Here is a 139,228-nt window from a genome sequence, read left to right as displayed (position 1 = left end):
ATGTAATTATAGGGAAGCTATAAAAAAAAAAAAAAAAAAAAAATGGGATGGAATTGGGGGGAAAAAATGCAATTCCAACCATAGGTTTATGAGTTTCATTTTTATGGTGTTTCCGATGTGGTAAAAACAACATGTTAGCTTCATTCTGCGGGTCCTTACAAATCCAGACATGTTTTTTTTGGTGGTATTTTTAAATAGTTTTCCAAGTAATATATACAGTCAGGTCCATAAATATTGGGACATGGACACAATTCTAACATTTTTGGCTCTATACACCACCACAATGGATTTGAAATGAAACGAACAAGATGTGCTTTGACTGCAGACTGTCAGCTTTAGGCCTCTTTCACACGACCGTATAGCTTTTTTCAGTGTTTTTGCGGTCCGTTTTTCATGGACCTGTTGTTCTGTTATTCCGTATGGTGTATACAGTAATTACATATAAAAAAATTGGGCTGGGCATAACATTTTCAATAGATGGTTCCGCAAAAACGGAACGGATACAGAAGACATACAGACGCATGTCCGTATGTGTTCCATTTTTTGTGTGCAGAACCATTGAAATGAATGGTTCCGTATACGGAACGCAAAAAACAGCCCGTAAACAGAAAAACAAAACGGTCGTGTGAAGGAGGCCTTAGGCCTCATGCACACGACCGTTGTGTGCATCCGTGGCCGTTGTGCCGTTTTCCGTTTTTTTTCGCGGACCCATTGACTTTCAATGGGTCCGTGGAAAAATCGGAAAATGCACCGTTTTGCAGCCGAGGCCGTGATCCGTGTATCCTGTCCGTCAAAAAAATATGACCTGTCCTATTTTTTTGACGGACAACGGTTCACGGACCCATTCAAGTCAATGGGTCCGTGAAAGAACACGGATGCACACAAGATTGGCATCCGTGTCCGTGATCCGTGGCCGTAGGTTGCTTTCATACAGACGGATCCGAAGATCCGTCTGCATAAAAGCTTTTTCTGATCTAAGTTTTCACTTCGTGAAAACTCATTTCCGACAGTATATTCTAACACAGAAGCGTTCCCATGGTGATGGGGACGCTTCTAGTTAGAATACACTGCAAACTTTGTACAAGACTGCCCCCTGCTGCCTGGCAGCACCCGATCTCTTACAGGGGGATATGATAGCACAATTAACCCCTTCAGGTGTGACATCAGGGCTGCCAGGCAGCAGGGGGCAGACCCCCCCCCTCCCCAGTTTGAATATCGTTGGTGGCACAGTGTGCCAACCACCATCGGCCCCCCTCCCTCCCTCTATTGTATTAAATCGTTGGTGGCACAGTGTGCCAACCACCATCGGCCCCCCTCCCTCCCTCTATTGTATTAAATCGTTGGTGGCACAGTGTGCCAACCACCATCGGCCCCCCTCCCTCCCTCTATTGTATTAAATCGTTGGTGGCACAGTGTGCCAACCACCATCGGCCCCCCTCCCTCCCTCTATTGTATTAAATCGTTGGTGTGTTGTGCCAACCACCATCGCCCCCCCCCCCCTCCCTCTATAGCAGTAACATTGGTGGCAGTGTGCGGTCTCAACAGTAGAAGATTCATACTTACCTGCTTGCTGCTGCGATGTCTGTGAACGGCCGGGAGCTCCTCCTACTGGTAAGTGACAGTTCTTTAGCAATGCGCCGCACAGACCTTTCACTTACCAGTAGGAGGAGCTCCCGGCCGGACACAGACATCGCAGCAGCAAGCCGGTAAGTATGAATCTTCTACTGTTGAGACCGCACACTGCCACCAATGTTACTGCTATAGAGGGAGGGGGGGGGGGCAATGGTGGTTGGCACAACACACCAACGATTTAATACAATAGAGGGAGGGAGGGGGGCCGATGGTGGTTGGCACACTGTGCCACCAACGATTTAATACAATAGAGGGAGGGAGGGGGGCCGATGGTGGTTGGCACACTGTGCCACCAACGATATTCAAACTGGGGAGGGGGGGGGCTGCCCCCTGCTGCCTGGCAGCCCTGATCTCCTACAGGGGAATATGATAGTACAATTAACCCCTTTAGGTGCCGCACCTAAAGGGGTTAATTGTGCTATCATATCCCCCAGTAAGAGATCGGGTGCTGCCAGGCAGCAGGGGGCAGTCTTGTACAAAGTTTGTAGTGTATTCTAACCTGAAGCGTCCCCATCACCATGGGAACGCCTCTGTGTTAGAATATACTGTCGGATCTGAGGTTCACGAAGTAGCTCATATCCGACAGTATATTCTAACATAGAGGCGTTCCCATGGTGATGGGGACGCTTCAAGTTAAAATATACCATCGGATTGGAGAAAACTCCAATCCGATGGTATAAAAGAACTCTAGACTTTACATTGAAAGTCAATGGGGACGGATCCGTTTGAAATGGCACCATATTGTGTCAACATCAAACGGATCCGTCCCCATTGACTTGCATTGTAATTCAGGACTGATCCGTTTGGCTCCGCACGGCCAGGCGGACACCAAAACGACTTTTTTTTCATGTCCGTGGATCCTCCAAAAATCAAGGAAGACCCACGGACGAAAAAACGGTCACGGATCACGGACCCCGTTTTTGCGGACCGTGAAAAAAAACTGTCGTGTGCATGAGGCCTAAATTTGAGGGTATTTACATCCAAATCAGGTGAACGGTGTAGGAATTACAACAGTTTGGATATGTGCCTCCCACTTGTGAAGGAACCAAAAGTAATGGGACAGAATAATAACTCAAACTTTCACTTTTTAAAGGGCTTCTGTCACCCCACTAAAGTCTTTTTTTTTTTTTTTTTTTTTTTTTTTGGCTAGTTACATTCGTTATAGTGCGATATATGAGAATATAATGTTGTTACTTACTTTCATGCGGCCGTTTCTTGAGAAAACGAAGTTTTATTATATGCAAATCAGGTCTCTACCAGCAAGTAGGGCGTCTACTTGCTGGTAGCCGCCGCAAAAAAACGCCCCCTCGTCGTGTTGATTGACAGGGCCAGCCGTGATCTCCTCCTCCGGCCTGCCCTGTAAGCATTTTAAAAATCGCGCGCCTCTGTTCATTCAGCGCAGGCGCTCTGAGATGAGGAGGCTCGTCTCCTCAGAACTCCCTCAGTGCGCCTGCGCCAATGACGTCTTCTCTTTCGGTGATGTCATCGAGACGAGCCTGCGCCGAATGAACAGAGGCGCACGATTTTTAAAATGCTGACAGGGCCGGCCGGAGGAGGAGATCACGGCTGGCCCTGTCAATCAACACGACGAGGGGGCGGTTTTTTGCGGCGGCTACCAGCAAGTAGACACCCTACTTGCTGGTAGAGACCTGATTTGCATATAATAAAACTTCGTTTTCTTAAGAAACGGCCGCACGAAAGTAAGTAACAACATTATATTCTCATATATCGCACTATAACGAATGTAACTAGCCCAAAAAAAAAAAAAATGACTTTAGTGGGGTGACAGAAGCCCTTTAACCTGCTCACGACCGCCGTACGCAGGATTGCGTCTTCGCGGCGGTCGTGCTGCTCTGGGTGGACACGCCGGTGCGTCCTCTCGCGAGATGCGAGATTTCGGGGAAAGCCGGCCCACGCATGCGCATCGCGGGCCGGCAAAATTCAAAGGACAAGTTCGTCATCAACCTGCCAGCCACGATCATTGGCTGGCAGGTTGATGATTTTCAAAAAAAACGAATCAGCAGCCAGATAACCCATCATATTAGTAAATATGATGTGGTTATATGGCTGCTGTGCTCCTCTGCTCCTTCTTTTGGTCGGTTGGACCACACTTAGCCCCCAGATCACCTCCCAGCACCCCAATTAACCCTTTGATCACACCTTCTTGCCCCTGTCAATCACTAGTAAAAAGGAAAAAAGTGATCAGTGCAAACTGTCACTTTTTTTTTTTCACTGGTATTGACTGTTAGGTAGTTTAGCGATCAGTTAGCGCCCAGCCCACCGCACCGCAGTCCCTTATTCGCTGATTAGCGTATCGCTAATCAGCATTTGTACTTTTATAGTATCTGGAAGTGATCAAAACTGATCACGGTCAGATCTATAATAGTATTAGTGTCACTTTAGTTCGCCCTCCACCCAAAACACAGTGTTTGCCCGATCAGGCCTGATCGGTCGCCCACACGTGCGTTCAACCACGCCCGCCCCACCGCAGTGACAAAAATTTTATTTTCTTTTTTATCACTGCACATTCAATTTACACGCACTGCGGCGATAAAAAAATCAGTTTTGATATTTTTTATCAACCGCAGCGGCCTCCGGTACTTTGCTAGCCCCCCCTTTGTAAGACAGGCTTGCTTTTTTTTTTTCTTGGGTAGTCTCAGGGAATACCCCTAAATTTAGTTGCCCAAATGTCAAACAGGGGGTATTCTTCTGAAGAGGCCTACAGGCTTCTGACCCAGTCGGATGAGGAATGGGAACCCTCATCTGACGAATCTAGCGGGTCAGAATACGAACCTGTAGAAAGCAGTGGCTCTCTGAAAGTTCGGACAAGGAGGCTGAGGTCCCTGATAGCACCAGGCGTACCCGACCCCGTGTCGCTAGACCGCATGTTGCGCAGGATCCGCTTCAAGAGCAGCAGAGTGGGGCTGGTGCTGTCGGATTACGTGGTGAGGCATACACCAGCAGCCCAGCCCTTCCTGGACCTAGTACCAGCACTGCCGTACAACCTGGTGAAGTGGCGAGCACCAGAAGGGCAGTTGAAGCTGGTACAGTGGCACGAGCAGTAGTGACCCCGTCGCAGCCACCGCAAAGACGTGGCCGTAGAGCCCCTAGAATCCCTGAGGTGCTGGCAAACCCCGATTGGCAGTCCCCAACTTCAGCCGCACCTGTAGTTCCCCCTTTCACCGCCCAGTCTGGAGTTTGGGTTGAGACAGCTCAGATCGGTTCGGCCCTGGGATTTTTTGAGCTGTTCTTGACTGCGGAGCTCTTGGACTTAGTCGTGGCCGAAACAAATCGGTATGCCACACAATTTATATCCGCCAACCCGGGAAGCTCTTATGCCCAGTCTTTCCGGTGGAAACCAGTCCAAGTTTCCGAAATTAAAACTTTTCTGGGCCTCCTCCTCAACATGGGTCTAACTAAAAAGCATGAATTGCGGTCATATTGGTCCACGAACCCAATTCATCACATGCCCATGTTCTCTGCTGCTATGTCCAGGACACGATTTGAGACCATCCTGCGTTTCCTGCACTTTAGTGATAACAGCACCTCCTGTCCCAGAGGCCACCCTGCTTTTGACCGGCTCGACAAAATTCGGCCCCTCATAGACCATTTCAACCTGAAATTTGCATTTCACCATGCCCCTCACGGAATACCTTGGGGTGTCTTCTTTCCAAAATGGGGTCACTTGTGGGGTAGTTATACTGCCCTGGCAATTTAGGGGCCCAAATGTGTGAGAAGTACTTTGCAATCAAAATGTGTAAAAAATGGCCTGCAAAATCCGAAAGGTGCTCTTTGGAATATGTGCCCCTTTGCCCACCTTGGCTGCAAAAAAGTGTCACACATCTGGTATCGCGGTACTCAGGAGAAGTTGGGGAATGTGTTTTGGGGTGTCATTTTACATATACCCATGCTGGGTGACAAAAATATCTTGGTCAAATGCCAACTTTGTATAAAAAAAATGGGAAAAGTTGTCTTTTGCCAAGATATTTCTCTCACCCAGCATGGTTATATGTAAAATGACACCCCAAAACACATTCCCCAACTTCTCCTGAGTACGGCGATACAGATGTGTGACACTTTTTTGCAGCCTAGGTGGGCAAAGGGACCCACATTCCAAAGTGCACCTTTCGGATTTCACCCGTCATTTTTTACAGATTTTGATTGCAAACTACTTCTCACACATATGGGCCCCTAAATTGCCAGGGCAGTATAACTACGCCACAAGTGACCCCATTTTGGAAAGAAGACACCCCAAGGTATTCCGTGAGGGGCATGGCGAGTTCCTAGAATTTTTAATTTTTTGTCGCAAGTTAGTGGAATATGAGACTTTGTAAGGGAAAAAAAAAAAAAATCATTTTCCGCTAACTTGTGACAAAAAATAAAAAGTTCTATGAACTCACTATGCCCATCAGCGAATACCTTAGGGTGTCTACTTTCCGAAATGGGGTCATTTGTGGGGGTTTTCTACTGTTTGGGCATTGTAGAACCTCAGGAATCATGACAGGTGCTCAGAAAGTCAGAGCTGTTTCAAAAAGCGGAAATTCACATTTTTGTACCATAGTGTGTAAACGCTATAACTTTTACCCAAACCATTTTTTTTTTTTTATCAAAGACATGTAGAACAATAAATTTGGCGAACAATTTATATATGGATGTCGTTTTTTTGCAAAATTTTACAGCTGAAAGTGAAAAATGTCATTTTTTTGCAAAAAAATCGTTACATTTTGATTAATAACAAAAAAAAGTAAAAATGTCAGCAGCAATAAAATACCACCAAATGAAAGCTCTATTAGTGAGAAGAAAAGGAGGTAAAATTCATTTGGGTGGTAAGTTGCATGACCGAGCGATAAACGGTGAAAGTAGTGTAGTGCAGAAGTGTAAAAAGTGGCCTGGTCATGAAGGGGGTTTTAGCTAGCGGGGTTGAAGTGGTTAATACTTGGTTGCAAATCCTTTGCAGTCAATTACAGCATTAAGTCTGGAATGCACAGACATCACCAGACTCTGGGTTTCATCACTGATTATGCTCTGCCAGACCTCTACTGCAACTGTCTTCAGTTCCTGCTTGTTCTTGGGGCATTTTCCCTTCAGTTTTGTCTTCAGCAAGTGAAATGCATGCTCAATCTGATTCAGGTCAGGTAATTGACTCGGCCATTGCATAACATTCCACTTCTTTCCCTTAAAAAACTCTTTGGTTGCTTTTGCAGTATGCTTTGGGTCATTGTCCATCTGCACTGTGAAGCGCCGTCCAATGAGTTCTGAAGCATTTGGCTGAATATGAGCAGATAATATTGCCCGAAACACTTCAGAATTCATCCTGCTGCTTTTGTCAGCAGTCACATCATCAATAAATACAAGAGAACCAGTTCCATTGGCAGCCATACAGGTCCATGCCATGACAGTACCACCACCACCATGCTTCACTGATGAGGTGGCATGCTTAGGATCATAAGCAGATCCTTTCCATCTCCATACTCTTCTCTTCCCATCACTCTGGTACAGGTTGATCATGGTCTCATCTGTCGATAGGATGTTGTTCCAGAACTGTGAAGGCTTTTTTAGATATTTGGCAAACTCTTATCTGGCCTTCCTGTTTTTGAGGCTCACCAATGGTTTCCATCTTGTAGTGAACCCTCTGTATTCACTCTGGTGAAGTCTTCTCTTGATTGTTGACTTTGACACACATACACCTACCTCCTGGAGAGTGTTCTTGATCCGGCCAACTATTGTGAAGGGTGTTTTCTTCACCAGGGAAAGAATTCTTCGGTTATCCACCACAGTTGTTTTCCGTGGTCTTCGGGTGTTGCTGAGCTCACTAGTACGTTCCTTCTTTTTAAGAATGTTCCAAACAGTTGTTTTGGCCACGCCTAATGTTTTTGCTATCTCTCTGATGGGTTTGTTTTTTCAGCCTAATGATGGCTTGCTTCACTGATAGTGGTATTATTATACCAACACACTGTGAAGATGCGTTTGCGGTATATGTTCACACCCAAATATAACTGAATTGTATTGTGAATAGGAATTTTTAAAACATAACATTTACTAGATCATTTAAAATAAATGCCACTTAGTGAGAAACATTAAGGACAAACACCTCCGCTGTAGTATAGACAAATAAAGGGTGGATCTTACCCCGTTTGATGAATTCCACAGCCTGTGGAGGACGGTTCAGGTAGTGGGTGGACCACCGAAACCTGTGTGATCAAGGTGCTGATGTCTGTAGGCGATATGGCACTCCTATATAGCCCTGGTATGTCTTTCCTACCTACATATAGGTGGGGGGCTACTTGAGCAGCTGCCTAACACACATGGAGCACCCGCCCCGACAGGGGCGACCCCATACCGATCCTGTCCCTCAGTATGGGCCTTGTGCTATTTTTCCCTAATACAAAACCCTACATGCCATGTTTCGGTCCTAGACTCCAGACCTCCTCAGGGGTTTCATAGATGTATTCAGGGGTAATGAAAGAAGATCGTTTGTAGCCTCCTACTTTCAATCCGGATCTATGGTGTATAGTATCCGAGCCTTGACATGAGAGGTGTCCCAAGCAAGTGCTGTGTCTCACCTCAAATAGTGGCGATCGCCACTATTTGAGGTGAGACACAGCACTTGCTTGGGACACCTCTCATGTCAAGGCTCGGATACTATACACCATAGATCCGGATTGAAAGTAGGAGGCTACAAACGATCTTCTTTCATTACCCCTGAATACATCTATGAAACCCCTGAGGAGGTCTGGAGTCTAGGACCGAAACATGGCATGTAGGGTTTTGTATTAGGGAAAAATAGCACAAGGCCCATACCGAGGGACAGGATCGGTATGGGGTCGCCCCTGTCGGGGCGGGTGCTCCATGTGTGTTAGGCAGCTGCTCAAGTAGCCCCCCACCTATATGTAGGTAGGAAAGACATACCAGGGCTATATAGGAGTGCCATATCGCCTACAGACATCAGCACCTTGATCACACAGGTTTCGGTGGTCCACCCACTACCTGAACCGTCCTCCACAGGCTGTGGAATTCATCAAACGGGGTAAGATCCACCCTTTATTTGTCTATACTACAGCGGAGGTGTTTGTCCTTAATGTTTCTCACTAAGTGGCATTTATTTTAAATGATCTAGTAAATGTTATGTTTTTAAAATTCCTATTCACAATACAATTCAGTCACTTCACTGATAGTGACAGCTCTTTGGATCTCATCTTGAGAGTTAACAGCGACAGATTCCAAATGCAACTAGCACACTTGAAATGAACTCTGGACCTTTTATCTGCTCATTGTAATTGGGATAATGAGGGAATAACCCACACCTGGCCATGGAACAGCTGAAAAGCCAATTGTCCCATTACTTTTGGTCCCTTAACAAGTGGGAGGCACATATGCAAACTGTTGTAATTCCTACACCGTTCACCTGATTTGGATGTAAATACCCTCAAATTAAAGCTGACAGTCTGCAGGTAAAGCACATCTTGTGCTTTTTCATTTTAAATCCATTGTGGTGGTGTATAGAGCCAAAAATGTTACAATTGTGTTAACATCCCAATATTTATGGACCAGACTGTATATGGGACAGCTTGGGTGTAATTGCACCTGCTCATCGCTGCAGATACAATGAGAGCAGGTAAATAATGAAGAGGAGGCAGCGCTGGCACGACACAAGCCTTCTCTTCAAACAGCTAATGCCCCGCCGATCTTATACTGGTGACTTATCCTAATGCCTCATTCATACAGTGTTCAGTCAGTGTTTTCCATCAGTGATTTTGAGCCAAAACTAGGTGTGGCTCTAAACACAGAACAGGTGCAGATTTTTCCCTTAGGTCTGTGGAGGCTCCAATCCTGGTTTTGGCTCACAATCACTGATGGAAATCACTGGCCAAAAACACTGACGTGTGAATGAGGCCTAAGGATAGGTCATCAATAAATATAACTTGGACAGCCCCTTTAAAGGATAACTGTCACATTTAGACCCTAATTTCAATTTTCATATATGTAGTTACTAATAACATGATATTCCAGAATCAGTTACTATTAGACTGACTTACCCCATATTTAATAAGATTCAGCCCTTAGCAACCAGTCTGCATAAAACTGCAATTTCACTATTCAGTTAAGATGGCCACCACTGCCCTCACCCTGAGGCTAATCCTGCCTGCCCTCACTAGCGAGTAACAATAGGCCCCCAAAAGTGTCAGTAACCAGAGCCCTCCCCCTAAAGGGTTAATCTCCTGCAGCACAAAGGGGTCCTCTTACCACATGTTGCTTTCATTTATAAGAAAAAATATGGATGGGCACTCATATACAGAAATATAGGACAAATTTATTGAGACATATAATAAAAAATTATAAAATTACAACATAATATAATAAAATAGTGAGATATATGGAAAAAAATTAATACCGTTTGGGCAGAGGTCGACGATCCCAAAAAATCCTCACTGTGGTATTCCCCAATACAAACTGAAATTTGAGAGGGGGGAGGATAGATTGTATGGACAGCCTTCGCCAAAATAGGTAATGTATCTCCTACATATGTAAATTCTATAAAAATGGCATATGTAGCAAATTCTTTAAAACACATTAAATAATACAGATCAGTCCTATATCCAGATAAAAAATGCACGTGTGTGCTGAAATGCCGCTGAATATCCTTGGTTAGTATGATGCGTGTCCAGATTTGAGTGCACAAATAGCGCTCCACATAAATGACTTCTCCTATCCACTTCGTAGGCTTTGCAGACTGTATCCAGTCTCTATTGTATCAGCGAGATATTGTTGCGATTCATACAATTCTATTTACTGGCAGGAAAAAGTCCTTGATATATGGCTAAGTGCAATTCATTCATTTCTCCGTCTATTAACTTAGTGTATTGCCTCATAAGTTTTTACCCGCATTGTGGGCTTACCTTTGCCTGGTTCTTAATTCGCTGGGACTCTTAAGTAGATTTTTACTCCGTGCTGAATGCCAGCGTCGCGTCCCACGTGTGTTTCACAGCTGCTTCCGAGAGCTGACTCTGTATGAGAATCACATACTTGCAGCTTCAGGCACAGGTTGATGACGTATTGAGGTCTTTCTGAGATAGAAAAATCCTTAATCTTCTTCTTTATAGTGCACTTTTGTCCATGGAGAACGGGGTATTTATCCAAGATTCACCAGACGCGTTTCGGGGAGACGCTTTTCCCTTCCTCAGTGGTATACCCCGATTCTGTAGATCAGTATAATTTATACTAATTGTTGGTCTTACTCAAGATCTGGTCCAGACCTAGAGTTCAACCAAAAAGCCGATCTGGCTCAGATTTCTAGGTATCATTATAGGACATTGCGACTTACTTGCGGTTTCAATGTGGTATTTTCCATAAAGGTGTGTTTTCTCTGTTGTGCTTGCAATTTTATATTTCTGGTTTAATCCATTTACAATTATTCAGATAGAACATTTCATTCTCATGTTATAATCCTTAATATAGGACATCCTTTATATCTATTTTCCAATCTATATCCTTATCACGATTTGTTCATTAAAAACAATACATATTACTAAGTCAAGTTGATGATATGTGTATATAATAAATAAATAGTAAAAAATGCATATAAAAAAAATATATAAAAAAAGATATGTATAAAAAGTATATATGTATATACGGGCTTGTTGCAGATTCCCACAGTTTCTATGTATGGGGGATATTTTCCCTCTAGATGGATTTGTTCAAAATCTGTTCTATCAAAAAACGCATCTATAGTTTAACTGTGTTTTCTTTGCGTAGATTGCTTTTTATCTCCCATCCACATTTTTCTATTCTTCATATGAGTCTTACGTATTCTACATGTGGAAAAGAGTTTTTATCGTGGGAGATATTTGCATTAATTCTAAAAGTGGTGTAGAAAGCGGGGGCCCATGTGGGGTAGAGGGAGAGTTGCAGCGCTGGAACAAACAGCCTGGCATGCAACTCTGCGTTGACACCCACATGGACCACCCTATCTTCATATGAACCCAAATATTTCTAATTCTGCGTTTAAACCTCTCGGCAACAAACTGCCAGACTCATACATTTTCCTGGATTCTGCCCTTGATAATCTCTCAATCCGATTTCCTCCTCGCCAATGCTTGTCCACCTTCTCCAGCGCCATGAAACCCCTGGGGTCTTGGTTGTGTGCAACCTTGAAATGTCTGGACAGCGAGTGTTTGTCATAACCCTTAATAATATTGTTCAGGTGCTCTGCTATCCTGACCTTCAAGGTGCGTTTAGTCCTACCTATATATTGTCTCCGACATGGACACTGGATCAGGTACACAACATTGGCGGAATTGCAGGTAAGGAAATGTTTGATAGTCATAGAGAGAGAGTTTTGTGTGGAGGTAATTGATGTTGTTTTTCTTGGAAATTTTGTTTTCTTACAACCCAAGCATCTCCCACATCTAAAAAAACCTTTTGGTTGAAGCCAATTTGTTGTTGGGCCTTTTTGAATTTTTCTTTTACTGATAGTGCCATTTGTATTCCCAAATGTGGGGCCTTTGAGTATATTATTTTAGGTATTGGGGGCAGAAGCATCCCTGTAGTTTTGTCATTATGTAAATGATGCCAAAGGGATTTTAGAATATATTCAATCTTCCTTGCTTGAATATTATATGGCAAAATAATTCGAAAGCCCAAATTTTTTTCCTGTTTTAATTTTTGTGATGGTTCAAAAAAGGTCTTCCTATCTAGGGCTTTTACCTTCACCAGGGCTTCGTTTATGATAGATTCTGGGTAATCTTTTTCTTTGAATTGATTTCTCATGATATTGGCCTCCTCCTCAAATTTTTCATCTTCCGTGCAGTTCCGCTTTAAATGGCGGAACTGTCCGAAGGGAACATTCGTTAGCCACCTTGGCAAGTGGCAGCTTGAGAAAGGGATGTATCCATTTTTAGCCGTAGGTTTTTGAAAGGTATTGCACACATATCTATTATCTCTTCGTGTGATTTCAATATCCAAGAATTCTACCCTTTAATTTCCAATATTGGAAGTGAATTTCAAATTATTTGTATTGTCATTAATTTTGTTGATGAATCTATCCAAGTTCTCTTTTGTTCCGCCCCAAATAAATATGATGTCATCTATGTATCTCCGCCATATCATATTTATTTGGGGCGGAACAAAAGAGAACTTGGATAGATTCATCAACAAAATTAATGACAACACAAGGCATGGTCAATCTATTTTAAGAAGAGGTAAAAGTAGGCAGTACAGGGAACAAAAATGTGGAATTAAGGGGTAATTGAATACACAGTGAAAAGTTGAAATAGGGCCACCAAGGTGATATTAATAACCACAAGCCACTACTCCAAAAAAATATACGACAGTTATCCTTTAATACTTTGGAAAAAATAAACAGCATATTCTGACAGCCATAAATTTTTTATATTTACAGACCTGTATGAAGACTTATTTTTGTAAAGAGATCTGTAGTTTTTATTGATCCCATTATGGAGTGTTTGACCTTTAAAAAAAATATTGAATTTTTTTTTTTTTAGGAGCGCTGAAGAGAACAACAACAAAAAAAAAACGGATGCATACATTGTTAATCCATTATGCAATTTACCATTTGGATGCAACAATACCAATGATTATTTTTAAAATGTTTATATTTTTTATATATGACATTTTTTATTTTAATTTTTTTATACACTTTTAGTAACTATGACTTTAAAGGAAATGTGTCATCAGAAAATGTTTTAATCACATTTTTATGTTAAACGTATTTTAAAGAATTTTTGTGGCTACTTTTAATTTTCCATGTCAAGATCTAGATTAAAAAGTAAATTAAAATCCTGCAGGTTTTTGCACTGACCACTAAGCCGAAGACACAGCTTCTTGGTCTATACAGATGACTTTACTGCAGTTATCTACTTATCATAACAGGCAGAATTACAATGACATATCACCTATATATAGATAACACAGGATCCACCATTCACAATAGAGGATATCAGAGCTTATCTGCTCCCTCGTGGCCTCTCCCCAGATCATTGAGCATGCCTAGAAAACTCCCATAGTAGTCAAGGAAGTCCTGCCTACCGTGTCTACGACCCACGGTGACTGCTGTAAAGTTGTATCTCTGAATTCTCAGGGAAGATGGCCACCCCCACAATAATGGTTAGGAAATAGATATTTAAAAAAACAAAAACAAAAAAAACAACAGGAAATAACATTAGAAAAAAAGACGCGATGCTATAATGTTTTAACTGTCAGGAAAACTATTTCTGGTGGCACATTTCCTTTAACAGATGATCGTCTGATCACTTCTCCCATAGACTGCAATGATTTACCTTTGGCACAGGCAGGGCTCTATAGGAACTTGAACTTAGCTGTGACAGCCTCAGATGATGTGAGCTTCCACGGTCCCGGCCACCAGAGAGCAGGGATCAGCAACCTTTGGCACTCCAGCTGTTGTGAAACTACAATTCCCAGCATGCTCCATTCATTTTTTTCTGAGTTCTTAGAAGAGCAGACCAAGTATGCATGCTGGAAGTTGTAGTTTCACAACAGCTGGAGTGCCAGAGGCTGCCTACCCCTGTCCTATAGTGTGCGAGCACAGCCACGGCTGCTGGTGGTTGTAACCAGTGTATAATGCAATAGAAAATTTAAGATTACACTTACCGGTAATCACTTTTCCATAAGCCCATGACAGCACCCTTGAGAGACCGCCTCCATCCAGGACAGGAACTTTCGTGGAGAGCTCATAAGGAGGAGCATGGCCCCAAGACCACCAGTTAACCGCAAGAACTTGTCCTAGAACACACTCTTTACATATATATATATATATATATATATATTATATTATATATGACCATATAACCACATGTGTACAAATATACACTTTTTTTATTTTTATATATATATATATTTTTTGGGGGGGAAATTAATATCTCCATATAGGGCGGGTATCCCGGGTGCTGTCATGGGCTTATGGAAAAGTGATTACCGGTAAGTGTAATCTTGAATTTCCCTTGCGCCCATGACAGCACCCTTGAATAGAAATCCCTTTTCTTAGGGGGAAGGGGGGGGGGGGGACACTACTGCCTGGAGGACTTTCCTACCGAAAGCTAGCTGTTCTCTGGCGCCTAGGTCTAATCTGTAGTGACGAAAGAAGGTGCAGGGTGACTGCCATGTGGCTGCTCTACAAATCTGTTCTAAGGTAGCGTCAGCCCTTTCTGCCCAAGTGGTGGAAACTGATCTTGTGGAATGAGCACCAAAACCCTTTGGGGGAGTCTTTCCAGCTGAAGAATAGGCCAAAGTAATGGCGCTCACAATCCATCTGGAAAGGGTTTTAGTAGAGGCTGGGAGACCCTTATTTTTCCCACTAAATTGAATGAACAGCTTTGAGGTTTTCCTCCACTGACTAGTAACCTCCAGGTAATAAGATAGGCATCGCTTTACATCCAAGCAATGGAGCTTTTCCTCCTTTTCATTCCTCGGACTTTGACACAGGGAAGGAAGGATAATGTCCTGAGTTCTATGGAACATAGAAACCACTTTAGGTAAGAATGAAGGGCCTGGCTTAACCCCTTAGGGACACAGCCTTTTTACACCTTAGGACCAGGCCATTTTTTGCAAATCTGACCAGTGTCACTTTAAGTGCTCATAACTTTAAAACGCTTTGACTTATCCAGGCCGTTCTGAGATTGTTTTTTCGTCACATATTGTACTTCATGACACTGGTGAAATGAAGTCAAAAAAATATTTTTTTTTGCACCAAAAAATACCTAATTTAACAAATTTTTGGAAAAATTAGCAAATTTCAAAGTTTCAGTTTCTCTACTTCTGTAATACATAGTAATACCCCCAAAAATTGTGATGACTTTACATTCCCCATATGTCTACTTTATGTTTGAATTGTTTTGGGAATGATATTTTATTTTTTGGGGATGTTATAAGGCTTAGAAGTTTAGAAGCAAATCTTGAAATTTTTCAGCAATTTACAAAAACGACATTTTTAGGGACCAGTTCAGGTCTGAAGTCACTTTGCGAGGCTTACATAATAGAAACCACCCAAAAATGACCCCATATAAGAAACTACACCCCTCAAGGTATTCAAAACTGATTTTACATACGTTGTTAACCCTTTAGGTGTTGCACAAGAGTTATTGGCAAATGGGGATGAAATTTGAGAATTTCTTTTTTTGTCAAATTTTTTATTTTAACCCATTTTTTCCACTAACAAAGCAAGGGTTAACAGCCAAACAAGACTGTATCTTTATTACCCTGACTCTGCCGTTTACAGAAACACCCAATATGTGGCCGTAAACTACTGTACGGCCACACAGCGGGGCATAGAGTGAAAGGTGCGCCGTTTGGTTTTTGGAGGGCTGATTTTTATGGACTGGTTTATTTACACCATGTCCCATTTGAAGACCCCTGATGCACCCCTAGAGTAGAAACTCCCTAAAAGTGACCCCATCTAAGAAACTGCACCCCTCAAGGTATTCAAAACTGATTTTACATACGTCGTTAACCCTTTAGGTGTTGCACAAGAGTTATTGGCAAATGGGGATGAAATTAGCAAATTTCATTTTTTTGTCTAATTTTCCATTTTAACACATTTTTTCCACTAACAAATCAAGGGTTAACAGCCAAACAAGACTGTATCTTTATTGCCCTGACTCTGCCATTTACAGAAACACCCAATATGTGGCCGTAAACTACTGTACGGCCACACAGCGGGGCATAGAGTGAAAGGTGCGCCGTTTGGTTTTTGGAGGGCTGATTTTTATGGACTGGTTTATTTACACCATGTCCCATTTGAAGCCCCCTGATGCACCCCTAGAGTAGAAACTCCCTAAAAGTGACCCCATCTAAGAAACTACACCCCTCAAGGTATTCAAAACTGATTTTACATACGTCGTTAACCCTTTAGGTGTTGCACAAGAGTTATTGGCAAATGGGGATGAAATTAGCAAATTTCATTTTTTTGTCTAATTTTCCATTTTAACACATTTTTTCCACTAACAAATCAAGGGTTAACAGCCAAACAAGACTGTATCTTTATTGCCCTGACTCTGCCGTTTACAGAAACACCCAATATGTGGCCGTAAACTACTGTACGGCCACACAGCGAGGCGTAGAGGGAAAGGTGCGCCGTTTGGTTTTTGGAGGGCTGATTTTTATGGACTGGTTTATTTACACCATGTCCCATTTGAAGCCCCCTGATGCACCCCTGGAGTAGAAACTCCCTAAAAGTGACCCCATCTAAGAAACTACACCCCTCAAGGTATTCAAAACTGGTTTTACATACGTCGTTAACCCTTTAGGTGTTGCACAAGAGTTATTGGCAAATGGGGATGAAATTGGAAAATTTCATTTTTTTGCCTTATTTTCCATTTTAACCCATGTTTTCTACTAACAAAGCAAGGGTTAACAGCCAAACAAGACTGTATCTTTATTACCCTGACTCTGCCGTTTACAGAAACACCCAATATGTGGCCGTACACTACTGTACGGCCACACAGCGGGGCGTAGAGTGAAAGGTGCGCCGTTTGGTTTTTGGAGGGCTGATTTTTATGGACCGGTTTATTTACACCGTGTCCTGTTTCAACCCCCCTGATGCACCCCTGGAGTCGAAACTCCCTAAAAGTGACCCCATCTAAGAAACTACACCCCTCAAGGTATTCAAAACTGGTTTTACATACGTCGTTAACCCTTTAGGTGTTGCACAAGAGTTATTGGCAAATGGGGATGAAATTTGAAAATTTCATTTTTTTGCCTTATTTTCCATTTTAACCCATGTTTTCCACTAACAAAGCAAGGGTTAACAGCCAAACAAGACTGTATCTTTATTACCCTGACTCTGCCGTTTACAGAAACACCCAATATGTGGCCGTACACTACTGTACGGCCACACAGCGGGGCGTAGATTGAAAGGTGCGCCGTTTGGTTTTTGGAGGGCTGATTTTTATGGACCGGTTTATTTACACCGTGTCCTGTTTCAACCCCCCTGATGCACCCCTGGAGTCGAAACTCCCTAAAAGTGACCCCATTTTGGAAACTACGGGATAAGGTGGCATTTTTTGGGGGAGTATTTTTAGGGTAAATATAATTTTTGGTTGCTCTATATTACATTTTTGTGAGGTAAGGTTACCAAAAATTGAAATTCTGATATTTCATCTCCATTTGCCATTAACTGTTGAGCAACACCTAAAGGGTTAATAAAGTTTGTATAATCATTTTTGAATACCTTGAGGGGTGTAGTTTCTTAGATGGGGTCAATTTTAGGGAGTTTTTACTCTAGGGGGGCATCAGGGGGGCTTCAAAAGGGATATGGTGTCAATAAAAAAGGCCATCAAAATCGGCCTTCCAGAAACCATGTCGGTCCTTTCCTTTTGCAGCCTCCCTTTTACGGATACAGCAGTTTACGACCACAAATGTGGCGTTTCTGTAAACTGCAGTATCAGGGTAATAAATTTTAACTTTTGTTTGGTTGTTAACCCTTGTTTTGTTACCGGAAAAAACGGACTGAAATGGAAAAGTGCCAAAAATAGCGGTTTTGGCACCGTTTTTTTTTTAACCGTGTTAATCTGGGTAGTTAGGTCATGCGATATTGTTATAGAGGAGATTCTTACGGACGCGGCAATATCTAATAAGTAGATATTTGGGTATCTCTAAAGTCTAAGTGTCATTTTTTTTATTTTCTTTTAGCCAATTATCTTATGTGGGGGCTCATTTTTTGCGGGATGAGCGGACGGTTTTATTGGCACTATTTTGGGGGCTATATGACTTTTTGATCGCTTGCTATTAAACTTTTTGTTATGTAATGTGACAAAACAAAAAAATTTTTGCACCTATTTTTTTTTTTTTTTTGTTTTTTTACTGTGTTAATCTGGGGGGTTGGGTCATGGGGTATTTTTATAGAGGAGATTCTTACGGACGTGGCGATACCTAATAAGTCAACTTTTTTTTTACAATTATTTAGGTTTTAGACTATATTATCCTTTTTGATACCCTAAAAAAAATTTTGTATCTCTAAAGTCTAAGAGTCATTTTCTATTTTTTTTTTTATCTGATTATCTTATGTGGGGGCTCATTTTTTGCGGGATGAGATGACGGTTTTATTGGCACTAATTTGGGGGCTATATGACTTTTTGATCGCTTGCTATTAAACTTTTTATTATGTAAGGTGACAAAAAAAACCTTTTTTTGCACCTTTTTTTTTTTTCTGGACCGTGTTAATCTGGGGGGTTAGGTCATGGGGCATTTTTATAGAGGAGATTATTACCGACGCGGCAATACCTATGTCTACTTTTAATAAATTATTTTAGTTTTTTTGGGTGTCTCAAGTCTGAGAACCATTTTTTTTTATCCGATGTCAGTGCTAAATTGGGATATAAATTTAGTACTCCATGGAAGTGTGATACTCCCTGAAGCAACCGTCAATGCAGAGGCCCGGATGATCGGGGCATGTGTCGCACTGAGTAGTCGTGTCCTTCCGTATCCCCCTCCTGCGACACACTCTGCACTTTTTTTGGGTTCGTCCCTTCTTTCCAGTATGGGGGACCACACCTGGAAAGTGTTGGCCAGGGACGATCCGGGCGCCTACAGTTCCCGAGGTACTCCGGCCTGCTCTTTCCCGGTCCGAAAAGATCAGGGCCTTGAGGACTGCCTCATAGAACTGGAGGAATGTCCCTGTGCTGCCAGCGCTTCGGGATAGTACAAAAGAGTTGTACATGGCAACCTGTACCAAGTAGACCGCAACTTTTTTGTACCATGCCCGGGTTTTGCGCATGGCGTTATATGGCTTGAGGACTTGATCCGAGAGATCAACTCCTCCCATATACCGATTGTAGGCGACGATACAATCGGGCTTGAGGACCGTTGCCGCGGTACCTCGCACAGGGACAGGGGTGATGCCGTTACCATGAATTGTGGACAGCATAAGGACATCCCTCTTGTCCTTATACCTGACCAGCAACAGGTTTCCAGTGGTAAGGGCACGGGTCTCACCCCTGGGGATAGGTACCTGGAGGGGGTGGGCAGGGAGGCCGCGTTGATTTTTCCGCACGGTCCCACAAGCGGACGTGGATCTGGCGGCAAGGGACTGGAACAAGGGGATACTGGTATAAAAGTTATCCACGTACAAGTGGTAACCCTTATCCAGCAGTGGGTGCATAAGGTCCCACACAAGTTTCCCGGTAACACCCAGAGTGGGGGGACATTCTGGGGGTTGAATCCGGGAATCTCGCCCCTCGTATACACGAAATTTGTAAGTGTACCCTGAGGTACTCTCACAAATTTTGTATAGCTTCACGCCATACCTCGCCCGCTTGGAAGGCACATACTGGCGGAAAATGAGTCTCCCCTTGAACGCAATGAGAGACTCATCAACCACGACCTCCCTTCCAGGTACATAGGCCTCCATGAATTTGGCCCCAAAGTGATCGATGACCGGCCGTATCTTGTACAGACGGTCATGGGCAGGATCACCTCGGGGTGGACATGCTGCATTATCGGAATAATGCAGACATTTCCTGATGGCCTCAAACCGGGAGCGTGTCATAACCGTACTGTAAAGTGGGGTCTGATATAGGACGTCCCCACTCCAGTACAGCCTGGCACTGGGTTTCTTGACCAGGCCCATATGCAGCACGAGGCCCCAAAATGTCCTCATTTCGGCTGCACTGACCGGCGTCCAGCCACCGGGCCTGGCCAAAAAGGAGCCCGGGTGTTGAGCGACGAACTGTTGGGCGTACAGATTCGTCTGCTCCACCATCAGATTTACCAGTGGGTCACTGAAAAAATGACAAAAAAAGTCATATTCAGTGTAGCCCACTGTGGAAATCTGGATTCCTGATTGGCCTACGAAATCAGGAATCACGGGCACGGGCTCGTATCGCTCTGGGCTACACCAGACAAGTTCACCGGCAGGGTGCTCCGGTGGATTTAACTGGTGGGCCGGGAAACCAGTACGAGCCCCAGAGCTGCTCGTACTAGTGTGGGCCACAGGGTCCCTAACATGGCGGTCCCCTTGCTCCGCCTGGCGGCGTCTCCGCCGCCTTGGGGGCTCATCATCATCGCTAGATGATGAGGAGGATGCGGATGACAACAGGAATGTGGGGTCATCCTCATCCTCACTGGGACTCTCGGACTCGGAGGCAAGCTGGGCGTATGCCTCCTCGGCCGAGAACGTCCGGCGGGCCATAGGGGAGTGTGTGTCTGCGTGTATATGTGCGTGTGTGTAACTCTTTATTTGGTGTGCGTGTGTGAGGGGGCACCCTAAAACTAACAGAAAAAAATAAATAAAACTAACTAAAAAAAGGGCAAAAAAGTGAGGAAAAAAAATTCAAAACTGCTGATCAACCGTCCGAAGTTGATCAGCGGTGGGGTGTGCGATGCGCTAACAGTGGCCGGACGCGAAGTGCCGGTCACAGTCAGCGAACTCAAAAAAAAAAAAAAAAAAAAGCACCCCAAAAAAGGTGGGGGGGGGCAAGTGGCAGGGGGAGGGGGGCAAGTGGCAGCACCCCTGGGGGGTCTAGGGTCACACAGCTGTGCTGTGGACCCCAGACACCCTAACTGGGGTGATGCAATAAAAAGTCAAAAAAACTACCTTTCCCTTTTTTTTCCCTGCCTATCCCAAACTTTCCCTAGCTGTCCCTATGTACCTGATGGGGTGCTGGGGGCAGAGATCGGGTCCTGGGGGGCACAGATCGGGGTGCAGGCAGCGGTGGCAGACACGTGCAGGCAGCTCCTCTCTCCTCCGGCGCCGGAACACAAAAGGAGGAGGAGAGGGGCGCCTGCCTCTTTTGAATCTGCCGCCGGACCGCCCACAGACCAATCAGAAAGCGATCCTGAGTGGTGATGTCACCATCACCACTCAGGATCGCTGGATGGTGATTGGTGGAGTGAAATCACACCACCATCACCATCCTGTTCCGGGTTATCGGGTCTTCAGAGACCCGAATAACCCGGAAACGCAGAAAACCGCAGGTCTGAATTGACCTGCGGTTTTCTGCGATCGCATACATGGGGGGGTCACCGGACCCCCCGACGCATTTGCCCCAAGTGCCTGCTCAATGATTTGAGCAGGCACGGGGTTCCGATCGCCGCCGGCCGCGCGGCGGTGATTGAAAATGCACAGGGCGTACATGTACGCCCTGTGTCCTTAAGTACCAGGGCACAAGGGCGTACCTGTACGCCCTGTGTCCTTAAGGGGTTAATGAGCACCCTGTCATCTAGGATGTTAGTGTAAGGTGGCGAAGTAGAGAAAGCCGAGATTTCGCCGACCCTCCTGGCTGAGGCGATTGCCACAAGGAAAGCGGTTTTGAAGGACAAGACTTTTATGGGTAATTCTTGAAGTGGCTCAAAAGGAGGCTCCATCAGACTAGTGAGAACCAAGTTGAGGTCCCACCGGGGGACTGAAAGGACCAGATATAGGTCTAAGTCTGCTGATGGCTTTAAAAAATCTTCGGACCCAGGGGTGGTTAGCGATGGGGGAATCAAAGAAGGCACTTAGAGCAGATACCTGTACCTGAAGAGTACTCGGCCTCAGATTCTTTTCATGACCGGCTTGCAGAAAATCTAAGATCTTACACATAGGTGGGGGATTTAAAGGATTCACCGGATCCTTGGCAAACTTCTGGAAGGGGTTCCAAATTCTGAGATAAATGGAAGAGGTGATCTCCTTTCTGCAGGATAGCAAAGTAGAAACTTTCTTGGAGAGTCCTCTACTTTCTAGGATTTCCCCCTCAAGAGCCATGCTGTTAAGTGTAACTGCCTCACGCTCGGATGGTTGACAGGTCCTTGAGACAGAAGGTCTTGTCTCTCCGGGAGAATCCAAGGGTCTGTCAGGGATAGCTTCCTCAACCAGGTTCTTCTGGGCCAGAATGGAGCAATTAGGATCACCGTCGTTTGCTCTTGTCTCAACTTTTGGGGGAATCTTGGAAGAAGTCTCAACGGAGGAAAGGCGTAGAGGAGCTGGTTCGGCCAATGGAGGGAGAAGTCTTGCGCTGAGGGAAAAGAAAAGACAACATTTTCTGTTTTCTATGGTAGCAAATAAGTCCAGATGTGGGCGACCCCAAAGTTGAATTATTTGATCGAAGACAATTTGATTCGGACACCATTCCCCCTGGTCTAGTGTGTTTCTGCTTAAGAAATCTGCCACCTTGTTTTCCGTACCCCTTAGATATACTGCCGTAAGGGACGGAACACAAGGAATTATAAGGGAAAAAATGTCTGCTGCCAACTGCATAAGATTTTATGATTTGGTTCCTCCTTGTCTGTTCAAATAGGAGACGACTGTGGTGTTGTCTGAAAAAACTTTTATAGCATTTCCCTGAAGTAGTGGAAGAAATGTTTTCTCATGTTTTGAGAGTCTAGACTCTGCTCTCTTTTCCAAACGCCTTGCCTTAAGTACCCTTGGCAACAGGCCCCCCAGCCGAAAGGACTTACGTCGGTGGTAAGGGTAACAAAATTCTGTTGGTTCCAAGGGAGCCCCCGGGACAGGTTTACAGGATTCAGCCACCAGCGAAGAGACTGAATCACCTGGGGGGTGAGTGTGAGGGGTGTATCTAATGGGCGGAGGGTACCCTGCCATTCCTTCAGGATTTGCCACTGCAGGGGTCTGGAGTGAAGTTGGCTCCAGCTGACCGCTGGTATAGTGGAAGTCATTCTGCCCAAGACCGCCATTGCTTGTCTGATAGTAGGGTTTTTTGTAGACATTAGAAACTGAACCCCCTGTAGTAATCTCTGAATCTTGTCTTGGGGGAGAATACAGAGTAGATTTTTCGAGTCCAGAATCATTCCAAGAAAGACATGAACTTGGGAAGGTATTAGATGTGATTTATCCCAATTTGCCAGCCGAGATCCTCTAGGATCTGCACTACTTCTTTGAGGTGTGACTCGAGAAGGAATTCTGACTCCGCTACCACCAAAAGATCGTCTAGGTAAGGAATTACTAGAATGTCTCTCTCTCTTATATGAGCCATGACTTTCGTGAATAGTCTGGGAGCCTGAGAAATCCCAAAGAGAAGGGCTGTATATTGTAGGTGATGGATGTGACCTCCTATTCATGCATCTCTTATGTCTATTGTAGCCATGAAACAGCCCCCCAAAAAGAGGTTTTAAAACTAACTGGATCGACTCCATTCAGAATTTTTTGTAAGAAAGGGACTGATTTAGATCTTTTAAATTTATGATGGTTCTGAATGTTCCATCTGGTTTGGGAACCAGAAAAAGGGAAGAGTAGAAGCCCCTGCCTTTCTCCCCCTCTGGCACTGGGATTAGAACATTTTTTCAAAGTAAGGATGCAATCTCCTGTTGTAAAGCTAGATTCTTTTCCGGATTTCCTAGGAAATTTGTCATTTTGAATCTGTCCGGTGGGTGAGAGACAAACTGTAGGCGAAACCCTTCCCTTATGACGCTTAAAATCCAAGGGCTTGAGGAGATTTTTTCCCAAGCGTAAAGGAAGTCCGCCACCCACGGGAGAGAAACCGTCATTGCTCAGAGGGTTTAGAGGTTGAGGAAGATTGAGAACTGAACAGGAAGCCCTTGCCTTTCCTATTCTATTTCCCTTTGAGCCAAATAGCTCGCCTGGCTGAATTAGAAAGTGCAGCTGACCTAGCGCTTAATTTCAATGCATCTGCTGAGGCGTCAGAAATAAAGTCTACCGCTTTAAGTAAAGTGGGAAAAACGGCTAATAATTGATCTCGGAGTTTTATTCTGAATGTGAGACTCGAATTCTTCTAGCCATAACTTTAGCGACCTAGCAGTGGATGTGGCTGCAATATTCGGTTTAAAAGCTTGAGCTGAGGTCTGCCAAACCTTTTTTAGGTAAACTTCTGCTCGCTTATCCATAGGGTCTTTAAGAGTCCCCAAGTCCTCAAACGGTAGAGCTGATTTTTTTTTAGATCTTTTCAACAGGTGCATCCAACTTAGGAGGCCTGTCCCAATTAACTGAGTCCACCTCATCAAAAGGATACTTCCTTTTCACGTTTTTAGGGCCAAAAATTTTTTTATCAGTTTTTTTCCATTCCTTCTGTATCAAAAAATTTATATTCTCATTTACGGGAAAAACTCTGGATTTTTTCTGTCCGAGGTCGCCAAACATGATATCCTGAACGGATTTCGGGTCTCTGGATTCGTCTACCTTCATGGTAGCACGGACTGCTTTTAGTAAAGCTTCCGTATCCTCCGGGGAAAAAAGTGGTCTGCCAGTGGATTCCTCATCCTGGGACGAGTCTGGGCTATCTAGTATTTCCCCCGTTTCACTTTCTTCTAAAGGATCCGAGTCAGATTTATTACGCTGCAGAAGGGATGGGGACTCTTCCGCCACTAGTTTCTCAATGCAATGTTGACATAGCATTTTTGACCAAGAGGGTGCAAGTTTTTTTTTTGCAGACGGCACATTCTTTCCCTCTGGTTTTTGAGACCGCTTTTCTAGGCCCCTCTTTTATAGTCTAAAAGGCAAGACAAAGGGAAAGGAAATTTAGCATGACTAAAGGAAAAAAAGTGATGGGGAATGATCCCCTTTACCCCACCAGGAGTACCGGTCTGCTCTCATGACCCTCCTGCTGATCGGTGCGTTGGGCACTCTCCTCCTCCATGATGCAGTGGGATAGTGATTCCACAGGATTCAAAATCCGGCTTCCTATAAGGCTGGCTGGGCTGCTGCTGACCTTGCGCCTCCTGTGGGTCAAAATTCCCTTCGGTCGGGTCCTGGTGGAGCTATCTGCGGCCATAAGTAGGGAATCTACTTCCTACTTCCGGAACGCACGCTGCGTGCGCTCCAAATACCGGAAGTCTCGCAGCAGAGATCCGGATCTCGCTCGGCTCGCGAGATTTTGTCCCTCTGCGAAGCGTGGTGAGGAGGGAGGCCCCGGCCCGCCTGAACACCGTCAGGAAGGACCGGCGTGCCAGACGCACCTCCCAGTGGATGCAGAGTTGATGCTGCTTGGGGAACACATCACCGCTGCAGCAGCAAATCTGCACTGTAAAGTGACCTGCGGTGCAGGATTTTTAAATCTGCAGCATGTCACTTTATGATATGGTTCAGCACTGCAAAATTTATTAGGTGATCTCCACAGCCATTTCCACACCAAAAACCACAGTATGCTATTTTTTTTTTTTTTTGGGCACTGCAGATTAAGTCCAGTTGGCGGTCCTATCAGTGACTGACAGCCTTCCCTCTATGACTGTGTATACACAGGTAGCTGTCAATCACTGATAGGACCGCCTCCTGGACTTCATAGCCCAGAATGAGCAGGAATATAAATATATAAAATACAAGTTTTACTGAACATTTTCCCATAAAACTATACATCTGCTCAGCTCCTCCTGCTCTATAACATGCTGCCTGCAGATTACACTGCATTTTCATGACAGGTTCCATTTAAACTGAACAGAGCCATGCTTCAGTTCCCGCACAGTAGTTGTACAAAACACTGTATAGTTGTAGGTACCTTTTTTCAGGATCATTGGGGGCCCAGAGGTCAGACACCAAATGATATAATGTTATGGAATATATTAGTAATATATAATATAAAACATGTGAGTAACCCTTTATTTCACGGCTAGCCATTTTACCTTGCAATTATGCTCCATCATTGTCCGCGGTCCTTTTTCAATATATGGTTCCGTATAGTGTTCCAGATATTTTTTTGTTTCAGAACCAGTCATTATTTAATAGAAAATGAAAATTACTGACGCGTAATTGGATTTTCCTGAACCCACGACAGCACCACGAGCGGATGGATCCGCCCCCAAAGACAGGAAACCTGCGGCACAAAAAGGCGGAGACTCCTCTCTGCCCTCAGTATGACATTTCCACGGATTTGAGGAACTCCGCCGTATACATTAATTTACTTTTCTATTTTCTCTTTTTTTTTATTTTTTTTTTTTTGCGACACTCCACCAGCCAAAAAGGGAGGGAAAATATAAGGGTGCTGTTGTGGGTTCAGGAAAATCCAATTACCCGTAAATAATTTTACCCCTCACCCACGACAGCACCACGAGAGAGAGAAAGAGCCAAGGCAAACTAGGGTGGGATGACAGCAGAAAGCACCGAAGCTCCAAAGAATAAATCAGGAGAGTTCAATTGTAACCGGTAGTGGTTAAAGCAGGTAGAAGGAGAAGACCAAACTGCCGCTTTACAGATGTCCCCCGATAGAGACCGCAGCTTTTTCAGCCCATGACGTAGATATAGCCCTTGTGGAGTGTGCCTGCAGACCCTCAAGAGGTTCCTTCCCCAAGGAAGAGTATGCGAGAGTAATCGCTGACTTGATCCATCTTGCCAGAGTCTTATTTGATGCTTGATGTCCTTTGTTTTTTTTCCCTGAAAAAGAACAAAAAGCGAGGAAGATCTCCACTCCCTAGTCTCATTTCAGCCCCCTTCTTCCTCCTTCACTTCACAGCACGATCCAGAGAATGAGGACTGAAGAACGTTTCAGTCCGCTTTCTGGAACCGTTCAAGTCCCACAAAGCGGACTGAAACATTGCATGGGTGAATAAAGGACCTCACTTTTTTTTCACCGATTGAAAGTGCTGCAGTCTTTTCTTCTTCATATTTCAAGACAGTGGGTTGCGTCTTATTGCGGGCAATCCATACTTTGGTTACAATTTTGTGCTGCCTTGAATTTTCCTTTTGAGATTTATATATATATATATATATATATATATATATATATATATATATATATATATATATATATATATATATATATATATTAAAAAAAAGCAGTGTCACATCTAGGTAAATTGAAAAAAGTGGCATCCTTTAGTGATGTTTCAGTTCGCTTACTGGAAGATAATCTGCTTACCAGTAAGAGAACTGAAATATCGCTACTTGGGTGAATAAAGGACTCCACTTTTTTTTACTTTATCTGGATGTGACGCTGATTTTCTTCTTTTTTATACAGCAGATAATTGGTAAGGCACACGATTTATTCCTACACTGAGAGTGCTGCCCTAATTTTTATATATCTAAATATTTTTTTTTTCCTAACTTGATTAGGCAGGTATGGAAATAAAGTGACAGTGACAGCAGTTTAGGTAGGATCAACCATCTGACAGTAAAGTCTTATTCACACATCCGTGTCCGTGCTCAATCTGTGAAAATGTGGTCAGTGATGCATCCATAAAGGATTCGTCTTAGTTTTTTTCTTTCTAATGATCCACGGAACACGGATGGCATCCTGCACACGTGCATGGAACACTGATGTGTGAATGAGGCTTTAGAGAAGAAAAAAAGCCTGCACTATATCCAATTTCAGTGAAAAAAAAAGAGTAGTGTCCTTTTATTCACCTATATAGCTGGTGAATAAAGGGCACTACCTTCTTCACTAAAGTTGGATGTGCTGCGGTTTCTTTTTCTTATATAATATACCATATATATCGTCAGTGATACCGTTAAGGGCTCATGCACATGACAGTATGAATTTTGCAGTCCGCCCAAAAATTTACATCTGCACGACACCTGTGTTGCATCAATTTTTTTTGCGGATCCATTGTAACAAAGTCTGTTCTTGTCTGCAAAAAAGACAAGAACAGGGCACGTTCAATTTATTTTATTGCAGAATGGACATGTGGACATACAGACATGAAATGCGCACCGTAATTTTTACGTTTTTTTTGTAGCCCCATTGAAGTGAATGGTTCTGCATAAGGGCCACTAAAAAAATGAAACAAAGACAAAAAATACATTTGTGTGCATGAGCCCTAAGGCCCCTTTTACACAAGCGAGCTCCACCCTGACTTTCCAGCACTGACTGGGTCACATAGCATTATATTGATTTATGATGAAGTGTAACCCCTGCATAATGCTGTCAGTGTTACTGTATACAATACATTCCAGAACTGTAAGGTTGAGTTCACACTTCAGTTATTCGATCAGTGATTTCCATCAGTTATTGTGAGCCAAAACTAGTAGTGACGCCTACTCAGAGATCAGCTATAATGGAAAGATTTGCACCTAGTTTTGGCTCACAATAACTGATGGAAATAACTGACCAAAAGTCACATAGGGCTAATTAGGTTGCAAGGAGGGGGGGGGGGTCACTCACATAAGCATTTTGATTTCCGTATAACATGGTTATAATGAGAATTAACGGAAAACAAAAAGGAACACTGTTTTAATCCATCCTAATATAGGTAAATGGAGAAGTGTGTTCGCTGATAGTTATTTTTTCTTTTAATTTTTGTTTCAGAAATAGGTCTCAGAAACAGTACACTGCAGATGAGGCTTACGAACTGCTGTGCTTAGACACTGAGCTGTCTGATCACGCTGATAGTGATGTCAGTTTCTGTGGTTTTGAGGAGAGCGACAGAGAGCTCTGACTGTAGTGTGCACGCTGGACGATTATCAAAGAGGTGCAGAACCACCAAACCACAGAATTCTGACACACCTATCACCAGCAGAGACGTGCCAACTATAAGTGCACCAAGTTCAGACACGCCTAGCACCAGCAGAGATACACCAACTTCCAGCAGAGAGGCACAAGTGCCTGAAACGCTCCCTCAAATTGCCTCTCTGAATTGGCAACCCCCAAGTACAGGCATCCCGTTTGTCCCAAAATTTAATGCTGTACCAGGTATTACACTGGATGTAACTGGATTTGACCCACTACAGTTTTTTTCAGCTGTTTGTACCGGACAACCTTTTTGTAAAAGAGACAAATTTATATGGTGCTCAATATATTTCAAATAACCCCTCTTACTATGCCCGGCCTGGACAATGGACACCCACAAATGTGGAAGAAATGAAATTTTTTTGGCCTTAACATTTGCAATGGGTATCGTAAAAAAACAAAAAACACTACAATATGGTCTTATTGGGATGCAAGTCCCATCCATAGCACCCCAAGTTTTGCAACTGTTACGTCCAGACAACGATAGGAAATACTCCTCAAGTTCTTCCATTTCAATGACAGTCAGTGCCCCTCAAATTCTTCTCCGGATTACGACCGGTTATATAAAAATTAGGCTGCTTCTAAATTATCTGTCGGAAAAATGTTTAACTGTTTATACCCCCTCTGAAAATGTCTGTTGATAAGTCACTTGTTAAATTTAAAGGAAGGTTACATTTCAAGCAATTCCTCCCATCCAAGCGGGCCAGATATGGCATAAAACTTTACAAGTTGTGTGAAAGCACAACAGGTTACACTACTGTATTTCGAGTGTACCAAGGGAGGGACAGCGAATTAAACCCCCAAGGATGCCCAGCTGGTTTAGGAACAAATGCTAAAGTTGTCTGGGAACTAATGGGTCCACTGTTACAAAAGGGATACAAATTATTTATAGACCATTATTACACAAGTATTCCCCTTTTCCAGAGCCTGCAAGAAGCAAATACGGGAGCATGTGGCACATTTAGGAGAAATCGCAGAGGTTTTCCACAATCCCTGCTGGCAAAAAAAACTACAAAGAGGACAATCTGATGCCCTTCGTAGTGGCAACCTGCTGGCACTACGCTACAAGGACAGAAAAGATGTACTTATGCCAAGTACGATTCACACAGAAGCCACAGTGCCAGTAAGAGAAAGGGGTGTCTGCTCAAAAAGAGGCATCAGACGAGGCCAGATACTTTTGCCCTGACTGCCCCTCTCGGCCAGCACTGTGTACTGGAAACTGTTTTAAAGTGTATCATACACAGGCAACGCACATTTTCTTGATGAAGAAAAATATATATAATATTGCTGTTCTTTTTGTATTTTTGGTACACATAGTACTTATACTAGTAGTTATTTTTTGTAGTTTGCTAAATCAGCAGCATAGTGAAAAAAATGCAGTTTGTGTTTTGTTACATGTTCCAACAAAAGGTGTAAAAAATGGAAAAATGTAAATTTTACAATAAACCTTTTGTTGACTACTTTGTATTGTCTATTTTATTCAGTAGTGTCCTTTTTAGGTGATTTTTAATGTTTTGGCTGCATATGGCCATTGCAAAGACAGCATGCTGGTATCTAAGCTGAAAGGTATGCCTTTACTTCTGTGTGCCATAAAAAAAGTGAAAAAAAGGAAAATGGCAATTTTACGATATACCCCTCGTTGAATACTTTAACCACTTCAGCCCCGCTAGGTGAAACCCCCTTCATGACCAGAGCACTTTTTACACTTCGGCACTACACTCCTTTCACCGTTTATCGCTCGGTCATGCAACTTACCACCCAAATGAATTTTACCTCCTTTTCTTCTCACTAATAGAGCTTTCATTTGGTGGTATTTTATTGCTACTGACATTTTTACTTTTTCTGTTATTAATCAAAATGTAACGATTTTTTTGCAAAAAAATGACATTTTTCACTTTCAGCTGTAAAATTTAGCAAAAAAAAACGACATCCATATATACATTTTTCGCCAAATTTATTGTTCTACATGTCTTTGATAAAAAAAAAAAATGTTTGGGCAAAAAAAAAAAAATGGTTTGGGTAAAAGTTATAGCGTTTACAAACTATGGTACAAAAATGTGAATTTCCGCTTTTTGAAACAGCTCTGATTTTCTGAGCACCTGTCATGTTTCCTGAGGTTCTACAATGCCCAAACAGTAGAAAAACCCCACAAATGACCCCATTTCGGAAAGTAGACACCCTAAGGTATTCGCTGATGGGCATAGTGAGTTCATAGAACTTATTTTTTGTCACAAGTTAGCGGAAAATGATGATTTTTTTTTTTTTTTCTTACAAAGTCTCATATTCCGCTTGTGACAAAAAATAAAAAATTCTAGGAACTCACCATGCCCCTCACAGAATACCTTGGGGTGTCTTCTTTCCAAAATGGGGTCACTTGTGGGGTAGTTATACTGCCCTGGCAATTTAGGGGCCCTAATGTGTGAGAAGAACTTTGCAATCAAAATGTGTAAAAAATGACCGGTGAAATCCGAAAGGTGCACTTTGGAATATGTGCCCCTTTGCCCACCTTGGCATCAAAAAAGTGTCACACATCTGGTATCGCCGTACTCAGGAGAAGTTGGGGAATGTGTTTTGGGGTGTCATTTTACATATACCCATGCTGGGTGAGAGAAATATCTTGGCAAAAGACAACTTTTCCCATTTTTTTATACAAAGTTGGCATTTGACCAAGCTATTTATCTCACCCAGCATGGGTATATGTAAAATGACACCCCAAAACACATTCCCCAACTTCTCCTGAGTACGGCGATACCAGATGTGGCACACTTTTTTGCTGCCAAGGTGGGCAAAGGGGCACATATTCCAAAGTGCACCTTTCGGGTTTCGCAGGCCATTTTTTACACATTTTGATTGCAAGGTTCTTCTCACACATTTGGGCCCCTAAATTGCCAGGGCAGTATAACTACGCCACAAGTGACCCCATTTTGGAAAGTAGACACCCCAAGGTATTCCGTGAGGGGCATGGCGAGTTCCTAGAATTTTTTTTTTTTGTCACAAGTTAGCGGAAAATGATGATTTTTTTTTTCTTCTCTTTTTTCCTTACAAAGTCTCATATTCCACTAACTTGCGACAAAAAATAAAAAATTCTAGGAACTCGCCATGCCCCTCACGGAATACCTTGGGGTGTCTTCTTTCCAAAATGGGGTCACTTGTGGCGTAGTTATACTGCCCTGGCAATTTAGGGGCCCATATGTGTGAGAAGTACTTTGCAATCAAAATCTGGAAAAAATAACCGGTGAAATCCGAAAGGTGCACTTTGGAATATGCGCCCCTTTGCCCACCTTGGCATCAAAAAAGTGTCACATCTGGTATCGCCGTACTCAGGAGAAGTTGGGGAATGTGTTTTGGGGTGTCATTTTACATATACCCATGCTGGGTGAGAGAAATATCTTGGCAAAAGACAACTTTTCCCATTTTTTTTACACACAGTTGGCATTTGACCAAGATATTTCTCTCACCCAGCATGGGTATATGTAAAATGACACCCCAAAACACATTCCCCAACTTTTCCTGAGTACGGCGATACCAGATGTGTGACACTTTTTTGCAGCCTAGATGCGCAAAGGTGCCCACATTCCTTTTAGGAGGGCATTTTTAGACATTTGGATCCCAGACTTCTTCTCACGCTTTAGGGCCCCTAAAAAGCCAGGGCAGTATAAATACCCCACATGTGACCCCACTTTGGAAAGAAGACACCCCAAGGTATCCAATGAGGGGCCTGGCAAGTTCATAGAGTTTTTTTTTTTTCGCATAAGTTAGCGGAAATTGATTTTTTTTTGTTTTTTCTCACAAAGTCTCACTTTCCGCTAACTTAGGACAAAAATTTAAATCTTTCATGGACTCAATATGCCCCTCAGCAAATACCTTGGGGTGTCTTCTTTCCAAAATGGGGTCAGTTGTGGGGTGTTTGTACTGCCCTGGCATTTGAGGGTCTCCGCAATCATTACATGTATGGCCAGCATTAGGAGTTTCTGCTATTCTCCTTATATTGAGCATACAGGTAATGAGATTTTTTTTTCCGTTCAGCCTCTGGGCTGAAAGAAAAAAAATGAACGGCACAGATTTCTTCATTCGCATTGATCAATGTGGATGAAAAAATCTCTGCCAAAAAAAAAAAAATGGAGGGGAAAGGCGTCTGCCAGGACATAGGAGCTCCACCCTACATCCATACCCACTTAGCTCGTATGCCCTGGCAAACCAGATTTCTCCATTCGCATCAATCGATGTGGATGAATAAATCATTGCCGGGATTTTTTTTTTATATATATATATATACAAAGTGTTTGCCAAAGCATAGGAACGCCGCCTCCTCCTCAGCTCGTATGCCTCGGCAAACGTATCTGTCACTGCAGAGGAGAAAATCCCGTCTTGCAGCGCCGCATACACCGACTTGCGTGTAATCTGACAGCAGCGCAATGCTTCTGTCAGAATGCACATCGGTTGGTCCACCTGGAAGGTAAAAAGACAAAAAAAAAAAGAAAAAACCAGGCCACAACGCAATAATTTTATTAACTTTGGAACAGAACATGTAACTTTAACTTTTTGAACTAAACATTTTGCTTACTGTTTTTTTTTTTGTTTGTTTTTTTACCTTTATAGAACAAACCTCTCCTTCCCCATGGGTCAATGTGCAAAGCGCAAATCGCCCAAAGATGTGGCGAAGTGCGTTATGCACTTTGTCCCATGTGAAAGGAGACGTTTGCAGCAGCTGTGAGTGAATGGGCCCTAATAGCCCTGTGTGCCTATCCTGGTGAGATGATCCCTATGCTAATAGTGTACCTGTGAGTGGTACTTCCGGAAACACTCTCCAAAGCATAGGGCAGGGTGGTCCGGACAGTCAGGACAGAAATAGCGGGTGTCACGCCTTATTCCACTCCTGCTACAGACAACATTTTTTTCGGGGTGGCGGTCGGTTTGAGGTACCAGCAACGACACTGGGGAAGTGTCGCTCGTGTAGACGGCTAACTACACTGGTGGATAGGGCCACGGAACCTCCTGGATACAGGAGGTTCGCGATGATCTCTTCCTGAAATTTGAGGAAGGATCCAGTTCTCCCAGCCTTACTGTAGAGAACAAAACTATTGTACAGAGCCAATTGAATTAAATATACAGACACCTTCTTATACCAGCGTCTGGTGCGTCGGGAAACTAAACACGGAGCCAACATCTGGTCATTGAAGTCGACCCCTCCCATGTGGAGGTTATAGTCGTGGACTGAGAGGGGCTTTTCAATGACACGGGTTGCTCGCTCAATTTGTATTGTCGTGTCTGCGTGAATGGAGGAGAGCATGTAAACGTCACGCTTGTCTCTCCATTTCACCGCGAGCAGTTCTTCGTTACACAGTGCGGCCCTCTGCCCCCTTGCAAGACGGGTGGTAACGAACCGTTGGGGGAAGCCCGCGCGACTAGTTCGCGCGGTACCACAGGCGCCAATCCGTTCTAGAAACAAATGCCTAAAGAGGGCCACACTTGTGTAAAAATTGTCCACATAAAGATGGTACCCCTTGCCGAATAAGGGTGACACCAAGTCCCAAACTGTCTTCCCACTGCTCCCCAGGTAGTCAGGGCAACCGACCGGCTCCAGGGTCTGATCTTTTCCCTCATAGACCCGAAATTTGTGGGTATAGCCTGTGGCCCTTTCACAGAGCTTATACAATTTGACCCCATACCGGGCGCGCTTGCTTGGGATGTATTGTTTGAAGCCAAGGCGCCCGGTAAAATGTATTAGGGACTCGTCTATGCAGATGTTTTGCTCTGGGGTATAAATATCTGCAAATTTCAGGTTGAAATGGTCTATGAGGGGCCGAATTTTGTGGAGCCGGTCAAAAGCAGGGTGGCCTCTGGGACGGGAGGTGCGGTTATCACTAAAGTGCAGGAAACGCAGGATGGTCTCAAATCGTGTCCTGGACATAGCAGCAGAGAACATGGGCATGTGATGAATTGGGTTCGTGGACCAATATGACCGCAATTCATGCTTTTTTGTCAGGCCCATGTTGAGGAGGAGGCCCAGAAAAGTTTTAATTTCGGAAACTTGGACTGGTTTCCACCGGAAAGACTGGGCATAAGAGCTTCCCGGGTTAGCGGTTATAAATTGTGTGGCATATCTGTTTGTTTCGGCCACAACTAAGTCTAAAAGCTCCGCAGTCAAGAACAGCTCAAAAAATCCCAGGGCCGAACCGATCTGAGCTGTCTCAACCCGAACTCCAGACTGGGCAGTGAAAGGGAAAACTACGGGTGCGGCGGAAGTTGGGGACTGCCAATCAGGGTTTACCAGCACCTCTGGGATTCTAGGGGCTCTACGGGCACGTCTTTGCAGTGGCTGCGACGGGGTCACTACTGCACGTGCCACCGTACCAGCTTCAACTGCCCTTCTGGTGCTCGCTACTTCACCAGGTTGTACGGCAGGGCTGGTACTAGGTCCAGGAAGGGCTGGGCTGCTGGTGTATGCCTCACCACGTAATCCGACAGCACCAGCCCCACTCTGCTGCTCTTGAAGCGGATCCTGCGCAACCTGCGGTCTAGCGACACGGGGCCGGGTACGCCTGCTGCTATCAGGGACCTCAACCTCCTCGTCCGAACTTTGGGTCAGAGAGCCACTGCTTTCTACAGGTTCGTATTCTGACCCACTGGATTCATCAGATGAGGGTTCCCACTCCTCATCCGACTGGGTCAGAAGCCTGTAGGCCTCTTCAGAAGAATACCCCCTGTTAGACATGTGGGCAACTAAATTTCGGGGTATTCCCTGAGACTACCCAAGAAAAAAAAAGCAAGCCTGTCTTACAAAGGGGAGCCTAGCGAAGTACCGGAGGCCGCTGCGGTTGATAAAAAATATCAAAACTGATTTTTTTATCGCCGCAGTGCGTGTAAAGTGAATGTGCAGTGATCAAAAAAAAAATATTTTTTTGTCACTGCGGTGGGGCGGGCGTGGGCGAACGCACGTGTGGGCGACCGATCAGGCCTGATCGGGCAAACACTGCGTTTTGGGTGGAGGGCGAACTAAAGTGACACTAGTACTATTATAGATCTGACCGTGATCAGTTTTGATCACTTTCAGATACTATAAAAGTACAAATGCTGATTAGCGATACGCTAATCAGCGAATAACGGACTGCGGTGCGGTGGGCTGGGCGCTAACTGATCGCTAACTACCTAACCAAGGGACCTAAACTATACCTAAAACCTAACGGTCAATACCAGTGAAAAAAAAAAAAGTGACAGTTTGCACTGATCACTTTTTTTCCTTTTCACTAGTGATTGACAGGGGCAAGAAGGGGTGATCAAAGGGTTAATTGGGTGCTGGGAGGTGATCTGGGGGCTAAGTGTACTGTAGTGGGTACTCACAGTAATGATGTGCTCCTCTGCTCCTCTCCTGGAACCAACCGACCAAAAGAAGGAGCAGAGGAGCACAGCAGCCATATAACCCCATCATATTTACTAATATGATGGGTTATGTGGCTTCTGATTGTTTTTTTTGAAAATCATCAACCTGCCAGCCAATGATCGTGGCCGGCAGGTTGATGACTAACTTCTTCTTTGAATTTTGAAATAAAAAAATGTGTATTATATATGCCAGCATTTGCCCTCTACCATCTGGAGGATGAAACTTAGAACTAGCATTAGGTCCTGACTCCTGGTCCCCCCCTGCTTGTTTATGTAGGAGAAAACTGTTGTATTGTCAGACATAATTCTTAGATCCTTGCCTACACATAGTGGAAGAGCCTCCTGAATTGCTTCCTTCACCGCCATGAGCTCCTTCATGTTGGAGGAAGTCTTCATTAGGCTTCCCTTTCAACGACCCTGAAAGGAAAACTTCTGAATGTGGGCCCCCCCCCCAGCCCCACGGACTTGCATCTGTTGTCAGACAAACAATGTTGTTCTTTAGCCAAGGAAGACCTTGATTTAAATTGTCTGTCTTGAAACACCATCTTAGGTTGAATCAGTCTCTAGAATCTCCCACTGCAGCTCTCTTGTATGGAACTGTGCCCAAGTGACAGCTGGGATGCAGGAAGTCAAGCTCCCCAAGATCGACATACCTTTTCTTAGAGTAATCCGGGGATGATCTATTAAGTTTTGAATTTTCTGTCTTATACCGACTATCTTTTCTTCTGTCAAAAAACACCTCTGGAGCCCGGAGTCCAAGATCAGGCCCAGGAACTGTTGACGTATAGGTGTTGGTTTTGACTTCCTGTCGTTGAGAATCCACCCCAGCTTCCTCAAGATGCGGATTACTTCCAAGACCGCCAACTCGCAGGCTCTCAGTTTCTGCCACAATCAAAAAATCGTTGAGATAAGGTATGAATAATATGTCCTTTTCCCAGATGTGAGGTGACATTTCTGCCTTGGTGAAGACCCTGGGGGACATTGCTAAGCCGAATGGGAGTGCCTGAAACTGCCAGTGTTTTAATTCTCCTTCCATCTGGACTGCAGATCTCAGGTATTTCTGATAGTGCTGATGAATCGGAACATGGAGATAGGCGTCCTAGTCCAGAACCGCCATAAAGCATCCTGGGAAGAGTAGATTTATCGTTGAGTTGATGGAGAAAAAGTTCAGAATGGAGACTAAGAGAAAATGGTTCAGTTTCTTTAAATTGATTATGGTTCTGTAAGAACCATCAGGCTTTTTCACCAAAAATAGAGGAATAAAACCCCTCTCCTTCCTGATGCTTCGGGACTGCTACTAAGACCTTCTTTTCTGCTAAAGACTGCACTTCTGACGTGATTGCCCCTCCATCTTTTTGCGCTGCTTCCGTAATCACGAACCTTGAAGGAGGACTTCAATGGAATTCCAGCTTTAACCCCTCTTTTAAAGTGTCCAGAACCCAAGGGCTGCTGGAAATCTGGGTCCATGCAGGTAGAAAGTGTTTTAACTTTCCTCCTTCATGACATGGTCCCTGTTGTCATTGCTGTTCAGACTTTTTCTCTCCTCTGGTCTGTTTGTTGAAGAAATAACCTTTTGCTCCTTCTCTTCGGGATCTTGGTTTGTAAGACTTATCTTCCTTTGTATTTTCTCTGTTACTCCGAAAGCAACGGAAGGTCCGAAAGGATCGGTTGGATCTTCCCCTGGAAAAAAAAAGGCAGAGCCCTGCGAGCAGAGTTAGCCAGTCCCGCCACGCAGGCGGACAATCTTATAGCGTCCACTAAAAAAATGTACCCCTTTTTTTTCATAGTAGGGAGACTAGCTAAAACGTCCTCTCTAGGGCTCTTGTTCTTTATTTGTTCCTCTAGGTCAGACAACCACATAATAAGGTATCTGGCAGTACAGGTTGAAGCAATAGAAGGTATGAATGAAGAAGGAGGTCCTCAAACGGAAGAGCCGATTTCTTAGCTTCTTTAGAGATGGCCACGTCAACCTTTGGCGCTTTATTCCAGACAGCGGCTACGTCCTCAGAAAAGGGATATTTCCTCTTTAAATTTTTTTAAATAAAAACTCTTGTTTGGTTTACGCCATTCCTCATTAATTAAGGCTGATACATTTTTATGCAAAAGGGAAAGACCTAGACTGTTTTGTCTGCAGCCCCCAAACATAATGTCCTGCACCGTCTTAACGTCTTCTATACCCATAGTTGCTTTGATCGCTTTCAAGAGTTTATCCACATCCTCCACAGGAAAGAAAGCTCTCTTAATTTCGTTATCAGAATCCGAGGAGAGGGATGAAGCTTCCGAGTCCAAACCAAAAGACTGCACCTTCGCCCCCTCATCCAACTGCGAAGAAACCGCCTTAGAGACTTACCTTTTTTTTTTTTTTATTTATTTAGCCTCTCTGGAACTATGGGGCTTTTTGGAGGATAAAGAAGCGTTAATCTCAGCTATTACGAAATTCGCAAGACAGCTATAAAAAGATGGAGTCTCCTCAGCCAGTTTTATCTATACATTGCTGGCATAACCTCTTATATTATATTCAACAGCCAGAGAACATTTGCAGAAGGCACATTCTTTGTGACGTCTTTTAGAAACCGCATTTTTTTCCCCTGCAAGACACATACATTCAAAAGACGGTTATAAAGTCAGTGGCTACACAAGCCTCTCACCCCTTCCTGGTACCGAGGTTGGGTTGGCCGCCGGGTCCGCCATAGTTTCTTTCCTTTCCTCTTCCATACTGCAGCTCATGAGCCCAGACGCCGTCTCTGTAATCGCGACCACCGGCAGCCATTTCCGGGTTCCAGTGGCGCTTTAAACCACACACCCTCCTGCACGTGATTCCAATCGGTGCGCTCCATGCCTCACTCTGAACCCGGAAGTGGCAGTCACGTGAGTGGAGCCTCTCCTAAGACTCCTCCCCCTGTCCGGATCTCCTGCTCGCACCGAAGCATCATGCCCCTCCAGCGCTCAGGAACACCAAGCCATCACGCCTCTGCTAGCCCCACTGTGCACAGCGTGCCGCATAAAACGGGAGCCGCAGGTAACAGAGCAGCCTAGGGGGAAGAGGATGAACCACAGGCTTCCCCTCAAAGACAGGAATCCATACTGAGGGCAGAGAGGAGTCTCCGCCTTTTTGTGCATCAGGTTTCCTGTCTTTGGGGGGCGGATCCATCATCTCTCGTGGTGCTGTTGTGGGTGAGGGGTAAAATGGTGATTTCTAAATGACTTCATTAAAAAAAATATATGTCTCCATCCACCTGAAAAAAAAGCTGTAAAGTACTGGCCACTAGGGGTGCCACGTCTACCTAACTTGCAGTCCACTGCCTGATGTCAGGTAAGATACGTCCCTAGTAAGACAGACACCGAAGACGGCACAGAGCAAGTGGGGGCGTGTCAGAGCTAGCAGAGATCCTGATAAAAGAACTGCTTCTACACTGCTTCTGAAGATTATAGGAGCCTCCTGTGTGTCTGAGGGCCCATGCATACGGCGGGTCCACAATACACGGGGGATGCGGTGTTCTATTTTTTTTATGCTGCGGACGGATCACGGACCCATTCAAGTTGAAGGGGTCTCGATACGTCCGGGCTGCCGCATGGATGTTGCCCGCGAATTTGGGACCGCCGAACCCCAAGGCCTTTTTCACTCGAGCGTGATGGATTCGGCCTGGATGCTTTCAGTTAAAAACATGCGATTGTGCTCTCAAAGCAAGTCAGTTTTGTCTGCAATTGCGTTCATTTTACAAACATCTCTTAACCATCAGTGAAAAGCGCATCCGCACTTGCTTGCGGATGCGCAGCCCCATTCACTTCTATGGGGCCAGCGTTGCGTGAAAAACACAGAATATAGAACATGCTGCGATTTTCACACAACGCAAAAGTGATGCATGGAAAACATCGCTCATGTATACTAACCCCTTGAAATAAATGGGTCCGGATTTAGTGCGGGGGCAATGGGTTTGCATGACGCATTGCACCCGCACAGAAAACGCGCTCGTTGAAAGGGGCCAAGTCTGATCAGTTCTGTAAGCTCTGGAGCTGAAGGGAAGCAAAGGACATCACAGCAGTACAGTGCTGGCAGATTCCACAGAAGGGAGACGCCCCCGACGCAGATGAAGAGGGAAGCCCAAAAGAGACCTGTTCCTTCACAGTTATGATTGTACAAAAGAGCACAGCCACAAACTTTTTTAGATTTTTCTTTTTTTTTTTTTAAAGATACTATTTAAATGAGAAAACTTCTGTACAAATCAATTTTATTAGGCTCCATTGATTTCTACTGTAAAAATCAGCACCAAATCGAGCATAGCACATTATATATTTTTTTTATCTCAACATGGTGGCACAGGCAGCGTGTGGAGGGGGGAGACCTCCTATACAAACAATGGCACAGATTAGATATTAACAGCAGAATATACCTCCCTTCATTCTAAATGCTCAGGTTAACCTACAGCATGCACCACACTGAGCAATGTACTACACAATCTGTAGCTAGAGAGGCAGAATACATGGACAGATGTATTATGTGCATATTATTTTTGCCTCAAATGGCATACTTGTACAAAAAAACTACAGCTACATTATGTTCTAATTAGGTTCCCTGACTCCCCCATACACACACAAGCATGCTGGGCATAGGGAAATCGAATATGCCTAATCCTTCATTCCCTTGACATCTACTGTCTGCGTAGAGTCAGGGCATCTCCATACAAGAGCAAGATTGTTTATTTCACCTCAACAGTGGCGAAAAATCTCAGACAAGGCCTGCAACTGCTTAAAAAAAGAAAAAAAAAAAAAAATCATGGGGACCCCCCCATCACCAGCAGTGTTCTCTGTGGAGCTGGTCCAGCCCTGCCGCAGCCAACCACTGTCCTCTTTCTCTTATACTGTTCCTATAAAAACCTTAAGTCTCCAAACATACACTGTGTGTAGCCTAAACCACCTAGTCTCAGAAAAGACGAGACCAAAACATTTGTGTGACTTGTCTGCAACTTGGTAAATGCCACAGACTTTCCAGTTGCAAATGGCATTTTTACGTCATGTCTCTTAAAACAGGCCTGGCACATTCATCATTATTTAAGCCAGAAATTGGGGTAAATAATGATTGAAATCTACGACAGCTCCGAGCAGCCAAAGATTTCAGACTGGCACATGTACTGCCGGAAGAGGCATATCGTTTAGGACTAGGTCCGTGCCTTGTCATAAATTAAATGCTCGCTCTGGCGGCAAAGGCCCCATCAAGACCAGCCTAACACACCCGGCCCTGATAAATCAGGGCATTGGTTTTATATTCGGAGAGAAAACATCTTGAAAAACATTACGTTATAGGAGCTTGCTGTACAATTGCGAGCATTATTAAACTGAGCCTATTTTGTATAGATGAATCTATACATTTGTTTGACGCAACCAACTCATGAGATCGAGAACTGATATTATACTAAACTATAATACAATTTATTTGATAAGTCCAGCCATTTCACTCAGGTCAAAATTGTTCAGCAAGAGGCCCTTCACAAACTGCATCCAATGTCTGTAGTAATGGAGGGAAGCCAAAGTTCCATGACTCTGATTACAGCCATCCTGAAGCGTAAAGGCGCCAACTAAAGTGAGGGTTTCGTGATCAAAACTCTTTCTTTAGATCTAAGGTGAAAACAAAATACAATAATTAATGAAATTCATTACCAGCTAATGAGATATCAAAATTATTTAAAGCTTGATGTCATGCATGTATCTAAGTGGCATCAGACTCTCCAACTAGCACAGGCCTTACACAAGAATATTTTGCACTAATATTATATGGCTGAAGTGCCTCAATGCTTAAAACTGAGTTTTAAACTATTTTTCGTTACTTTCACCCTAGTGCTATACATCCGGCAGGAAAAAGCCTGGAGATCTCCGTCCGGTCCCATTAACTATAATGGGGACCACCAGAGATCCAGTCGCAACACAGCAAATATGTTGAGAATGGGTCGGAAGAAAACCGCTGCATGCATATTTGCAGGAATGCGGCCACAACTCTGCCGGTCCCCGTTATAGTTATTGCGGCCGGATGCTGAAACTAGCTTTTCTTCACAATTCAGCAGATATTGTTCTAATACCCTGGAAGTGCTTACAGAATTTCACAGTATTTTTGGATCACTGTTACTAGATGTGGCAAGCGTAGCTGCCGCTGTTCTCTAGATGTTCATTTACATGGTATCGTCTAGCAACTGGTGGTTGAAAAATGCTTCAATTATGTTTCTACGTACCGCTCTTCAACAACATTTGTCCTTTCCGAGACTGGTCAAGTTTATCAAGAAACTGTTCAAATATTTTCACATATGGAGCCAAGCTGGTTCTTTTATAATCTGAAAGACACATGTACAACAATGATGAAAACTATTGAGATTTTAAAATGCTAAAAGAAAAAACTAAAAGAAAGTGCAGATTTGTTAAAGCAGAGTTTTCTTTCATTTGAATGTGATGCCCTAAATGTTTTCCCCATCAAGATATAGACAAGACTGGAAGCAGCCCCAGCAATATACAACGCATTTGGAAAAACTTCAGACCTTTTTTCATATTTTGTTATGCTGTGGTCTTTTCTAAAATAAAAAAAAGCAAAAAAAAAATAAAAGTTTTCACCAGAATTCTGCACTCAAGACCCCATAATGAGAAAGTGAAAACAGAATTTTAAAAATGCTTGCAAAATTTATTAACAATGAAAAACTTAAATTTTGCTTGGACATAAGCATTCAGACCCTTTGCAATGACACTTGAAATTTAGTTCTGGGGGCATCCCATTTTTTTTCAATCATCTTTGAGATGTTTCGAAACGTTGATTGGAGTCCACTTGTGGTAAAGTCAGTTGATTGGACACGATTTGGAAAGACACAGCTCTGTCTATATAAGGTCTCACAGCTGACAATGCATATGAGGGCAAAACCCAATCCACGAGGAGAAAACTGTCTGTAGAGCTCAGGCCTCATGCACACGACCATTGTGCGTTTTGCGGTCCGCAAATCGCGGATCCACAAAAGACGGATGGCACGGACAGCCATTGATATAACTGCCTATTCTTGTCTGCAAAACGGACAATAGGACAGGTTATATTTTTTTTGCGGACCACGGAACGGAGCAACGGATGCAGACAGCACACGGAGTGCTGTCCGCATCTTTTGCGGCCTCACTGAAGTGAATGGGTCCGCATCCAAGCTGCAAAAACTGCGGCTCGGATGTGGACCAAAACAGTCGTGTGCATGAGGCCTTAGACAGGATTTTGTGGAGGCACAGATATGGAGAATGGTACACGGGAATTCGTGGAAAAAAAGCATGTATTCTGCAACGTGTGCAGGTGGCATTGAAGGGAAGAAGTTTGAAACTACCAGGATTATTGTTAGCGCTAGCTAATTCAGCAAAGTCTTGAGTGGTGAGATGAATTTTGCCTACACAGAGGCAATACATTTTAATACTGTACGCAGAGACAGCATTAAAACGCAGTGTTTGAACGAATCAAATACTGATTCAATACTTGATTTGCTCAACACTACTGATGATCTATCCTCTGGATAGGTCAGCAGTATCTGATTGGTGGGGGTACGACACCCGGTAGCCCAGCCGATTAGCCGCTTGAGAAGACTCTGGCGACCCTGTGAGCACTGCGGCCTTCTCGCAGCGCCGTACATTTAATAGCGGCTGTGGTAGGTATCACGCTCAGCCTCATTTACTTCTATGAAGCTGAGCTGCGCCTAGGCCACTTGAGATGTTGTCGTCACTTGGCCTAGAAAAAGCTGCGGGAAAGGCCGTGGTGCTAATGCAAACTCTGGTGCCTTCTCAAATAGCTGACCTGTTGACCTGTGGGGGCCCCGAGTTTCGGACCCCCGATTAGATACTGAGGACCTATCCAGAGGATTTAGTCATCGGTATTTAAATCTCAGAAAATCCCTTTAATGAAAACCTGAACCAAAGTGCTGTGCACCTCAGACTAGGTCACCTTCAAACAAGACGAGCACACAGCCAAGAAAACACAGGAATGGCTTAGGGACAACTCTGAGTGTCCTTACGTGGCCGAGCCAGAGCCCTGACTTGAACCCAATCGAACATCTCTGAAGAGACCTGTAAATACGTCAACTGACAGTCGCCATCCAACCTGCCACAGCTTGAGAGAATCAGCAGGGAAGAATGGCAGAAAATCCCCAAATCTAGATGGGCAAAACTTCCGGCATCATACCCAGGAAGGCTGGAGGCTGAAATTGCTGCCAAAGGCTCTTTACCTAGGCCCAAGTAAAGGGTCTGAATACTTTTAGTTTTCCCTTTTCAATAAATTAGCAAACATTTCAAACATTCTGTTTTCACTTTGTCATTATGGGGGAAAACTATTTTTTTTCCTTTCATTTTAGCACAGGGGCGCAATATAAAATGTGAAAAAAGTCCTATAGTGAGATTTTGATTTATATTGCTTTTAGGCTACTTTCACACTAACGTTTTTGCTGGATCCGGCAGGGTTCAGCAAAAACGCTTCCGTTACTGACAATACAACCGTCTGCATCCATTATGAATGGATCCGGTTGTATTATCTTTAACATAGCCAAGATGGATCAGTCATGAACTTTATTGAAAGTCAATGGGGGGGATGGATCCGTTTTACTATTGTCAGAGAAAACAGATCCGTCCCCATTGACTTGCATTGTGGGTCATGATGCATCGCAGGACGGAAAGCAAACCGCAGCATGCTGCGGTTTGCTCTCCGGTATGAGAACTGAATGCATTTTGGAACATTCTGTTCAGTTCAGCCTTTTCCCCATTGACAATGAATGGGGACAAAACGGAAGCGTTTTTTCCGGTATTGAGACCCTATGATGGAACTAAATACCGGAAAATATTAACGCTAGTCTGAAAGTAGCCTCTCAAGGAAATTCTGCTGCTATAATTTTATTTTTTATTAAAATATTTACACAATTGATTACCCCAGCTTAGTCAGGGATTGTCCCAGAATATGACCCCATTACCTATCCAGGATAGATAAGTTTGTACTTAGTCAGTCCCAGCAGGTGGGCACCGACCAGACACTTATCTCCTATCCTTTAGATAAGTGTTGTCATTCTGTGATACCAAGCACTATACTATGTACAGTGCTGTGCTTGGCATACTAGTGGCAGCAGCGATTGTCAGAAAATGCAGTGACCTTTTCAAAATGCAGGCGCTGGGAATCTAACCCCAACTAACCAGATATTCATAACCTATGCCTAGGATAATCAATTTGTAACTGCCAGAAACCTCTTAAAATTCAACATTATATTACAGTCTTAGGCTACTTTCACACTGGCGTTTTTAGGGTCTGCCTGTGAGATCCGTTTCAAGGCTATCACAAGCGGCCCCAAACGGATCAGTTTAGCCCCAATGCATTCTGAATGGATGCAAATCCATTCAGAATGCATCAGTTAGGCTCCGTTCCACCTCCATTCCGCTCTGGAGACGGACACCAAAACGCTGCTTGCAGCATTTTTGTGTCCACCTGGCGGTGCAGAGCCAAACGGATCCGTCCTGACTTACAATGGAAGTCAATGGGGATGGCTCTGTTTACATTGACACAATATTGGTGCAATTGTAAACTGATCCATCCCCCATTGACTTTCAATGTAAAGTCTGCAGTCCCTATTAATATACCATCAGATCAGAGTTTTCTTCAATCAGATAGTATATTTTAACTTGAAGCGTCCCAGTCACCATGGGAACACCTCCGTTAGAATATACCATCGGATTTGAGTTAGATCGTGAAAACTCAGATCCGACAGTATATTCGGATCTGATGGGGACACTTCAAGTTAGAATATACTAAGAACTGTGTACATGACTGCCCCCTGCTGCCTGGCAGCACCCGATCTCTTACAGGGGGCTGTGATCCGCACAATTAACCCCTCAGGTGCCGCACCTGAGGGGTTAATTGTGCGGATCTCAGCCCCCTGTAAGAGATCGGGTGCTGCCAGGCGGCAGAGTCCCCCTTCCTTCCCCAGTATTAAAAGCATTGGTGGCAGTGCCCACAGGCTAACACCCCCCCACCATTGGTGGCACCGGAGCGGCATTTCAGATCGGAGTCCCAGTTTAATCGCTGGGGCTCCGATCAGTTACCATGGCAGCCAGGATGCTACTGCAGTCCTGGCTGTCATGGCTACTTAGCGCATGTAAGTATAAGCTAAGTAACCATGGCAGCCAGGACTGCAGTAGCGTCCTGGCTGCCATGGTAACCGATCGGAGCCCCAGCGATTAAACTGGGACTCGGATCGGAAATGCCGCTCCGCTGCCACCAATGATTGGGGGGGTTAGGCCGCACTGGCCACCAATGCTTTTAATACTGGGGAAGGAGGGGGGTCTTGCCCCTGCTGCCTGGGAGCACCCGATCAGGTGCGGCAACTGAGGGGTTAATTGTGCGGATCACTGCCCCCTGTAAGAGATTGGGTGGTGCCAGACAGCAGGGGGCAGTTATGTACACAGTTCTTAGTATATTCTAACTTGAAGCGTCCCCATCACCATGGGAACGCCTCTGTGTTAGAATATACTGTCGGATCTGAGTTTTCACGATCGTGAAAACTCAGATCTGAAAAAGCTGTTATGCAGACGGATCCGCACTGAACGGATACCATCGCTTGCATTTATAGGTGCGGATCCGTCTGTGCAGATACCAGACGGATCCGCACCTAACGCAGGTGTTAAAGTAACCTAATACTGTAAAGATGCGAACTGAAAAATCTCATGGTCATACTGAAGTGGCTACTTCTTTTCATTTGATATTGCCGTTAAATACAGAAGAATACTGTGACAGTCTACCAGATACATTTTTTGTTTGAGGCAAAAAAAAAAAAAAACACAACACACACAACACTGACATATTAATTACCTCTAGTTCGTCGCTTAGCGTCTGGCTCGCCCTCATTGGGGCTATCTTGGTCCTCCTCCTGTGTGCTTACATTGTCCAGCTCACTGCAGATCACGCTTAATTGAACAAAAACACAGTTTAAAATGTCAAATTATGAAGTAAATGGAATTCATATTGCTGAAGACAATGTCACATGCACATGTAGCTTACTACTTGCAGATTAGCCCCACAGAATAATACAATACCAACAAAGCAGAGGACATTTTAACAAATGTCATCTATATTCGGCAGGAATTGTCCACCCACAAATGCAGATTTTACTTTTCATGTGCTTGGTAAACCTGTACCATTTTGTGGTTACGCAAGGCTCTTTTGCACAGGCCGATGATCAAGGCAATTACAGGGAACTAGCAATCCTAGAAGTGTCCTTTCCCAATAATTGCCCTGCGTAGCGTTCATTGGGTGCTTGCATCTTTGCTGCAGCGTATTATCACATTGTTTGCTGGCAAACAATAATTCTCTAAGGGGACGAGAGCGGATGACTACTGCATGTAAATGCAGCTATCACCTCTGCTCAACGATCAGGACCAAATGATTCATTCCGAATCATTGCCTATGCACTGACTAGTGTAAGGGGGGCAAGCAACTACAATTTACAACAGTTTTTTTTTGTTTTTTTTACATTTTCAAGACTGTTTTCTCATTTTGTCTTCGTGAGTAGCCACCAAGGATATTGCTGTCGGAGGTTACCTTATGGTTGGGACTGCAAATGGATCAAAACTGTCCAACTTCTTTACATCAATTGGAACTGAAATTCTACCTACAAGAAGACACAGTAGATTACCTCCAAGTTAAGGCTCATGCACACGACCGTATGCCCTCCGAGGCATACAGTCCATGAACGGGCCATATGTCCGGGAGTGGCATACATCGTGAGCACGGGAGGGCTCACGATGGGTTACAATGATGTGCGCATTGGGCCGCCCGTGGGACTATTGCCCTGCACTCATATGATCTTATGAATGCAGGACAAATAGCCACACGGGTGGCCCAATGAACACAGCATCATTGTAACCTATGATGCTGTGTGCTCCCGATGTATGCACTCCAGGACATATGGCCCGCTCATGGACTGCGTCTCGAAGGGCATACGGTCACGTGCATGAGCCCTTATATGTGTGTGCAACCCCTAAGCTGGCCATATACCCCGATAGCTGTCAGACAACATCTTCTCTTCCTGACACCATTCATGTACGCGAGGAGTAAGCTATTGCCAGACTCCTCTGGTAGCAGCTTATCTACTCTAAGAACAAAAGGATCAGGTATACTAAAATCCAACATGTCACGTCCACAGTCAGTGGAGTCAGGAAGTCCTCAAAACACATAAGATGGTTGGTCAGCTTCACACAAAATGATGTGCATGTCCACCCTAAGACTGGATTCATCATGTTCATAGCACTATTTTTAGGCTATATCGTATGTTTTTATGAAAAAAGAAAAGCATGCATCATAAGGCAGTAAACCAGTGAGCCTAATGCATGCCAAAACAATGAGCGCTGGACACAGATTCCTTTTTTCTGTAAAGAAAAGTATAGCTAGCTGCACTATTCTGCCTTATGGAAGAAAAAGGAGCTATAACTACTGTATGCCACAACCCAGCCCGACCTCATCAACGTATCGCTGCAAGATAAGCCAACAAATTCTAACTTGCAATCTTAAACAGCGCAACCGCATGCACATGGGAACTCTGGACCTACCTGTTTTAGGGTGGACACTGAAGGGACTTTTTAACAAGTGATTCACCCCTTTGCTGACATTAATATCCAAGCGGGGATAGCAATATTGTAACATAATTTCCTCCGCTGAATGTGCACCTTTTTTAAGATCCTAGACAGGAATACAACACACGTAAATGAATCCACAAATCATATCTGTCATATAGAATATATAAAAAGAGAAAGTACTATATTATACATGGTATAAATGTGGCGCACAGGATCCCACACAGGCCAAACAGAGGTGCACTCAGTGAAGTGGACTAACCCTGTCCACTCAAAATGAACTGAGAAATGCATTAAATTAACTGGGCACTCAAGCTATTGGAACCATACAGAAATTTATTTCTCTAAAAGACAATAGGTAAAACAAAAATAAGGGATGGTGGCCCTCTATACACTAATCAACAATGCATAGACTATAATTACTAACAGTCCTGAGGAAGGGGCGACTAAATGCCCCGAAACGCGTCTAGCTCATACAGGACCCCGAATCTTTAAAGAGTGGAGACTAAAAGATAGTGCAGAAACCTCGCATCATTCTGCTTAACACCACGCAAAGGGTAAAGAATAAGGAAACCGTGACAGTCTACAGCTGAGACCGGACTGCACGTGCCAAACATTTGCCTACGTGGGAAGTGAACATCTTGATCGCTCGAAAATTTTCTGGTGGTAATACACAAAAAAAACACGAACCAGCAGAGCGACTTTTGCAGAGAAGTGGTGATGAGAGATTCACGGTAAGACTATCTTCGAACTATTGTCGAAAATTTGCCGACAGGACATTCAGTAAGACTGTATTGCTATTAGTCCAGTGGGACGCCACTGGTTGAACATACAGCGGGACTCTGCTAAACGTTACTTTGGAGCTGCAGAACTTTATCTGCATTATTTTGGGAGTTATTCGAAATAGTGGAATAGACGAATAATCAGAGCTATTGCATTTCCAGCGAATATCTAGTGCATCATATTTGTAATCAATATTTTTATCGATTTTGGCAAATTACATGTGAATTATTTATCGATCTAACTATTTATAACTGCCTTTTACTTGATCAATATGCCATATGAGTTTTAGCATCTATGTATATTTAGAGTGTTAGTAATTATAGTCTATGCATTGTTGATTAGTGTATAGAGTGCCACAGGAGGGCCGCCGTCCCTTATTTTTGTCATTTTTGTTGTTTTACCTATTGTCTTTTAGAGAAATACATTTCTGTATGGTTCCAATACCTTGAGAGTGCCCAGTTCATTTATTGCATTTCTCACTATATTATACATCCTGATCGTACGACACAGGATACAGAACAAAGAACTAAAAGCACATTTCCACAAGCAGATATTATGGAGGAAGAGAATGTTTCTTCCCAATAAATGCCTGCTCGTCAGTGGAGGTGAAGAGGCGCATTTACATGCAGCAGTATGGGAAGAAGCAATGGCTGCTACAAATACATTACTTCTGGGCGGCAGACCAATCTATTACCCAGAAACTATAATTAAGGTGTCCGCATGAGAGATGAATTCACCAGATGAATGAGTGTTTGTTGGTTCATCGGGTGATCTACAGCACCTTTACATAGGCAGATTATAGGGAACGAGTGTTTGTCCCTGCTAATCAGCCGGAAAATCAGGCCGTGTATATCAGCCAACATAGGGCAGAAGATGCCAAAGACAAAGTTAAAGGATAACTGCAAGTCAACAAGCTTTGAAATAAACGTAATGAATAATAATACAGAGACTACGTAATATATCTCATCAGAGAAAAAAAAAAAAAGGTCTCCCCCTCTTCCCAAGGTAACATCTTCTGCTGAATCCATCTGGAGAGACGGTACAGACTGCCAGCTCACTGAAAGATTCAGACTACATGCTTCTCATAGAAATCTATGGAGGGAAAGAGGGAGGAGGAGAAAGTTCAGGGATATAGACATATTGCCCATAAAAGTCAATAGAGAAGATGGATGAAGAGGAGTGAGCCGCTAGTGGGAGAAAAATACATATTTCTCTCATAAGATATATTACAAAGTTTCTTATTTTCACCATATATCAGATATACATTTCTTATATTGACCATCTAAATTGGTTATTTTGCTTTTATTTTCCAGAAACAATTACACCAATCAGGCTCAAGTACAAGACCGTGCGCAGACAAGGAAACATGGCCCATGTAATGGCTGCATCAACCCAACTGACTGCAGCTCATCTGACCTGAACTCACTGCATCATTGTGATTTATGATTGAGTTAGTTCCTATCTGGCCACAGGTCTATTGTACTGTACTCGCATGATGATGTGAATACAGTATAATAGACTCAGATGGTGATTTATGATGCAGTGAGTTTAGGTCAGACGGAATGCCGTCGGTCTGGGAGATGCAGCCTACACACGGGCCATATTTCCTGCACCGCTTAAGGTCGTGTGCATGAGCCCTTACTGGCATTTTAGCTCAGAATCAGTCACTTGACACAACCCAGTGATTTCTGGAAAGTAAAAAATTAATAAAAAAATAAAGATGCCTCTAATCAGAATAAAATGATAAAAATACAGGAGTAAAGGTCCTTTTACATGGTCCAGTGCAATTATTGGAACAAACCAAATATTCCCAATAATTACCTGATCACGAGCAGAGAGAATTGCTGAATTTATATATAGCAATGATCCCCTCTGGATGGGAGAAAGCCATCATTCATTGCTTTCCAGCAGTTCATCTCTCTTTACACAGGATGATGTGCTGCAGACAAATTATGATTTTATGTGCCACTAAAAAGATGTGATTACCCGATGTAAAAACCAATCCTTTTTTGGGGGCGATTGGCAGCACATTTACTAGGAACAAACATTCATATGAACGCGAATCCCCAATATGTTACCCAATCCTTGGCCCATGTAGAAGAGCCTTTAAGATAAAAAGCATAAAGCCCAAGCTGTCACAGAGAGCCATGAAGATTTACACACCAGATTATTTAAACTTTTCTTTAGCCTCTCCCAGCGATCTACAGAAGATCGTGCTTTCTGGAAGTCATGCAGCAGAGTCTCTCGCGCTGGTGGTTACTGACATTAAGGAAACAACAGTTGTGTCTAGGGCGTCAGTAAACAAATATTTTATTAATCGAGTATTCTATTATTTTTAGCGATTAATCTAATAAGAAAAACTTTCTTAAAATAACGTATTCCTTTATAAAAACAATATTTTTTATTTATTACAGTGGTATAGCAAATAATTGTGCACACAAGGCTTCTTTCACAGCTGCAATATACAGTACATTCTGACAGAACAGCCAGAATGTACCATATCTGGTATATCTGGATACTGACGGTTGCTGCAGCGATTGACTAATGGGGTCTGGCCCAGGAAAAAAAAAAAAAAAAAAAAAACACACATGGCCTTGAACCGCATTATAGTCAATGAGAGCATATAGCTGGCTGCATCTGGCTATACCCAATACGGTATACTCCTTCTGCCAGAATGTGTATCTAAGGTTATGTTGTGAACTCCGGCAGCCTGTCCCGGTGGAGGAACAGACTGCCGAAGTTCACTGGCTGCCATGATGTCCCCCTTCCCCAGTGCCTCCATGCCATCCACCATGTCCCCCACTCCCCTAGATCAGCCCCTCTATGCCAAATCACAGGTGCCATCATTAACCCCTCTCCCCCCATGCCAATGCCAAATATCAGGTGCCCCTATTTGCCCTGCCGCTGACTTTATACTTACCTTCCCTGGCAGCGCGGCGTGCGCTGACACATAGAGTCCGCAGGAGACGCGTCTTCATCCCAGCATGCACTGGGACCTGATGTCACACAGAGTGAGCCAGCGCGCTGACAATGTGTAAACCCAAGGCCCTGAAGTGCGGTGTCGAGTTGGGAGGCCACAGAAGGCCCTGCAGTGCGGTGCAGAGTTGGGAGGCCACAGATCGGTGAGTGAAAAGCTTAATTTCACTCAAGCTCCCTGGTCATGTGATTTAAACGAATCCTCGATGCAGGGAAAATGCATTGAGGATTTTTTGCCTCGATTACACCGATCAAATCAACTAATCGTTTCAGACCTAGTTGTGTCAAATAATAGAACAAGACAATACAATAAAAGATAGTTGTAGAATCTACTGACATTTTCCCCCCTGAAAATACCTATTTGTCCCAATGCTAATACTCTGCCACCTGAAACCAATAACTATAGCATCGGGACAATGCATGTGTTCTATGTTGATTCTTCATATTCAGTATCTCACAAAAGTGAGTACACCCCTCACAGACTTGTACATATTTTATTATAGCTATTCATGGGACAACACTGAAGATAGGACACTTTGATACAATGTAAAGTAGCCAGTGTACAGCTTGTATAACAGTGTAAATTTGATGTGCCCTCAAAATAACTCAAAGTCAAAACTTTGTGTGGCCACCATTATTTTCCAGCACTGCCTTAACTCTCTTGGACAAGGAGTTAACTAGAGCTTCACAGGATGCCACTGGAATCCTCTTCCAGTTACAGACCTTGCGCTCCGCCACCTTCCATTTGAGGATGCCCCACAGATGCTCAAAAGGGTTTTAGGTCTGGAGACATGCTTGGCCAGTCGAGCACCTTTAGGCTAGGTCTACACGACATTTGTCGCGCGACAATAAGTTGTGCGTCAGATAGGGCACAACTACACTGCAACATTTGTCGCGCAACATTTTGTTGCGCCAATGTCGCGCGACAATTTTTATAATGGCAGTCTATGGTGTCACACTGCAACATGTGACCTGCTGCGACTGCGAGTCGTAGAAAAATCCCTCTTGAAGGGATTTTCTGCAACTGTTGCGTCGCAGCATGTCGCAGTGCAACACCATAGTCTGCCATTATAAAAATTGCCGCGTGACATTGGTGCAACAAAATGTCGTGCGGCAAATGTCGTTGTGTAGACCTAGCATAGCCCTCGGTTTCTTTAGCAAGGCAGTGGTCATCTTAGAGGTGTGATTGTGGACATTATGTTGGTATACTGCCCTGTGGCCCAGTTTCCAGATGGGAGGGGATGTCACAGTGCATGTTGACATTTATGGTTCCATCAATGAACTGTAGCTCCCCATAGTTGGCAGAGCTCATGCAGCCCCAAACCATGACACTCTCACCACCATGCTTGACTGTAGGCAAGACACACTTTTCTTCAACTGCTTGCCGCCACACACGCTTGACACCATCTGAACCAAATAAGTTTATCTTGGTCTCATCAGACCACAGGACATGGTGCCAGTAATCCATGTCTTTAGTCTGCTTGTCTTCTGCAAACGGTTTGCAGGCTTTCTTGTGCATCATGGCGAGGCCTGTTCTGAGTGGAACCTGTCTTGTTAAACCGCTGTATGGTCTTGGCCACCATGTTCCAGCTCAGTTTCAGGGTGTTGACAATCTTCTCATTGCCTAGGAGGCCATTCTTTTTTTCAGATCCTCAGAGAGTTCTTGGCCATGAGGTGCCATCTTGAACTTCCAGTGACCAATATGAGACGGATAACACACCTGTTCCCCACTCACACCTGAGACCTTGTAACACCAACGAGTCACATCACACCGGGAAGGGAAAATGTCTAATTGGGAACAATTTGACCATTTTCACTTAGGGGTGTACTCGCTTTTGTTGCCAATGGTTTAGACTGTTTGTCAGCAACCTCCAGAACTCGAGCTGTTCAGAAACTACAACTCCCAAAATGCTTCATTCACTTCTGTGGGGGTTAGAATTGGTGGGAGTTGTAATTTCACAGCAGCCGTAGGTTGTTGATCCCTGGTTTAGACATTAATGGCTATTTGGGATGAGCGAATCAACTTCGGATGGAATATACAAAGTCGATTTGCTTAAAACTTTGTTTCAATACTGTACGGAGCGCTCGCTCCGTACAGTATTGAACCAAGGTTTTAGGTGAATCGACTTCGGATGTTTAATCCAAAGTCGATTCGCTAATCCCTAATAGCTATGTGTTGATTTATTTTGAGAGCATGCCAAATTTACACTGTTATACAAGCTGTACACTGACTACCTTACATTGTATCATGGTGTCATATCTTCAGGATTGTCCAAAGAAAATAAATAACTAAATATATACAAAAATGTGAGGGGTGTACTCACTTTTGTGAGATACTGTAAGTAGTAAAAATTGGGTATGCGATTCTGGATCACTTTTTCCAAGTCCTATTGCCACTTTATTCCAGTGATCGCTAGAGGACCCATTGGTCAGATGCAATGACACCATTGTCTGTAATAAGACAACCCCTTTACAAGAAACAAAGTTCCAGTGCTAAAAATATAAGTCACTTCATAGATTAGTTAAATAATAAAAAGGATATCTTCTGGAGTAAGTGACAACACTTTGTCCCAGCTCTGCTTACTGTCCAGGATGTCCTGACCCACCAATGCATATGGTTCAAAGTATCTCTCAATAACCTTAATGGATTTCCTGTGACATAAAGAACATGTTATAAAGTGATGTATTACGCACTAAATATCTAAAGAATCCAGAATATAAAGCTAGATTAAAATTTTTGTAAAGCATCTTTCAGCAGGAAACTAAAGCTGGCCATACACAAGATAGTCATCAGCTGAATGCTCGCTTGGCTGCCAGCCACCTCTCCCGATCCTGCCATACATGTGCATGCATAGGTAGTGAATGGGGAGAGGAAAGAAAGCGGCTGCCGGGCAGCGGTTTATCTCCTTAGAACAAATGGATCGGGCAAGATGAAATTCAATATGCACAATCCTTATCTCCCTTCAACATCAGTCGTCAGGGGACAGTTGGCAGGCCACCACTGAACCCAGAAAAATCTGCTGGTTCAGCCAATCCACATCTAATGTGTATGGCCAGCTTTGCACATTTTAAGCTCTACTAGTCATACCAAAAGATGATATAAAGCCCCTCCCAAAAATAAATGAACAACTGACAACACTTGATCATCAGTGAAGAAGGCAATGGCACTGGAGACTGATGTACATACCTTAAGAACGGATGAATTGGATCAGAGAGATGTACTTTCTTTATTGTTTCTTCTCCTCCCTGCAAGAGAACATTATTGCTAAACTTATTAGAAACCTCATGTCAAGCGAATTTACCAGAACAGTTTAAACCAGAATAAATATAAATGTACGTGATGGTTCAGTCAACAGCTGCATGATTAGGTCTCATGATGTCATGGACCTGTGGTCAGAAAGATGGCCCGGCTTGTTTTTCAGAAACTGTTTAGAGAATAGCGGGAAAAATAGAGACCAGAATATGTTATTACTATGAACACACAGCTGATCTATGCGATTCGTGGCCCGTATAAATGGCTCTTAAGACCACAGCCGTTAATTTGCACAGGCTTTACCTTAATCTCCAAGCGACCCCGGGTGGTCCTTGTGGTAAGACTATAAGCATTTGCTATTGTGGAGTGGGAGTACCTGTGGGCTGTCCTGGAGAAATTTGGATTTGGCTCCTCCTCTGTAAATTTAGTGAAACTTTAATATGTTGCCCCCTGGGGCTAGAATTAGAGTGAATACTGTCTTTTCACTTTCATTGGGGTACCCGTCAAGATTGCCCTCTCTCACCACTGCTATTTCCCTTGGTGGCCCTATTACAGTCCTCTACAGCTATAACAACATTTAAATATGGGACTAGAGAGGACCGGGTATCACTACTCAGACGACCTTTTTCTGTTTGTGGATGATCTTCCTCGTTCACTTCCTAACATAATGGGTATCAGAGGGATTTGGTAGGTACTCAGGCCTTACTAATAATTGGTGAAAATCTGCATTGTTGCCATTACAACCAGCACTCCCTACTTATACTGTGATCCTCTGGGTGGTTTTAATCTATTACCTCTAACAATCTGCGGTATAAATTGGATGCATGGATCAACCTTCCTCCATCAGTGATGAGCAGTGCTAATTTAAAATGATCTGGATGCCGCAGTTACTCTATATTCTACATATCGCTCCAGTCTTGCTTCCTCTGTACCTATTTTGGCGTATTGATGGTATTTTTACAGATCTCTGAAACAGCACCCCTAGAATCAAACTGGGCAAATTATAACTGGCTAAAGAAAAGGGAGGCACTGGCTCATCCTTGGACATACTTTCGGGCTTCACAACTGCAACATTACCAGTTGACAGAGACTCCAGGCAATTGACATTGCAGCAAATTCTGAATACAAATGATTTGACGAGTTCATGAGTATGAAAGTTGATCTCTTTGCAGCACATTCATCTTTCCAGCGAAATGCAACAGGAAAAAAAAAAAAAAAAAAAAAAAAAAAAAAAAAAACACTATCTATAATGTCCCCATTCTGTGACACATATGGATTACTACTTCCGTAAAGGGGTTGTCTAGGATTAGAAAAACTTAGCTTCTTCTAGAAACAGACCCACACTGGTCCAAAGGTTGTGTGTGCTATTGCATCTCCGCTCCATTGAAGTGAGTGGGGCTGAGCTGCAATATCAGATACAACTTATGGACAGGTGTGGAGCAGTTTCTGGAAGAAAGCAGCCAAGTTTTTCCAATCCTGGACAATCCCTTTAATACAGAAAACTATAAGACATCACTGTACCTTTACTACAGTTAAATATTCTGCCACCGCTGATCTTTCCGCCTGAGAGAGTTTTCTTGCCGACTCATCACACACCCAGCAGTGAACTCCTCTCCTACCCGAGTAAACCCATAGTCGGTAATGAAAGCCAAAGTCCTCTGAGAAAGAAAGATGGGATACAGTGACTTCAGGTGCAGAATGCTGGAGAGTGTTAATAAGAGGGGTCGCTTTTTAAAATTATTTAGGAATAATTTATGGAAAACTACATATGAAATCATCAGGGAAACTGCTGACAGATCTGGGCCATAATGGTAATGGGAAGCAGTCAAAAGATCGACAGACCGCAGAACCCAAATATCAGAAGCAGACGTCTTCCCCCCGTGCTGAACACTCATCAGGGAAATGAGGCATGCACAGCATATCAACTCGTTTTAGAAGAAAGTGCCTACCAAGGAGGGCTCGATCCAGGATTCGGATGGCAATGGTCATCAAGGTCCAGCATTTATTGCAAATATCTGCAGAACTAGACACCACATATTTATTAGATAAGTCAAAAATGCAGAATAGAAGACAAAATGACACTTTCCAAAGTATTCCTTAACCCCTTCAGGACTGTCATTTTTCACCTTAAGGACCAGGCCATTTTTTGCATATCTGGCATGTGTCACTTTATGTGGTGATAACTAACGCTTTTACTTATACAGGCCATTCTGAGATTGTTTTCTCGTCACATATTGTACTTCATGACAGTGGTAACTTTGAGTCAAAATATTTAATTTTTATTTATAAAAAAAAATATACAAAATTTAACAAAAATTTCAATTTCTCAGTGATACCTCCTAAAATAGTTATTACTTTTTACATTCCTCATATGTCTACTTCATGTTTGGATCATTTTGGAAATTACATTTATTTTTTGGGGATGTTACAAGGCTTAGAAGTTTAGAAGCAAGTCTTGACATTAAGAACATTTCCAAAACCCAATATTTAACCCCTTAAGGACACAGCCTTATTTCACCTTAGGACCAGGCCATTTTTTGCAAATCTGACCAGTGTTACTTTAAGTGCTAATAACTTTAAAACGCTTATGCGTCTGCCTCCTCGGCCAAGAACGTCCGGCGGGCCATAGGGGAGTGTGTGTCCGAAGTTGATCAGCGGTGGGGTGTGCGATGCGCTAACAGTGGCCGGACGCTAAGAGTGCCGGCCACAGTCAGCGTACGCAAAAAACTGCACCCCAAAAAAGGTGGGGGGAGGGGGGGGGGCTGAGGCAGCACCCCTGGGGGTATAGGGTCACACAAAATAAAAGTTTACAAACTAACTTTCCCCTTTTTTTTCCCCCCTGCCTAACCCAAACTTTCCCTATGCTTTCTCTATGTACCTGATGGGGGGTGCTGGGGGCACAGATCGGGTGCTGCTGGCAGCAATGGCAGACACGTGCAGGCAGCTCCTCTCCCCTCCGGCTCCGGAATACAAAAGGAGGAAGAGAGGAGCGCCTGCCTCTTTTGAATCTGCCGCCGGACCGCCCACAGACCAATCAGAAGCGATCCTGAGTGGTGATGTCACCATCACCACTCAGGATTGCTGGATGCCGATTGGTGGGGTGAAATCACACCACCATCACCATCCTGTTCCGGGTTATCTGGTCTTCAGAGACCCGAATAATCCGGAAATGCAAAAAACCGCAGGTCTGAACTGACCTGCGGTTTTCTGCGATCGCATACATTGGGGGGGGGGGGGGGGGGGGGGGGGGGCAGGCACGGGGGGGGGTTCCGATCACCGCCCGCCGCGGTGATCGAAAATACACAGGGCGTACATGTATGCCCTGTGTCCTTAAGTACCAGGACACAAGGGCGTACCTGTATGCCCCATGTCCTTAAGGGGTTACAGGCCAGTTCAGGTCTGAAGTCACTTTGTGAGGCTTACATAATAGAAACCACACAGAAATGACCCCATTTTAGAAACAAGGTATTCAAAACTGATTTTTACAAACTTTGTTAACCCTTTAGGTGTTCCACAAGAATAAAAAAAAAAAAAAGGAAAATGTTTTTCAGTTGTAGCTGTTTTGGTACAGGTTTTATTTTATTTTTTTACAATGTTCATCTGACAGGTTAGATCATGTGGTATTTTTCAAGAGCAGGTTGTTACAGTCACGACAATACCAAATATGACTTCCGGGTCCGCAATTCCGTTCCCAGAAAAAATAGAACATGTCCTATTCTATTAGGCATTTTCTATTAAGTGCTGGCGATGTGCGGTCCGCAAAACACACACGGACGTGTGAATGGACCCTTAGGCCTCATGCACACGACCATAGGTATGGTCCGCATCCGAGACGCAGTTTTTGCGACTCTGATGCGGACCCATTAACTTCAATGGGGCCGCAAAAGATGCAGACAGCACTCTGTGTGCTGTACGCATCCGTTGCTCCGTTCCGAGGCCCCCCACAAAAAAAAAAATAATATAGCATGTCCTATTTTTGTCAGTTTTGTGGACAATAGACATGTCTACAATGGGCCACCAATTCCGCAAATTGCGGAAGGCACACAGGCGGCTTCCATTTTTTGCGGATCTGCGGTTTGCGGACCGCAAAAAACATCACGGTCGTGTGCATGAGGCCAGTCAGTCGAATGGAGCAGGAGATGACTGGCAGTGTAAAGACCAGGAGAGAGCGCTGGCATGGAGCACCGCCTCCTCGTCAAATAGATGATTGGCGGGATCCTGGACGTCAGACGGCGCCGATCAGATATTAATGACCTATCCCAACGATAGGTCATCATTATATATGGCAGGACAACCCCTTTAACAGCTTGCCCAACTCTCAGCTGAGAAGTGGATACAACTGTATTCAGTCCAGGTAATCCTGTTAGCTAAAGCCCCCAGTACTCCAGCCTGATACACTTAGTGATATTTGTGTGGCGGCTGCTGCTGCGTGAAAGTGAAATCTACAGAAGCCCTGATAAATGTGACTGTGGCATTTTAAAAAAGTTGCATGTATTTTTATTTTTTTTTAATACCAAAATAAAGGCGCAGGGTGATAAATCTCCCCTATAGTTTCAATGGGCTTCACTTGTGCAATCTTAGAGGGAAGGAAAACGCGTTTGAGTACTGCAGCAAACTACTTAGCAGAGAATAATGAAAACTGGAGTAAAGTAAAGATGGCTTACTTGCCCACAGCTACCAATCCAGTTCTACTTTACACCAGTTTGACAAATCTCCCCCAACTGTAAAAATGCTATTCACAATGAGAATCTATCCATAAAATAATGTTTACCTGCAGCATCTCCGAACATCGTCATAATCGGTCATATCGATATCAAACACCAGTTCCTTTTCCTGAGCTTGAAATGTTCCTGACTTGACAGAGTTGTGCATGCTGGGCTGCAAGAATACTACATAATTAGAGTCTTATCGACTGAACAAAACAACAAAAAAAAAAAACACATAATCCACCGCCCAATAGTCCAACCATTAAAAAGGGAATCGGTCACCCTCACTTTGGTCTATTATCTACAGTAATATACGAGTAGTTCTGCCGGTAAGGAGTCCAGATGATTATTTTTATTTTATTTTCCTAGTGCCCCCTGTTAGCACTCACAGCTGCACTATAATACATTGTCAGGACTGTTGTGCTGTTCTAACATAATGGAGAGGACTGCATTGAGCATGCACAACAGTCCTCACAATAGGTTTCAATGCAGCTCTGAATGCTGAAAGAGGGGGAACGGGGGACTAGAGTTGTTGTGATACCAAAATTTTTTTATTCGATTTCGATACCATAAAGTATTGCGATACTCGATACCATGCGAAAAAATGAACCAAAAAAGCCATGTGCATTCCGCATTTCAAAAAAATGGCGAATCGCGCTGTTTATATTTATTTTTTCTGTTCCGGCGTTCACCGCATAGATTTTTTTAATATTTTAATAGTTTGGACTTTTCCGACATGGCGATATGTTTATTTATTGTTTATATATTTTATATGTGAAATTGGGAAAGAAGGCGATTTATACTTAATATTTGTGTTTTTGTTTTTTTTTACACTTTATTTAATAACTATTTCCCCCTTAGGGGATAGAACATGGGATCTTTTCATCCCTTGTCCTATTCACCCTGATAGAGCTCTATCAGGATGAATAGGACCTCAGACTCTCCCTGCTGATCTGTGCTTTGTGCATACAGCAGCAGGGAGCCGACTATGGCAACCAGGGCTTCAGTAGTGTCCTGGCTGCCATGGTAACTGATCGGAGCCCCAGGCTTTCACTGCTGGGGCTCCGATCAGAAGCTGCCACTGCCACCAATGAAGAGGAGGAGGCCCTGTGGCCACTGCCACAAATGATTTTAATACTAGGGGTTGAGAGGGGCGGGCACACTGTGCCAAAGATAATTACCCCTTAATACAGGAGGCAGGTACTGGCAGCAGATGACCGTCAGTTAACCCCTCAGGTTAACCTGTGGCGCCCAGTGATGTCTCAGCACATACTATTATTCCTGGGCGCCGCTCCATTCGCCTGCTGTGCCCCATTACTGACTCCTGCTCCATATGCTAATTACTATCGGAGCAATGGGGAGGAGACATCAGCTTCTCTAGTGGGCGTTCCTTCTCCCTGGCTGTAGCACTGTCCAATTGCAGCGCAGGGAGAAGGAACGCCCAGGAGAGAAGCTGATGTCTCCTCCCCATTGCTCCGATAGTAATTAGCATACGGAGCAGGAGTCAGTAATGGGGCACAGCAGGCGAACGGAGCGGTGCCCAGGAATAATAGTAAGTGCAGGGACATCTCTGGGCGCCGCTCTGTGTAGCCTGCCACTTAAAGTCTGGACCCAGAAAAAGTCCCATCATTAGTGGCGCCCCTCTCTCCTCATTGGTGGCAGCAGCAGCACAGCGGGGAGGGAAGAGACTGCTTTCTTCTGCCCTGTGCTGCAGAGGGAACAAGGGCACTCATGTTCAAACATACTAGACTGCGCAGCCCAGTATCGAAAAAAATGGAAATCCCGGCCCCCTACGGGGGACAGTAGGAAAAAAAAGAAATAAATTGTGATCTGGACTCTATCTGTAGTACTACTCATGTATTAATGTAGATATTGGGGTGACATATTCCTTTTAAATGTATGAAAAGGAATCATGTCGATAGTGCAAGCCTCTCCTGTGTGGTATGATGATCAAGCTGTGGAGGAAAAATGGGGGAGATTTACTAAGCTAAATGTTCAAGAAGGCTAGAATTGCCAAAAGGTTGAGCCACCCAGGGTGTTTAAAGGGAACCTGTCACCAGTTTTATGGTGTCCTAACTAAGGGCAACATAAATAAGTGACTGTTATGGAAATTAAGATACAATTTCTGTTCAGAGAATCAAATCCTCTAGCGCTGCAAAATCCTGGACACAAGTGAGCAAAAAGTCCGCACAATAAAATAGAAAGAAAGATGGATTGCGCTGCAGGAGGGTATACTCAAAATAAACAAAAGTCACAAAGTTATTTGTATTTTCTTCCTATGTCAATCTTCGGTCAAAAGGAATCATCCATGTACATCAAACACAAACTGGAATGTAGAGTTCGGAAATAAAATAGAGACCGCACGATAGTGTAGTAACTTCTAAATGAATGCAACCTAGGTACAGGTTATACTCACAAACTCAGATGGTAATGAGCATAGAGAACCGGCTCAGCACTGTCCTGGACCCAGAAACTGCACACCTCAGATGCGGTTCACCGAACCGGAGGGACAGATGGAATTTGGATCGTTTCAACAGGCACAAACTAGATCACCAGGTGAGAACCACTTAGGCAGAAGCTCGACCTTAATGCTCCTCAGGATGAACTCAGATGGTAATGAGCGTAGAGAGCCGGCTCAGCACTGTCCTGGACCCAGACGAAGCATCATGGCGAAACCCGGGTAGGGCACTCTGTATTAATTTTAAATTGCTCTAAAACTTGCGTTTCTTGTGAGTATAATAAATTCTTTCGATTCAACATTGTGGTATGTACTTCACTATTGGTTGAAATTCTTCTTCCGAGATTCTGAGGAGCATTAAGGTCGAGCTTCTGCCTAAGTGGTTCTCACCTGGTGATCCGGTTTGTGCCTGTTGAAACGATCCAAATTCCATCCGTCCCTCCGGTTCGGTGAACCGCATCTGAGGTGTGCAGTTTCTGGGTCCAGGACAGTGCTGAGCCAGTTCTCTATGCTCATTACCATCTGAGTTTGTGAGTATAACCTGTACCTAGGTTGCATTCATTTAGAAGTTACTACACCATTGTGTGGTCTCTATTTTATTTCAGAACTCTACATTCCAGTTTGTGTTTGATGTACATGGATGATTCCTTTTGACCGAAGATTGACATAGGAAGAAAATACAAATAACTTTGTGACTTTTGTTTATTTTGAGTATACCCTCCTGCAGAGCAATCCATCTTTCTTTCTATAAATAAGTGACTGATTCTCTTAGAAAAATGCTGGGTCACTTTCTTTAATTGACCCAGTCAATCTGCCAACATCTTGTATTGAAAAGCTCCAGCTGATAATGATGAGTCATGAATATTTATGAGCTCCTGACTCTCCCCGCTACCTGCTGCTGAATGACAGTTTTTTTCCATATGAATCAGCAGCAGTTGGGCAGGGAAGTGGCTATAGCTCTGAATTAAATATACGCTGGATTCGATGACATCACGCTGGACTCAAATCAGGTCATTAGCATGCAGCATCTGTGTGTGTATATTATGAGGTAACCATCTGTCACACCAGTAAGTGAATACATCAAAGGTACTTTTTTAGTAGTTGATTGTATATAATTAGTTAGAATATAATCAAATATCCACATGACAGGTTCCCTTTAAGACCTCACTAGACAAGGGGCCATGGCTTAGATTGTAGCACAGAGTAAGGGAGTTCACATCACTTATTTTTCCATTCTTCTGCTCAGGGAAAGAAATAAAAATATAAGGATCCAGTAAAAAAAATGATATCAGACGGAAATGGCTCAAACGAACTCCCCTCGATATCAGGACATAAGTATGAAGAAGATTGCAGGGAAGCAAAATCAACAGATATTATTGGCCCCCCCCATTTACTGGATACTTGGAGAAACCATGTATGGCATATGCATGTAGTACTGTACATAGATTTGTCTATTCCAAGCAGTGGTTTATGTGCCAATTTTTGGGCCTATAGTTAAAGAGCATCTGTCACCATGATCAACCCTATTAAACAAGTATCATGGTGAATTAAATGACCCAGTCTTCTCCTCCCGGATGAGGCTGACATCATCAGTGCTTGCGCAGTGCAGATCTCAGAGCGGGGAGAAGTTCCAGAGATCAACTGCGCATACGCCGACTAAAGTCTCACTAGCACAAGTGCAAGATTTCAGGGTCAGGCATCCTAACAGTGCGGATACCTAGTTCGGTCAATCAGACCATGATTGCACCAATTGTCTGCAATTGCGGACAAGAATAGGCATTTCTATGGGGGTGCCAGCCGGGTGTGTTGCGGATCCACAATGCACTACGGACCTCTGAATGGAGCCTAAGTGATAATTATGCTGCAAGGCAGCAATAAAGGGCTCATTTAATTCACCATGATCAACCCTAGCAGGCAGCATGCTGGGATTCAAAGGGCTGATCATGATGATAGATGCTCTATAATACGGACCACGGGTCTTTGGAATCTCTCTCTTCATTGAAACTTGTGCTACTAGTAAAATTATAATAATGACCTTGTGCGAATACACTGCGCCTATGTCTATTTTGTAGGGATTCATCTTCTGCATCTCCTTCTCAAGCTCATTCATGTTATTGAAGGACTGATATCGCACGTATATGTCATCCTTCAAGGTGAAGCTGAATTCCCTGTTTGGGAAGTAGTTCTTCACGACTGCAATACAGACAAAAGCAGATTACAAAATGAGGATGAATCCCACCTTCAGTAACCACACAGACAACTCTCAGCCTCCATTCCAGTATTTTTAATCATTTAAAAAACATGAAAATATAAAGATAAAATACACTGAAAAGAGCAGAATGTGACATCCTACTAAAGCTACCCGTCAGAATATACAGTATTAGATATCTAGATATTTAGGGGATGGAAAATACATATCTAAAGCCCAACTTAAAAGCAGACGATATATGCAGCAGCACACTAGAAACATGGATAAGGGCTCGTGGACACAAACGTAATTTCTTTCCGTGTCTTTTTTTTCAAGGCTCCTATGCAGAACCATTCATTTCAACGGGTCCGCAAAAAAACCGGAAGTTACTTCGTGTGCATTCCGTAAAGATATAGAGCATTTCCTATTATCCGCATTACAGACAAGGATACGACTGTTCTATTAGGGTCAGCTGTTCCGTTCTGCAAAATACAGAAAGCACACAGACGTCCAAAATACATACGGTCGTGTGCATGAGCCCTAAACCTGAACTGCTTTACTGCTATACCTACTATAGGAAAATAAGAAGCTCTTTGCACACATTTTTTATTAAAATAATGTCAGGCTCATCTACCATCGACATGGTGTCTTCTTGTCTCATTAGCAGACAGACCTGACAATTTGGGGATATAGCAGCACACTGTTCTACACAGAAACAAAATAACTAGGGATTATTCTGGATTACAGTGGTACTATACCTACCATACACGAAAAATAGAAGCTCTTCGCTCACATTTTTGATCAAACGTGTGTCGGGCCCATCTACCAACGTCAAGGTGACTTCTGCAGATGGGTACCTAACACTAACAGAACTGCCTCTCCTTAAATGAAATGACCGGAGCAGACGGTTGCACATGCAGGTGGCCGATTCATTAATTTCTATGGGACTTCCAGAGATAGCCGAGTACAGCGGTGAGTGCTTAATCTAAAGGAGGCAGCTACTATTTTGTTTGCCACCTGCATGTTAGCTTTATGGAAGTGCACCTGTGGATGTACTAATTTTATTAAAATTTTGGGATACATTAGGCTGCAATACTGTAATATAGGGCTGCAGCTAACGATTATTTGAATAATCGATTAGTTGCCGATTAATTTCTACGATTAATCGATTAATCGGGAAAAACGACAAAATTACAAAACAGAGGTTTATATGATCTTACTTGAAAAATTATGTTCAAAGGCCATATTAAAACAAATTGTGGACGACACTTATGGGGGGATCTGTGGACGACACTTATGGGGGGATCTGTGGACGACACTTATGGGGGGATCTGTGGACGACACTTATGGGGGGATCTGTGGACGACACTTATGGGGGGATCTGTGGACGACACTTATGGGGGGATCTGTGGACGACACTTATGGGGGGATCTGTGGACGACACTTATGGGGGGATCTGTGGACGACACTTATGGGGGGATCTGTGGACGACACTTATGGGGGGATCTGTGGACGACACTTATGGGGGGATCTGTGGACGACACTTATGGGGGGATCTGTGGACGACACTTATGGGGGGATCTGTGGACGACACTTATGGGGGGATCTGTGGACGACACTTATGGGGGGATCTGTGGACGACACTTATGGGGGGATCTGTGGACGACACTTATGGGGGGATCTGTGGACGACACTTATGGGGGGATCTGTGGACGACACTTATGGGGGGATCTGTGGACGACACTTATGGGGGGATCTGTGGACGACACTTATGGGGGGATCTGTGGACGACACTTATGGGGGGATCTGTGGACGACACTTATGGGGGGATCTGTGGACGACACTTATGGGGGGATCTGTGGACGACACTTATGGGGGGATCTGTGGACGACACTTATGGGGGGATCTGTGGACGACACTTATGGGGGGATCTGTGGACGACACTTATGGGGGGATCTGTGGACGACACTTATGGGGGGATCTGTGGACGACACTTATGGGGGGATCTGTGGACGACACTTATGGGGGGATCTGTGGACGACACTTATGGGGGGATCTGTGGACGACACTTATGGGGGGATCTGTGGACGACACTTATGGGGGGATCTGTGGACGACACTTATGGGGGGATCTGTGGACGACACTTATGGGGGGATCTGTGGACGACACTTATGGGGGGATCTGTGGACGACACTTATGGGGGGATCTGTGGACGACACTTATGGGGGGATCTGTGGACGACACTTATGGGGGGATCTGTGGACGACACTTATGGGGGGATCTGTGGACGACACTTATGGGGGGATCTGTGGACGACACTTATGGGGGGATCTGTGGACGACACTTATGGGGGGATCTGTGGACGACACTTATGGGGGGATCTGTGGACGACACTTATGGGGGGATCTGTGGACGACACTTATGGGGGGATCTGTGGACGACACTTATGGGGGGATCTGTGGACGACACTTATGGGGGGATCTGTGGACGACACTTATGGGGGGATCTGTGGACGACACTTATGGGGGGATCTGTGGACGACACTTATGGGGGGATCTGTGGACGACACTTATGGGGGGATCTGTGGACGACACTTATGGGGGGATCTGTGGACGACACTTATGGGGGGATCTGTGGACGACACTTATGGGGGGATCTGTGGACGACACTTATGGGGGGATCTGTGGACGACACTTATGGGGGGATCTGTGGACGACACTTATGGGGGGATCTGTGGACGACACTTATGGGGGGATCTGTGGACGACACTTATGGGGGGATCTGTGGACGACACTTATGGGGGGATCTGTGGACGACACTTATGGGGGGATCTGTGGACGACACTTATGGGGGGATCTGTGGACGACACTTATGGGGGGATCTGTGGACGACACTTATGGGGGGATCTGTGGACGACACTTATGGGGGGATCTGTGGACGACACTTATGGGGGGATCTGTGGACGACACTTATGGGGGGGATCTGTGGACGACACTTATGGGGGGATCTGTGGACGACACTTATGGGGGGATCTGTGGACGACACTTATGGGGGGATCTGTGGACGACACTTATGGGGGGATCTGTGGACGACACTTATGGGGGGATCTGTGGACGACACTTATGGGGGGATCTGTGGACGACACTTATGGGGGGATCTGTGGACGACACTTATGGGGGGATCTGTGGACGACACTTATGGGGGGATCTGTGGACGACACTTATGGGGGGATCTGTGGACGACACTTATGGGGGGATCTGTGGACGACACTTATGGGGGGATCTGTGGACGACACTTATGGGGGGATCTGTGGACGACACTTATGGGGGGATCTGTGGACGACACTTATGGGGACACTTATGGGGGGATCTGTGGACGACACTTATGGGGGGATCTGTGGACGACACTTATGGGGGGATCTGTGGACGACACTTATGGGGGGATCTGTGGACGACACTTATGGGGGGATCTGTGGACGACACTTATGGGGGGATCTGTGGACGACACTTATGGGGGGATCTGTGGACGACACTTATGGGGGGGATCTGTGGACGACACTTATGGGGGGATCTGTGGACGACACTTATGGGGGGGATCTGTGGACCGACACTTATGGGGGGATCTGTGGACGACACTTATGGGGGGATCTGTGGACGACACTTATGGGGGGGATCGTGGACGACACTTATGGGGGATTGGACGACACTATGGGGATCTGTGGACGACACTTATGGGGGGATCTGTGGACGACACTTATGGGGGGATCTGTGGACGACACTTATGGGGGGGATCTGTGGACGACACTTATGGGGGGATCTGTGGACGACACTTATTGGGGGGATCTGTGGACGACACTTATGGGGGGGATCTGTGGACGACACTTATGGGGGGGATCTGTGGACGACACTTATGGGGGGATCTGTGGACGACACTTATGGGGGGATCTGTGGACGACACTTATGGGGGGGATCTGTGGACGACACTTATGGGGGGATCTGTGGACGACACTTATGGGGGGATCTGTGGACGACACTTATGGGGGGATCTGTGGACGACACTTATGGGGGGATCTGTGGACGACACTTATGGGGGGGATCTGTGGACGACACTTATGGGGGGATCTGTGGACGACACTTATGGGGGGGATCTGTGGACGACACTTATGGGGGGATCTGTGGACGACACTTATGGGGGGATCTGTGGACGACACTTATGGGGGGATCTGTGGACGACACTTATGGGGGGATCTGTGGACGACACTTATGGGGGGATCTGTGGACGACACTTATGGGGGGATCTGTGGACGACACTTATGGGGGGATCTGTGGACGACACTTATGGGGGGATCTGTGGACGACACTTATGGGGGGATCTGTGGACGGACACTTATGGGGGGATCTGTGGACGACACTTATGGGGGGATCTGTGGACGACACTTATGGGGGGATCTGTGGACGACACTTATGGGGGATCTGTGGACGACACTTATGGGGGGATCTGTGGACGACACTTATGGGGGGATCTGTGGACGACACTTATGGGGGGATCTGTGGACGACACTTATGGGGGGATCTGTGGACGACACTTATGGGGGGATCTGTGGACGACACTTATGGGGGGATCTGTGGACGACACTTATGGGGGGATCTGTGGACGACACTTATGGGGGGATCTGTGGACGACACTTATGGGGGGATCTGTGGACGACACTTATGGGGGGATCTGTGGACGACACTTATGGGGGGATCTGTGGACGACACTTATGGGGGGATCTGTGGACGACACTTATGGGGGGATCTGTGGACGACACTTATGGGGGGATCTGTGGACGACACTTATGGGGGGATCTGTGGACGACACTTATGGGGGGATCTGTGGACGACACTTATGGGGGGATCTGTGGACGACACTTATGGGGGGATCTGTGGACGACACTTATGGGGGGATCTGTGGACGACACTTATGGGGGGATCTGTGGACGACACTTATGGGGGGATCTGTGGACGACACTTATGGGGGGATCTGTGGACGACACTTATGGGGGGATCTGTGGACGACACTTATGGGGGGATCTGTGGACGACACTTATGGGGGGGATCTGTGGACGACACTTATGGGGGGGATCTGTGGACGACACTTATGGGGGGATCTGTGGACGACACTTATGGGGGGATCTGTGGACGACACTTATGGGGGGGATCTGTGGACGACACTTATGGGGGGGATCTGTGGACGACACTTATGGGGGGGATCTGTGGACGACACTTATGGGGGGGATCTGTGGACGACACTTATGGGGGGGATCTGTGGACGACACTTATGGGGGGATCTGTGGACGACACTTATGGGGGATCTGTGGACGACACTTATGGGGGATCTGTGGACGACACTTATGGGGGATCTGTGGACGACACTTATGGGGGATCTGTGGACGACACTTATGGGGGATCTGTGGACGACACTTATGGGGGATCTGTGGACGACACTTATGGGGGATCTGTGGACGACACTTATGGGGATCTGTGGACGACACTTATGGGGGATCTGTGGACGGCGTTTATGGGGGATCTGTGGACGGCGTTTATGGGGGATCTGTGGACGGCGTTTATGGGGGATCTGTGGACGGCGTTTATGGGGGATCTGTGGACGGCGTTTATGGGGGATCTGTGGACGGCGTTTATGGGGGATCTGTGGACGGCGTTTATGGGGGATCTGTGGACGACACTATTATGGGGGATCTGTGGACGACACTATTATGGGGGATCTGTGGACGGCGTAGTTATGGAGAGGGGGATATGTGCACTGTTATGGGCATAACAGTGCACAGATCCCTTTCCTCATAACAGTGCACAGACCCCCCTCCCCATAGCAGTGCCATACACAGACCCCCCCTCCTCCCCATAGCAGTGCTATAGACAGATCCTCCCCCCTCCCCATAGCAGTGCTATACACAGACCCCCCTTCCCCCTAACAGCCCCGGCGCTTGCATCTTTATTTTACCTTTTTACAATGACGCTCCCGCTCCTGTAACAGCCAGGCAGAGCGGACGGCGGCGTAACGTCACTCAATCACGTGACGCGCCTGCTCCGCCCACTTCATGAATGAAGGAGGCGGAGCAGGCGCGTCACGTGATTGAGTGACGTTACGCCGCCGTCCGCTCTGCCTGGCTGTTACAGGAGCGGGAGCGTCATTGTAAAAAGGTAAAATAAAGATGCAGCGCCCGCCCGCATAGCAACGAATCGGCGATTATTCGATAACTGGATTCGTCGACAACGAATCCAGTTATCGAATATAATCGATTACATCGATTAATCGTTGCAGCCCTACTGTAATATACCGTAATAAAGTCCTGTATTAGGCAGCAATAATGTAATATACTGTAATACCAGGGCTCCAGATAAATGTGCCTTAAAATTTGCAGATGGCGACAAGACTTTTTAGTCTTGTCGCCATTTGCGACTGTACCGCCGCGATCCTGCGCAGCCCAAGTTCTCTTCAGTAGCACAGTCAGTGGAGAAGGAAGGAGTTCCTCCCTCTCCACTGTGACGCGGCCGCCACTACCACCAATGGGGAGATAGCAGGGAGGAGGAGGGGAGGAGCTGTCGCCACTGCGAGACCAATGAATGTAAAACATAAGTATAGGTAGCGGCATCACAGACCCGGCACCCGGCCTCAATAACAGCGCATGACGCAGCAATTAACCCCTCAGGTGCCACAGATCGCATGCCCTGTTATTGAGGCCGGGTGCCGGGTCTGTGATACCGCTGCAGACAATTGTATAAAGGAGTTAAAGAGGACCTTTCATGGGTCCAAAGAATATGAACTTAGTAGTAGGCTGCATAGAGCGGTGCCCAGGGATCTAAGTGCACTTACTATTAGTCCTGGGGCGCCGCTCTGTTCGCCCGCTGTGGCCCCGGGTATTTTCAACATTCAGAGCAAGGAGGAGGAGACGCCAGTGTCTGTCCTTCCCCCTGACAGCAGCGCTGACCAATCACAGCGCAGAGCTCAGAGCCAGGGAGAAAAAAAAACCTCCCTGGCTCTGAGCGCTGCGCTGTGATTGGTCAGCGCTGCTGTCATGGAGACAGAGAGACACTGGCGTCGTCTTCTCCTCCTCCTTGCTCTGAATGTTGAAAATACCGGGGGTCACAGCGGGTGAACGGAGCGGCGCCCAGGAATAATAGTAAGTGCACTTAGATCCCTGGGCGCCGCTCAATGCAGCCTACTACTAAGTTCATATTCTTTGGACCCACGAAAGGTCCTCTTTAATTACATTAATTGCTGATGCAGTTCTCCCTCCCAAAGCCTCCCCCCCCCCCCCCATTATCACTGGCCATAAGTCCGTCCCCCCCCCATTGTTATATGGTGGCCACAGGGTCCCATCCTGCTGGGGCTCAGATCGTTACCATGGCAGCCAGGACACTACTGAATCCCTGGCTGCCAAGTTCAGCTCCCTGCTGCTGTGTGCACAAAGCACAGGGAGATGTGCGAGATCCTATTCACCCTGATAGATCTCTATCAGGGTGAATAGCATAAGGGATGAAAAGATCCAGGTTCTAGTCCCTAAGGGAAGAAATGGTTATTAAATAAAAAGTTAAACAAAAAAAAAAAAAAAAAAAAAAAAAAAAATACTAAGAGTTTAAATGGCCCCCTTCCCAGTTTTACATATAAAATCTTCTCAAAGTCCTTTTTTTTTTAAATTATATGCATTTTAAATTTAGTGACTAAAATTTTTTTAATTTGGCTCCTAAATTTTTTAGTTTAGGAGCCAATGGCTCCTGGTCATTTTTTTTTGTCTGGAGCACTGAATACGTGTCCTAAGAGACAGTAATCCTGTAATATATTGTAATACTGTCCAGTACTAGGCAGCAATACTGTAATACTGTCCTGAATTAGACAGCAATACTGTAATATACCGTAATACTGTCAAGCACTAGGCAGTAATACTAGAACGTAAATAGCCAGTTCTTGAAATTGACATTTTGGAAGCAAGAAATACGGGCAAGCATTGGGTTAAAGCGTGATGTGACGCCAGACATAGTTGTATGGGCACCTTGGAGGCCTCTATACATATTAGTCTATTGCGTATCTGTTGCTATGAATTACTCCAGGGCTCTGCTATTTTCACTGGCCCCATAGAAAATGAATGGAGGGCGGCTGTGCATGCGCCCTCCTTCACTTGCAGGGCTCCGTTCTCAATATAGGTGCGGGTCCCAGTGGTGGGACCCGCACCTCTAAGGGCTCTTTCACATCTGCGTTATTGTCTTCCGGCATAGAGTTCCGTCGTCGGGGCTCTATGCCGGAAGAATACTGATCAGGATTATCCTAATGCATTCTGAATGGACAGTCCGTCCTTCAGGATGCATCAGGATGTCTTCCGTTCCGGAACGGAACGTTTTTTGGCCGCAGCAAATAGCGCAGCATGCTGCGCTTTTTGCTCCGGCCAAAAATCCGGAACACTTGCCGCAAGGCCGGATCCGGAATGAATGCCCATTGAAAGGCATTGATCCGGATCCGGCCTTAAGCTAAACGTCGTTTCGCGCATTGCCGGATGCGACGTTTAGCTTTTTCTCAATGGTTACCATGGCTGCCGGGACGCTAAAGTCCTGGCAGCCAAGGTAAAGTGTAGTGGGGAGCAGCATACTTACCGTCCGTGCGGCTCCCGGGGCGCTCCAGAGTGACGTCAGGGCGCCCCAAGCGCATGGATGACGTGACCGCATGGATCACATGATCCATGCGCATGGGGCGCTCTGACGTCATTCTGGAGCGCCCCGGGAGCCGCACGGATGGTAAGTATACCGCTCGCCCGCTCCCCACTACTACTATGGCAACCAGGACTTTAATAGTGTCCTGGGTGCCATAGTAACACTGAAAGCATTTTGAAGACGGATCCGTCTTCAAATGCTTTCAGTACACTTGCGTTTTTCCGGATCCGGCGTTTAATTCCGGCAAGTGGAGTACACGCCGGATCCGGACAACGCAAGTGTGAAAGAGGCCTAAGACAATGGGGGCATATCCTAGCGATATGTCCCCATTGTCCAGGATGAAACAATCCCTTTAAATTGGTTTTGGGGTCAGACAACCCCTTTAAGGCTGTGTCCACATTTTCACTGGAAACTGGGTTAAAAGGGTTGCAAGAAGGAACCCGACAACACAGGGATACTGGCTGTGATCACTACTTAGGGCTCTTTCACACTAGCGTTGTCCGGATCCCTCGTGTACTCCATTTGCCGGAATTACACGCCGGATCCGGAAAACCGCAAGTGTACTGAAAGCATTTGAAGACGGATCAGTCTTCAAAATGCGTTCAGTGTTACTATGGCAGCCAGGACGCTATTAAAGTCCTGGTTGCCATAGTAGTAGTGGGGAGCGGTATACTTACCATCCGTGCGGCTCCCGGGGCGCTCCAGAATGACGTCAGAGAGCCCCATGCGCATGGATGACATGTCCATGCGATCACATCATCCATGCGCATGGGGCGCCCTGACGTCACTCGGGAGCCGCACGGATAGTAAGTATACTGCTCCCCACTACACTTTACCATGGCTGCCAGGACTTTAGCGTCCTGGCAGCCATGGTAACCATTCAGAAAAAGCTAAACGTCGGATCCGGCAATGCGCCGAAACGACGTTTAGCTTAAGGCCGGATCCAGATTAATGCCTTTCAATGGGCATTAATTCCGGATCCGGCCTTGCGGCAAGTGTTCAGGATTTTTGGGCGGCGCAAAAAGCGCAGCATGCTGCAGTATTTTCTCTGGCCAAAAAACGTTATGGTCCAGAACTGGAGACATCCTGAACGGATTTTTCTCCATTCAGAATGCATGGGGATAATCCTGATCAGGATTCTTCCGGCATAGAGCCCCGACGACGGAACTCTATGCCGGAAAAGAACAACGCAGGTGTGAAAGAGCCCTTACCTGGCAGATCCTGCACTACTACTCAGATGTCCCAGTAGCAGTATGATATCATATGAAGTGATGTCACCGCTGACCAGGAGCGGTGCCGCAGCATCTGTCAGGTAAGGGTATGTTCATAAAAGCCAGAAAAAGCTGTGACACACCGGATCCCCATCGACCACAGCGAGATCCGATCAGTCTCCTGCATAAAAGCCAGGTTTATGCCAGACAATGAGTCCTACACGCACAACTTCTCATCCAGCTGAAAGCCAGAAACCAGCCAGATACCACTGTAGTCAATGGGGATCCAGCGGTCCACAGCATCGTCCGGCAGAACCCATTATACACAGTTCTGGATCCATGTGACAGATCCGGTGTTCTGTCAGAAAACCTTACCATATCAGATTCCCTTACCCCACGTGACTTCCGGAGGTGTGCGCCTCCACACAAGCGCAATACCAGGGCATGGGTAAGGTATAATCACAGTGAGCGTTGACTCATGGACGCGTGCACGGACACCACGCGTGCGCTCTCAGGGGTAAGGAGATCTGACAGTCTTTTGTCTTGTTAAATCTCCTTACCCCCGCACGCTTGGATTGTAAAGTTTTACAATCCGCGCGTGCACAGTGCGAGGGTAAGAAGATTTAACAAGACAAAAGACCGTCAGATCTCCTTACCCCTGAGTGCACACGCGCGGTGTCCGTGCGTACGCTCACTGTAATTTTACCTTACCCATGCCCTGATACTGCGCTTGTGCGTAGGCGCACACCTCCAGAAGTCACGTGGGGTAAGGGAATCTGACAAGGTAAGGTTTTCTGACAGAACACCGGCAAAGCACTGAGGTCTGTCAGGGGTGCACCTAGCCTTTCTGCTGCCTGAGGCAAAAACTGAAACCTAACCCCTTTGCCACAATGAAAGCGCTCATTGCCCTTCTGCTGCCCCCCTCTTGCACCAGTGGTGCACCCCTGGTCTCTGTGACAATTGTCCGTGGGAACACAGACCGGGTAAAGGAGCAGGCATTCAGGAAGACTAGGCGGGCGCTGCAATATGGTGATATAGTGGAGTCCTCTCACCGCCCCCGTAGTTGAGCCATCTGTAGTACTGGTAGTAGGGGAAGAGCTTCTTGTAGTAGAGCTTCAGCAGGTCCGGCAGGCTGGCCGGGTCATACAGCGAGATGTCCATGCGGCTGCACCACAATCACCCAGACTCTGACAGCAGCAGCAACACAAACTGCGCGGGAAACACCAGATCACGCCCACAGGTACCAAAACTCTTACGTCACTTCCCGTTCCCACCAGAAGCATCATGGGAGATGTAGTCTTTCTTTCTAAATATAGTCAGAACGCGGCCCGAGAGGAACGGAATACAAGGCGCCGTTCACTCTATCAACAGAAGAAACAACCCTTCATCCTGATATAAGACAGTCCCACAGAGAGACCCTGGCCAGTGCTGGATCAGTATGACACATAGCCGCTAGATGGCGATGTATTTCAACCATCAGTCTGACCCCTTGATACCAGCGTTTTTTTTACATCCGAAACGCACGTCCTCCAGACAGCTGTGAGGTAAATGTCTCCAAAACATACACTGGGATGGAAAATTATGAAAAATACAGGGACAGGCTTCAAAACGCAGACAAAAGTGTGAGTGTATGGCTGATATTCACACTGCATTGCGGTCATATAGTTCATGTTTGGTTCAGTTTTAGTGAAAGCTATAGTCAACTATTAGGGTGGGTTCAGACCTGAGCGTTTTTGTAAAATGCTCAACAGGCAAGAACCAATGATTCCCTCTGGGAATGGTTCTCACCTGAGCATTTTACAGCGCGCCCGACGTCCCAAGCAGTACACGAGCTTCTTTGGGGCGTCTTGTCGCGCGTTCCCACACATAGACTTCAGCGGGAACGCGCGACAATGGGCGTTCGCTTGTTCCGGAGCCGCGATTGTAAACGCGCATACAATCGTGCATACAGAGCGCTCCATCCCGAACGCTCAGGTCTGAACCCAGCCTAAGGCTACTTTCACACTGGCGTCAGAGGATTCCGGAAGGCAGTCGGCAATCCGGACGGAGACGGATCCGGATCCGTCTGACAAATGCATTGAAATACCGGATCCGTCTCTCCGGTGTCATCCGTAAAAATGGATCTGGTATTTGTTTCACAGATTTAAAGGTCTGCGCATGCGCTGACCGGAAGAACGGATCTGTCTATGCGGCAATTTCAATGAATTAACACAAATACATTGCAATAGAAATTAATGCCGGATCCGGCATTCCGGCAAGTGTTCAGGGTTTTTGGCCGGAGAGAAAAATGCAGCATGCTGCGGTATTTTCTCCGGCCAAAAAACGTAAGAGGGACTGAACTGATGCATCCTGAACAGATTGCTCTCCATTCAGAATGCATTAGGGTAGAACGGATCGTTTTTTTCCGGTATTGAGCCCCTAGGACGGAACTCAATACTGGAAAACAAAAACACTAGTGTGAAAGTACCCTAATATATATATATATATATATATATATATATATATATAGTGCCCTGTAGCAAGGGTACATTGGACTATGGACATTTGTGGACATTTGCCCTTATTGCTACTATGCAAAGCCATCACCCCCTACTTTATTGCATTTGAAGGGTTAACATGCACTATGAATCACCTGGGGAGGCAGATCATGGGATATGTTTATAGAGCTGGTCGTTCCGGATGTGGCGATATCTAACATGTCAAATTTTTTATTTATTTCAGTTTTGCACAATAAAAGCATTTTTGGAAAAGAAAATCATGTTTTTGTGTCTCCATCTTCTGAAAGCTGTATTTTTTCCCCCCAGCGATTGTCTTATGGAGGGGCTCAATTTTTGCAGGATGAGGTGACGGTTTGATTAGTAGTATTTTGGAGTGGGGTACATATGGCATTTTGATCGCTTGGCATTATACTTTTTATGATTTAAGGTGACAAAAAATAGCTTTTTTGGCACAGTTTTTATTAAGGCCTCATGCACACGACAGTTGTTTTTTGCATCCGCAAATTGTGTGTCCGCAAAAAAAACGGATGCGGCATCCGTTTTTTGGGGAGGATCTGTTTTTTTAAACAGATCCCTTGTAATAAATGTCTATCCTTGTCCGCAAATGTGAAAAAAGTAGGACATGCACTATTTTTTTTGCTGAAGGGAAACACGGACAACAGACGCGGAACACAAACGGATTAACTATCAGCATTTTTTTGTTGACCCATTGAAATGAATCGGTCCCCATCCTATCCGCAAAAAAAAAACGGAACGGAGGCCGAGAAAAACAACTGTCGTGTGCATGAGGCCTAAGGCCTCTTTCACACGGGTGTTGCAGGAAAATGTGCGGGTGCGTTGCGGGAACATGCGTGATTTTTCTGCGCGAGTGCAAAACATTGTAATGCGTTTAGCACTCGCGAGAGATGCCGGCTACGCGAGCAAGTGGATTAAGGTGAGTTAAATTATATTTTTTTAACCCCTCCAGCGCTATTGTACTATGCATTCTGTATTCAAAAATAATAATGATCGGGTCTCCGTGCGTGAAAATCGCACCACATCCGCACTTGCTTGCGATTTTCACGCAACCTCATTCATTTCTAATGGGGCTGCGTGAAAAATGCATTGCATCCGCAAGCAAGTGCAGATGCAGTACGATTTTCACGCATGGTTGCTAAGGAGATGAGGGATGTATGACCCGGGACCCCGTTTGCTTTATTATTTTCCATTATAACATGGTTATAATGGAAAAAAATAGCATTCTTTAATGCAAAATGCTAAGTATAATGTCAATTGAGGGTTAAAAAATAATAAAAACATCGCTCGCCTCATCCACTTGATCGCGCACCCGGGATCCTCTTCTTTGTTCTTCTTGAAGGACCTGCAAAAGGACGTTCACTGACGTCATCGAGCTCACCACGTGGTGACGTCAGTGCGGGTCATGGTGAATGAATATAGAAGGACTTTTGATAATCTTTCTGGGTACTGTAGTTGCCCCAGTCCAGTTATTACTTTAGTTGCCCTCCCCTGGACCCTCTCCAGCTCTGCTATGTCTGCCTTGTTCACAGGAGACCAGAGCTGTACACAGTACTCCATGTGTGGTCTGACTAGTGATTTGTAAAGTGTCACGACTATGTTCTCATCACGGGCATCTATGCCCCTTTTGATGCAACCCATTATCTTATTGCCTTGGCAGCAGCTGCCTGACACCGGTTTCTACAGCTTAGTTTGCTGTTCACTAAAATTCCTAGGTCCTTTTCCATGTCAGTGTTTTACCATCTAGTATGACCCAATCTGAGTATTTACCATTAATAACCACCCTCTGTTTTCTATCACTGAGCCAGTTACCCACACACAGACATTTTCTCCCAGTCCGAGCATTCTCATTTTATATACTAACCTTTTATGTGGTACAGTGTCAAATGCTTTGTACTAGGCTGACAGTTGCCTAGGAGACCCAGCCTAATAAGGTTGGATCTCATAGGCTCCTGTGGAAGGCAAGCCCCAATGCCTATGGAAGGCATTGTGTTGCCTTTCCAGGCATTGGGTCCCCGTCACCACAGCGCAGGGACCCGATGGCGACAGGAAGGGAGTAGAAAACCCCCTGTATGCTGTGGTCAGCTTTATGCCAGGGGTTCCGTCCCGGGTGCCGGCTCTCAGGGGGTGCCAGAGCCTAGAAGCAATGAGCGCTTCCATCAACATAGATGGAAGCATTCATTGCTGGAGCACAGGGAGCTGCGGTCCTGTCACTCAGCTCCCTGCGCTCTGTCTCTCCCGCACTGAATGGTGAAGCAGGAAGACTTCTCCGCGCTCCACCATTCAGCCTGCAGAGACAGATCGCGCTGCCAGCCTGTGAGGGAGGAGCCTGCAGCCTGGAAATCTGCATAAGCTCCGCCCACACAGTGCTGCAGAGCGATCTGTGTCTGTAGGGGAGAAAGGACTGTGAGCTTCAGGAACGGGACAAGGTGAGTAGGTACTGTGTTTTTTTTTTATTTAACAGAGGGCATTTCTACCATGGTGGGGGAACAGAGGGCAGAATTACTACAAAGCGGGCACAAAGGGCATTACTACTACAAAGGAGGCACAGAGGGCATTATTACTACTAAAAAGGGGGCACAGAGGGCATTACTACTACAAAGGGGACACAGAGCATTACTACTACAAAGGGTGCACAGAAGGCAATACTACTGCAAAGGGCATTACTAGTATTCGGGGGGCACAATGGACATTCCTGCTATGGGGGGGTACAATGGGCATTTCTACTGTGAAGGAGGCACAGTTAGCATTATTACTATAAAGGGGGCACCATGGGCATTACTTCTATGAAGGGAGCACAGATTGCATTACTACTGTGAAAGGGGCACAGAGAGCATTACTCTTGTAAAGTGGGTGGGCATAACTGTTATGGGGCACTGAGTGGGCATTATTACTATGAAGGGGCACAGAGGGCATTATTAGTGGTATGGGGGCACAGTGAGGGCATTACTACTTTGAAATGGGCACAGAGAGGGCATAACTAGTGTGAGGGAGGCACAAAGAGAGCATTACAACTGTGAAAGGGGCACAATGAAGGGATAAGTACTTTAAAGGGGCACAATGTGGGCATAACTACTGTGAAAGTTGTACAGTGAAGGCATAACTACCTTGAAAGGGCACAATATGGGCATAACTACCATGAGAGGGCACATATCTGGACAAAACTACTGTGAAGGTTGTACAATGAGTGCAATACTACTGTAAGGGGGTGTAATTTTTTTTAAAGTATTGGTGGGGGGTGCCAGAGAAAGGACCCGCCCCAGGTGCCAAATATCCTAGGCACGCCACTGGAAGGCACTGACAGCATTGTACTCATTTTGAGTTAAAAATCATTTTATCAATTGGTCTTTATTAAAAATATTGAACCATTTTCCTTGCACAGCTTTGAGTTCATCTTCATGCTCCGTCAGACAATGTTTCTGTTTAGGCTGTGCTTCTCCACTCCACCCTCCTACTAGAAGGTTCTAGTTCAGCTAGAAACTGTATATAAGGAGAGCAGTCAGAGCCCATAGTTATCTGCAGATAGGAACCACTGCTTAGTAGAAGAGACTCTGCCAGACTGCATGAGTGACCAGAAAAAGATGCTGAGATGGGGATACTGATCTACAGACCCCGGGTCACCAGCCCTGTGACCAGGGAGCCGGCTGGACGAATGAGGGATAGCCCCTGGGCCACCAGCCGTCTGAGACAGAGAGGGACAGCAAGCTCAGGCCTTTCTTCAGCATAAAAACTTCTTCTGCTAGGAAGGAGATTGGAGAAGCCAGCACAGTGTCTTGCCTGTGTTGTTTTTCACTTGAGTTCCTCCAGTAAAGAAGCACACTGGTTTACTGCATATGCAATATGCCGCCCCCCAGGGCCGATCGTGTCCCAGGTTTTTAGGGAATGCAGAGTGGTGATGTGGCCTCAATAGCTTGTGTTATCACGGTGCTCCTACCTGGATACCATCATTCCCCAGGGTTAGGCTCCGTAGCATTTAAAATAGCTGTAGTTGGAGGAATAAGTTGAGTCTAGACTTGGTAAAGTTCAACAGTTTTACTTTGATGAACTTGTATCCAGACAATATTTGATATTTCTCTTGGCTCCAGCAGGTATTAGAGGTAAACTGGCAGGTGAACTTGAATACTTTGCTTTCTCTGCTGTGCTAATCTCTGGCTTCAGTCTGATTACTGGACTTTCTGGAAGTTCTGGTACCTTTGAGCGGGGTGCTTTTGGCCGTTGACCCCCCCTCATAATACTCTGTCTATGATCTGTCTGGTGTAGGGCTGCAGCTAACGATTATTTGAATAATCGATTAGTTGCCGATTAATTTCTACGATTAATCGATTAATCGGGAAAAACGACAAAATTACAAAACAGAGAGGTTTATATGATCTTACTTGAAAAATTATGTTCAAAGGCCATATTAAAACAAATTGTGGACGACACTATTATGGGGGATCTGTGGACGACACTATTATGGGGGATCTGTGGACGACACTATTATGGGGGATCTGTGGACGACACTATTATGGGGGATCTGTGGACGACACTATTATGGGGGATCTGTGGACGACACTATTATGGGGGATCTGTGGACGACACTATTATGGGGGATCTGTGGACGACACTATTATGGGGGATCTGTGGACGACACTTATGGGGGATCTGTGGACGACACTATTATGGGGGATCTGTGGACGACACTTATGGGGGATCTGTGGACGACACTTATGGGGGATCTGTGGACGACACTTATGGGGGATCTGTGGACGACACTTATGGGGGATCTGTGGACGACACTTATGGGGGATCTGTGGACGACACTATTATGGGGGATCTGTGGACGACACTATTATGGGGGATCTGTGGACGACACTATTATGGGGGATCTGTGGACGACACTATTATGGGGGATCTGTGGACGGCGTAGTTATGGAGAGGGGGATCTGTGGACGGCGTAGTTATGGAGAGGGGGATATGTGCACTGTTATGGGCATAACAGTGCACAGATCCCTTTCCTCATAACAGTGCACAGATCCCCCTTCCCATAGCAGTGCCATACACAGACCCCCCTCCCCATAGCAGTGCCATAGACAGATCCTCCCCCCTCCCCATAGCAGTGCTATACACAGACCCCCCTTCCCATAGCAGTGCCATAGACAGATCCCCCCTCCCCCTCCCCCCTAACAGCCCCGGCCCCGATGCTTGCATCTTTATTTTACCTTTTTACAATGACGCTCCCGCTCCTGTAACAGCCAGGCAGAGTGGACGGCGGCGTAACGTCACTCAATCACGTGACGCGCCTGCTCCGCCCACTTCATGAATGAAGGAGGCGGAGCAGGCGTGTCACGTGAGTGAGTGACGTTACGCCGCCGTCCGCTCTGCCTGGCTGTTACAGGAGCGGGAGCGTCATTGTAAAAAGGTAAAATAAAGATGCAGCGACCGCCCGCCCGAATAGCAACGAATCGGCGATTATTCGATAACTGGATTCGTCGACAACGAATCCAGTTATCGAATATAATCGATTACATCGATTAATCGTTGCAGCCCTAGTCTGGTGCCACGAAAGCTTCCCCTGGAAGGCTCCTGTTGAAGGGGGGAGGGGAAGGGTGCTCCCTTCACTGTGCCATGTCTGCTCTCCTTGCAAGTTCCATTCTATCTAAAGATCTCTCTCTGCCAGATACACTGCTACCTGCTGGACAACCAGGCACAATGCATGAAATACAATATACAGGTCCTTCTAAAAAAAATTAGCATATTGTGATAAAGTTCATTATTTTCTGTAATGTACTGATAAACATTAGACTTTCATATATTTTAGATTCATTACACACCAACTGAAGTAGTTCAAGCCTTTTATTGTTTTAATATTGATGATTTTGGCATACAGCTCATGAAAACCCAAATTTCCTATCTAAAAAAATTCGCATATTTCATCCGACCAATAAAAGAAAAGTGTTTTTAATACAAAAAAAAGTCAACCTTCAAATAATTATGTTCAGTTATGCACTCAATACTTGGTCGGGAATCCTTTTGCAGAAATGACTGCTGAGGTGTTATGGAGGCCCAGGATGCTTCGATAGCGGCCTTAAGCTCATCCAGAGTGTTGGGTCTTGCGTCTCTCAACTTTCTCTTCCCAATATCCCACAGATTCTCTATGGGGTTCAGGTCAGGAGAGTTGGCAGGCCAATTGAGCACAGTAATACCATGGTCAGTAAACCATTTACCAGTGGTTTTGGCACTGTGAGCAGGTGCCAGGTCGTGCTGAAAAATGAAATCTTCATCTCCATAAAGCTTTTCAGCAGATGGAAGCATGAAGTGCTCCAAAATCTCCTGATAGCTAGCTGCATTGACCCTGCCCTTGATAAAACACAGTGGACCAACACCAGCAGCTGACATGGCACCCCAGACCATCACTGACTGTGGGTACTTGACACTGGACTTCAGGCATTTTGGCATTTCCCTCTCCCCAGTCTTCCTCCAGACTCTGGCACCTTGATTTCCGAATGACATGCAAAATTTGCTTTCATCCGAAAAAAGTACTTTGGACCACTGAGCAACAGTCCAGTGCTGCTTCTCTGTAGCCCAGGTCAGGCGCTTCTGCTGCTGTTTCTGGTTCAAAAGTGGCTTGACCTGGGGAATGCGGCACCTGTAGCCCATTTCCTGCACACGCCTGTACACGGTGGCTCTGGATGTTTCTACTCCAGACTCAGTCCACTGCTTCCGCAGGTCCCCCAAGGTCTGGAATCGGTCCTTCTCCACAATCTTCCTCAGGGTCCCCACAGGCTTGTACAGTAGGCACTAGGCATGATGGGTGCATCACTTCATCTTCCTCTCTTCTTACCCTGATGCGCCCATCACTCTGGAACAGGGTAAATCTGGACTCATCAGACCACATGACCATCTTCCATTGCTCCAGAGTCCAATCTTTATGCTCCCTAGCAAATTGAAGCCTTTTTTTCTTGTTTGCCTCACTGATTAGTGGTTTTCTTACGGCTACACAGCTGTTCAGTCCCAATCCCTTGAGTTCGCTTCGCATTGTGTGTGTGGAAATGCTCTTACTTTCACTATTAAACATAGCCCTGAGTTCTACTGTTGTTTTTCTTTGATTTGATTTCACCAAACGTTTAATTGATCGCCGATCACAATCATTCAGGATTTTTTTCCCGCCACATTTCTTCCTCAAATACGATGGGTCCCCACTATCTTTCCAGTGTCACAATGGGGAGTGGGGAAAACCCCCCACTGTACAATGTCAGGAATAAGGGGAAGCAGCTGGGCCAGGATGCCAAAATCAGGGAGCAGGTCACCTCCTAAAGCGTCCCTAATCCTCACCCTAACTCCTTACCATATGAGCGGACCTGGATGGTAGGATGGCTCATACCAGGATACCTTTGGCCCTGAGTCGCCCTGATAATCCCTCACATAGGAGCAGGGGAGAGGCGACCTGTTCTTCCCAGACGCAGATGAACAGGAGTCTCACATGGCCTAGCAGCAGGGAAAGGAAAAGACCATATGCAGCAACAGAGTCGGCAGGTAAGAACACCAGAAACACACTTACCTGCCACAACCACCACGACTGGAACCCGTGCATAAGTACAGGTGCCCAAACACCAAATAGGACACCGTACAAACAACACCACACACAGGTATCCAGCACTCCTGATACTGCCTGGGCCCCATACAGCAAGGTGCACTGCAGCCCCAGGCAGCACTGCATACAGACTTATAGTTCACCCCTCCGGGAAACCAGCCCCCTTCCAGAGGTACAACACACTGGGAAACATCTTGCACACATCCAGGGACAAACACCAACAACATCCCAGACATGTAACAACAAACAAGACGTACAACAAACCCTGAACATAAACCCACACCAAACATACAACAAGTTAGGTTGGGTACATAGAGGATACAAGGGAGACAAAGGAATGACATCGCAGATGACATCGATGTCCTACAAGGTGGCCCTCAAGGACTGGGCAGATAGCACACCCTGGACTGGAGCAGAACTCCAGCACCAACGACAGCTGAAGTACAACTGACTCCAGCCAGGAAGCCACAGGAGATAAAACCCTAGTGACCACACCCAGTCAGGGAGTTAACCCTTCCAGCACCAGACAGAGGGAGGAAACCACTAATAGGGGAAGTGCACACACAAGCATAATAAGCAACCCATTGCCGCAGGCAACAGCTTGCGTGGCAACCATGTCACGACGCACACAACAAAGGCCGTGACACTGCCACTGCATGCTATGACAGCAACACGTTGCCAAGGGCAACTGCAAGCGTGGCAAAAGTGTCACGGCGCACAACAAAGGCCGTGACCTCCAGTTTTTAATAATGCGTTGGACAGTTCTTAACCCAATTTTAGTAGTTTCTGCAATCTCCTTAGATGTTTTCTCTGCTTGATGCATGCCAATGATTTGACCCTTCTCAAACAGACTCACATCTTTTCCATGACCACGAGATGTGTCTTTCATGGTTGTTTAAGAAATGAGAAGCAACTCATTGCACCAGTTGGGGTTAAATAACTTATTGCCAGATGAAAGATAATCGCCCACGTAGTAATTATCTAATAGGAGGCTCATACTATTTGCTTAGTTAAATCTTGGTGGTGACTTTTTTTTTTTGGACAGGCAGTGATCGGGCGGGCACTAGAGCGGTGCGCGCGCGATCACTGCAGGGGCCCGGCAGTCCATGGTAGCCGGGCCCCTGCTGTATCCGCCTGCATCGCTGTAAAAGCCGATGCCGGCGGATTAACCCCTTCTATGCCGCTGACCGCGACATAGAAGAGGTTTGTGTCGGGTGAGGGAGAGCATTGAGTCCCCGCGCTGCTGTGGCAGGGACCCGATGCGACTCAAGGCAGCCCGATGCCGGGCAGAGGCTGCCCAATGCCTTGCACACCATTGGGAACTGCCTTCTATGGGAACCAAGGAGATCCAGCCTCAGGCTGGGTCTCCTAGGCAACCTGTTAGTGTATGACTCAGTGTCATACACTAACAGGCAATGCATTACAATACAGATGTATTGTAATGCATTGCAGAGGGGATCAGACCCCCAAAAGTGAATGTCATAAATAAAGTTAAAAAAAGTAAAAAAAAAAGGTGTTTTTAATAAAAATTAATAAAGTAATAAAATTAATAAAGTAAAAAAGAAAAAAACACCCCTTTCCTTTAATAATAAAAAACACAAAACCCACACATATTAGGTATCACCGCGTCTGTAATGACCGGCTCAATAAATATATCACATGATCCACCCTGTCCGATAAACACCATAAAAAAATAAAAACAGTGTAAAAAAAAGACATTTTTGTCACCTTACATCACAAAAAGTGCAACACCAAGCGATCAAAAAGGCGTATGCCCCCCAAAATGGTATCAATAAAACCGTCACCTCATCCTTCAAAAAATGAGTCCCTACCTAAGACAATCACCCAAAAAAATAAAAAAATATATAGCGGAGACACTAAAACATCATTTTTTTTGTGTCAAAACTGCTGTTAGTGTTCTAAAGTGAAATACATAAAAAAAATATACATATTAGGTATCGCCACGTCTGTAATAAACAGCTCTATAAACATATCACATGACCTAACCATGTGAACACCGTATAAAAAAAAAAAAAAAAAAAAACCTGTGTAAAAAATTGGTAAAAAAAAAAAGGCCATTTTTGTCACATTACATCACAAAACTTGCAACAGCAAGTGATCAAAAAGGTGTTTGACCACCAAAATAGTACCAACCAGACCGTCACCTCATCCCGCAAAAAAAATAAAAATGAGACCCTACCTGAGAGAATCGGTCAAAAAATAAAAAAGCTATGGCTCTCAGACTATGAGACACTAAAATATTATTTTGGTTTCAAATTGCTATTATTGTGTAAAACTTAATATGTCTACTTTTTCTTATTTATTTAAGTATTGCCACGTGCGTAACGATCTGCTCTATAAAAAATTCACATGACCTAATCCCTCGGTTAAACGCTGTAAAAATAAAAACGGTGCCAGAACATCCATTTTTTGTTACCTTGCCTCACAAAAAACGTAATATAGAGCAATAAAAAATCATATGTACCCCAAAATAGTACCAACAAAACTGGCACCTTATCCCGTAGTTTGCAAAATGTGGTCACTTTTTTGAGTTTCTACTGTAGGGGTGCATCAGGGGGGCTTTAAATGGGACACGGCATCTAAAAGCCAGTTCAGCTAAATTTGCCTTCCAAAAACCATATGGCGTTCCTTTCCTTCTGCGCCCTGCCGTGTGCCCGTACAGCAGTTCACATATGGGGTGTTTCTGTAAACTGCAGAATCAGGGTAATAAATATTGAGTTTTATTTGGCTGTTAACCCTTGCTTTGCTACTGGAAAAAATTTATTAAAATGTAAAATCTGCCAAAAAAGTGAAATTCTGAAATTTCATCTCCATTTTCCATCAATTCTTGTAGAACACCTAAAGGGTTAAGAAAGTTTGTAAAATCTGTTTTGTATACCTTGAAGGGTGTAGTTTCTAAAATTGGGTCATTTTTGGGTGGTTTCTATTATGTAAGCCTCACAAAGTGACTTCATACCTGAACTGGTCCTTAAAAAGTGGGTTTTGGAAATTTTCCGAAAAATTTCAAGATTTCCTTCCATACTTCTAACGTCCCCAAAAAATAAAATGTAATTTTCAAAATGATCCAAACATGAAGTAGACATATGCGGAATGTAAAGTAATTACTATTTTTGAAGGTATTACTATCTGTTATAAATGTAGAGAAATTGAAATTTGGAAATTTGCTAATTTTTAAAATTTTTGGGTGCATTTGGTATTTTTTTATGAATAAAAATGTTTTTTTTTTAAACGTATTTTTACCACTGTCATGAAGAACAATATGTGACGAGAAAACAATCTCAGAATGGCCTGTATAAGTAAAAGTGTTTTAAAGTTATCACCACATAAAGTGACACTGGTCAGATTTGCAAAAAATGGCCTGGGTAGAAAGGTGAAAACAGGCCCGGGGTTGAAGGGGTTAAACACGTGTGCATATATTTTGTATATAAATAAATATGTATGTATATATACACATGTGTGTGTATATATATATATATATATATATATATATATGTATATATATATAGAGAGAGAGCAAAACAACAGCACTAATTAGATGGAAATAGGAAAAGATTATTCACCCATGTGGACGCGATGTTTGTATATATATGTGTATATATATATATATATATATATATACATATATATATATATATATATATATATATCAGTTCCTGGCTAGATGTCCTGCTTTCCCTGGTGGTTGCAGGGGCGTGGCCTAACGGAACCGGTGGGTGTGTCTTAGCGGGTGGGCTGTGTGGTGGTAGTGATGGGGGGGATGGGGATTGACTAAGTAGCTACTGCTACTTTATCACAGCCAGCTTCTGACAGGAATCCGCTGTTTGTAGAGAGGGAACAAGCAGCTGATTCCTGTCACAGTTGGAGCGGGCAGCAGGGAGCCGACCACTGACAGGAGCAGACTGCACATGCGCATGGACGACCTTGCTCTCAAGCTCCTCCATGTCGCCTGCAGCCATGGATGAACTCAGCTGCAAGTTAGAGCAGGACTACGGGGGCGTGGCTTATAACGGAAAGTAAAGCAGGCAGGTCATCCACACTGCCGCGGAGTAGTGGAAAGTGTTTAAAGAGTGGCCAACCCCTTTAATTTAATCCACACACACAGTGTTCAAACAATGGGAGCTCTTTCTCAATCTCACAAGGGTACAGGGCCTCTGTTCTTGTGATTGGTGGTGGTTTAAGAGGCAGGACCCCCACAATCTTATAGCTATCCCTGTGGAAAGGAAATAACTTCAAATTACCGGAATATCCCTTTAAATAAAACATGTCCAGTTTTGATGGGTATTTGTTTTATTTGACAATGCAATCATGCAAGGTTTTGGTTTTCAGTATGATTTCTGCAAGATTAAGAACCAAGCATATAATCAGCAACACATGTAGGCAGATAGGATAGCGGCATGTAGAAGAATTTGGCATAGGGGCCCGCAGAATAACGGGTCCATGGATGTACAGCAGTCAGGGCATGTTCCATACAGTCTGTAACAATTGTAAGTTTGCTGCTACTCCGTGAGCAGATTTCTTCGAGGAAGTTACAATCTGTGCAGAGAAAATATGTTTTGTTTTTTTAATAAGTTTTATCCCAATATCAGATAGTAACATAAAAATTTCTTGTGAAAATGATATGGTGAAAATTGAAGGTTAAAAGGCATCTGTTAGCAAATTTATACCTATGAAACTGGTTGACCTGTTGCATGTGCACTTGGCAGCTGGAAGTATCTGTGTTGATCCCAATGATAGGCAGAGCGCCATACAAAGGGGTGAGGCTCTGTACTGAGGGCGTGAGTGTGTCTCAGTCTCCTGCAAGCCAACTTTCAAATGTCGGCAAGTTTGTTTTTGCTGTGTTTTTGGCACCCTTGTTGATCTATGACAGAATAAATGATTACATTTCACATAAAAGCAGCCATCCTTAAAGCTAGGGCTACTTGGACAACGCAGCGTCAGACCGTACATCGCAACTCGTGAATGTGCTTGCGCTGTGACCCACATTCACTTTCACTAGTTGCGATGCAATCCAAAAAGTGCGAACTGCGGAAAATGAGAAAGGTTTGACTGCAATAATGCAATTCTGTGAATAAAGCATTAAATGGTTTGTCCCACGAAAAATATTATACAGTTTTCGCACCAGCTCCTGGATCTGAATATATTTGTAATTGCATGTAATTAAAAATGTTGTATAGCCACTGAGTTATTCAATAAAATGTACCGTATTTTCTGGCGCATAAGACGACCCCCAACTTTTCCATTTAAAATATAGGGGTTGGGCTATACTCGCTGTATACGACTACAACTGCCTGCCCAGCCCTTCCTGTCTCCAAGACGATCTTCTCCAGTCCAGGGAACTGACCATGGCAGCCAGGGCTTCAGTAGCGTCCTGACTGCCATGGTAACCTATCTTTTTCTTTTCACATTCCAAGTTTCCCACATAGGAACTACTAGGGGCTGGGAACAGATGGTGGGTCCATTTCCATGGGGGATCTGTGGATGGCACTGTTATGGAGGGGATCTGTGGATGGCACTGTTATGGAGGGGATCTGTGGATCACACTGTTATTGGGGGGGATCTGTGGATGGCACTGTTATGCAGGGGATCTGTGGATGGCACTGTTATGGAGGGGATCTGTGGATGGCACTGTTATGGAGGGGGGATCTGTGGATGGCACTGTTATGGAGGGGGGATCTGTGGATGGCACTGTTATGGAGGGGGGATCTGTGGATGGCACTGTTATTGGCCATCCACAGGAGTATACATTTATAAACTGTAATCCGTATCCTGCAGTAACTTTAACTTTAAATGAGCACTCATCTCTTTACAACCTTACACTCAGCTCCAGTAACAGGCAGTGCGGGCTGCAGCGCTCACTCACTGACGTCATGTGCCTGCGCCGCCTAGTGGGAGGAGCAGGTGCGTGACATCAGTGAGTGAGCGCCGCCTGCACTGCCTGTTATCGGAGCTGAGTGTAAGGTAGTAAAGAGATGAGCGCTGATTAAAAGTTAAAGTTATACGGATTACAGTTTATAAATGTATACTCCTGTGAGCGACGGGGCCGGTGTAGCGTAGCGCAGGACAGTCAGAGCGGAGAGCGCTGTGACTTCTATTGCGGCCAACCTTGCTTATGGGTGCAGGTAGGCAAAAAGAGAGTTTAGGCATGCTCAAACCCCGTCACACCAGGCACGGACCACGCCGAGAACCACAGCGTTAGGCCTCATGCACACGACCGTTGTGTGCATCCGTGTCCGTTGTTCCGTTTTCCGTGATTTTCTGCAGACCCATTGACTTTCAATGGGTCAGTTGAAAACTCAGAAAATGCACCTTTTGTCATTTTCGGATCAAAGACAGTAGCGATCCTTACTCATGACAAATGAGTAAGGATCGCTACTGTATTAGATCCGAAACGCGTAGACTGGACTGCAACTGGCTTTTATCTGCACTGAAAAATAAAGGTAACATTTTAACCGAGGTGGACCTTTTTCTCTTGCTTATGGGTGGCACTGGCCCTGTATATTCTAACCCCCAGGCAAGTGTCCCCGTCACCATGGGAACGCCTGGGGGTTAGAATATACCATCGGATCTGAGTTTACCCTTATACCCAGCGTATAAGACGACCCCCGACTTTTGAAAATAATTTCTAGTGTTAGAAAGTCTTATATGCCGGAAAATACGGTATATGTATAGTGCCACTTAATTTCTTATTTCTGCTCACTGAGATGGCTGCACATGCTCAGTTTCATCCTTTAACTGAATCCTGAGCTGTGATAGGAAGAGCATGGACACACCCGCTGAGCTGTGATAGGGAGAGCATGGACACGCCCCCTGAGCTGCAGCAGAAAAGACACTCCCCTGAACTGTCAGCTTGATATAAATCTAGCAAAGCAATGAATGTGGAGATTTCTGGATCCATGTGAGGTACAGGGCTGGTTCTAGCTTTGTTAGAAAGGGATTCTCATGTACAATATGATTTTTATTTTTACATTATTCATGGGATAACCCCTTTAAAGTTTTTTTTTTTCCTTTTATTTTTACTTATATAGGGCAGAATGGGTTTAAACAAAGAAGCATTACCTTACTAATACCCCGCTGCTGCTGCTGTTCTGGTGCCTACCTGGTCTCTGCTTGTCTTCACTTCCAGATGTCTCCAGTAGGGATGAGCAAACCCGTTCGCTGGGTTCCGCCAAACTTCAGGTCAAAGTTTGGGTTCGGGACCCAAACTTGACCCCGAACCCGGACCCCATTAAAGTCAATGGGGACTCGAACGTCACTTTTTTATTTTCCGTTATAACATCATTATAACGGAAAATAATAGCTTTCTTAAGACAGAATGCAAAATGAAATGGCCATTGAGGGGTTAAAAATAATTGCAAAAAACCTCACGTCATCCACTTGATCACCCAGCCGGTATCCTCTTCATTCTTCTTTCTGCAGTACCTGCAAAAGGACCTGCGATGACGTCATCGGACTCACCACGTGGTGAGCGTGGTGACATCATCACAGGTCCTGCTGAATGAAGATAGAAGAGGATACCGTCTGCGCGATCAAGTGGATGAGGTGAGGTTTTTTTAAATTATTTTTAACTCCTCAATGGCCATTTTATTTAGCATTCTGTCTTAAAAATGCTATTATTTTCATGTTATAATGGAAAATAATAAAATCACCTGAACACCGAACCCTTACTTCAGTGAAAAAAATCCGGGTTCGGGTCCAGGTACCCGAACTTTGCAGTTCGGGTTCGCTCAACCCTATTCTCCAGGCATTTACCGTGGCAATGGTGGAGGATCAGTGAGATGAGATGTAGCATTCAGTGATCTTGAAGTAAGCACTTCAATGTGAGTTATTATACTAATAGGGAGTCATTTATCAAAATATATAATTTATGATTCGGCGCAGGCATCATCATAAATTCGGCGCACCTCTGGCAGTCCATGCGACAGGAGTAAAAACTGCTCCAACCTCTGACTGGAGTCGTTTTTCACCACGTTTCCAGGTGTAAATGTTAGCAAATTTGCTGGCTCCAATGTTCTGGCCCGGCCCTTGCCATGCCCAAGGGGCGAGGACGGCGTAAAAACATCTGTGCTACAAAATATTGTCAAAAACTGGCGTCAAAATGTTTGTAAATGACCCCCATAGTCTCTCATTACATTACATTAGGTTGACACATTGCAGCCACATTGCACTTGTGTTCCATTTTTTTCTACGGTTCTCTATAATCGTGGCAAGCCAGCAGCGTTTTTAGTGTGATATTGGAAAACTGTGGCAATTATGGTTCTGTTAACAATCAATTTAAGAGCTCAAGCACACGACGTATGTATTCTGCAGTCCGCAAAACACGTATCCACAAAAAAAAAAAAGGATGACATCCGTGTGACATCTGTTTTTGGGGGATCTATTGTAACAATGCCTTTCCTTGTCTTCAAAACGGACAAGAATAGGACATCTTCTATTTTTTGGAGGAATAGACTTGCGAACGTACGGATACGGAGTAATTTCTGTTTTTTTGTGGCCCAATTGAAATAAATGGGTCCGCATACAGGCTACAAAAAAACTAACGGATACGGACAAAAAATGAAGTTAAGTTAGTGTGCATGAGCCCTAAGGCTGTAGACTAATGTATTATGCAGCATGCGCAATTTTGCACCACAGTGAATGAACTCAGTGTTTATTTGAAAAGTTGCTTTAATACCACAGTACTCATAGACTCCCCATAGAGTGGATCATACTTACAGCTGTGATAGTAATTCTCCCCATAGTCATTTTTTAGATTCATGGGAATTTTCTTCCATATGTTCGTAACATTTTCTTTTAGTTGTGAAGAATTCAAAATTTCAGTTTTAAAAAAGTCAGGAGCAATGATGGAGACTTTGACTCCAAATGCTTTGAGCTCCCGTCTGCAATAATGAGAGAACAATGCTGTGTGTGAAACCATTATATTTCAAGTTCTAAAAGTCTGTGATGATTAATTTCAAAATCAACTTCAATAAATCCACATTTCAGATTTTTAATTTCAAGAATCCCCCCCAAAAATACCAGGCAGTGCTAGACAAATATGTTATAATAAGTTCTAATATAAATCCTAGAAATGGGAGAAGAAAGGAAATTGTCCTCTACTCTATATTGTCAATTCATGAACCTTCTGTGTCTGGAACCAGGTCTCCAAGATGTGTCAGACTTACACCTGATGGCCTGGACGTTGATCAGACAATATTAGGAGGTAGTGTTAGATTCTACAAGTATCTACTGGTGGATTCAGGATTTATGCAAGGTTGGACTTACAGATAAGGAGCTGAAGCTTAACCCTGGGTTCACACCTGAGCGTTTTACAGCGCGTTCAAACGCGCTGTAAAACGCTCAAGACATGAAATCCAATGCTTCCCTATGGGAATGGTTCACACCTGGGCGTTTTACAGCGCGTACGAACGCGCTGTAAAACGCCCGACGCTCAAACAAGTACTTGAGCTTCTTTGGGGCGTTTTGACGCGTGTTTGTGGCCATAGGACACTGCAGTCAATGACACAAACGCACGTCAAACGCGCGTTTACTATTACAAAAAACGCGCATAAGAACGCGCGACAAAAACGCGCGTAAAACGCGCGTTTGCGCAACGCTCAGGTGTGAACCCAGGGTAAAGGGTTATTCTGGTCGGTACAAGTTATCCCCTATCCACAGGGTAGAGGATAACTATCATATTGTGGGGGTCCTACCACTGGGACCCCCACGATCAGGAGGATGGGGGCCACGTTCCCCCTACAGGCCCCTTGCTGCACCCGTAAAATGACCGTAGTGGCCGGTCGCACATGTGCGAAGCCGCGCCATTAATTTCTATAGTCGTTCCGGAGATAGGTGAGCTCTGTACTAGGCTATCTCCAGAACTCCCTTTGAAATGAATGGAGCGGCCCCGCACATGTGCGACCGGCCGCTTCAGTCATTTTAGGGGAGCAGCTTGGGGCCTGCAAGGGGGACAGGTACCCTGTTCTCATGATCGGTGAGGGTCCCAGCGGTAGGACCCCCACCAATCTGATAGTTATCTGCTATCTTGTGGATAGGGGATAAATTGTACCTACTGGAATACCCCTTTAATGCCTAGAGAATGGCAGTGCAAACCTCAGTGGTTTTATTTGAAATCTCTAAACCCCCAAGATGACATCCTTCACAAACCAAACATGAGCATGGCTAGAATCAGAATATGCTTCTAATGTAACCCACAATTAAATGGGCTATCAGTGAAATATTATCCTCAGAATATAGACTGGTAGAATTTATTATGGCTACATGTATTTTCATGTTTTTAAAGGGATGTTCCAGGATAATGAAAATAATTAAAACTCACCTTTCAAAACACTGTCCTTTTCAGCTCTGTGATTCCTAGTAGTCCCTGCTGGACTAGTAATGACAGGGGACCATTCTTGGTCATGAGGCCACTGCAGTCGGTCAATGGCCTCAGCGGTCACATGTGCAAGAACAGTACACCACTTTTGAGGCTCAGCAGTGGCTTGCTGTTCCAGCTCTTATGACCACTGAGGCCACTGATTGGCTGTAGTGGTCCAGTGACCAAAAATGGGCCACATTCCTTACCGGTCCAGTGGGGACCATGGCACTGGAATGCCCCTTTAATGTACTCAGGGTGACAAATTGTATCATCACACATGTTTTATGATGCATCACAAAAACTATTTTACCTTAGGGAGTCTGAAAAGGCTTCAACCCCATACTTAGATATAGAATATCCACCTCCACACAGTGCGTGCCTTCCAGCAATGCTAGACACATTCACAATGCGTCCTTTGGATTTTCTGATCAGGGGGAGCAAATTGATGGTTACATCTACCATCCCTAGGATATTTACATCTACAATTTTACGGAAGTCATCCTTCTTCAGCCATTCATTAGGGCTCACTGGGATTAAAATGCCAGCATTATTTACTAGTCCCCAAAGACCTGTAAAAAAAAATACATATATATATATCCATGAAAAAAATTCAGGAATACAAGGCCTCTTCATATGCCATGCTAGGGCATTAGAATTTCATAATGAATAATAATAAAATACTGTAATGTCTTTTATAGTAGTATATGTGCAACATATACTGTACTACTATAAAGACATTACAGCTTTTTTTTATTGCCTTTTTAATCAAGAAATAATCCATTTAGTTATGCACTTATGGACTATATAATGCAAGTATTATTATTAGAGCGATATTACTGCATCTAATATAAGCATAGGACAAATCCTTGCATATCTTTTATAGATTTTTTTATTGATGTTTATTTTGATGATTAGTTTTATATATCCAGCAAGGACCCTGTTGAGAGTGTTTTAGCAGCAATAAATGTTCATATACAGTATATCAAAACTGTGTGTATTTTCTAGGTGGGGGTGTGCGTGCCAATACATTATATATTTAATTTTTACGTCTCCGTTTTCTAAAAGCCATATTTTTTTATTTTTTTTGGGCGATTGTCTTATGTAGGGTCTCATTTTTTGCAGGATGAGGTGATGCTTTGATTGGTACTCTTTTGGGGCACATATGACTTTTTTGATCGCTTGGCACAGTTTTTTTTTCTACGGTGTTCATCTGACGGGGAGGATTATGTTTTTTTTTTTATATAGAGCTGGTTGTTACAGCCACAACGATACCCAATATGTCTGTTTTTATTTATTTTTTCTATTTTTTTTTAAAACTTTATATGTGTATATTAGGGGAAAGGGTGTTTTTTTTTTTTACTTGAAACGTTATTTTTTTATTATGAAAGTCTGTGGGACTTCAACTTTTGGTGGTCTGACTCCTCCTACATGTGTAATACACTGACAGTTGCCTAAGAGACCCAGCCTAAGGGTCTGGATCTCCTAGTTTTAAATTAGAGGGGCAAAGGTTTAAAAGTAATATAAGGAAGTATTACTTTACTGAGAGAGTAGTGGATGCATGGAATAGCCTTCCTGCAGAAGTGGTAGCGGCAAATACAGTGAAGGAGTTTAAGCATGCATGGGATAGGCATAAGGCTATCCTTCATATAAGATAGGGCCAGGGACTATTCATAGGATTCAGATATATTGGGCAGACTAGATGGGCCAAATGGTTCTTATCTGCCGACACATTCTATGTTTCTAGGCTTCCGTAGGAGGCATGTCCTGATGCCTCTGCAATGCCTTAGACTGCCTTATCGCCTATCGGGTCCCCGTCTGCAGCACGGGGACCGGATGGACACCCTTACCCACCGCAAACACCTTCTATGCTGCGGTAAGCGCTGACCGCAGCATAGAAGGGGTTAATCTGCCGGCATCGTCTTTTACAGCTACGCCAGGCCCCTGCACTGATTGGGAATGTACCACTTCGTTGTCCACCTGATCAGCATGAAGTACTAGTACGTCAAATTGCGGGAAGTCAGTGTAGGATTTTTTTTTTGGTTGTTGCTGCCCCCAGCTTTAATAATGCCCCATGTAGGCCCCCAGCTAAAATAATTTCCCCCATAGTGTAAGAATTTTTTTTTACTACTCCCAGCTTTAATAATGCCCCCTATTTTTGCCCCAGCTAAAATAATGTTTTCCGAGGTGTAAATATTTTTTTTTATAGTGCCCCCAGCTAAAATAATGTCCCCCATAGTGTAGGATTTTTTATATTTTTTTTTACTGTCTCCAGTTAATGTCTCCCATGTAGGCCCCCTGGTAAAATAATGTCCCCCATAGTGTATGATTTTTTTTTTACCGCCCCCAGCTTTAATAATGCCCCCAATGTAGTCCCCCATCATAAATAATGTCCCCCATAGTGTAGGAATTTTTTTTTTTAATGTCCCCAGCTTTAATAATGCCCTCAATGGAGGGCCCGATCTTACATAATTTCCCCCATGGTTTAAATAATGCCCCCATAATGGCCCACCACTGTTTTCTTTTGTTGATTACAAAAAAAAACTAAAAACTAAAAAACCTCACCTTATCCACTTGCTCGCGCTGCAGCAGTCTCTTCTCTCTTCACTGAACGGGACCTGCCGAAGGTGTGCGATGAAGTCACTGCGCACTACCACGTGATTACGTCACCACGCATATCGCAGGTCCTTCGGCAGGTTGTGCTCAATCAAGAGAGAAGAGACTGCTGCACCGCGAGCAAGTGGACGAGGTGAGGTTTTTTTTAACCCCTCCTGGGTAAAGTGTACTATTTCTAACGGCCGTTAGACGAGTGCACTCCTGTCAATCGGCCGTTAAAAAAGGTCCCATTGATTTCAATGGGTCAATCTGAACGTGAAAACAGACAAAAATCTCCTATTTTTGGACGGACGCTATTCACTGGCCGTTAAAAGAACGGCCATACGAATAGCCCTATAGACTTTCATTGGTGCTAAAAATGGCCGTGTGACGGATGTTACTTAGATGGCCGTCACACAGCCATTATGCACCTGGTTTTGGCTTCAAAAACTGTAACAGAAAACCTGAACTTGTTAACCCAGCCCAAAACCTCTGACAGATTAACTGAATAATACTGATAATCTAGTTGCAATGCTGCCTGTAAATGGGAGGGGTATATTAGCAATGCTCCAATAGTGAATTCCTGAAGCTGATTTGCCTGAATCAGGAAAAGCAGCCAAGTGCAATGATCTGAACGACTCTGAGAAGGGCCAAATTGTGATGGCTAGGCTACCGGTGAGAGAATCTCCAAAACAGCAGGTATTGAGCGTCTTTTATTAAAGACCGACATTTTGTACCAGTCTTTCATAAACTCTGTGCTGCCGGGGGATAAATTTAATTTATGACGAGGCGCAGCAGGTTGGGCGCCTAGATTGAAATCTACGCCAGTCCCTAGCTGGAGTAGATTTCAGTTATCATTTACACCAGGTGTAATTGATAATGAATGCGCTAGGGTCGATGCCCCACCATGCCCCCGTCACTCCCCAGTGGCGAGGGTGGAGCATGGGTGTTTAAAAAGTCCGAAAATGTGGGTGTTCAGCTTTTGTCAGTTTCAGGTGTAGGTGGTCATAGTATATAACCCCCATTGTGTTGTTCTCTCGGAATGCAGCGAATGCAGTGAGACCCACGTGCAGCCTTCTTTCTTTTTCCTGTTCTTGAGATAGGTGCATAGCCCATCTGTGGGACCCGCTCCTATCACACATTTATGGAATATCTACAGGGTAATCCATAAATGTCCAGATGGGACAACCCCTTTAAAGGGGTTGGTCCATTCCCATTGTAATTTGTCAAAATGCCAAACACAGTCATGCTCCATACAAGCATACATGACTGTATACTGTCCCGCAGCCGTTCTAATGGAGGCCCCTGGCTGCCCCAGGTTCAGTGAGGTTAACATACTCACCTGTCATCCTCTGCGTCCATGTGCCGCAAGATGGCGCCTCTGGCTGTTCCCAGGTGCCTTTTTTTTCTGTGCACAGACTGAATGGAAACTGGACACATCTGGTGGATTTGCAGACAGTGGATTCTGCACAGGACGTGTCCATTTGCCGTTGAGCTCCTTCACAGAAGGTGCCTGGGAACGGCCAGAGGAAGCAGTCGCCGCCATCTTGAAGCCCATGAACACTGAGGATTACAGGTGAGTATTTTTACATATATACATATTTTACAGTCTGGTATTACCTTTGTCAGCCACAATGTCAGCAACCCACTTGGCAGCCTTAGTCACACGTTGACTGTCCGTAACATCAAGGATTACAGTTTGCAGTCTACTGGAGGTCTCGTCCTTTAACGCCTTAGCTCCTGCCTCGGTTAAACAAGCCGCCAGGACCTTCATTCCTCGCATGTCCAGCTGTTTAGCTATCTGTCTTCCAAATCCAGTGTCACATCCAGTGATGAAGACATATTTATCTGAGAGATTTCCTAGGATCTGACTCTGTCTGTACCATCTGTACATTAGGATCAAAGCCAAGAACACCAGCAGAAGGAGCCACATGACTGCGCTGTAAGACATAATCCACACTGATTTTATTGAAAATTGCATATCCATGATGGTTTACCATAACTTTATTATTATTATTTTTTTGCAGTTGATGTTCTCCCCTGCAACGATATCAGCCCTATGGGAAACTGCACTAATATTGGTGTGGTGGAGAACAGGCACCATTATTGCATATTCCTTTTCTGGAAACAATCTTAGTGCAGGTTGTAATATTTTTTTTTTTCATTTTATGTGTTCTGCTTAACCCCTTAAGAACCCTGTGATTTTCCATTTTTGCGTTTTCGTTTTTCATTCCCTGCCTTCCCATAGTTCTAGCTTTTTTATTTTTCTATTCACATAGCCTTACAAGGGCTTATTTTTTGCGGGACAAGTTGTACTTTCTAATGGCACCATTTACGGTTTCATACCATGTAGTAGGAAGCGGAAAAAAAATTCCAAATGGGGTAGAATTGGGAAAAAACGCAATTCTGATTTTTATTTTTTATTTACACTATACACTATGCGGTAAAATTGACCTGACTAATTTTTATAACCATATTCTGACCTCTATAACTTTTTTGTAGTTATGTGTACGGGGCAGATTTTTTGCGGGACGATCTGTTCTTTTCAGTGATACCAATTTTTGAAGTGACAAAAAATGACAAATTGGCTGTTTTTATTTTTTCCCCCTGTTACGCCATTTTCCGTATGCCATTAATATTGTTATATTTTAATTGTATGGGCATTTTCGCAAGCAGCGATGCCCATGATGTTTATTTTTTTTATTGGTTAAGTATTTTTATTTTATGGAAAGGGCGGTGATTTGAACTTTTCATTTTTTTTAATTTATGTTTTATGTTTGTAAAAACATTTTTTAAGTCACCTTGATTGCCCATTGTGTTAATTGATGACTATATAGCCCTCATTAAACACTTCATTTGCACTATACCAATACAATTCTGCCACCTAGTGGCCTGTATTAGTATTTTCCTGAAATAGGCACCGAAGTCTGCTTGAGCCTTCGGGCTATTTCAGAGATGCAACAGGTTCCCCGTTCTCAGTCTGGGAATGCTGTTACTGGAGTGGAAGCGAGCAACTTCCGCTTCTGGACTGCGAAAATGCAGTGGTTATTTGACCATCGCATCTGAAGGTCAAAATGCATGCGATTAGCCTTATGGCAGATCGCATACATGTGCCGTGGGTCTCTGCTATTTAAAATAGCAGAAACCCGGCTGCTATGGCGCTCGCTGCACGTGCGAGCGGGCACCATGTTTAGGGACCGGTCCCTAATAGGACCTTAAGCGGTTAAAGGGCAAATGAGGTAATATTGCCACTGAAAAATATATTACTCTATATTTCTCTCTGCTATACATTTTCAACAGAACGTGCATACCACTGAACTTTTGAAAGTCCAAGCAGGGACAAGATCAGCAGCATGCTTAGAACACTGTGGCCGATTTTCTCACTCTAAGGGCTCATTCACACAACCATATAAATGGGTCCAATCCATTCTGTAGTGTGCGGACCCGTTTATTTCAATGGGGCCGCAAAAGATGCAGACAGAACACAGTGTGCTGTTCGCATCTGTAGTTCCATTCCGCAGCCTGGCAAAAAGTACAGAGCATGTTCTATTCTTGTCCAAAATCGCGGACAAGAATAGGCATTTTCTATATGGTGCTGGCCCTGTGCGTTCCACAAAATGCGGAACGCACACGGCAGGTATCTGTTATTTGCGGATCCGCAATTTCTGGACTGCAAAACATCGTGTGAATGTACCATAAGCCACACCTCTAACTTATCTACACAAGTCCAATCCCACCCAGTCCCTTTTGTGCCCCCACATAGTAGGTATGCCCCTGCAGTGTTCCAGTGCCTAAGTGATCAAAAATAGTGCCAGATATGTAATGTGATAGGTTTACGAAGTTTTGTGGTGCTATTTCCTTCTTTATTTCCTTCCAAACTGTTGTCTACTGAATTATAGGGTTAATTACCCTCCAGGTCTGCAATATATGGGCACTGGCCATGTGCACTCTGTGCTGCAAATATGGACTTTGAATGGGTCTGCGATTTGCAAGACATGGCGAAAAATGGGATATGTCATATCTTTTGAGTAGCGGAGGCACAGATTGGAAGCCGACGGAAACACTTCTGTGGGCTTTTGGGTCCATGTCTCCGCACTGCAAAGGATAGGACATATCCTATCTTTTGTCGTATTTTGCAGATCACGGACTCATTCAAGTCAATGGGTCTGCATCACACAGCCAGTGCCCGTATATTGCGGACCACCCTTGGGTTCGTCTGAATGAACCCTTAGACTGTTAGTGGTAGCGTGAGCAGCTAATTTGCTTATGCAGTCTTGTGGCAGTAACAGTCAGCCTTTAGGCATCTAGTGAAGAGACCAGGCCGCACCCCACAAAGTGAATGAAGATCAGCATCCTTATAAGGGTTAAAAGGGTACGGTGCAAAGATATTGATGACCTATCTTCAGGTCAGATCAGCAGGGGTCCGACTCCTGCCGCCCCCAGTGATCAGCTGTTTGACGGGGTAAGGGACGGTACGTTGTAATTAGACTGTGCTTCCTCAACAAGCGAGATGACGAGACACAGGTAATTTTCAAACAGAAGCATCATTGCCTCTTCAAACAGCTGATCGGTGGGGGTGCTGAGAATCTGACCTCTCCGATCTTATATTGATGTCATATCCTGAGGATAGGTCATCAGTATCTTTGGACTGCACAGCCCCATTAAGCAGCTATATAAAGATGGTTTATGTGAGGTAATCTGTAAATGCACAAGCCTATAGACTTCACAGCATTTGGCCAGGTCTGAAGGTCCAGGCTCCTGGGCATACCCAGAATTGCTGCACTCATTCAGGTATAATGTAAAGGCTTTTGGCCCTTGTTCTTGCTGCGTGAAGAAGAGCCTGCACCGCTGTAGGAAGTACAGACGGATTATTGGACTTTTGGCCAATCCCTCTGCTGAACTAGGAAGTATAGGACAAAATATTTGAAAGTGCATCTGACTGTGCAGGGAGCTCCTGGACTTGACCTAGTAATTCAGCCTCCATTTTATGAAAGACTAACTGAAGGACCCGGCTTCGCACGGGTATATTTCATCTATTTCATTTATGTTTGTGTGTGTTGTTAAAAGATATCAACATTATCCACTATAACAATGACATCTTCAGTACCCCGCCCTTTAACAGTGACCTCCACAGCCCCAACCCCTTAGCACTGACCCCCCCCACAGTGCCGTGTCTCCTTAAAATGGGACCTCCACAGCAGCCCACCCCCTTAACTTTGACCTTCACAGCAGCCTGCCCTTTAACAGTGAGTTCCACAGCACCCCACCCCCTTAACAGTCACCTCTACAGCACCCGCCCCTTAAAGGGAACATGTCACCTGAAAAAGACAATTTACACTAATCACAGTACCTTAAAGTATCTCTCATAGTGTGCCCAAAGATGTATTCATATCTTCTTTCTGCATTGTGCTATCTCATAAAATCGACTCGTGCTGAAGTCACAGGGGCAGCAGCCTCCTTGACTTAACCGTTGGATAAGCCTGCCCCTATGCCGCTCCTCCGCATATTGATGGACATTTTTCCCTGTAGCCGTGACCGCACTCTTTTCGCACATGCGCGGAGAGGCTGGTGCTGCTACTAGGGGGTCATACCATGTGGGAGTAATAAAGCCCACCATAATGCCCCCCAGTAGAAATAATTCTCCTTATAATGTGACAAAAACTAACCCCTTGTAATGCCCCCAGTTGAGCTAATGTCATGATATTGCCCCCATAATGTGCCAGTATAAAATACCCCTATATAGTGCCCCCAGTAAATGCCTCCATAGTGCTCCTCTCCCCCCTTCCTCTTAGTGCCCCCCATAATGTACCAGTATAAAATGCCCCAGTAGATGCCCTCAGTGTCCCCCATAATTTGCAAGTATTAAATACCCCTTCTTAGTGCCCCCCGTAGATGACCCCATAGTACTCCTCTCCACCCTTCCTCATAGTACCCACAATAATGTGTCCCAGTATAAAATTCTACTGTACAGAGCCCCCCATATAAAACACCCCATCTTTGTTGCCTCAGTAGATGCCCCTATAGTGCCCCCAATAATGTGCCAGTACTAACAGCCCCCCATCATGTGCCAGTAATGACAGCCTCCCCCTTGTGCCAGTAATGACAGCCCCCCATTATGTGCCAGTAATGACAGCCCCCCACTAATGTGCCAGTAGCCAGAGACCCACATTATGTGCCAGTAGCCAGAGACCCCCATTATTATTATTATTTATTATTAAAGCGCCATTCATTCCATAGCGCTGTACATATGATAAGGGGTGCACATACATAACACAGACAATTGCACTAATCATAAACAAGATGAGTTACAAACTGGTACAGAAGGAGAGGGCCCTGCCCGTGAGGGCTTACAATCTACATGGTATGGGAGAAGGACACAGTAGGTGCGGGTGAAGCTGGTCATGGCGGTATAGAGGCAGCAGGGTCACGGGTTGTAGGCTTGTCTGAAGAGGTGAGTTTTCAGGTTTCTTTTGAAGGATTCCACTGTAGGTGAGAGTCTGATATGTTGGGGAAGTGAGTTCCAGAGTATGGGGGATGCACGGGAGATATCTTGGAGTCGATTGTGGGAAGAGGCAATAAGACGAGAGGAGAGAAGGAGGTCTTGTGAGGATCGGAGAGTGCGTGTGGGGGTGTATCGGGAAAGTAGCTCAGAGATGTAGAGAGGGGACAGGTTATGGACGGCCTTGTATGTATTTGTTAGTACTTTGAAGTGAATTTGTTGGGCAATGGGGAGCCAGTGAAGGGATTGGCAGAGGGGAGAGGCAGAGGAGTAATAGGGTGAGAGGTGGATTAGTCGGGCAGCAGAGTTGAGGATAGATTGGAGGGGTGCGAGAGTGCTAGATGGAAGGCCACAGAGGAGAATGTTGCAGTAGTCTAGGCGGGAGATAATGAAGGCATGTACAAGCATTTTCGCTGATTCAAAGTTAAGGAAAGCACGGATGCGGGAGATGTTTTTGAGTTGGAGGCGGCAGGTGGTGGAAAGGGCTTGGATGTGCGGTCGGAAGGAAAGGGCAGAATCCAAGATCACTCCAAGGCAGCAGGCTTTGTTGACTGGGGAGAGTGTGCAGCCATTGATCATGATAGATAGGTCTGTTGGGGGGGTTGAACAAGATGGGGGAAAGATTATGAATTCTGTCTTATCCATGTTAAGTTTAAGAAAGCGAGAGGCGAAGAAGGATGATATAGAAGATAGACATTGTGGGATTCTTGATATTAAGGTGTTGATGTCTGGACCAGAGAGGTAGATTTGTGTGTCGTCAGCGTAGGAGTGATACTGAAAGCCATGGGACTCTATGAGCTGTCCCAGGCCAAAAGTGTAGATAGAGAAGAGCAGGGGTCCTAGGACAGAGCCTTGCGGGACACCAACAGAGAGGGAATGAGACGAGGAGGTGGTGCGGGAGTGGAAGACGCTAAACATCCGGTCTGTGAGGTATGATTTGATCCAGGAGAGGGCCAGGTCAGTGATGCCAAGAGATGAGAGAGTTTGCAAAAGAAGGGAGTGGTCAACAGTGTCGAAGGCAGAGGACAGGTCAAGGAGAAGGAGGACAGAGTATTGTTTCTTGGAGTATTATGTGCCAGTAGCCAAAGACCCCCATTATGTGCCAGTAGCCAGAGACCCCCATTATGTGCCAGTAGCCAGAGGCCCCCATTATGTGCCAGTAGCCAGAGGCCCCCATTATGTGCCAGTAGCCAGATACCCCCATTATGTGCCAGTAGCCAGAGACCCCCATTATGTGCCAGTAGCCAGAGGCCCCCATTATGTGCCAGTAGCCAGAGGCCCCCATTATGTGCCAGTAGCCAGATACCCCCATTATGTGCCAGTAACCAGAGACCCCCATTATGTGCCAGTAGCCAGAGACTCCCATTATGTGCCAGTAGCCAGAGACCCCCATTATGTGCCAGTAGCCACCAGTATTGTACACACAAAAAAAACCAACACTTATACTTACCTCCTTGGCAGCGATGCGATGCAGACCTCTTCTGGCCTGTGTACCGCACTGTATGGCTCAGGCGGCGCGATGACATCATCGCGTCGCCTGCGCCGGCCTCTGATAGGCTGCCGGCCTAGTGCCTGCAGCCTATCAGAGGAAGGGAAAGGGACACGCCTCTCCCTCCCCTGCCTCAGCACAGTCATCTGTATCACTGTCCTGAGGACGGCGATACAGGTGACTATGGAGATGAACGCTTCCACAATGGATCATCTCCCTGTGCCCCGATTTCCAGGGGGGGGGGCACTTTCCCCGCCTTGCCCCCCATGCGGACGCCCATTCCCTTAACAGTGACCTCCACAGAGCTCCGTTCCCCTAAAATGTGATCTCAACAACAACCCGCCCCCTTAACAGTGACCTCTACAGCACCCCGCCCCTTAAAGAGGACCTTTCACCTGGGAAAATATTGTGAACTTTGTGTCATGATCTGTACAGCGGCGCCCAAGGATCTCACTGCACTTACTATTATCCCTAGGCTCCGCTCCGTTCTCCCACTATGTCCTCCGGTATTTTTGGTCACTGGGTTATAGTAGGTGGAGACTTAGGGGACTTGGCTATAGTAGGAGGAGACTGCCCTTGTTCTCCTGGGCGTCTTCTTCTCCCAGGCTGTAGCGCTGGCCAGGTTTTTTTCTCCCAGGCTGTGAGATCTGCCTTGCAATTGGCCAGCGCTACAACCTGAGAGATGGAGACGCCCAGGAGAACAAGGGCAGTCTCCTCCTACTATAACCAAGTGACCGAACATACTGGAGGACATAGCAGCAGAACGGAGCGGCGCCCAGTGCAGTGAGATCCCTGGGCGCCGCTGTATATATCATGATAGTTCACAATTTTTTGCCAGATGAAAGGTCCTCTTTAACACTGACCTCCATAGCTGACCGTCCCCTTAACTGTGACCTCCACCGTTCCCTATCCCCTTAACAATGACCTCCACAGAGTCCCACCCCTTTAACAGTGACCTCCACAGCGTCCGCCCCTTTATTAGTGACCTCCACAGTACCCCGTCTCCTTAACAGTGATTTCCACAACACCCTACCCCCTTAACCGTGGCCTCTACAGCAATCTGCCCCTTAACACTGATCTCCATAGCAGACCGTCCCCTTAACTGTGACCTCCATAGCAGCCTGCTGCTGGGGTGGCCAGAGGTCCGGTTTTAGGCAGGACAGTCCGGCTTTCAGACTCCCTGTCCTCCGTCCATTTGAACAGCTCACTCTTAGACAGCAGCACTGTGCTGTCTATGCGTGAGCTGCAGGGAGAAAGTCACCCTCTGTCCCACCCCTGCAGCTGACAGAAGTTGATTTTTACCTTCCTTTTTTTTTATACCCGTTGGCTGTGGAGTGGGCGTGGCCTAACCAGGTTGGGGGCGTGGTTTTGCGGGGCTTGGTGGTGGGGGTTTTAAGTCTGTCTTTTGAGGGTGGCCTGAATGGCCACCCTACCTGCCCCCTCAACTGTGACCTGCACAGCACTTTGCTCCCTTAACAGTGTCATCCACAGTGCCCTGCCCCTTTAAAGGAAATCTGTCACCAGGATAATCGCAGTGGCTAAACCAACCTCGCCACTGGGTTTTGGAGAGGCCACAAGGAAGCAAGGAGTAGCAGATGCCCACTCAACAGCTGGGGACATACAGAACCGAGCCAGGCCCCAAGATTCAACAGGTCCAGTATTGGGTTGTGGTTGGACTGCCAGACTAACTCAGGTACTGACCGTGAGGTCAGGTATCTGGTTAGTCTTCCCTGGGAGGGGGAGATGTGTGGCTAAACCAACCTCGCCACTGGGTTTTGGAGAGGCCTGTTTACCAGTCTCTTGCCTCAAGATTATGGCCCATACTAACTTTTAAACCCCTGAAACTATTCAAGTGAATTTTGGATAGGTTTGTCCCCAAGTTAAACTGGTTAAATTGATGTAAGTTATATGTATGTACAATGTAAACTCACAAAGTTGTAACAATTTATAATAAGTGTAACTTGTCAGCTTGGGAGATAGTTGAGTGGATAGACAGAGGGGAGGAATATGCTGGGTGTGCCATTGTGTGCCATTGTCCCATTGTGTGTTTAAATGGTGATGTCTGTCCTGTTGTCTCCACCTGTGTATTGTTCATTTCCCTTTGTCCTGAGAGATAATTGGATTGCTCCTCGGTTGTCTCCAGAGCAGAGAGATGCATTGTGGGGATGTGTTGTATCTGTCCTGTGTCGCAGTCTCCCTTCTGGTCCCCTAGGGGCGTGAACGATTGGTTGCTGTACTTACATTGTATGTGTTGTAATATATTGATTGGTTGTATTTCAAAACCCTGTGGGCAGTACTATGTTGGTGGTTTGTGAATAAAAGAGGTTGTACGTGAAGTACAGGCAGTTCCTGTTTTAACCCTCAAAGTGAAGTGTCGTCTCATTCTTGGGGGAGGATTTATGGTATGCTGTTCCAGTTTGACTGCTAGGAGCGAAAAGGGGAACACAAACCCCTCTACACGGGTGCAGATGAGACCGCGGGTTCGGTGCCAGTCCTACAGGGATGCTGGACGGTTGGTCCAGATCTCCAGCCATCTCCGCAGGGATACCAGGAGGAGGAGGTAAGCAAGCCCTCCCCTTCCCAACTACTTCCCAACCGAGTTCTGGGGGCAGGGGATGAGCCTGCGATACCCACTGATCTCTCCAACCGAGTTCTGGGGGCAGGGGATGAGCCTGCAATACCCACTGATCCCTTCCCAGCGGAAGAGCTGGCATCAGGGCAGAGAGCCGCTAGCCTCTGCTTCACCGACCCCCTTGTTACAGGACTGGCTTGTACCCCCCTCACCCCAGCAGAAGAGCTGGCATCAGGGCAGAGCGCAGTCAGCCTCTGCCCTCCCCTATCCTCTTGTCCAGAGGCTGACTCGCTACCGGCTACCCCAGCGGAAGAGCTGGCATCTGGGCAGAGCGCAGTTGGCCTCTGCCCTCCCCTATCCTCTTGTCCAGAGGCTGACTCCCCACAGGCTACCCCAGCAGAAGAGCTGGCATCAGGGCAGAGCACAGTCGGCCTCTGCCCTCCTCTATCCTCTTGTCCAGAGACTGACCTCCCACAGGCATCCCCAGCGGAAGAGCTGGCATCTGGGCAGAGCGCAGTCGGCCTCTGCCCACCAAGTACCTACAGCTCCAAGTTGGAGAACCACAAGGAAGCAAGGAGTAGCAGATGCCCACTCAACAGCTGGGGACATACAGACCAGAGCCAGGCCCCAAGATTCAACAGGTCCAGTATTGGGTTGTGGTTGGACTGCCAGACTAACTCAGGTACTGACGTGAGGTCAGGTATCTGGTTAGTCTTCCCTGGGAGGGGGAGATGTGTGGCGAAACCAACCTCGCCACTGGGTTTTGGAGATGCCTGTTTACCAGCCTCTTACCTCAGGATTATGGCCCATACTAACTTTTAAACCCCTGAAACTATTCAAGTGAATTTTGGATAGGTTTGTCCCCAAGTTATACTGGTTAAATTGATGTAAGTTATATGTATGGACAATGTAAACTCACAAAGTTGTAACAATTTATAATAAGTGTAACTTGTCAGCTTGGGAGATAATTGAGTGGATAGACAGAGGGGAGGAATATGCTGGGTGTGTTTCTATTGTCCCATTGTTCTATTGTCCCATTGTGTGTTTAAATGGTGATGTCTGTCCTGTTGTCTCCACATGTGTATTGTCGATTTCCCTTTGTCCTGAGAGATAATTGGATTGCTCCTCGGTTGTCTCCAGGGCAGAGAGGAGGAAACCATGATGCATTGTGGGGATGTGTGGTGTCTGTATCCTGAATGGCTACATATCTGTCCTGTGTCGCAGTCTCCCTTCTGGTCCTCTAGGGATGTGAACGATTGGTTGCTGTACATACATTGTATGTGTTGTAATATATTGATTGGTTGTATTTCAAAACCCTGTGGGCAGTACTATGTTTGTGGTTTATGAATAAAAGAGGCTGTACGTGAAGTACAGTCAGTTCCTGTTTTAACCCTCAAAGTGAAGTGTCGTCTCATTCTTGGGGGAGGATTTATGGTATGCTGTTCCAGTTTGACTGCTAGGAGCGTAAACCTATTCGTATGGTTTCCTATTCAACTGTCTACAGCATTCATATGCTTGAGAGGATTTATATGCTTCTTCGGTTCAGTGATGGTGGTGTCTGCCAGAGTGCTTGGAGACCTCAGGAAACGCTAGGAGCATCCATCAACGGAGGTACTCAGTCGGGGTGCCAGGTGATCCGGTACAATCGCTATTGAAGTAAAGCCATGGCTTAATAGCACTTAGTACCTTATTTCCAGATTTGCCTTTGTTTCACCAATAGATGTTTTCTATCTTCTGAAAATCCAGTTTATTTGTTATGCAAATGAGGCAGTAAGGTGCCAAGAGGGGCCTCCTGCTAGTGCCCAAGCCTGCCCTCATGCTGGGAGCAGGGAAAAGGGGGGCAGAGTTATGGCTTGAATCTGATGTAGAAGGGGTGGGTGGACACATTGTGGCAGGAGACATGCCCGGGCTCCTTCCTGCAAGAATGACGCCCCTCTTGGCACCTTACCAGATAAACTGGATTTTTAGAAGATAGAAAACATCTATTGCTGAAACAAAGGTACATCTGGAAATAATGTACTAAGTTCTATTAGGCTAAGGCTTTACTTGAATAGCAGTCTATGATAAATTCCTCCTCGTGTTTGCTTCTTGAACTGGCTACTTTGCTCCATATTTACAATTTCCTTCCTACTAGCGCCACAGTGTATAACGCAGGCGTGCCGGACTGCAGACACTGCCTGGCAGTTTGGGAGTCTGTCTTCCTGCTGAAGCAACATAGCTGGTTTAGTGCTCGCTCCCCCCCTCCCTTGGGGGGGGGCAGGGTAATAGGTGAAGACACCACCCCTTAGAGTTAATAAAAAGGAGCGTCATCCCTGTGTCTTGCCTCTTAGTCTCCGGCACCTCTGGAAGGAAGCTTCCCCCCCCCCTCCCTCCCTTTGGTTATTGTTCCGATGTTTTTGCATGTTTCTTTTCAGTTCTGATTTAAGTCACAGCTGGAGGTCGGAGGATTACAAGAGTTACAACGGAGGGGAAGGCGGACTTGCGCACCAATGTTTGGTGTGGCATAGCGCTTCTCGCACTCCGGGGACCGGCTTTGGGCCGGGCAGTTTATAGTTGATGGTTATTCTTAAAGGATTGAGTCTAAAATAATGAATAAGAATAACGCTGTGACCGACCTTTCACCCACAAAAATTTGGCTGTTAGTGTCTTTTTTCCAGGCAGAGAGACAGGAGTTTGTGTGAGGTGTGTCAGTTGTCTGCAGTCTTGCACCTCACTGCTACCAACATCAAGGGCACCCCACTTCCAAAAGACGGGAGAGGGTGTGCAGGTGTATGCAATGAGCCTTGCATGTAAGCTAAAACCAAGAGTGGGTTCAAAACATGAAAGAGGTGCAAATGTTTCCTTTTGCTGGTTTAGATTTAATTCCTGGTTCTTCTTACAAATATCGGTATACAATACAGACCAAAATATGCAAGTGTAAATTAAGTCTTACTGTTAAAAATAAGCTACGAAAAAATGTAGTCAGTAATATAAAGTACTCTATATATAAACAATAAAAAAGAGAAAATACAATGAAAATAGTATCAATGCATAATTTTCACTATTAGATAGAAGTCCCAGCTTATTAAAAGCAAAGACACTTTGTGGTTTCCAAGTCTATACACAATGCTGAACAGTATTATTTCTGCACTTATATAGCTCTAATATATTCTGCAGCATTTTACAGACATTGGCATCAAGCTGTCCCCAATGGGGCTCACAATCTAAGGTCCCTATCAGTATGTCTTTGGCGTGTGGGAGGAAACCGGAGAACCTGGAGGAAACCCACGGAAACATGGGGAGAACATACAAACTCTATGCAGATGTTGTCCTTGGTCGGAATAGAACCCAGTATAACTATTATAAAAGGTGCAGCCGTATAAAAGTCACTTACCCCTTGAGATGTATTCTTTTTCTGAAGTTATAAAATGTATGGTCCTTTGCTGTTTCAATGACATAGGCAGAAAGTTTTCAGAGGGAGGAGAGAAGGGCGAGTCTGCTGAATTGGCACAAATCAACTTGGAAATATATTTTTAATCTGTTAACACAGTGTGTGCTGGAATATATCAAGTCATGCTTATCAAAGATTATACTGTATAAACACAGCAAAGCCACTGAAGTGTATTAGGTGCCAAGACTGAACTGAAAAATGGAAAGCAAACTAACTGTTGATCAGGGCCGTCTTTAATATTGATTGGACCCTGGGCAAAAATTTACTTGGGCCTCCTGGATCCAGCCTTCCCACACCCTAGCAAGCAATCACACCCTCAACCACAACACACACACAAAAAATCCACACATCTGGTAGAGTACAGTGAATGACTGTAAATACTTCCAGTTCTGAAGACTCCAGCGGCTCAGGATCAGTGCTCTGGGCTCAGGCTGGAAGTGGGCACCGCTCTGCAGGAAGGAGACCAGGGCTCGGCTCACCCTAGTGTTACAGTGCACCCCAGCACCCCACAGTATGCAGTATAGCACCCTATAGTATACAGCACCACACAGTATGCAGTATAGCACCCCACACTATACAGTACCCCACAGTATATAGTAGAGCAGCCCACAGTATACAGCACCCCACAGTATACAGTAGAGCAGTATAGCACCTCACCGTATACAGCACCCCAAACTATACACGATACAGCCCCTACACTATACAGTACAGCAGTATAGCACTCCACACTATACAGACCCCCACACTATACAGGCCCCCCACACTATACAGGCCCCCCCCACACTATACAGGCCCCCCCACACTATACAAGTCCCCCCAGTATACAGCCCCACACACAGTATACAGCCCCACACAGTATACAGCCCCCCACACAGTATACACCCCCCACACAGTATAAAGGCCCCCAGAGACTATACAGGCCCCCACAGACTATACAGGCCCCCCACACTATACAGGCCTCCCCACAGTATACAGCCCCCCACAGTATACAGGCCCCCACACAATATACAGGCCCCCACACAGTATACAGCCCCCCACACAGTATACAGGCCCCCACAGTATACAGGCCCCCACAGTATACAGGCCCCCACAATATACAGCCCCCAACAGTATACAGCCCCCCAGTATACAGCCCCACACAGTATAGAGCCCCCCCCACAGTATACAGCCCCCCCCACAGTATACAGGCCCCCCACAGTATACAGGCCCCCCACAGTATACAGGCCCCCCACAGTATACAGCCCCCACATAGTATACAGCCCCCCACACAGTATACAGGCCCCCCACACTATACAGCGCCCCCACAGTATACAGGCCCCCACACAGTATAGAGCCCCCCACAGTTTACAGGCCCCCCACAGTATACAGGCCCGCCACAGTATACAGGCCCCCCTCAGTATACAGGCCCCCCACAGTATACAGACCCCCCACAAACTATACAGGCCCCCTACACTATACAGGCCCCCCCACAGTATACAGCCCCCCACACAGTATACAGCCCCCCCCAGTTTACAGGCCCCCCACAGTTTACAGGCCCCCCACAGTATACAGGCCCCCCACAGTATACAGGCCCGCCACAGTATACAGGCCCCCCTCAGTATACAGACCCCCACAGTATACAGGCCCCCACAGTATACAGGCCCCCACAGTATACAGGCCCCCACACAGTATACAGACCCCCACAGACTATACAGGCCCCCCACAGTATACAGTCCCCCCACAGTATACAGCCCCCCACACAGTATACAGGCCCCCCACAGTATACAGGCCCCCTGTAAGTTACATTCAGAGATTTTAAATACCGCCATTTGGTGCACCAATATTGAATTCAGGCCTACACTGGTTCAGGCCCTGTGAGATACACCCTCTACATACAGGGGTTTGAATCAGGGATTTGAAATACAGACATTTGAAATGCAGCCATTTTGTGCAAAGATATATTTACTTCAGGCCTACACTGATTCAGGGCGTGTGTGATCCCCCTATACATACAGGAGTTTGATTCAGCCATTTGAAATACAGCCATTTTGTGCAAAGACATCTGTAATTCAGGCCTACACTGATTCAGGGCGTGTGAGATCCCCTCTATACATACAGGGGTCTGATTCAGCCATTTGAAATACAGCCATTTTGTGCAAAGATATATTTACTTCAGGCCTACAGTGGTTCAGACCGTATGAGATACCCCCCTACATACAGGGGTTTGAATCAGGCATTAGAAATACAGCCATTTGAAATACAGCCATTTTGTGCAAATATATATTTACTTCAGGCCTACAGTGGTTCAGGCCGTGTGAGATCCCCCCTCTACATACAGGGGTTTGATTCAGCCATTTGAAATACAGCCATTTTGTGCAAAGATATATTTATTTCAGGCCTACACTGATTCAGGGCGTGTGAGATCCCCCCCTACACATACAGGGGTTTGATTCAGCCATTTGAAGTACAGCCATCTGAAGTACAGCCATTTGAAATAAATACAGCCATTTTGTGCAAAGATATATTTACTTCATGCCTACAGTGGTTCAGGCCTTGTGAGATACCCCCTCTACATACAGGGGTTTGAATCAGCCATTTGAAATACAGCCATTTTGTGCAAAGATATATTTACTTCAGGCCTACACTGATTCAGGGCATGTGAGATCCCCTATACAAACAGTGGTTTGATTCAGCCATTTGAAGTACAGCCATTTGAAATACAGCCATTTGAAATGCAGCCATTTTGTGCAAAGATATATTTATTTCAGGCCTACACTGGTTCAGACCGTGTGAGATACCCCTCTACATACAGGGGTTTGAATCAGCCATTTGAAATACAGCCATTTTGTGCAAAGACATATTTACTTCAGGCCTATGCTGGTTAAGACCATGTGAGATACCCCCCTACATACAGGGGTTTGAATCAGGCATTAGAAATACAGCCATTTTGTGCAAAGATATATTTACTTCAGGCCTACAGTGGTTCAGGCCTTGTGAGATACCCCCTCTACATACAGGGGTTTGAATCAGCCATTTGAAATACAGCCATTTTGTGCAAAGATATATTTACTTCAGGACTACACTGGTTCAGACTGTGTGAGATACCCCCTACATACAGGGGTTTAAATCAGGCATTAGAAATACAGCCATTTGAAATACAGCCATTTTGTGCAAAGATATATTTACTTCAGGCCTACAGTGGTTCAGGCCTTGTGAGATACCCCCTCTACATACAGGGGTTTGAATCAGCCATTTGAAATACAGCCATTTGAAATACAGCCATTTTGTGCAAAGATATATTTACTTCAGGCCTACACTGGTTTAGACCGTGTGAGATACCCCCCTATATACAGGGGTTTGAATCAGGCATTAGAAATACAGCCATTTGAAATACAGTCATTTTGTGCAAAGATATATTTACTTCAGGTCTATGCTGGTTCAGACCGTGTGAGATACCCCCCTACATACAGGGGTTTGAATCAGGCATTAGAAATACAGCCATTTTGTGCAAATATATATTTACGTCAGGCCTACAGTGGTTTAGGCCTTGTGAGATACTCCCTCTACATACAGGGGTTTGAATCAGCCATTTGAAATACAGCCATTTTGTGCAAAGATATATTTACTTCAGGCCTACAGTGGTTCAGGCCTTGTGAGATACCTCCTCTACACAGGGCCGTCTTTAATATTGATTGGACCCTGGGCAAGAATTTACTTGGGCCCCCTGGATAACGCCCCCCCCCCCCCGCACTTTGCTGTACTTGCTATACAGCAGCACTTACCTGTCACATCGAGGGCCTCCAGGTGACGTCTCCTCTCTGTCATCATCTTCTCTGTAGATCTTCTCCACTCGGTCTGGACAACTTCTCTCAGCCGCCTCGTCTCTGCAGAGTGTGACACACAGAAATCTTAGCTTCCTCACATTCTATCATTTTCCCCCAACTGGAGTCCTCACAGTGTTATCCTGCTGCTTGCTGTGCCCCCCCAACCCCCCCCCCCCTCAGGGGTGTAGCTATAGGGGGTGCAGAGGTAGCAGTTGCTACCGGGCCCAGGAGCATGAAGGGGCCCAAAGACACTTGTGCCGCATAAGAAGACACACAAAGCACTGAGGGAAGGGGGGCCCAAGATGAACTCTTGCACCGGAGCCCATGAGCCTTTAGTTACGCCCCTACCCCCCCCCAATACCTCCAAATACTATCCTGAAGAAACATTACTGCCCCCCATAGTAATAGTGCTCCTCATAGTCCCACCAATAGTAATTCCCTTCTAGAATGCCCTCATTAGTAACACTGCCCCAACCGTGATAATGCTCCTCAACAATGCCCCCCATTATTAGAAGAGCCCTCCCATATTAATAATACCCTCACAGAGTCCCTAGTAGAAATAAGGCCCCCTATTGTTCCCCCAGTGGGAATAAGGCTCCCTACAGACCCCTCAGTAGTAATAAGGCCCCCATAGTGCGCTTAGTAGAAATAAGGCGGATCTATAAGACCCTCCTATAGAGCCCCCAGTAGTAATAAGATGCCTATAATGTCCCCTGGATCTGCAGTGCCCCCTGCAGTTATACTCCTCCCTCCACAGTCCCACATACAGTCCCATGTAAATAACATCATCTCCTCCCCAGCCGCCTCCAACGCATAATCCAATGCAAACATCACCCCCTAAGGCTACTTTCACACTTGCGTTCATGCGGATCTGTCCTGTACTTGTACAGGACGGATCAGCACCGATAATACAAACGAATGCATCCGTTCAGGACCGATTCGTTTGTATTAGATTTGAATTTCTAAGTCCCAATACGGATCCGTCCTGACTTACATTGAAAGTCAATGGGGGAACGGATCCGTTTACAATTGCACCATTTTGTGTCAATGCAAAGGGATCCATCCCCATTTACTTACATTGTAAGTCAGGACGGATCCGTTTGGCTCCGCAAGGACATGTGGACACAAAAACGCTGCTTGCAGCATTTTGGGGTCCGCCTCCAAAACGGAACGGGGGGCTGTACGGAGCCGAACGAATGCATTCTGAATGGATCCGCATCCATTCAGAATGCATTGGGTTAAACTGATGCATTTGGGGCTGCTTGTGAGAGCCTTGAAACGGATCTCACAAGCGGATCCCCAAATGCAAGTGTGAACGTAGCCTAAACCCATGTACATAAACATTATTCCCCACCACCATCCACTTTCAACATACAGTCCCATGTCAATAACATCCCTCCCTTCAGCCCTAACATACATCCCAGTTAAATAACTACAACTCCCAGCATTGCTCTGCCTCTCCCTTCACTTACCTCTCCAGTCCTGCATTAGGCTCCTCCTCTTCACTCTGGTCCAATCCTGCACTGGTCACATGATGGTGGCATCATCCAGGTCATCCTATCACAGCCTGTTTTGCTGATCACATGACCTGTGATGTCACCACAGGTCCTTCACCTCTTCCCAGTGTATTAGATTCAATTGTATTTCCGTTTTGTGTACGGCAATACAGTTGTATCTAGCAGGCAGGCAGGACATTCGGGGCCTGGGACAAAACATCCGGGGCCCAGGCCCCGAATGTTTTAACCTAGCGATGCCCCAACCTAGTCACTAGTGAATGGGAGTCGGGAAACGGAGCTCCCATGGGCCCCCAGGAGCAACTGGGCCCGGGGCAGCTGCCCCTTTTGCCCTGCGGCAAAGACGGCCCTGCCTCTACATACAGGGGTTTGAATCAGGCATTTGAAATACAGCCATTTGAAATACAGCCATTTTGTGCAAAGATATATTTACTTCAGGCCTACACTGATTCAGGGCGTGAGTGATCCCCCTAGACATACAGGGGTTTGATTCAGCCATTTGAAATACAGCCATTTGAAATACAGCCATTTTGTGCAAAGATATATTTACTGTAGGCCTACAGTGGTTCAAGCTTTGTGGGATACCCCCTGTACATACAGGGGTTTGAATCAGCCATTTGAAATGCAGCCATTTGAAATACAGCCATTTTGTGCAAAGATATATTTACTTCAGGCCAACACTGATTCAGGGTGTGTGAGATCCCCCCCATACCTACAGGGATTTGATTCAGCCATTTGAAATACAGCCATTTTGTGCAAAGATATATTTACTTCAGGCCTACAGTACAGTGGTTCAGGCCTTGTGAGATCCACCCTATACATACAGGGGTTTAATTCAGCCAGTTGAAATACAGCCATTTGAAATACAGCCATTTTGTGCAAATAAATCTTTAATTTAGGCCTACACTGATTCAGGGCGCGTGAGATCCCCCCTATACATACAGGGGTTTGATTCAGCCATTTGAAATACAGCCATTTTGTGCAAAGATATATTTACTTCAGGCCTAGTCTGGTTCAGGCCGCGTGAGATACACCCTTTACATACTATCGTTCTTTTCTACTATTAATTAAACACCCATTTAGTGCAAGATCCTAAATTCAAAAAATATTAAGAGAGCGTCAAATAAGGGACGTGGCCCAGGTCATGGTGCTGCTGGTGGAGCTCCTGTTGCAGGGAGAGGATGTGGTCGATCTGTGCCAGCTACATGCACAAGTAAAACCACTTCCTCAGGTGCGAGTAGGCGACAAAACCTGCAGCGGTATTTGGTCGGGCCTAATACTGCTCTACGAATGGTCAGGCCTGAACAAGTACAGGTAATAGTAGATTGGGTTGCTGACAGTGAATCCAGTTCCTTCACATTGTCTCCCACCCAGTCTCCTGCTGAAAGACCACAGTTGGCTCCTGCAGCCGATGTCCATCAGTCTTCCACCTCACCCCCTTGCAAATCAGCCAAGCAGTCTGAGCCCCAAGTCATGCAGCAGTCTCTTCTGCTTTTTGATGACTCTGTTAGCAGGGTTTCCCAGGGCCATCCACCTAGCCCTGCCCCAAAAGTGGCAGAGATTGAGTGCACCGATGCCAGACCACTTATTTTTCAAGATGAGTACATGGGAGGACCATCGCAGCACGTCTCGGATGATGATGAAACACAGGTGCCAACTTCTGGGGCTTTCGAAAGTGTGCAGACCGACAAGGAAGTCAGGGGTGAAGACTGGGTGGAAGATTATGTGGAGGACGATGAGGTCCTCGACCCCACATGGAATCAAGGTCATGCGAGTGACCGATGTAGTTCGGAGGAAGAGGCGGCGGTCGCACAGAGCCACCAGCACAGCAGAAGAGGGAGCAGGGTGCAAAAGCGGAGCGGCCGTCCTCTAGACAGTACGCCTCCTACTGCCTACTGCAGCAAGGGACCGAGCACACCAAAGCCAGCTCCAAGGAGGTCCCTGGCGTGGCAGTTCTTCACACAATGTGCTGATGACAAGACACGAGTGGTTTGCACACTGTGCAATCAGAGCCTGAAGCGAGGCATAAACGTTCTCAACCTGAGAACAACCTGCATGACCAGGCATTTAAGTGCAAAGCACGAGCTGCAGTGGAGTAGACACCTCAAAAACCAAGAAAGGTCTCTGGCTCCTCCTGCTTCCTCTTCTGCTGCAGTCTCGGCCTCTTCATCCACCTCTTGAGTGACAGTGCCACCTGGCACCCCACAAACAGAGGATCTGCCAGCAACACCAACACCTGGGTCACCAAGCATCTCCACAATGTCCCACGGAAGCGTTCAGCTCTCCATATCCCAAATGCTGGAAAGGAAGAGGAAGTACCCCCTACCCATCTGCGATCCCTAACCCTGAATGCCAGCATTTCTAAATTACTTGCCTTTAAAATGCTGTCATTCCGTCTGGTGGAGACGGATAGTTTTAAAGGCCTTATGGCGGTGGCTGTCCCACAGTGCGTCGTGCCCAGCCGCCACTACTTTTCAAGGCGAGCCATCCCTTCCCTTCACAACCAAGTAGGGGACAAAATCAAGTGTGCACTGCGCAACGCCATCTGTGGCAAGGTGCACCTGACTACGGATACGTGGACCAGTAAGCACGCTCAGGGCCGTTATATCTCCATAACAGCACACTGGGTAAATGCAGTGGTGGCAGGGCCTGAGGCGGATAGCAGTTTGGCACATGTCCTTCCACCACCGAGGATTGCAGGGCGCTTCAGTTTGCCTCCTGTTGCTTCCTCCTCCTACTCTGCTTCCTCATCCTCTACCAGCTCCTCATCTGGTCAGCAAAACACCTTCACCACCAACTTCAGCACAGCCAGGGGTAAACGACAGGAGGCAGTTTTAAAACTTATCTGTTTGGGGTACAAACCCAACACCGTGCAGGAGCTGTGGACGGGCCTTGAACAACAGACCGATGAGTGGTTTGTGCCAGTCAGCCTCAAGCCCGGCCTGGTGGTGTGCGATAATGGGCGAAATCTCGTAGCAGGTCTGGGACTAGCCGGTTTAACGCACATCTCTTGCCTGGCGCAAGTGCTGAATTTGGTGGTGCAGAGATTCCTTAAAAATTACCCAGACATGTTAGAGCTGCTGCATAAAGTGCGGTCTGTCTGTGCTCGCTTTTGGCGTTCTCACCCTGCTGCTGCTCGCCTGTCAGCGCTGCAGCGTAACTTCGGCCTTCCCGCTCACCGCCTCATATGCGACGTGCCCACAAGGTTGGAACTCCACCTTGCACATGCTGGCCAGACTGTGTGAGCAGCAGCAGGCGATAGTGGAGTTTCAGCTGCAGCACGCACAGGTGAGTCGCTCTGCGGAATAGCACTACTTCACCACCAATGACTGGGCCTCCATGCGAGACCTGTGTTCATTGTTACGCTGTTTCGAGTACTCCACCAACATGGCCAGTGCCGAAAACGTCGTTCTCAGCGTTACTATCCCACTTCTATGCCTCCTTGAAAAAACGCTCCTGGCGATGATGGAAGAGGATGTGGCACAGGAGGAGGAGGAGGAGGAAGAGGGATCATTTCGTAGGGTTTCCGGCCAGTCATTCCCAAGTGGCTCCGAGGGTGGGTTCCTGCACCCACAAACCCAAGGTACACAATTGTCCAGCCAGGGCACAGTTCTGGAGGATGAGGAGGTGGAGGATGATGAGGAGGAGATGGAGGAGGAGGAACCATGTTCACAGCAGGATGGCACCCAGACCAGCTCATGGCCATCACTGGTGCGTGGATGGGGGGATACAGAGGACACAGATGATACACCTCCCACAGAGGACAGCTTTTCGTTGCCTCTGGGCAGCCTGGCACACATGAGCGATTACATGCTTCAGTGTCTCCGCAACAACCGCCGAGTTGCCCACATTCTAACTTGTGCTGATTACTGGGTGGCCACGCTGCTGGATCCCCGTTACAAGGACAACGTACCGTCCTTAATTCCGTCACTGGAGCATGATCGTAATATGCGCGAGTACAAGCGCAAGCTGGTAGACGTGCTGATGGTGGCATTCCCACCTGACAGCGGGGGCACAGTGGAAGCACAAGGCAAAGGCAGAGGACGAGGAAGAGGTCGCCAACGCAGCTGGGGCACCGCCAGCACCTCAGAAGGCAGGGTTAGCATGGGCGAAATGTGGAAAAGCTTTGTCGGCACGCCAAAACAACCAGCACCACCAGCTGATATGGAACGTCTTAGCAGGAGGCAGCATTTCACCAACATGGTGGAGCAGTATGTGTGCACACGCCTACACGTACTGAATGACGGGTCTGCCCCTTCAACTACTGGGTCTCCAAATTGGGCACATGGCCTGAGCTTGCCCTTTACGCCTTGGAGGTGCTGGCCTGCCCTGCAGCCAGTGTATTATTTGAACGTGTGTTTAGCACAGCAGGGGGCGTCATCACAGACAAGCGCAGCCGCCTGTCCACAGCCAATGTGGACAAGCTCACGTTCATTAAAATGAACCAGGCATGGATCCCTCAGGAATTGTCCGCACCTTGTGCAGAATAGACATGTACACCGGCACTAAGCAGCCATTGTTATACTGCAGCGCAATTGCTCATGTTTGTATTTTGGATATTTCACACTCTTTTGGAGTATACCTCAATTTTACAAAATTAAATTAAAACCAAAAACCTGTGTTGGCTATCTCGTCCTCCTCCACCGCCGCTTCCACCTACTCCGCTGCATTTTATGGTGAAATTAACAAATTTTGGGGTGTATAGTACCACTGCTATACCTAGTAGACAGGTTAAACACAGGAAAAAAAATTGTCATTTATTACTTTTTCGGGTGAAATATACCAATTTTGGTGTGTATAATACCACTGCTATACCTAGTAGGCCAGTTAAAAAAATAATAATTGTCATTTACATTTTAGGGTGAAATTCACCAATTTTGGGGTGTATAGTACCACTGCTATACCACCTAGTGGAACGGTAAAAAAAAAATAAACAAATTGGCACTTACATTTTCTGGTGAAATAAACACATTTTTGGGTGTATAGTACCTAGTAGACAGGTAAAAAAAAATTGTCAGCTATATATTCTGGTGAAATTCACCAATTTTTGGGTATGATATACCACTCCTATACCTAGTAGACTGGAAAAAAAAAATTGTCAGTTACATTTTTGGGTGAAATTCACCAATTTTTGGGTGTAATATACCCTCCTCTACCTAGTTGACAGCTTAATAAATTTCATAATTTTTCTGTTACATTCTTGGGTTGACATTATACATTTTTAGACGTGAATAAACACCTGCTATGCATAGGTGACAGGGAATGCAATTTTTATAAATTATTCAGTAATAATGCGCACCACATCCTTACATTCAATGCTCAACCTTGAAAAGTTGTCACACTTTTATGCTTTAATAATTTCTCATAAATACTAATCCCTTTGGACAGAGGGATAAAACTTAACATTTATTATTGGTCAATCTAAAATTATAGACACCAGAGAAGAAGCCTCTACACCAAACAAAAATTAACAAGACAGCCCGGCGGGCAAAATAGTACATATATATATATATAGACAGTGTGACCAGAATGTTGTAAAAAGCAGGAACGTTCTCACCCGATTGTGGATCAGGATGTCTCATGAGGAAGACTGGAGGTGGAAACGGTCCTTTGGTGCTTCTTGTTCACACTGGACGGATAGGTGTGCCCCTTCAGATTGGGTGGGTGATAGGGTGGTTGACCCTAGGCAACCCTAAGAGGGGGGGCAGGGGCTAGCATGCCCTACCTATCTATACGGGGACTTACCCCGCAAGGAGCGTCCCCGTCCGGATACCTGGCCCTGTGGGGACAGAATCCCTAGTAGTCCCTAAAAAATGCTCCCTACGCGGTCGATGCCCATCACGGTGATGCGGGCTTTCCCATTGTGTTGACGGTGAACATGATTGGCGACCGGAGTGTCCTTAGCTTTAGCTATGTCGCCAAGATGTTCACCGTCATGTTGATTTTCTGTGACGAACTGAAACGTGACACGTAGGGAGCATTTTTTAGGGACTACTAGGGATTCTGTCCCCACAGGGCCAGGTATCCGGACGGGGACGCTCCTTGCGGGGTAAGTCCCCGTATAGATAGGTAGGGCATACTAGCCCCTGCCCCCCCTCTTAGGGTTGCCTAGGGTCAACCACCCCGTCACCCACCCAATCTGAAGGGGCACACCTATCCGTCCAGTGTGAACAAGAAGCACCAAAGGACCGTTTCCACCTCCAGTCTTCCTCATGAGACATCCTGATCCACAATCGGGTGAGAACGTTCCTGCTTTTTACAACATTCTGGTCACACTGTCTATATATATATATATAATGTACTATTTTGCCCGCCGGGCTGTCTTGTTAATTTTTGTTTGGTGTAGAGGCTTCTCCTCTGGTGTCTATAATTTTAGATTGACCAATAATAAATGTTAAGTTTTATCCCTCTGTCCTACGGGATTAGTATTTATGCTACTTAATTTTGGGATTTAGTGGGCCTGATTGACATACCTGGCCCTATAGTTAATTCTTTCTATTTCGCATACTAGGCATGGCGGGTTTTCTTGCCACCGGCTTTAGTGCAGAAAATTGGCTCACTGAGGCTAGAGAGATTTTTTCAGAAAAAGAATTCTCACAGAAAAAATACACCCCGTCATTTAACGCAGCTTTCAAAGAACTGACTGACATATACATGGACCAAATTCTCTCCTGGTGGGAGGTGCAAAGCCTGGAAAGTTATCTGAAGCACAATATCGTGCCCAGAGGTCTTAGGATTGCACTCCTACCAGGAACTAGATTTCGTAACCCAGGTTTTCTTAGTAAATGGGAAAAAGAAGCCACAGAAAGTTCCCTGAGACTAATGCGTCTTCTGCTCATAGAGGAGAAAAATAATCTTGAGACTCTGAACAAAAAACTGAATGTAAGAATTGAATCAGCCCAGGTATTCTCACAGGAAGCCGAATTTGCGAATAAGGAGAAACAACTCCAGAACCTCCTTGAAAAATACCAATACCACCTGAAGGAGCGCAAGCACCGGCAGTTTGTGAGGGACCTGGCCGATTTCAAAGATAACAGAGTCTACTCCTCCATTGCTAATAGGAGGGAACCTACTGGAGCCATAATTGAACAGTCATCCACTGATACTGATTGCTCAGATTCCGATAACACATCTAAGGGTTCAAGATCTTCCTCACGGGGAGGTAACCGCCGTGGGCGCCAGAAGGGGAATTCACGGGGACGGGGGCAATATCAAGGTACCCCCAACCCTCGTTTTTTAGGAGGGACAGGCCAACACCAGGATCCATCAATCCCGCAACAGACGTATCCATTGCGGAATCGCCTGCAACAACCTCCAAACCCCTAGGTCCTCAGGTAGTTAACCTTTCATCTCGCAATCTTAGTTTTACCGAGATAGAGGTTCTCCAATTGGGCCTTTCTTTCGTTCCAACCCCTTCTTTCAATCTTTTTGACACATTTAAAGATCTCAACCTTTTTGTCAGGAAGCTCCGTTGGCACAAGTTCCACAAACTTCAGGATAAAAAACAGTGCCGTGAGTTAGGTATACCCCTGGATATATTAGCGGACGTCCGTCTGCTATATGGACTAGACGGAGAACTTGACAAACTAGAAGGTCAGGGACCATTTACTAATCTTAAGCTCAAGAGTAATAGGATGCCTCCCAATCTGGGTGAGTTGTCGTGTGTGGATGTCTTCTTCAGTACGGTGTCGCAGGAGATTGAGAATTTACGTCCCACTTTCCACTCTAATATTGACCAGGCCCATGCCACCGCTGTATCTAGTCTGGAGACTGATCACTCCATAGTGATCAAGCCCTCCGATAAAGGGGGCAACACGGTGGTCATGGACCATGGCCAATATACAGACATGTGCGAGGCCCTGCTGAGGGATTCATCCACGTACGAGGTTCTTTCTGCGAACCCATCAAATAAATATAGACTACAGTTGAAAAGCATTCTTGATGAAGCTAAAACTGCGTCTATTATCTCTGAGGACGAACATAAATTCATGTTGCCCACTCATCCACGCTTGGCGACATTTTATTGTCTGCCCAAACTTCACAAGGGAACACGTCCTTTGAAAGGACGCCCTATTGTATCCGGGGTAGGGAATTTATCCCAAAATGTAGGGATCTATGTGGACCGTGTTTTAGCCCCATTTGTGACTTCCCTACCATCTTACACTCGGGATACTACACATTTGCTCAAACAACTGGAGGGCATTCACGTCGATAATACGAGCCTTTTGGCGAGTATCGATGTGGAGGCCCTCTACTCCAATATTCCTCACACCCTTGGAATGAAGGCAGTTGAGCATTTTTTAAGTACCCGTGGTTGTCAGTACCGCGCCCACAGCCTCTTTGTCCTCTCCCTCCTTGAGTTTACCTTGACCACCAATGTCTTCTCTTTTAATGGGAGACTCTACCACCAGCTCAGGGGCACTGCGATGGGGTGTTCCTGTGCCCCGTCGTACGCCAATCTGTTCCTGGGCTGGTGGGAGGAGACCCTGGTCTTCAGGGATGAATATTCCACTCTTTTGGACCGGGTCGGCTTGTGGGCGCGGTACATTGACGACATCTTCATCATTTGGAATGGGGACGATGCCTCGTTCCGTTCGCTGGTGAAGATGTTCAATGACAACCACATCGGCATGCACTTTACTTGTGAGGTTGGGGGCACCATGTTACCATTTCTTGATGTCCTCATCTCCTATACACCTGCTGGCGTTCTGGAGACGTTGATTTACCGTAAACCGACGTCTACCAATACCCTGCTTAGGTGGGAGAGCAGTCATCCTCTCCCACTTAGGCGGGGTATCCCCAAGGGGCAGTACCTCAGAATCAGGCGCAACTGCTCCACGAAAAGAGAATTTGTCAGACAAGCTGCCGATTTACGTACAAGGTTCCTTCAACGTGGCTATCCCGACAAGGTCCTAAGGAGAGCATTTGAGTTTGCATTACACTCAGATAGAACATCCCTCCTTGTTCCTAAACCCTGCACATTGCCATCTTCAAACATCATTCGCCCCATTATGACCTTTGATAGGGCTGCTGGGGAAGTTAGACGCATCCTTCAAAAAAATTGGGGTATTCTCCAACTAGACCCCGATTTGAAAAAAGTGGTGGGGGACTACCCTCACGTCACTTATCGCCGAGGACGGAGTCTTCGTGATACACTAGTGTCGAGTGAATTCATACCCCCACCCTCTGTGTCAGGTTCATCTTGGCTTAAATCAGACATCAAGGGATGCTTTAGATGCAGTTGGTGTATTGCTTGTCCCTACCTAAAAACCGGTAAAGACTTTAGTAGCACGGTTACAGGGAAGGAATATCGCATACACCACTTCATCAATTGCAGGACCCGTGGCGTTGTTTATCTCCTGTCGTGCGAATGCGGCAAGGGATACGTAGGGAAGACTATCCGGGAGCTGCGCAGACGTGTCGGTGAACATCTTGGCGACATAGCTAAAGCTAAGGACACTCCGGTCGCCAATCATGTTCACGGTCAACACAATGGGAAAGCCCGCATCACCGTGATGGGCATCGACCGCGTTCTACCCCCTAAACGCGGAGGGGACTGGGACCGTGCCATATTGCAGCGCGAATTGCGCTGGATCTACTACTTGAAAACAGTGACCCCTTTGGGATTAAACGAACAGCTTAATTTTAGCTGTTTTATTTAATTTTCCGGTTATCTGTATTCTCTCTTCCCCCGCTGGGCCGGTTATACCCCTCCTTTGGCCGGTGTACATTTGAATCTGCCTCTAATAGCCTAGTTTATCTACTTCATATAATTGAAATGTTACCATGGATCCTTATAACCATGGATCCACCTGGCGATCAATTGTGTCACAATCAACAAATGTGTTCAATTCTTTTGCCCACACACCAATCCGCCCCCTGCCCATACACTGTTAGGCTTCCTCCTCGGTGCTGGGGTAGTGGGCGTGTTCTTTCCAGCCCGACGCGCCCCGTGACCAGTTACTGGTCATGTGATCCTCCACGGGCCGCGTCTGGGTGGAATGCACGCTCACCTCCTGCGTTCCACCGGGCATGTGACATCCTGTTCACCTAGTCACGTGCCCGGAAGAAGGAAGCGGCAGGGGAACCCGGCGGTATTGGAGTGGATTTAAGACACAGAGTGGTGAGTACACTCTGCCGACAGCCTGCCCTCGGATTAACCATCCTGTGGCCCAGTGTTATATTATAGCTGGCACCCACTGGTGCACCTATATTGAATGATATAACCTTTGATGCGGTCATGCCCTGTGTGCTTTAGCCTGACTGGTTACACACGTTTCCAGGCTTCTGACCCACATTAAACCCCCCCTTTTTTCGTACTACTCTGTCTCCTTGGTCGCACAGGCCCAATCCATAGCCCTGTGTGCACCATTGATCTCCCCTGATGATTTTCTGTGACGAACTGAAACGTGACACGTAGGGAGCATTTTTTAGGGACTACTAGGGATTCTGTCCCCACAGGGCCAGGTATCCGGACGGGGACGCTCCTTGCGGGGTAAGTCCCCGTATAGATAGGTAGGGCATACTAGCCCCTGCCCCCCCCTCTTAGGGTTGCCTAGGGTCAACCACCCCGTCACCCACCCAATCTGAAGGGGCACACCTATCTGTCCAGTGTGAACAAGAAGCACCAAAGGACCGTTTCCACCTCCAGTCTTCCTCATGAGACATCCTGATCCACAATCGGGTGAGAACGTTCCTGCTTTTTACAACATTCTGGTCACACTGTCTATATATATATATGTACTATTTTGCCCGCCGGGCTGTCTTGTTAATTTTTGTTTGGTGTAGAGGCTTCTCCTCTGGTGTCTATAATTTTAGATTGACCAATAATAAATGTTAAGTTTTATCCCTCTGTCCTACGGGATTAGTATTTATGCCACTTAATTTTGGGATTTAGTGGGCCTGATTGACATACCTGGCCCTATAGTTAATTCTTTTTAATAATTTCTCCCATATTTCAACTGGTAGACGCATAAAAGAACATCGAAAGTTGATAGAGCAGATATCAAATTGGATCGTGAACATCACGGGGACATGGTGGGGCAGTAAGTGTGCACACGCCTACACGAACTGACTGACAGGGGTCAGCCCCTGCAACTTCTGGGTCTCCAAATTGGGCACATGGCCTGAGCTTGCCCTTTACCCCTTGGAGGTGCTGGCCTGCTCTGCAGCTAGTGTATTGTCTGAACGTGTGTTTAGCATGACTGGAGGGGGGTTATCACAGGTTATATTTCCCAATGTTTTGGGGTGTACCCTAATTTTAAAAATAAAATTCAAACCAAAAAACCAGTGTAGGCTACCTCCTACTCCACCGCCGCTTCCACCGACACCGCCACATCCACCGCCTCCTCAACCTCCTACTCCATATGGACCTGGTCCTCCTAGATCAAGATCAAGCCCTTTCCATTACATTTTTACAGCCATTTTAGTGCTCAAATGTTCGGGCCCCCATTGACTTAAATGGGGTTCGGGTTCGGGGTCAAGTTTGGGTCAAGTACTCAAACTTTTTTCCGAAGTTCGGCCAAACCCGTCAAATCCGAACATCCAGGTGTCCGCTCAACTCTACTAGTGAGACCACACCTGGAATACTGTGTCCAGTTCTGGAGACCCCACCTACAAAAAGACAGATAAATGGAACGGGTCTAGAGACGGGCTAAAAAATGTCTTAAGCATAAAACATACCAGGATAGACTTAAAGAACTTAGGGGGTCATTTACCAATTGATATACGCCAACTTTCTGGTATTTTGCTCTGTAATCTGCGACTTTTCCCTGCTCAACCCAGGTCGAAAAAAAGGAGATGTGGCATGGACGGCCTCCCAGGTTTGTCTCATTTTTTATTTTCTACACCTGTTTTTGGCGTAGAAAATTTTCTAAATCTACACCAGCAAGGAAGCTGGCGTAGATTTAGACCAGTGGCTCTACATAACTTCGGCAGATCCACCACTAGTGCAGGGGTTATTAAGTCCAGTATCGAAAGCATCTTAATTAATGACCACCTTATTTTGTATAGCCTTGAGGAATCAAGGGAAAGGGGGGGTACATGATCAAAACCTTTAAATGTGTTAAAGGCATAAATAAGGTTCAGGAGGGAAGTGTTATCAATAAAAAGCTAAACACAAGAACAAGAGGGCACAATCTGAACTTAGCTGGGGGTAAGTCCTGGGCCTTCTGCCATACCTCCCGCTGTCATATCCTAAGCATCTCCTGCCTCGCTGCCCGCTGCTGTCTCCGCCAGATGTGGCAGGTGCGTGCCTGCCAGACGTGTCCTCTGGCCACACTGCCTCTGTGCTCCATCCCATGCAGCGTCCCATAGGGGTGCCCGCCGCTTCCTGTCATTTATGCTTCCAGGGGCGCGTGCTTCCTGCCTTCCAGCACCAGCACGGCCCCTGGTTAGGGTTACAAGGTTGAATAGCAGCTTCCTCTTCCAGGAAGTTGCCTGAGCGTTTGGTTACTATCAGTAATAGCAAAGATGTTCCGATCTGATCTTCTGTGTTTGACCCAGCCTGTTTGACCATTCTGTTTACCTGCCACCTGCATCGACTACTGGACCTGTCTGACCCTGAGTCTGTCTGATTCCCTGTACCACACTACTATCTGATACCGGCTTCTGACCTCTGGCTTGTCTCTGACCACGCTTAGGCTTCTGCAACTTACAATCATCAGCTGCTGCCTTTACTCCAGTCTTCTCTGCAGTACCACTTCTCACCACCATGTCTGCTACTGGACTCAGTTCACACTAACTGCAGTTCTTACTGCAACTTGAGCTATTGGAGCGTTACCTGTTGTCTGACTCTGTGAGTCAGCTGTCAGCCATAAGCTTACCAATCAGAAGCAAGTAACATCTTATCTCCAGCATGTGACTGCTTGTCTGGATTCCTCATCTGCGGCTATTCAACCTCCATAGGCTCCTATAGTTACTACTGTATTTCTCCTCTGACTGCTACTGCTTCTGGTGCTGGTCCACATTTGTCTCCGCCTCCTCGCTACAGTGGAGATCCCATGTCATCCAGAGGATTCCTGAACCTGTGCACTATCCATTTAGAATTTTAACTTTACCAATTTCCTTCTGAACGTGCTAAAGGGGCATTTATTATTTCCATTCTGGAAGGGGAGGCCTTGGCATGGGCAAATCCTATCTGGGAGAAAGCAAGTCCAATCACTAACAATATTGCTCTTTTTCTGGACTCTTTTCGCAAAGTGTTTGAAGAACCCAGTCATGTTTTATCTGCTTCCTCAGCTCTTCTGTGCATCCCCCAAGGTGCACGCTCTGTTTGACCATATGCCATTGAATTCTGTACCTTATACTCTGCACTGTCCTAGAACGAAGATGCTCTCTTTGCTACCCTCTAGAAAAGTCAAGGATGAGCTTGCAGGAAGAGAGATTCCATCTGCTTTGGATGCCTTAGTGACTCTGGCTACTAAAATCGACATCCGTCTGTCTGATAGGCCTAGGGAATCCCTTAGTAAGAAGATGTCTTCTGCTAGAGCACCAAAGCACTCAGTGGCTCTGTAGTGCCCAGGAGCAGGGGGTACTTTGGACATTTGCTCCTGTTTCCCCTATGCAAACGGGGGTGGTAACTTTGTAATTGTTTGTGCTGAGTTTCTCCCCTCCACCCCTCCCACTGAAGGTTTTAGTGTAGCTGGGGTGCACCACGCCCTACCATCCTTTCCGGTAAGCAGCAACACGTGCTCAACGGTGTCTGCGGGACCCAGCGTAGCATTGGAGCCACCCCAAACTCGGCCACTGCAGCTTCATCTTCTGTGTATGCTGATCCTGAACCCATGCAGGTGAACCATCTTAGGGTGTCGGTTGAGGAAAGACGGCACCATCTCTCTGCTGGTCTTTGCCGATACTGCGGTGGTTTCAGCCATCGTGTCCACAACTGTCCTAGGAAGTCTGGAAGCTCCAGTGGCTAGTGCATTAGGAGAGGTGATCCTAGGCAAAGATAACTCCTCTCTGAAAACCTCTGTTCTACCGTTGTTTGGTCATGCTAGGTTCTCCATGACTGCCTCTATTGACTCTGGTTCGGTAGGAAACTTCCTGGTGGAGCAGTATTGTATCCCAGTTCGACAACTCAAGAATCCCGTTGTAGTGACGTCGGTCAAAGGCAAAGCCCTATCTGGATCTTTGTTAGGCTACTTTCACACTTGCGTTCAGAGCGGATCCGTCTCAGATGGATCCGCTCATATAATGCAGACGGTGGCTCCGTTCAGAACGGATCCGTCTGCATTATATTGTTAAAAAATTTCTAAGTGTGAAAGTAGCCTCAGACGGATCCGTCCAGACTTTACATTGAAAGTCAATGGGGGACGGATCCGTTTGAAGATTGAGCCATATTGTGTCATCTTCAAACGGATCAGTCCCCGTTGACTTACATTGTAAGTCTGGACGGATCCGCTTGCCTCCGCACGGCCAGGCGGACACCCGAAGGCTGCAAGCAGCGTTCAGGTGTCCGCCTGCTGAGCGGAGCGGAGGACAGACGGTGCCAGACTGATGCATTCTGAGCGGATCCGCGTCCACTCAGAATGCATTAGGGCAGTATGGATCCGTTCGGGGCCGCTTGTGAGCCCCTTCAAACGGAGCTCACAAGCGGACACCCGAACGCTAGTGTGAAAGTAGCCTAATGTCACCAAGCCTCTGGATGGTCAAGTTGGAGTTCTACATTTGGAGATTTCCCTGTATCTACTTCCTGAACTGTTCACATTGTCCTGTTGTGGCTGCCCTGGCTCCGAGTCCATGAACCCGTTTTGGTTTGAAAATCAGGAGAGATTATCCGCAGGGGACAGTTGTTCCTAACCTCTGTACAGCTTAAAGTTTGCTCCAAACCACCTGCCAATTTAGAAGTTTTACCTATCACATACCATCATTTTGAGGATGTCTTCAATAAAAAAAAAAAGCTGAGACTCTTCCTCCTGATCTACCATATGATTGCCTCATTGATCTGTTGCCTGCATCTACTCCTCCTCGTGGTAGAGTGTATCCCCTCTCACCTGCAGAATCTCAAGCAATGGCTGACTACATCATGCATTGATTATCTTGGACTAAACAAAATCACTGTTAAAAATAAATACCCTTTGCTTTTGATTTCTGAGCTTTTTGAAAACCTTTAATACCCATGATGGACATGAGTATCTAGTTATGCCGTTTGTAAATTACATTTTCAGAGACTTACTATATGCATGCGTGGTCGTATACCTGGATTACATCCTCATCTTTTCCAAAGATCTTCTCTCTCACTGCAAACATGTTCAACTACTATTACAATGTCTCTGAGACAGTGCCCTACATAGAGAAGTAAGGGCCCCATAGCAAGGATCAAACCAGGCCCCCCCACAAAGGAAAGAAGGCCCCTGGGCCATTTTTTCCACTGCTTCGTTTGCTAAAAGCTGTTCCTTTAGAGGGTAGAGTCCTGACCAAGTTTTCACCCCCAGTAGAAGAGGAGATGATCCCAACTGGGCCCCCTCTTTCCCTGGGCCCCATAGCAGTCACATGGTCTGCACCTATTGTAGTTACGTCCTTGCTCCGAGAGAACAGTTTATACGCAAAATTTGAAAAATGTGTTTTTGAAAAGTCTTCTTTACCTGTTGTCTGACTCTGTGTCAGCTGTCAATCATCTTTACTAATCCTGTAGGTAGTGGTTCAGTTTCTCTCTTGCTGCATTCTGTCCTGTCTCCTGTGAGAGTGCTGAATAACACCCTAGGGCAGTGGTCGGCAAAGTGCGGCTCGCGAGCCACAAGCGGCTCTTTAGACACTTCTATGCGGCTCTTTGATGCGCAATAATCGACTTGCGAATAATCGATAAATGCGATTTTGCAGACCCGAAAATTATATGAAGGGGCACATAACTGGCTTTGTGTGTGAAGTTTGTTTACTACTGTCTGAACTCTGAAACAAGCTCTCTCCTATTGATAATATGGCCAGCCTCTGTACTCACTGTCACTATGAATGCACTGCAGCGAGCGGCTTCCGGTGCAGCTACATCACTTCCGGGTATAGACTTTTGTCCGGGTATAGAAAAGTGGCAGAACAACGGCCCGCTCGCTGCAGTGCATTCATAATGAAAGTGAGTACAGAGGCTGGCCATTTTATCAATAGGAGAGAGCTTGTTTCAGAGTTCAGACAGTAGTAAAAAACGTTACACACAAAGCCAGTTATGTGCGCAGTTTAGGACACATGAGGGGACACATAGGGCCATGAGGGGGACCAGCATAAGATGCTATATGTGTGTCTTATGCTGGCCCCCCTCATGGCCCTATGTGTCATAGTACACATCCCTGGCCCTGCCTATAACAGTGCCATCCACAGATCCACCCCATAACAATGCCATCCACAGATCCACCCCATAACAGCGTCATCCACTGGTCCCCCATAAGTGTCCTCCACAGATCACCCATAAGTGTCCTCCACAGATCCCCCATAACAGTGTCCTCCACAGATCCCCCATAACAGTGTCCTCCACAGATCCCCCCCATAACAGTGTCCTCCACAGATCCCCCCATAACAGCGTCCTCCACAGATCCCCCACATAACAGCGTCCTCCACAGATCCTTCACATAACAGCGTCATCCACAGATCCTTCACATAACAACGTCATCCACAGATCCCCCACATAACAGCATCATCCACAGATCCCCCACATAACAGCGTCATCCACAGATCCCCCACATAACAACGCCATTCACAGATCCCCCCCATAACAGCGTCCTCCACAGATCCCCCACATAACAGCGTCCTCCACAGATCCACCACATAACAGCGTCCTCCACAGATCCTTCACATAACAGCGTCATCCACAGATCCTTCACATAACGTCATCCACAGATCCCCCACATAACAGCGTCATCCACAGATCCCCCACATAACAGCGCCATCCACAGATCCCCCATAACAGTGCATCATCCACAGAAGCTTTACAGTGGGTCATCCACAGATACTTAACAGTGCGTCATCCACAGATACATAACAGTGCGTCATCCACAGAAGCTGAACAGTGCGTCATCCACAGAAGCTGAACAGTGCGTCATCCACAGATACATAACAGTGCGTCATCCAATATTATTGTTTTATGTGAGTAAGGGTGCTGGTTTGGTGTTGGTGGCTTTTTTTTTAAATGAAACATTTTTATAGGTGCCCCGTTTGACATGGCTACAAAGAAAAAACAACGAAAAACGGAAGATGAAAACCGTGAATTTAAAGTGGAATGAACCGAGACTTTCGCGTTTATTCAAAACGTAAATGGCCTTCCGACCTGTCTTATTTGTAAGGAAAAATTGTCGCATAACAAGAAATCAAATTTGGAGAGACACTTTACAACTAAACACTTTTGGTAATAAATATCCTGTCGGTGATGCAAGGAAGAAAGCAGTTGAGGAACTTCTCAAGAGTCAAGAAAAATCAAGTTCTGTGTTTAATCACTGGGTGCAATCTTCCAACTGTGTTAATTTTGCAAGTTTTGCGGTTAGTCAAGAGACTGCTAAAAGAGGCAAACCATATACAGATGGCGAATACATAAAATGTTGTTTTATAAATGCATCTGAAGAGTTATTTAGGGATTTTAAGAACAAAGAAGAAATTTAAAAAAAAATTAAAGAGTTGCCATTGTCTGCTAAAACAGTGAAAGATAGAACAGCCAAAATGTCTTCCAATATAACCAACCAACAAGTTGATGATCTTAAAGGGGTTTCAGCTTTATCAATAGCAGTTGACGAGTCTTGTGACATAAATGATACAGCGCAAGTTTCACTTTTTGTAAGATTTATCTCAACTGCAGGTCCTAAAGAAGAACTTTTAGGATTATTGCCACTGAAAGGTCAAACACGTGGAGAGGATATAGCAAATGCTGTAATTGATTGCATTGGAAAACATCATATTCCACTTGATAAAATCATCTCAATTGCAACAGACGGGGCAAAAAGTATGACCGGCGTAAGAAAAGATTTTGTTGCTATTATAAAAGAAAAAATTAGTCACGAGATACTTACATACCATTGCATTATACATCAAGAAGCACTTTGTGCGCAGACATTTCCAGAAGAAATGTGCAAAGTTATGGAATTGGTGATTAAAGGGACACTGACAGCCCTTCTGAGCATAATTAGCTCTTTATATGCCCCCCTAAGTTTTTATTGAGAATATTCTGCATTTAAGTATCCACGTGGAGAATACAAATAACACAACTAATAAAACAAAGACTTTAGAAAGATATTATTTATTGATAACGTTAAATTCCGTAAAATTTGCCTTACAAGAGAAAATTACATCCTGACAAGGACTGACAAAGTCACAAACACTAATGTGAACAATGGCCTTGCATCTCCTTGGAAAGTTTGAGTAAGTCAGGTTTGTATGTTGTTGTTTTTAATTTAGGCACGATTTCAGGTTCTCATCGTTGAGACGAATTTACTCAATTTACTCTCGATAAGGTTCATGCTTGAAAATGATTGTTCGCATATATATGTAGACCCGAATAAGGAAAGAACAGCAAACGCTAGTTTTTTCAGTTGACTATATGAGTCAGGAATACTATTCCAGGTGTTAAAAATCAACATATCTTCCTTCTCCAGATCTTTCAAAGCAGACCACTTGTGCTGTGAACTAAGTTCACAATTGTTTTTCTCCAAAATTTCTAAATCAGCACAAAGACGTTCAAATTTCGAGCTCCACAGTTCTTTGTTTTTAAATCCAGCAATTGCATTTCAAAGTTGCCAATGTCGATATTAAAGGGAGAAAAGTTTAATTCCGTTACAGTAGCATCCAGAGGTTTTTTAACAAAGGACAACGTCGCTTTGCTGTTTCTGAATTCCTGAAACCTCTTGAGAAAAGCTTCCCTCATATTTAAAAGTGCTGTTTTAAAATAGCAAATGTCAATATCAGAATTATATTCTTGGCGATGTTTCAACAGGCTTGGAAAGTGAATCAAAGTTTCTCTGTCAAAATCTTGAGCAAAAACAGATAATTTGTTTTCAAACGAAATAACTTCTTCTAACACCAAAAAAATGGTGTTTCCTTTCCCCTGTAGTTTATGATTAAGCTGATTTAGATGGGACGTAACCTCTACCATGAAATACAGTTTTTGGATCCACTGTTAATTCTGGATAGTGAACAACCTTCTCAAGGAAAAATGCTTCAATTTCTGTTAATAAGGAAGCAAAACGTTTCAAAACGTTTCCTCTTGATGCTGTTATGCAGCAGAAGATCTGCGTACTCACTCCCCATTTCAACTAAAAATTCTTTAAATTAGTGATGATTAAGAGCTTGAGCTATAATGGAGTTGATCATCTTAAAGGGACACTGGCAGGCCTTCTGAGCATAATTAGCTCTTTTTATGCCCCCCTAGGTCTTATAATAAGTTACCAATTCATATAAGTATTATCCCTGTGCGCATTATGAAACGTTAAAAATAATCTTTATAATCACCTGTCCTTTCTGCCCAAGGGGCGTTCTTTGTGCCGCATTTGTGCCCAGCCGCGTCCCCACTGCCAGATCCTTAGACACGCCCATCTCATTAGTATTCACTTGGCGCAATGTGATCCCGGCAAGCGAGGGGACTGTCGGGGACTGGAAAATACCGCCCAGCGAAGTGAATACTAATGAGATGGGCGTGTCTAAGGATCCGGCAGTTGGGACGCGGCTGGGCACAAATGCGGCACAAAGAACGCCCCTTGGGCAGAAAGGACAGGTGATTATAAAGATTATTTTTAACGTTTCATAATGCGCACAGGGATAATACTTATATGAATTGGTAACTTATTATAAGACCTAGGGGGGCATATAAAGAGCTAATTATGCTCAGAAGGCCTGCCAGTGTCCCTTTAAGATGATCAACTCCATTATAGCTCAAGCTCTTAATCATCACTAATTTAAAGAATTTTTAGTTGAAATGGGGAGTGAGTACGCAGATCTTCTGCTGCATAACAAGGTACGTTGGTTATCAAGAGGAAACGTTTTGAAACGTTTTGCTTCCTTATTAACAGAAATTGAAGCATTTTTCCTTGAGAAGGGTGTTCACTATCCAGAATTAACAGTGGATCCAAAAACTGTATTTCATGGTAGAGGTTACGTCCCATCTAAATCAGCTTAATCATAAACTACAGGGGAAAGGAAACACCATTTTTTTTTATGTTAGAAGAAGTTATTTTGTTTGAAAACAAATTATCTGTTTTTGCGCAAGATTTTGACAGAGAAACTTTGATTCACTTTCCAAGCCTGTTGAAACATCGCCAAGAATATAATTCTGATATTGACATTTGCTATTTTAAAACAGCACTTTTAAATACGAGGGAAGCTTTTCTCAAGAGGTTTCAGGAATTCAGAAACAGCAAAGCGACGTTGTCCTTTGTTAAAAAAACCTCTGGATGCTACTGTAACGGAATTAAACTTTTCTCCCTTTAATATCGACATTGGCAACTTTGAAATGCAATTGCTGGATTTAAAAACAAAGAACTGTGGAGCTCGAAATTTGAACGTCTTTGTGCTGATTTAGAAATATTGGAGAAAAACAATTGTGAACTTAGTTCACAGCACAAGTGGTCTGCTTTGAAAGACCTGGAGAAGGAAGATATGTTGATTTTTAACACCTGGAATAGTATTCCTGACTCATATAGTCAACTGAAAAAACTAGCGTTTGCTGTTCTTTCCTTATTCGGGTCTACATATATATGCGAACAATCATTTTCAAGCATGAACCTTATCGAGAGTAAATTTAGTAAATTCGTCTCAACGATGAGAACCTGAAATCGTGCCTAAATTAAAAACAACAACATACAAACCTGACTTACTCAAACTTTCCAAGGAGATGCAAGGCCATTGTTCACATTAGTGTTTGTGACTTTGTCAGTCCTTGTCAGGATGTAATTTTCTCTTGTAAGGCAAATTTTACGGAATTTAACGTTATCAATAAATAATATCTTTCTAAAGTCTTTGTTTTATTAGTTGTGTTATTTGTATTCTCCACGTGGATACTTACATGCAGAATATTCTCAATAAAAACTTATTGAAACTAAAAACAATGTACCTTCCTATATATTTTAGGTTTTAAAAATGTGGCTCTCAAAAGAAATTTCAATCGTGGTTTTGGCGATATTTGGCTCAGTTGACAAAAAAGTTTGCCCACCACTGCCCTAGGGGTTAGTGGCTGCCACCCCTTGGTTGACACAGTGAATACACGATCTCTGGTTTGACTAATGGGTCCCACCCACTGGTCGTAACAGGCTACTTTCACACCTGCGTTTTTGCTGGATCTATCAGGGTTCAGCAAAAACTCTTCCGTTACTGATAATATAACCATCTGCATCCGTTATGAACGGATCCGGTTGTATTATCTTTAACATAGCCAAAACGGATCAGTCATGAACTCTATTGAAAGTCAATGGGGACGGATCAGTTTTCTGTTGTGTTAGATTGTATCAGAGAAAATGGATCCATCCCCATTGACTTGCATTGTGGGCTCCACATCTCAGGACCGAAAGAAAACCGCAGCATGTATGAGAACGGAATGGAATGCATTTTGGAGCACTCCGTTCTGTTCCGTTACGTTTTGTCCTCATTGACAATGAATGTGGACAAAACGGAAGCATTTTTTCCGGTATTGAGACCCTATGACGGATCTCAGTACCGGA

General features: G+C 45.4%; 2 protein-coding genes across 4 annotated transcripts; both read right to left on the bottom strand.

Moving 5' to 3' along the window:
* Positions 1 to 40,580: 40,580 nt before the first annotated feature.
* On the bottom strand, positions 40,581 to 76,457 carry PRIM1 (DNA primase subunit 1). Of its 3 annotated transcripts, none has more exons than XM_044286085.1 (13): positions 76,301 to 76,457; positions 65,183 to 65,340; positions 60,755 to 60,861; positions 57,933 to 58,006; positions 57,505 to 57,641; positions 55,918 to 55,976; positions 55,273 to 55,382; positions 51,918 to 52,006; positions 48,948 to 49,077; positions 47,941 to 48,010; positions 47,212 to 47,306; positions 42,590 to 42,688; positions 40,581 to 41,981 (listed from the first exon to the last, which is right to left on the bottom strand). In XM_044286085.1, exons 1-13 carry the CDS (start codon positions 76,407 to 76,409, stop codon positions 41,962 to 41,964), a joined length of 1,257 nt encoding a protein of 418 aa, XP_044142020.1. In that variant the 5' UTR covers positions 76,410 to 76,457; the 3' UTR covers positions 40,581 to 41,961. The 3 variants fall into 3 exon arrangements, with proteins under 3 accessions (XP_044142020.1, XP_044142021.1, XP_044142022.1); XM_044286086.1 differs by lacking the exon at positions 76,301 to 76,457 and adding an exon at positions 76,229 to 76,300; XM_044286087.1 differs by lacking the exon at positions 76,301 to 76,457 and adding an exon at positions 75,624 to 75,733.
* A 13,167-nt stretch (positions 76,458 to 89,624) lies between these two features.
* On the bottom strand, positions 89,625 to 112,452 carry LOC122932765 (retinol dehydrogenase 7-like). The gene is made up of 5 exons (XM_044287363.1): positions 112,235 to 112,452; positions 99,922 to 100,241; positions 96,020 to 96,278; positions 94,068 to 94,231; positions 89,625 to 89,888 (listed from the first exon to the last, which is right to left on the bottom strand). Exons 2-5 carry the CDS (start codon positions 100,232 to 100,234, stop codon positions 89,698 to 89,700), a joined length of 927 nt encoding a protein of 308 aa, XP_044143298.1. The 5' UTR covers positions 100,235 to 100,241; positions 112,235 to 112,452; the 3' UTR covers positions 89,625 to 89,697.
* Between the last annotated feature and the right edge of the window lie 26,776 nt (positions 112,453 to 139,228).

The sequence above is a fragment of the Bufo gargarizans genome, chromosome 3 (assembly GCF_014858855.1).
Source record: "Bufo gargarizans isolate SCDJY-AF-19 chromosome 3, ASM1485885v1, whole genome shotgun sequence".
In the NCBI taxonomy this organism is placed as follows: Eukaryota; Metazoa; Chordata; class Amphibia; order Anura; family Bufonidae; genus Bufo; species Bufo gargarizans.
This window is presented reverse-complemented; position numbering and strand designations above follow the sequence as displayed.

Excerpts from the sequence above, each read along its gene's own strand:
- PRIM1 (XM_044286085.1), bottom strand. The coding sequence starts at position 76,409 with ATGGACATCTCGCTGTATGACCCGGCCAGCCTGCCGGACCTGCTGAAG. Across the intron at positions 55,977-57,504 it reads AATATTTAACTGTAGTAAAG|GGAGGAGAAGAAACAATAAA; the intron begins GTACAGTGATGT and ends GTTCTCTTGCAG. Across the intron at positions 41,982-42,589 it reads ACAAATGTTGTTGAAGAGCG|ATCTAAAGAAAGAGTTTTGA; the intron begins GTACGTAGAAAC and ends TTTTCACCTTAG.
- LOC122932765 (XM_044287363.1), bottom strand. The coding sequence starts at position 100,234 with ATGTGGCTCCTTCTGCTGGTGTTCTTGGCTTTGATCCTAATGTACAGA. Across the intron at positions 96,279-99,921 it reads TGACATTGTGGCTGACAAAG|GTCTTTGGGGACTAGTAAAT; the intron begins GTAATACCAGAC and ends TTTTTTTTACAG. Across the intron at positions 94,232-96,019 it reads GCCTTTTCAGACTCCCTAAG|ACGGGAGCTCAAAGCATTTG; the intron begins GTAAAATAGTTT and ends TCATTATTGCAG.